General features: G+C 46.6%; 1 long non-coding RNA gene across 1 annotated transcript; it reads right to left on the bottom strand.

Moving 5' to 3' along the window:
- Positions 1-24,407: 24,407 nt before the first annotated feature.
- Positions 24,408-141,244, bottom strand: LOC146870211 (uncharacterized). The gene is made up of 4 exons (XR_014959357.1): positions 141,150-141,244; positions 36,107-36,283; positions 31,460-31,600; positions 24,408-24,465 (listed from the first exon to the last, which is right to left on the bottom strand). It is a non-coding gene; the product is annotated as an uncharacterized LOC146870211 (long non-coding RNA).
- Between the last annotated feature and the right edge of the window lie 2,935 nt (positions 141,245-144,179).

The raw sequence follows: 144,179 nt of genomic DNA, 5'->3' as shown, positions 1-144,179 counted from the left end.
GCTCTCACTGTTATAAAAGATTTGCGAGTCTTTATCGGCACATACGCAATAGGCACACTACACTCTGACCAGGGCCCTGAGTTAGCTCTCGGGCTTACAAAGAAGCCATGGCCAGTTTGGGCGTTGCATTGCGGTACTCTTCTCCATTCCATCATGAGGGAAATTCAGTTGTGGAAAGAAAAAACTGGGACATAAAGCGGTCTATAACAGCTAGGGTATTAGGTTCGGGTGACGGGTGGATCAAACATCTTTATGGGGTCTAACGCTCTTTAAACAATTTGCCAAGAAGTTCTCTAGGGGGGGGTCACTCCATATGAGGTCCTATTTGGGACAAGAATGCGGGTTCCTGATCTTGAATGTAAAGGCACAGTGCTGGAAAATAAACCATTTGATATCAAAGATCGTTTGGCTGTTTTACAGGACTTAAATGAACTAAGATTGAAACAAAGCAACGTGTTCCTGAAGCCAACCACCACTGGGGATAATCCAGCCATTCCAGCAAGGCCTGTCTGGATCCCAAAGCTTGGGGATCTAGTCAGAGAAAAGATCGCGGACAAAAAGGAATTTGGGCCTTCTTACAGACAACCAGTACCTGTCCTAGCAATCCACGGATCAAGAACAGTACTACTGCCGCCCCTTGCTGGTAAAAAGGAGAAAAGATTTGTGTCCATCGACCTCATCAAACCGCACTATGTGGCCAATACTGAACAGTAGGCCAAGAGGACTCCAACCAAGTAGTAGATTCACTCTTCTAGCTACTATCCAAGAAGTTCAAACTGAAAGACTCATCACCATTGAGAATCCAACAGTAAGAAATGAAGGACTAAGCAACAATGCTATGGAACTCATTCCTCTTGAAACCCAAATAACAGTTCGTTCAGATACACCGGTCTACACCAACATAGCGAGTGATCAACTGGTTCCAGCGATTTCAACGAATCCTGATGCAATTTCAACCATTGACAGAACTGCTTCTGGCTACTTCATTATCTTTGATACGTTTTCTGAGGATCCCAGCGAGCCTGAAACAACGCCAGATAAAAGAACTTTCAAAGAACAAGCACAAGACTTTTTTCAACACGTGAGAAAGACTTATCTGGTTTCACCCTGGATTGAACTATGGATTATTTCTGGAATATTTTTCTTTCTGCTTTGGCTAGCTTTAGTAATGACACTGAGCATGCTGATAAATGGAAGATATATTCATTTGGACAAAGGAAGTAAAAATGTGAACTTACTTTTGAAACCACACAAATCATCCCATCGTGAAGCAAGAGACTTGTCAGCAGTGAACATCACAGCCGTTCCTACACAAGATGGTATAGTTTGGGACAAAACGGATTATGATATATTCGGTCCGTCGGATATTTTGAATATTCCACACTTATTCAAGATATCATTAAGTGACTTTATTACCTCTAGTACCTATTCTGATGATTGGGACTTTGAGACTGTTAATAACATGATGTCTGATCTAGAAAGGTATGCTGCATTCTCTAACCATGAATACTTAGAGGGTTCAACAGACTATGAACAGCTTTTTTGTTACAACCACTATGTCATCATTTCTTGCATAAATCTGCAACACCTAGAAATGTATTTATGTATAACCAGTGGGAACATTGTCCTACACCACCAAGGGGTAGCTCAAAAACGTTTGAAATTATGTTTCCATATTTTTCAGCGTACAATACATCCATTCCAGAAACATTTTACTTTAAATATGTGAACAAAACAGGAACGAAAAATATGTTAACAAATACCAAACAAATTTATTCTGCAGCCTTTATTGCCCAACTGTCAAGACAGGGTTTCGACTTTTGGAAAGACACAATTGACTCAAAATCTGTTTGGCGTACAAAAGATTGGCAAGTCCAGGGGAAAGAAGCTTTGTTTAGAGCCTGCATAATCCCACAGCAGATAATGTGTTTGAATGACACTGTCCAACAAACCTCTTGCCTTGGGTTAGCCAAGATCAAAGACATGAACACACCACCCATACCGAAACCTGCAAGTAATAGCACTACACAGGGGGTGGTCGACGTACATACTATCTTACGATACAACAGATCAGATTCCGAATGGAAAAAATGGTTGCTCTGGCCCACAGACACAAACATCTGTCAAGAAAGATTCCTGAACAAAACACAAGGTTTAACAATCAATAGGCCAGACCCACGCTATGTTCAAAGACAGCATCCAGGGGTAGTAACAACATACAGTGTAGGAAAATTATGCCTTGATTTTTCTTCAGACATCTACACTAGAGGATGTGAAACAACACTTATCTTTACTTAAAGAAGACGTAAACCTTAGGGAATTCTTGCTAGGTCCAAGAAAACCGCGTAAAAAATGTTTCATATATTCTGGCATATATGCTGCGTATAATGAAATATGGAAGGTGACACAAGCAGACGCCACAGAAAGAATACGAGAAATTGATTGTATTAATTTAGAGAAATCGCTCACTGTGATCGACAATGGGTTAACGACTCTGTCATCCAGGATATATTCATTGGGCAACATTGTATCCTCTGTTATAGACATTGTGAAACAAGATTTGGTCCTGCTGCGTCATGGCCAGTCTCAATTACGTTCTATTCTGTCATTAGGCTGGACGCTACAAAACTTGCGTGCAGGCTATGTTCCTTGGCGTTTCATCAACACGTCTTCTCTGTTTTCTGATTACAATCTCATGGATAAACAGATCGAACTGGTACAAAAGGGAGCGAAGTATACAGTGCTGAGCATTGAAAGACTGGAAAAATTGCCATTTACGGTAGCAGAAAAACCAGCTATTGAATGGATCATGTATGGCAAAATAACTCTGCCTGGTACAACTTTCCATTTTCAGTATTGCCTTAAACACATGCCAGTAGGCAAATATGAAAGGTTGGGTAAAGAATACATCAGGACATCCTGGGATTTACCTTACACACACAGATGTTGGAGTGGGGGCGTGAAGTGTTTATTAGCGGTACACACTGTGAAAATGCACTGAGCGGTTTACTCATATTTCGGGATATTAGTTTACACGAGGCTTGTAGCGGTTCCACTACAAATTTATCCTGCCACCTACAAGGTTCACCAGCCGCAGTGATTAATCCAACGTTTGGACAACTTTCAAATGGGAGTTACCTCATGTTGAATGATCAGAGCTGTTGTGGCATGTTGGCAGGTATCCATATCTAGTAACGGTTACTTCCAGGGTCACTTGCTGTATGCAAGTCTTGTTCCCCCAAATAGACACAGTCAGGGAGTTGCCTTTATGGCCTTCACTGAACATCTCTTCAATACGAATCGATACTTTAAGCAAAATAAAAGCCATTCTTTTGCAACAAACCGTGCCTTTGACCTCGGCCAAAGAAACCTATGATCTACAAGTCGCAAGGACTTCGGCTGAGATACAGGCTCTGTTAAGGACAAATTGCCCTACACATTTCACAGAAATGTTGGGACGTATCTTAAACATGTCTGATGCGAGCGTTATTGTGCATGTATTTAAGACCATATGTTCGGGACTGTTAACACTTTTTCAAGCAGTCCTAGGAATCATTCCAAACTTCATGCACTCGGTGTTTGGTGGTCTGCCGCTACTTCTAGCACTCGTTGCAGGAGTCCTGTTTTTATTCCTTCTGCTACGCTATGGCAAGCCAATCCACCAGCGTCACTCCCAGCACCTTGGAGAATGCTCTCCTGGAAAGGAAGTGTCGTGAGCGCATAGTGCAACTATTTGGTTTACCTCGTCTACGAGAACTAAATGCCACATGGTTTCTGTCGTTCAGACCAATCTGGGAAGATTGCATCTTACCTGTTCTACGCTGCCTGCTTTGTGGTGAAGAATGCGTGCTAAACATCTGTCTAACACTCCCATCAGTCATGCCAATGGATATCGATACTCTGCTGGACCCGATAACGGCCCACGCTCTGTGTTGTCCCCAGTGGCTACTAATCCTGATGAATGCATTCATTGAGATCTCACAGACGCAACATTCTACTGCTGAGGTACGAGATGGATCAACAGGCACACAGGTATCATCGAGCACTGCTACTGACAATGCATCACATCTATGTGCAGTTAGTCTTCTAAACGAGGTAATCGACCTATCACCGACAACAACAGACAATTTTTTTGTCTACAGGTTTAGAGGATTTCATGTTTTCCCCATCATCTTCAAATAACTTTTGATTTGGCTCACAGTGTACCATGTAATCTATGAATTTGGCCTTCATTTTTTTCAAAACAAAAGACTAAATTTGGAACTTTCCTAAGATCGCATTTTTTTTTTAATATTGAGGGGTTTTTTATGGCTGAAAGCTCTGCTTACAGTAGAACTATTCATAGAGAACAGACTTCTTTGAAACTCTTCCAGGGACATGTTGTCAACTTTTTCAAATTTATGTAATCATGACATGAAATGGCTCCAAACTATTTTTTTTCCTTTCTGTAAAACTGGACCATTTCATTACATATGTTTATATATTTGTGTTCACTCTCTTAGCATTCACTGTAAATATATGCTTAGAATGAAACATTGCTTTAATATGTACAGCACCTGCATTTCATGTGTAGTGAACTTTTACCAAAGACTTTTTAGTATGCTTTTACGAATGTTTTTAGTGAACATGTGATACTCAATTTTATGTGTTTCAGCATGTTTAGCATTTAGTAATATCGAACAGTAGTCATTGGAGTGGGTGTTGTGTTTCGATTTATATACCCGTATATAGGTTTTCCTGAATCATGTCCTTATATAGGCACAATTCGCATTGCCCTTATTTAGGCATAGAATCCCAGTCCTTATTTAGGCATTAGCCATGCTAACCAAATACAGGCATGGTCACCTACATCCATCCATCCCACGTCACAACGAGTTCTTAGAAACCAGACCCTTAAGACGAATGGGACTTTCCCTAGCTAGGATTATTGATTTCTCTAACAATTCATTTATTATGCATGAACTACTATTCCTTAGGGGTTCATCCATGACGACTTCCTCTGCCCGACTTTACGTTAATGCTAGCATTCCTAAATACCTTCCAGGTATAAATGTACCTTCCCTTACCATGGGAAACAAGGGCATGGCACGGCGGTTACACCGCACGACTTGACTGCACGGTTCGCCACGGCAAGTTCGGAAGAGACCAGATCCCGGCCCGACGCACTGACCAGATACTGTCATCCCTGCTCGCAGAGAATCCAGCTTCCAGTGTTCTGACTCCCTTCGCGGGGTGTTAGAGTTTGAGACCCAGATAGAGATTCCTACCTCGCTCATTCTAAAGGTATGGAGCCGACTAGAACCTAGAGGGACTCTTGGCATACTAAACTTAGTATATACCATACTATAGAAAACAGCACCTACTTTTACCTCACACCACACTTAGGTTAGGTACACCGGGGTAGGAGTATTTAGAAGCATCAGACGAGTATTCACATTTTAGCCTGTGTTATTTATGTATGTATATATGATTATATGTCAAAGCTAAAAGACAATGCTATTGCAGTATTATTTCTTCTTACTGCTTACGCTGTGCATATTATATTTTGCCTTCTGTCTAATGATCGTAACAGCTCATATCTCTTACACAAGAAACAAGACTGTTCAATAAACCCTTTTATTGAAACGCCCATCTTTCTATTTCTGTGTAACTCTGGAGAAACTAAGCATGCACGATTGACTGAGTGAAACTGTTATCTATCGTTCCGATTCTAAGGGAAACAAAGTTGTCATGTTTATGCAGTTGTCAGAAACTAATCCTTTCTTGTTCATTCGAGAAGTTTCTAGTGACCTCTGAGTTAGCTGGCACACACAAGTAATTAAGTTTAATGTACTCGATAGGAGCATACTGACCTTAGTCCTATGCAAAAACTATAGTGTATATTATTCCAATGTGCAGAGCCTGTAAGGGAAATAGGAACTACACTACAGCCCTCCTTAATTGCTGTGCAGTAGGCCGATGGCGATCAGACGCCGAACACCAGTGCCGCCAGCTGGAATCGGCAGTGCGATGGCTCAATCGTTTCGCTGAGGCATGCGGGGCACAGCGCATTTGTCGTTAGTGAAATTTTAAGCGGATTAGTGGACGGATTTGTGTTGTAGCGGCTGCGCTCAGGCGGAGCCGCTTCAGAAAGCGGCCATGTTCATCGGAGGTTGGCCACGCCCCCCCCCACTTCAGCATTTTCAATCCATAGCACAGATTTTCAGGGTGCTTTTGGCTCCAAAGAAGAAGAAAGGTCCTAGTGAAGATTTTTGGGCATTGAGTTGGATACTGTACATCAGGTGGTGAGGTTGCCGCAGGCAAAGGTGGTTGAGATTCAAGGATTCCATTCAGAAGTGATCAGCGAACAGAAAGTTGAGTTGAGGTGTGTGCAAAAGTTGCTTGGCTTTTTGAATTTCACATGTCGAGTAGTGCAGACAGGCTGGACTCTTTGTAGGCGTCAGGGCAGGGCCATGTCCGGGGCTGTTTTGACTCATCATTGGGTGCAGATCTCGTTGGCTGTCAGGGCTGACCTTGGTGTCTGGAGGGCTTCAATGGAGTATCCATGTGTTTTTTGGATGAGAACACAGACTGGCAAGCGCAAATATTTTCAGATGCAGCAGGGTTTTGGTCTGTTTGGGATGGTGGGTGGTGTGCAGTGCGCTGGCCAGCGCACTGGTTGAGCCAGGGTTAAAGCATAGCTTTTCTGGAATTCTTCCCGTTGTAGGAAGCATTGGCAGTGTGGCCAGTGAACTGCTAAAAAAGTCAGTGTTTTTTAACGTGGACAACATTACAGTAGTGGATTTGATCAACAGGCAGAAGGCTCGAGACCTAAGGGTACTGCGTTTGCTGCGGGGATTCATGCTGAATTGCTTGTGATTCACCATTGTTTACAGAGCAAAGCATGTACCTGGTGTTCAGAATGATACAGCAGACTCATTATCTTGTTCGCAGTGGCATCGCCTTCGCTGACTGGCGCCAGGAGCGTAGAAGGACTGGTCAACGTTGCCAGCAGGCATTTGGGCTTTGGGGGAATGAGAGTAGTGGGTCTGGTCGAGAGATCTTTGCCTGAGCCTACCAGGAGGAGCTACCGTCTAGCTTGGAGAGAGTTTGGGTCCTTTGAAGGCTGTTTGCCGGCGGAGTTGGCATGGAATCAGCAGTCAGCTGAAAGGAGAGTGTTGCATTTTGTTTTGTTCTGCATTGACAAAGGTTTACGCCCACAAGTATGGCGAGCAACTTGGTGGGGTCTCATTCTGTTCAAGCAGAAAACAACGTTCACAAGGAACTCATTTGCATCATGTGATATACTTTCTTGTAAGGAATAATTTATCTTATGTGATTTAAACACAACCAGAAAAAACAAGCATTGGCATAGCCAATAGGTCTCGCCTTTAGGACCTTGTAAGTGTTTAGCCATGCAACAGTTGATGTTGTTGCACCAAGGATATTGTGCTGCATAACTAAATACTTATAAGGTCCCAAAAGCGAGACCTATTGGCTATGCTATGTAATGGCTCTTTTCTATAATATCTTAGGCACTGCTAAGTGTGCTGACCCCCAACTAAATCAAATATGTCTAATTTACACCTCAATCCAACTACCATCTACCTGGTGGTGGTAACTGGAGCCATGTGCTACATAATGGTGGACACAATTATTTTTTAATCTGCGGTATGTGGATGCAAAACTTCGGGCATCCGCCTGCCCCAGTTTTATAAGGGGAATGCAGCAGAAGAATTACTACTACCTTGCAATAAGGAATGTGAAGAAAGAAGAATTCTTATGGGATGGCCCAGCCCATGCAGTAGGGCATTGAAAGGGCCAAAGCCCTAACCTGGCAGAGGGCCGAGAGGGGAGTGGAGGTGCAGGGTATGGGTGGGTCCTGATGGCTCCAGTAGGAAAAAGGCAGAAGGAGGTTTTAACACATTCCAACTACCCCCGCCTCTTCCTATCAATCAATCAATCAAACATTTGTAGAGCGCACTACATACCCGTCAGGTTCACAAGGTGCTGGGGGGGTGCCGCTACTGATCGAACAGCCAGGTCTTGAGTAGCCTCCTGAAGGTCAGCAGGTCTTGGGTCTGTCGTAGGCTCAGTGGGAGGGTGTTCCAGGTCTTAGCGGCGAGGTGGGAGAAGGCCATCCTGCCGGTGGTTGTTCTTCGGATGCACGGGACGGTGGCTAGTGCGAGGTCGGTGGAGCGGAGCTGGTGGTTGGGGATGTAGAAGGAAAGTCGTTTGTTGAGGTAGGCTGGGCCGGTCTTGTGGAGTGCCTTGTGTGCGTGGATGAGGAGCTTGAAGGATATCCTCTTGTTAAAGGGCAGCCAGTGCAGGTTTCTCAGGTGGGGGTGATGTGGCCGTGGCGTGGTACGTCGAGGATCAGTCATGCCGTAGCGTTTTGGATGCGTTGCAGTCATTTGATGAGCTTGGTCGGGGCTCCCGCGTAGAGGGCGTTTCCTTAGTCGAGTCTGCTGCTGACGAGGGCCTGGGTGACTGCTCTTCTTGTATCTGTCGGGATCCACCTGTAGATCTTGCAGAGCATGCGGAGGGTGTTGAAGCAGGAGGAGGAGATGGCGTTGACTTGCTTGGTCATAGAGAGCGTTGAGTCGAGGACGATTCCCAGGTTGCGTACATGGTCGTGGGTGTCGGGGCTGCCCCCAGTTCCATCGGCCATCAGGAGTCGTCCCAGGATGAAGGGTTGGAGCCGAGGATGAGACCTCCATTTTGTCCGTGTTCAGCTTCAGTCGACTGGTCTTCAGCCAGTCGGCGACGGCCTTCATTCCTTCGTGAAGGTTGGCTTTGGCGGTGATGGGGTCCTTGGTGAGGGAGAGGATCAGTTGAGTGTCATCGGCGTAGGAGATTATGTTGAGGTCATGCTGTCGGGTGACGTGTGCAAGTGGGGCCATGTAGATGTTGAACAGTGTCGGGCTGAGGGAGGAACCCTGGGGTACGCCGCAGATGATTTCGGAGGCTTCGGATCGGAATGGGGGAAGGCGGACGCTCTGGGTTCTGCTGGACAGGAAGGAGGTGGTCCATTCCAAGGCTTTGTCTTGGATCCCTATGGCGTGGAGGCATGCGCGTAGTGTGCGGTGGCAGACAGTGTCGAAGGTGGTGGAGAGGTCCAGGAGGATGAGGGCTGCGGTCTCACTGTTGTCCAGCAGTGTCCTGATGTCAGTGGCGGTGATGAGGGTGGTCTCGGTGCTGTGGTTGCTCCGGAACCCTGACTGAGAAGGGTCCAGGATTCTGTTTTCTTCGAGGTATCGGGTTAGCTGTCTGTTGGCGATCTTCTCGATGACTGTTGGACTTGGCCCTTCTGGCAGGTTCACCCCTAAACTTTTTGCGAGTATATTAGCTCTTTCCCTATGGAGGACTAGTGATTTTAGGCCTCTAGGCGCTTTCACACTGTGTCCCAGTGGAAAGCGCGTGCGCTCTGTGTATGGTTTAGTTAGACTGACCTGCCCTCCCATAGGAATGAATGGGGAATGTGTGTGACCCTGGTAGTTCCTGATGTGTGGGGAGTGCAGGGCCGAGTTTGGTATGTGCGGACTCGTGTGATGAAATACTGCGAGATGATGTGTGCGGTGTCAATGTACCTAGTGTGGAAGTGCCACTTCTAGAAGTTGGTATTTCTGTGTGCAGTGTGAGATAAGTGCCTTGTCTGGCGATTGGCTGGCTGAGGTCATGTGATGGGCTAGGGAATCCCCAGAGTCAGGAGGAGTCACCCAGTGGTGAATGGGGAGATCAGCGGCCAGATGGGTGGGAGGAGTACACCTGGGACCTGAATAGGGCTGGGCTTTCCCCACACAATGCTGGCTCCGCCCCCTGTGGTGCGACTGATGACCCTGGCCTGTTCTGTGAATAGGGAGAGGGGCTGAGCAAAACAAAGTGCTCAAGAACCAGTTGCATCTGGTTCGCCCCTCCCCTGCACCTTGAAACAAAGGTAACATGTGTATAAAAAGGGGCAGTGACCCCATGTAAAATGTTCTCTTCTGATCCTAACTTGAGGGGGGCCTGCTGCTGCTGCTGGGCGCCAGGAGAGACCGCCACTGGGGACTGCCTCCCTGCCTGGAGGGCCCTGTGAGCTGGCCCCTGGGCCCAGCCCTTGCCCCCCCTGCCTCCTTAAAGACTTTATTCCTGGAAGAACTTTGCTCCAGGAGCTTTAACTGTTACCCCTGGGAGCGCTTCTAAGGAGAGGGCTGGTGACTGCGCCCTAGCGCTTAGAGAGCGCTTCTATGTCGCCTCTGCAGCGCTGAGCTGCTCATCCTAAACGAGGGAACCCAGACGTAGGGATTCCCCCGCTTTGTGCCGTGTTTATTAGTGGGTGCCTACCCCGCATTGTGGCGCTCGTTGGCGGGTGCCCACCCCGCTTATTTCCTCATCTTTTAACTTTATTTTAACGAAGGCGGGAGCCCACCCCGCGCTTCGGTGAAAGGAGCAGGAACACAATCACCGCCGCAGGCCCGGAGTCTCCGCAACATCATCCCTCCGCCGCGCTGGGATTGGCCCAGCGGGAGTGAGTGTGTCCACGTGACCAGAGGCTCGTCCGAGGAAGCCGCGCTGTGTGTGGAGGAGTCGCGAGCCACCTCCTCACTCTGCCCCGAAGCCGTGCTCGGATTGGAGGAAGCGGACGGGAGCCTACCCCGCGTTTCCCCGAGGAAAGAAGAGAGAGCGAATCCGTGAGGCAGCAGCATCGCTGCTGCCCGGCCGAAGTGCTGCCGGCCATGAAGAAGTGTGAGGATGACGCCGCGGAGAGCCGGTAAGTGTGGGTGTCCCCGCCGGTCTCTTCTCGGCCCCGCACAGCGCTGTGCTTTGTTTAGAACCCTGACAGGCTCCAACGAATGGGGCGTCCTTTGTTTAGAGCCCCGAGTGAGGCTCCAACCTACGGGGACATTTCTGTTGGTGACACGAGCAGCCCCGGAAGGCAGCGGGCCGTTCCAAGGACGGGGGCACATTGTTCTAGAGCTTAGAAGGCTCCAACGTCGGGGGCAGTGTTCTCGAGCCCCTGAGAGGCTCCCACGTTGTTTTGGGGCATTCCAGAGCCCAGAGAGGGCTCAAAAGGCACAGTGGTGCCCGGCTCATTTCCCCAGCTGCCCAGCACTTCGTGGGCAGCTGCAACGTTTAGGTTGTGGCCCCTTACGCTTTGGCTTGCGCAGCCTGCGCAGTCTAGCCCTGACTCGGATGGACAAAGGGCGTTTGAGCCCCTGAGAGGCCAAGTTGGCCTGGGGACAGTTTTCCTGTGTTGTGCCCTCACCTAGGGTACATGAGCATTTTTACAGGTGTACTTTTGCGCCTGCGCCTTGCCTTTATGCTATTTTCGTTCCTAAACTGTGTATTTGCATAGCTCCTTGCTATTGTGTGCGTTGTTGTTGGGGCGGTCTTTGAAGGAGGTCCTCTTGGCAGTCCTGATGAGGTGATGGTGGTTGCGGGTGGCGTACTTGTGGGCTGCGTGGCTGTCCGGTGTCTGTTCGCTGTGCCATTTCCTCTCTAATTTCCGGCAGGCTCGCTTGGAGACTAGGAGTTCAGGGGTGAACCAGCTGGCCCTCTTGCTGGTGTCTCTGTTGGGGGGTTTCTTCAGCGGGGCGAGGGTGTATGCGCAGTCGTTGAACCAGCGTCTGAGGTTGTGGGCTGCGTCATCGGTGTTGGAGGGTTCGGTGGGTGGACTGGGAGCGAGGTTAGCGTGTAGTTGGGCTTCTGTGATTTTTCTCCAGCAGCGGGGAGGGATCTGTTGGGTGCGGTGGGTTTCTGGAAGGAGAAGAGGATGCAGCGGTGGTCGGTCCAGAGGAGTTCGGTGGTGTGGCTGAAGGCGACTTGGGGGTTTGCGGAGAAGATGGGGTCAAGCGTGTGGCCTGCGGAGTGGGTAGGCGTTGTGGTACTTGTAGTAAAAGGCAGGAAGAAACACTGGACAGCCTTGCACTGAACAGTGGTGGGGGCTTGGCATGTATTCAGCAGTGAGGAACCAACGGTCTGTCTGCGGATGGGGCGAGGTTCAAAATGTGAAACTTGACCAATTTATCCAGGCAAGGGGGAAATGTAGGGGGCGAGGAGGCATCTGGAACCCATATTAAATGCAGGGCCCACAACCTGAAGGAGGCATCATTTCTCACCCACTCAACAATACTAAAAGGCTAAAAGCCCAATGTCAGTGGAGTGTCATAGCTGGCACTGAAGCACAGTCGCAGATAAGCGTGGTGAAAAAAGACAAGTACATACTACAAATTAAGACCACCAGGCCACAAATAATGGCACAAGAGGGCAGTTTAAAAGCAGCAGGCTTGGGGATGCCAGACCGCAGGGCCCACTGCTGGAGGGACTAGGATCACCTCCTAAGGCACACTCAGTACTGCAGCCAGGGTTTGCTTACAAGCTGGTCTACATGTCAAGCAGTTGGTAAAAAGGTAAGCCAGGTTGGTACAATAGAGGAGTTACTGTCACGGTCCACTGCGGCTCCTTTGGACTTGGGTGATGCACAAGGGTTCCACCTCCAGATGTCCCCGACTCTGGATTACACCAACACAGAGTACCAGGGCAATCAGGCGAGGGAAAAGGAATTAGGGCTGGGACCGCGGGGAGTGGGATTCCTGCAACAAAAGAAGACACATAGAAAAGACAGCAACACAACACTCCTACTCTCATTAGGTCTCACTAATGCCTAACAAGTGTGTCTCATCACTCATTCCGCTGCGCTTGCAGCAAAGCCATATAGTGTAGCGTTGCCCCAAAAGGAGAACACCAGAACTCCTAAACCAACTGGACAGTACCGAACATTCGTACATAAACCTCCTCCTTCACTCCCAAGATGAACACAGACAACACTGTGCCTGAAGTGGTTTCTCACTGCATGGTCAATAGGATGCTTAGTAGTCAAGTATTACCACAACCCTGACATTTGCACCTTGTTAGCTTTCGCAGTATCCAAGACACTTAAGAGGAGTAGCAAAGGAACGTATTACAAAGTCTCCCGACGCTCTATTATATCAGGCAAAGTTAAATAGTCTCGCACAGGGCAGCCCCTCCCCTATTCCGTTGATACCTGTACTGCGGTGAAGGCTGTTTCTCCCAACTGGAACCAAAAAGGAACTGTCTCTAATTCCTTGAGGCCAACGGCGTTCCTCTGTTCCGTAGGAACGTGTGGTCGAAGTACGCAGCGGCGCTTACGTCAGCGCCCCACGGGGATTCTCCCAAGAACGGGAAACAAGGTAGTTCGAAAGCCGTGCAACTCACGGCTGGCTCTCTGACGCGACGGTCGAGACGATCCCGGTAAGCTGGTTGACACTTACTCCAGCGTCCCGTAGTGATTACCCTGGAGGCTGAGGCCGTCTGGAAATCTGCTCACTCGTTCGCCGGCGGGCAGCGTCTTCTGCAGCAACCGATGCAACAATCAGTATAATGCGCACCGATTGGTTTGCGTCTCCGCGTATTTACCAGCCGTGACCACGCCTTCCTGCAGCCGGGCTTTCTGGGTGTTGTAGTCCGGGTTCGGCTGCAGCCTCGGTAGGCGCCCTTGATCAGCGCCTGACAGTATGCCTCCCTCCCGTGTGCCTCCTAGAACCAGGCTTGTCCGGGAATCGGGCGTGGAACGAGCGCACTGCCGCAGGGGCGTGCACGTACGAGGACGGAACCCAGGAGTCCTCCTCCGCTGAATACCCTCTCCACGCAAGGAGATACCACAGACGTCCTCGTCGATACTGCGAATCCAACACCCTCCGCACTTCGTATTCCAACTGGCCGTCCCGGCATACAGGTGGGACCGCAACCCTCCGAGCCTTGACCGCCGGTTTCAGCAAACTGCAGTGGAATACAGGATGGATACGCAGGGAGGCGGGCAAGTCCAACCGATACGCCACTGTACCAACGCGGCGCAGCACGGTATATGGACCGATGAATCGAGGATGAAAGATGCTGCGCAATTTGAAGCGGATGTACTTCGTGGACAACCATACCCTGTCACCCGGGAGGTAAGAGGGCCCTTCCTGGCCCGTTCCAGGTTCTTCCAGATGTGTGCGTGAACTGCCCCCAGGACCTGCAACTGGGCGGCTATCACAGGATGATCCCGTACCTCATCGGGGAACGACAATGGAAGCATCTTGGCATGGAATCCGTGAGTGGTCCTAAAGGGGGATTCCTTAATGGAGCTGTGCCACGCATTATTATAAGACAGTTCCGCCAACCATAGTAGCGACACCCATGAGGTGCTTGCTTCCTTAGAGTAACACCGGAGATACGTCTTGAGTGTCTGGTTCAGCCGTTCTGTCTGGCCATCTGTCTGCGGGTGGAAACTGGTGGACGTGGCTACCTCCACTTGTAAAGCCTTACACCATGTCTTCCAAAACCGTGCAATAAACTGCGGGCCTCTGTCTGACACGATCACTCCTGGTAAACCATGCAGCCTCACCACATGAGACAGCAATAGCTGGGCGGTCTGACTTGCCGTGGGCAGGTTTTTGCACGGGACGAAATGACCCATTTTGGTGAGGCTGTCTACTACTACCATGATCGCATTGCATCCCTGGTCAAGCGGTAGTCCCAACACAAAATCAATGCTTATGTTTTGCCAGTGCCCTGCGGGAGTGGGCATAGTGACCAGCTTGCCTTTGGCTTTCGAGTGGTCTCCCTTGGCCCGGGCGCAAACATCACACCGTTGTATCCATAGGCGGATGTCCTGACTCATGTGTTCCCACCAAAATCGTCGTTATAAGAGATGCAAGGTTTTTGTGCAACCAGGGTGACCGGCTATCGGTGAGTCGTGGCACCACTCGAAAGCCTGGCGGCGAAGGGCCAACGAAGGCAAAAACAGTCAGTCGCAAAAGAACGGCAATCCTTCTTTGAGTTTTCGTTGTGTCTCCTGATCCGCCCATTGACGCCAGTGAACCAGAGAGTGGTGCGCTCTTACTGAGTCCAAAAACGTTTTCGCCGTGACAGCACATACCACCTTCTCCGGAGGGATGATGGCCTCGGTGATGTCTTGTCGAGCCTCATGCCCTTCTTCTTGTCGGGAAAGAGAATCCGCTTTCTTATTTTCTGAGCCCGGACGGAAGGTGATAATGAAGTCAAAGCCAGCAAAAAACAGCATCCATCGCATCTGACGTTGTGTGAGATGCCTGGCTGTTTTTAGATACTGTAAGTTCAGGTGATCGGTGTACACCGTAACCTGATGTTTCGCCGCCCACAGATAGTGCCTCCACTCCTGAAACGCCTTTCTTACAGCCAACAACTCCTTTTCTGCGATTGTGTAGTTCGTTTCGGCCGGAGTCAGCTTCCTAGATAGAAAGGCGACTGGATGCAACTGTCCCGACAGCTTCTCACGTTGAGACAGAACGGCTCCCACTGCTATGTCAGACGCATCCGCCTCTACTGTGAATGGCACTTCTGATTGTGGATGTTGTAGGATCGGGGCTGCGGTGAACGCCTTTTTTAGTCCGCAAAAGGCTTGCATGGCCTCCGGGGTCCAACAAAACGGGTGTCCCTTGCATAGCAAACGAGTGAGAGGAGAGACGAGCTGCGAAAAATGAGAGATAAACCTTCTGTAGTAATTAGAAAACCCCAGAAAACACTGTACGTTTCTCACTGTCTTCGGGATGGGCCATCCTGCACTGCCGCCACCTTTCTCTCTGCCATGCACAGCCCTGAAGGACTTAAGACCACCCCCAAGAATTCCACCCTCTCCAAGTGGAATTCACATTTGCTCAACTTACAAAACAGATTGTGTTCCCTCAATTTGTGTAGAATTTGTGATACGTGCGTGATGTGTGCTCCCTGATCATTGGAATAAATCAGTATGTCGTCTATGTAGACTACTGCGGTCTTATCTATAAACTCCTTTAGGCCATCATTGAGAAAGTATTGGAAAGCTGCCGGGGCGTTGCAAAGCCCAAACGGCATAACCAAATACTCAAACAAGCCATACCGCGTCTTGAACGCCGTCTTCCACTCATCTCCCTCCCTAATCCGGACCAGGTGATAAGCCCCCCTTAAATCCAATCTTGTGTAGATGACCGCCTCCGTCACCTGATCCAGTAAGACAGGGATGAGTGGAAGAGGGTAACGATTGCGGATCGTGTTTTTGTTCAACACGCGATAGTCAATGCATGTCCTCAATTCGCCATTGGCTTTTTTAATAAAGAAAAGAGGCGAAGCGGCAGGGGAACGGGATGGCCGAATAAACCCTATGTCCACATAGTGCTCCAGATAGTGTCGAAGATGGGCGGTCTCCGGTTCTGATAAGGCATAAACTCTACAGGAAGGCATGAGCGCCCCGGGTATTAAGTCGATCTGGCAGTCATATACACGGTGCGGTGGCAGGTGTTCAGCTTTTATTTCGCTAAACACTTCTCAATATCGTTCATATGCCACGGGAAGAATCGTCTCTTTCTCTGCTGCGGTACTGATGTGGTAACCCTGAGCGAGGGCCAGGAGATGGGGACGGTGAGCGCTCGCGCAATGCTCTCTACACTTTTCGGTTTCGAATTCCACCGTCTTCCGCTTCCAATTGATCGAGGGGTTATGATCCCTCAACCAAGGCATACCTAGTATTAACTCGTACTGAGGAGCCTCAATGATGTTTAAAGCCAACTTCTCAACATGATCCCAGACAGGCCCTTGTTTGGTTAGGGTTAGTGTTTCGGTGACTTCCGTGATGGGCCCTGACTTAAGAGGTTTCCCATCTACCGCCAACATGGTTTCCGGGATTGCCCTTGGGATGCGCCTCAACCCCAGGCGCTGCACCAGCCCGCTATCAATAAAATTCCCGGTGGTTCCAGAGTCCACCATTACTCCTACCTCATGGACTTGGGTTCCACCCGTCAGCAGCATGGTTAACATAATGTGTGATTCTGAGGCAACCGACTCGATTACAGCCAAAGAGGGCAGCTGTAAGACCCACCGTTCGGGTGCTTCGGCCCCCTCTCCGGGGATTGGTTGGTCAGGAAGGGGGGACTGTAGCGTGGCTACCGCCACTTTCTTAACAGAGGTATACCCACTTTTCTTGGGTTTCACTGGACAATCTCGCACATAATGGCCTTTCTTCCCGCAATACATGCATAAACCCGCAAGCCTGCGGTTTTCCCTTTCGACCCTAGATAACGGAGCTCTGATCGCACCCACCTCCATTGGTTCAGCCTGGAACTCAGGGGAGGACCCCGTGGTTCTAGGTCCCCTCTCTGTTTTCTCGACATGAGTGTAAACCCGCTCTCCCTTCCGCTCAGCCAATCTATGATCTAGTCGTAACGTAAGATTCATCAAATCTGTGTACGTGGCGGGTTGAGGATCGATTTGGGCTAGTACATCCTTCATGTCATCTCTTAGGCCCTGGTAGTATAGGGACATTCTTTTTTCCTCTGGCCACGCTGTCTCTGCAATAAGGCGATTGAACTGGGTAAGATACGTCACTAAGTCCTGTTTACCCTGCCTGAGTTCCAGCAGTTCTCGGTCTGCCGAAAAAGTGGTGGCTCTGCGGTCAAATACCCACTCAAACTCCCTGTGAAAGGAGTTCCAATCAGTCAGCAGGGGGTCATCGTATTTAACCAGGGGCACAGCCCAATTGGCAGCGTCCCCCGTCATATACGAAATAGCAAAAGCCACCCGCGAATGGTTAGTGGGAAATTACGCCGGTTTACACGAAAAGTGTAACGTGATTTGTGTTAAGAATGTTTGGATTTTGTGGGGGTCTCCCGAAAACCTCTCCTGGCTAGCCAGGGGTATAGGAGGAGACAAGTTCACCTGTATGGGTGCCGACGACTGAGTGGCATCAAACGGATTCCGACTCTGTCGATCCACCCTCTCTCTAAGGGCGACAGTTTCCGCCTTTGAGGCAGCCAATTCCTGTTGCACCAACAGGAGGGCCTGCAATACGTCATTTAATGACGCCATGATTGTGCGTCATTCAAACCCCAAGGAGTATTCATGGGCGCGTTATTCTGTCACGGTCCACTGCGGCTCCTTCGGACTTGGGTGATGCACAAGGGTTCCACCTCCAGATGTCCCCGACTCTGGATTACACCAACACAGAGTACCAGGGCAATCAGGCAAGGGAAAAGGAATTAGGGCTGGGACCGCGGGGAGTGGGAATCCTGCAACAAAAGAAGACACATAGAAAAGACAGCAACACAACACTCCTACTCTCATTAGGTCTCACTAATGCCTAACAAGTGTGTCTCATCACTCATTCCGCTGCGCTTGCAGCAAAGCCATATAGTGTAGCGTTGCCCCAAAAGGAGAACACCAGAACTCCTAAACCAACTGGACAGTACCGAACATTCGTACATAAACCTCCCCCTTCACTCCCAAGATGAACACAGACAACACTGTGCCTGAAGTGGTTTCTCACTGCATGGTCAATAGGATGCTTAGTAGTCAAGTATTACCACAACCCTGACATTTGCACCTTGTTAGCTTTCGTAGTATCCAAGACACTTAAGATGAGTAGCAAAGGAACGTATTACAAAGTCTCCCGACGCTCTATTATATCAGGCAAAGTTAAATAGTCTCGCACAGGGCAGCCCGTCCCCTATTCCGTTGATACCTGTACTGCGGTGAAGGCTGTTTCTCCCAACTGGAACCAAAAAGGAACTGTCTCTAATTCCTTGAGGCCAACGGCGTTCCTCTGTTCCGTAGGAACGTGTGGTCGAAGTACGCGGCGGCGCTTACGTCAGCGCCCCGCGGGGATTCTCCCAAGAACGGGAAACAAGGTAGTTCGAAAGCCATGCAAATCACGGCTGGCTCTCTGAGGCGACGGTCGAGACGATCCCGGTAAGCTGGTTGACGCTTACTCCAGTGTCCCGTAGTGATTATCCTGGAGGCTGATGCCGTCTGGAAATCTGCTCACTCGTTCGCCGCCGGGCAGCGTCTTCTGCAGCAACCGATGCAACAATCAGTATAACGCGCACCGATTGGTTCGCGTCTCCGCGTATTTACCAGCTGTGACCACGCCTTCCTGCAGCCGGGCTTTCTGGGTGTTGTAGTCCGGGTTCGACTGCAGCCTCGGTAGGCGCCCTTGATCAGCGCCTGACAGTTACTGGACAAAAGGCCAACACGGGGTCTCAAATTAAGCAAAGACAACAACTCCGAATGCGTGGTATAATAATAGAAGATCTTGAAACAGCCGTTCATTTATGATTTCAGTTATGTTTCACAAAGTTGGATGGTAGTATATTGTATTGTATTGTATTGTAATTGCATTTATATAGCGCTTACCACCCCTGACGAGGCGTCGAATTGCTTTTTGGTGAGTAGCATGCTACTCCGGGACCCATAGAGGATTAGTGTTGAATTAGTATAGTGAAATACGAAAGTAAGTTTAAGTGGTGGATAGGTTTGTCAGTTATTTGGATTTGGAAGGATAGTAGAAGGATAGAGGAGGAAAAAAGGTTTGTATTTATATAGCGTTTGTTACCCCTGATGGGGTGCTGAAGCGCTTTTTTTTTGGCGAGTAGCACTCTACTCCGGAAACCCATAAAGGAGTAGTGGTGAATTAGTTTGGTGAAATATGAAAGTAATTTGAGTGGTGGATATTAGTCAGCTATTTGGAGGGATGCATATATGTGATAATCTGTGATAGGTGTGAGAATAAATCTGCCGCCATGTTGCCCAATTTCATGTCTACAGAGTATGTGCTTACGGGGTGGCAGGGCTAAGGTGGCCTGACTGAATGAGGCAAATGCTACTGGAGGTGGAAAGTCACCCAGCGTGCCTAGTGGCGAATTAAATAGGGCTTCTACTTGAGGGTGACTAAAGCATGGCCTCTGGACGTGTGGGTTCACTGGTGTGGCACAGCTCCCAAAAGTGGACAGCCATATAGCAAGCCTGACAGCCTGAAGTGAAACTTCGGCAACTGAAGCACGGCCATTGAAGGTGAAGCCTCGCCAAGTGTGTCTGAATGAATGAGGCATGGCAACCCGAAAAACTGAAGATGTATGAAATATCTCTGTGTGAAGACTATGAGCACATTTTGCGCTTGGTTTGTCATGAATGATTAAGCATGGCTGCCATATGTGCATAACTTCATAGCCACTTGGTTTGCCTAATTGAAGGAAGCATTTGATGGCACCAGTACGATTGTTGGCTAGGAGTGAAGGAATTGCCCGACATTGAACATTTATGGAATGGAAATATTACAAAGCTGTCTCCTATTTAAATGTGGAACTTGAAGCGAATGTGAAGAGATCACTTGTAAATGAAAGCAGCCAATGAACTGTGGCCTTCACTCCTCCGAGCAAGCGTGTTCTCCTTCATTGGATGAGGTGGGCGACAGCCTCAGGGCACCGAGCGCTCTCTCCTCTGCCATCATGAGGAGAATGCTGCGGTGTTCAGATACCAGATTGCACAACCGACCTCTTGCCGCACGCCCTTTGTTACACACAGTGAGGTGCTTCCTTAACCGTACGGCATACTTCAATAACGCTACATGTTGTTACACAATCATAATTTATGTTAGTCGCAGGAGTTTATTAATTACATAAGTTTCATTTTTCACAAATGAAATTGCCATTTTCCTAATTAGCTCTAATGTATTGAATATCCTCGGATACAGAACTGGTGAAGAGAAAATTCACGGTGACCACGAGGGTCGTGTGATGCGGTCCCTGAGCACCCCCACGGATTTAACACTGCAGGCTGGACACGGAAGCAGGCACCGACTGAGGGACAGCAAGCTGGAGCCTGAGGCGTGATCGCAGCACCGACCGGGCGGCTCCCGCCCCCTGCCCGCCCTCATAGGCTTTCACCTTCTGCTGGGGGCAGCCCCTTGCTTCGTGTTCACTTTTAACTCTCTAGATGCATTTTTGCTGCTTTCCTTTTACCGACAGTCTCCTGGCTCCATTCCTTCCAGCTGCTCGCGCTGACAGACAGACAGACGGACAGGAGGGTTATGCCTGCCGGTGAGTCCTGCATACCGCCCGGCTCCTGTTGGGGTGAAGCGGCTGTAACCGCCGGGAGGCAATGGGTGTTGGCTGCGCCGATGGCACTTACTCACCGGCTTCTTCCTTGTTGCAGTCACATGTCACCCCCAAGCAGGAGCGTTCGGTTAATCTCCTACCGCTCTGAGAGAGGGCTAGGGCAGTAGGGGCTCTCTACAGCCCTGATACTGGGCAGTACTGGTGCTGAAGCACCTGCCCTTGGATAGGTGTCACTGCGGCAGTTGACTAGGTGTTCTAGCTTAAAAAGAAGAGGTGTACGGAAATAGAAACAAGGTGCGTGCCTCGCTCTGAAAGGAAAAATGACGAGGAGAGGAGGAGGCAGCAGGGGGAGGGGAGAGAGGAGGGGGCCTGCGCCTGTTTCCCTTGAGGGAGCGAGCAGGAACCATCTGTTAATTACAAACAGATGGTTTCAAAGCCCGCTCCCACAAGGGAATCGCCAAACGTGCACGCATTGCCATTGAAAGCAATGCACACGTGCACGTTTTTGCCTGACAAATGGAATCGATTCCTAAAGGTCTCCTCCTAAGCAGCGCATGCGCGCTGCGTATGCGAGACCTAATGAAAAATTAAACCACAATTCAATTAGGCCTATTACTTTTGTAGCAAAGTTTGTAGGAACCAACAGACCAATTATTTTAGCTGAACCCACTTCAGCCGAAGTGAGTATAATTTATTTTGCATAGACAGTGTTTCCAGTAAAGAGGAGACATAAAATATTTCAATTGTGTATCTACACTATATACATTTCTACAATTTGGCGTGACTTTGTGACCCCAGTGAAGTGACCATAACCAAAAGGTGCAGTAAACGTAGTGCTATACAAGAATGGTGACAATGGTTATTGGTAATTAAACAAGGAGAGCCCTTTCGGGGTAAAGTAGATTAAATATTTCATAAACAAATTAGAATTTGCAGGGGCTCTCCCTCTTTGAGTTCTTGACGACGTTTCGACCCTCTCGAGATACGGGGTCTCTTCAGGACGGGAATTCTGGAGACTGGAGGTTGGACATAATATTAATGACAGTGGAGAAATAATAATGTGGGAATTAAACTATGTGGGCCTGTAGGTAAGGACATGCATAGCTTACCTAGCAGCACTGTTAAGGTGCTTGAAGTGCAGGTTTCTTCCTAATATATGGGTATTTCTCAGTTAGGTATATGGATCCTATCAATGACATGGGTAAGAATGATTATCAGCACCAGGGAAGGTGATTGAATTGGCGTAAGTGATCCGTGCTAGTGGAACGCTTACCCTGATGGAATTGGTTGTATTCACAGTAACACAAGGTTACTGTAGGTCCAATCGGTAAAACAATCGTTTAAACAGTATACCATGATTATTGGTGGGTATTACCCTCACCTACAGGTCTAGCGTAGATATCAGCTCAAAGGTCCTACTCATCGATGTAAGAAATGGTGAATGAATAATTAAATTACTCTTGATATTACTTCGCGAGTCTAAATGAAACCAGGAGATTCTTGATTTAGACTTTAAACAGTTACAATTACATGTAATTTTTCATTAGAGAAAAAGGGTCAATGACCCTACTCACCAATTAGTATCGCGGTGAGCAAGTAATTTAATTACTGCTTGGCAGCGCGCATGTATTCTGTAAGTGACAATACAGTCACAATTAGTACAGTACTTTAATAAGTAAAGGGAGCAGTGTGGGGAGCATTTATAGGTAAAGGGAGCAGTGTGGGGAGCATTAATAGGTAAAGGGAGCAGTGTGGTTAAGCAACGGGATAAGGCTTACCTGCTTAATAAAGCAGCAATCCACTCTCACTGGTGCTCAATGGAAAAGACGCGATCGGCTGGTAGGATAAAATACCGGCCGCCAAAACGCGTGCCTGCTGCACCGCAAGAAATAGTATATCAACTGGACACTTTTCATGGTACATTTATATTCATGTGCCCAGCTGATCTATTATTCCCAAAGATACTCTCATTCTCCCGGGACAAGAAATGCCTAACTGATATCCATTCCGTAATAGCTGCTTCCTTGGAAGCGGTTCAGAGTCACCCATTCGGGCGACAGGACAGTGCATGCGCTGCTTGGCCATGGTGCACGCATGCGTATCGGCGGACGGTATTTTATCCCGCTAGTCGATCGCGTCTTTTCATTGAGAAAATATCTGGTGCAAGAGAGATCACAGTTGACGAGGTTTGGTGTGGGGGGACAGTAAAACGCCCTCCGGGTTTTTTTCTGGTTGGCGGTGTCTTGGGGGGTGCAGAGTCACATGAAGGTGAGTTTCAATGGAGGGTGTTTGGTAGGAAAATGAAGGAGAGGCTGGATATAGCTCAGTTAGTGAAAGAGGGAGGTATGACGGTAAGAGGGCTTGGGAATGAAAGTTGGCATGAGATGTGAGTTGTTACGGGAGGTGTGCCAGTGTCGTATTTACAAAGTTTGATGTTATTGTTTAACTGTTTATTAAAGTTCATATTAAGTGTTTGCAACTGTGTCCTAATAAATGGAATCATGTACATGGAGTGTTTTTATTGCACGATGATGGCCCTTGGGGAAATTCAGTCACAGACTAGTCTTCACCTGGGGTGCTTCGTGCGGAAACAGGACGTGGGTGGGATAGGTTGTGGTGCAGTTCGGATGACTAAATTTCCCCTTGCTTCCACAGACAGAATGATTTCTCAGTCACACGCACATACACACATCCTACGCTGGTGGGGCCCATAACACCAACATTCCTTCTCTCAAACTATCTGTGCCTACAAAGGGATATCAAATCCTAACCACAACTGTTCTTTTTGATAGAGGAAACCACTTCTCCTGAATCACACTAACAATTCCTCCATCAAGAGGTCGATCAAATCATTTAGTTGTTATTTAGTTCAATGATACTTTTACTCTCAAATTAATCAATAAACATTTCAATGGAAATAATCACCCGACACAGTAATTCAAATAATGATTTTCTTTATCTAATTTATATGTAGGTTAAATCCTAATAATGCAATATCATCTTTTGTCATATTTACCTATTCTGGCTAATTGTCGTTTTCTAAGTCAGAACTGGTCCTCAGTAAATTTATCAGAGTTATAAAGTCTCCGTCCTCTCCGTCAGCATAAAGATCTCTGATCATCGATTCTCCGTCAATAGCTTCTGGATGAATTGGTGTCTAGTGTTAGCCTATTCCCTCTCTAGTCTACTAATATTTATACTAAAATTTACATATTAAAGTTACATTTTCTCATTTCCCAGGCCAACGATTGGCTGAATTCAAATACATTTCAATACATTACGAAACATTTTCAAATTTTCCCATGTGGAAGAAGTCTCAAAGCAAATGTATGGGAAAGACTAATCCGTAGTCCTAAATGTATCAGTTCGTTGGAAACAGGTTGGGTTCGACAGTTCATATTTCCAATAGCAACATTTTCTTCACGTTCAGGGGCATTGGCACCTCGCCCAGGGTAGTCTTCATGGGCATGGTCTGACAGGTCACACAAGGGACACGAACGAAGTCAATGCAGGCGCCTTTCTCCATTGTTCAAATGATGAAGTAATGTACTTTAGTTAGGTTTCAGTCGGCGGCCATCTTTTGGTAGGCCAGAATAGTCAACTTTAAGCAAAGAAACACAAAATCGTAATTAATACATAGAAATGATTAATACAGTGTTATTCCCTTGCTAATACCCTTATGTGTATGCATTTATCTAGCCATATGCAACATTCAAAGCCGTTAATGCTGGTTTATTTAAGCGCAAATCACAATAACATTACTCAAGCAACATTTATCGTTTTAATATGCATACAAACTTAGTTCACTTATTAATTTTGCCATGCAACGCATTCCCACGTTTTTTTCTTTCGGTTAATAAGGTTGGTTTAGTCCTTACACATCAACTATTAGTTATTAAAATTATTCATTAATCGTTTTAATATAAACATATATAAATGGATTGGGTATATAAAAAGAAAATATTTTACCCGCTCCATCAATCCCCCCTTTGGTGATTTTATCACCACAAAACAAAACCCACAAAAAAATCAATTTATTTTCCCCTTTTATGGAAATTCGAAATGTTTTCTTGCTCAATTAAAATTCTGTTTCTTTTTCATCTTCCCTTTTTGTTTTGTCATACATACTCTCCTTCCGTTCTTCTAATTCTATCTAGTTAAAATCTCTCTCTTGTTTCTTTTCCTTCTTTTTGATCATTTCTCGTCTAATTTTCTTTTTATTTCTTCTATGTCTGCAACACATACATCCTAATCTAAGTATTAATAATATGAAAATCACACACGTTAATGGAAATAATATTTTCCCTAATATTGTACTACCTAATTTACCTAAGAAATTTTTAATAGCAGCCATCTTATTACTAATTCTAGTCCAGATACTTTCAACCTCCAGTGGTTTTATTTCATCATGCAGTTCTGTAATATTTTTTATATATACTTTTAGATCTTTACTTTCATCAGGAATGTAAGTGCAACAATGTTGAACTTTCAGCATTCCACAGACTCCACCCTCCTTTGCCAATAAGATATCAAGGGCAAGTCGATTTTGCATAATCATAGCACGTATAGCAATCATTTCAGTATTTACCAAAAGAAATCCTCCAGCGGTGCTTGTTGACAAGCGATCCACTATGGTTGACAATTTCCGAATATTATTTGCATTCAAAGATATTCCCACTGCTGGTATCAAGGCTCCAAAAATATCACCTACAATTTCTAGCCAAGTTTCTCTTCTACTACGCATTAGTAGGTTATGTGATCCACTATTTTCTACTCTATCCATGTGAAAAATCTTTGGAAAGACCAGGCCAACATAACATGTGCCATACCAATGGTCGGGCAACCTGTAATAAGCCTTGTGCCCACAAATATAGTACAGTCCGGGAAAGACGGGATCTTCTCCGCCTCTGAATCCCCATCCAGATGCAATAAAATATGTATCATGACACTCACTTGTCCCTATATAATAATAATCAAATTGGGATCTTTCCCTCATAATGCATAATTTGCCTTTCTGTGGTGAATCTATAGCTATTGTTGGTCTAGCATCACCCTTTGTCTCCTTTTTCCCATCTATTTCCCAAATGTTTTCCCCTTCTTTGTGTCCTTCTGCATTTTTATGTATTTTCAATCTCCTTTCTTCAATCATATCCAAAATTGTTTTCTCTTCTGTCTTCAAACTGCAAGTTAAATTGTTTCTAAAAATATATTCTAAAGTTAGTTCTTTAGTTTCTATAAAAATCTCACCTAGTACATTAGCAGTTTTAGCTGGATTCAATTCATTATTCATGGGCAATTGTCCAAGAATGTTATCTATATTAGACAGATTATATTCTAATTTCCCTACTTGATAAAATATACTGGTTAAAACGCTACATGTTATTCCATAAATTGCTGGAAGGTGATGATAAGTCACTCCTTCTGAAACAGAGGCAGGTAATTGCATACATACGTAGCAATCCCTTACATCCATTGTTCTTACATATTCATACAATAATTTTGAAAAAACATTGCTAGAAAAATCAGTTATAGACCTATCCTTGTGCATATGCTCAGTGCTTGTTTTAAATGGAACTACCTTTTGTGAACTCTTCACTATGTTAGTCATATTCTCTGTATGTCCCTCTAATGTATCTAAAGTTACTTTGAAAGAGATCAAAAGAGTGAGTACGCTCCAAAGAAGCATTAATAGTCCTGTACAACAACAACATGCCTTGCACCATCTTCTCATAAAGGTACATCTACTCTTGTTATCATCTATGTTAGCCATCTTGTTAAAATTGACCGTGTCTTTTGACTTAGCCTCTTCTACTCCGCTTCTTGTAGTTTTCCTGCAAGAGCTAGGCCCTTATCAGGTGATCCAAATACTTCAATTTCTTATTCAATCCTTTATATGTTCTACAAGGACCTTCTTGAAATCACTCAGCTTGGCCTCTCATCATTTTTCACTTCCTTCTCATCATCCACATAGAGAATTTCCTGATCTTCCGCTTCTTCTCCGATATCGGATAGGATAACTCTCAGGATTTCCTCTGTTTCTTCTTCCTTCACCACTTTCAGTAAAGTCTCCTCTGGATTTCCTTGACTATCTACCTCTTCTCCTTGTTCAGGCAGTGCCACGTACGTCCATTCAGGTGACTTATACTTCTGGTTTGGTTTTCGCGATCGTTTGTTTCCTTCAGACACTTCTGTCTCTCCCTCTTTTTCTCTGTGATGACTTGTTACTTCATTCACTTGTTCAGCGTTTGAGGGTTTGACTCGTGTCAATCGATATCTCAGTCTCTTTATTTTGTTTGGCCAAAGGCCTCCTTTAGCATTCCTTCTTGTTTTGCTGTCTTTACTGTTTCTTTCCTCGATCCAAGTTCTCTTTCTTAGAATTCGACCTTCTGGTTCACTGTCCTCAGATTCTGTTTCATTTGACTTTTCTTTTTCACCAGTTACTTTTTCCACCTCTTGAGTTGGCCCTACTTCTGTCCCTCCTCGGGTCTCCGACACGCAATCTTTCTATATGCTGATTGTCCCTTCACCTAACTCAGTGTTGGTTGTCCCTACACCTCCTCGGGGGTCTTCCGCAGCAATCTGTCCCTCTCTCTCTATTTCTGTCCCTTCATCTCCTTCAAGAATTTTCTCTGGTGGAACTTCTTCTACTCTTTCATCTGGTGTAAACGTTACTTCTGATTGGACATTCTTTTCTTTTCTCTTCTTCTTTCTGTGCTCGCCACTGGCGTTTTGCTCGTCTCCAGAATCTGAACCATCTGAAATCTGTAATCTCTTCCTCAGAATTTCTTCTCTTGGAGTCTGAACTAGTCTTGGCTCCTTCTCCCCCCTTTCAGGATTTTCTTTTGATTTTGCATTCTCATCGCCTGAATCATCACTTGATCCTGAATCATCGAAATATTCTTTTCCAATGCTATCTGCTGGATTTGGAACTCTCAAAGTGTGACTTGCATGTGTCCAATTTTTCAGACCAGCACACTTCACAGCAGTTGTTGTAGTCAAGATAACTTGCCTTGGTCTTCCCCACCTTGGAACCAAGCAATTCCTTCTTCTGTGGACTTTTATTCTCACCCAGTCACCTGGGCTTAGGTCATGGGCTGGTTTTCTCTCAAGGGTGGTGGCGTCCGCTCCAACCTGGTGAAACACAGAATGGACTGCGTCAGCCAGGCCTTTACAGTAATCCAAAATCATGTCATCAGTTATTGTCATCAACTTGTTGACTGGAACAAATACGTGTCTCATGGCTCGTCCCATGATAATTTCGTGGGGACTCAAACCTGTAGTTCTGTCTGGAGTAGATCTAATTTTCATCAAGACTAGAGGCAAGACATCAGGCCATTTCATTCCTGTGGCTAAACACATTTTCCCTATTCTGTTTTTGATCGTACCATTTATTTGCTCAACCACACCAGAAGCCTCTGGTCGATAGGCACAATGTAGTTTTTGTTGTACACCCAATGCTGCACAAATCAATGCCATGATCTCATTGTAAAAGTGTCTTCCTCTGTCTGATTCTATGGTTATTGGGAACCCGTATCTTGGGATGAATTCCCTCAACAAGAGCTTGGCAACTGTGATTCCATCATTTCTTCTTGTTGGGTATGCCTCCACCCACCTGGAGAATAGACAAACTACCACAAGAACATACCTCAACTTGTTATAAGGGGGCATTTCAATGAAATCTATTTGCATTCTGGTGAAGGGTCCTCCCTCTCGGCCTATTGTGCCTAGGCTCACCACTGTTTTCCTTCCAGGATTGTACTGCTGACATATCAGGCATCTTTGACAGAGACTCTCTGCTATCAACCTGAATTTTGCATTGTACCAGGTCTGCTTAAAAGCCCTTATCATAGCATCTCTCCCCAGATGTCCTTGGCCATGAAACATCCGTGCCATGGTTGACATCATGCTATCAGGCATTACTGGTCTTCCATCCCGATAGACCCACACATGATCTTTCTCCCTTGGTGCACAACCTGCTTTTACCCATTGCTTCATTTCTTCATCTCATGCTTCATCCTGTAACTGCCTCACTTCTTCCCATGTTCCCACAACGTTAGTAAACATTATGGAGCAAGAAAATATCTCCTTTTCCATTGCCCTATTGATTGAATACTGATTTTGGGCACAGTACTGAGCCATGTCATTGGCGTATCGGTTCCCAGTAGTGATATAATCACTACCTTGACTATGAGCAGCACATTTTACCACTGACAGTTCTTCTGGCAACTGTATTGCTTCAAGCAATTTTCCCACCACTTCTGCATTCTTTATAGGAGTTCCACTTGAGGTCAGGAAACCTCTCTGCAGCCAAAGTTGGCCAAAATCGTGGACAACTCCAAAGCCGTACTGGCTGTCTGTTATCACAGTCACTCTCACATTCTTCCCAATTTTGCATGCCCTTGTCAATGCCACTAGTTCTGCTACTTGAGCGGATTTAACTCCTTTCAAGTGTGATGCTTCTATGACTGCAGCAACTGTGCATATAGCATAGGCCGCACTCAACAATCCTTCGTCTGTTCTCAAGCACGACCCATCCACAAACAACACATAATCACTTTCTGGCAATGGTAAATCTTTTATGTCTGGTCGAGGTTTTGTGCAAAAATCAAGCACATCCAAGCAATCATGATCAACATCATCTCTTACCTCCACTCTCTCTGCATCAGGCAAAAGTGTAGCTGGATTCACATTCACACATCTTTCCAGACTCACATTGGTTGCACCTAGAATGACCTTCTCATACTTAGTCAGCCGACTATGTGACATGAACTGTGTTCGGCTCCTTGTTAAAAGGATTACCACATTATGAGGTAAGAACACTCTTACTGGATACCCCATCACAATACCCTCACTCTGCTCTAGGCTTCAGCATGTAGCAGCTACTGCTTTCAGGCATCCTGGCAGACCTACCGCCACTGGATCTAATATTGACGAAAAATATGCAACTGGTCTCCTTTGTCTTCCATGTTTCTGTATTAACACTGAGAGTGCACATCCATTTCTCTCACTGCAGTATAATTCAAATTCTTTCTCATAGTCTGGCATTCCCAAAGCTGGGGCTTCACATAGACTGTTCTTTAACTGTCTAAATGCTGCCAATTATTCTTTGTTCAGTTCAAGGGGGTCTTTAACCTCACTTTTCGTCAATTTTACCAATGGTTTGGCAATCAGGGAAAAGTTACTTATCCACTGACGACAGTAACCAACCATCCCTAGGAACATTCTCACCTCTCTTTGGGTCATTGGGGCTCTCATTCCTCTAATAATTCTGATCCTGTCTATGGTTACTTTTCTCAGCCCTTTTTCAGTGGTATGACCCAAATATTGTACTTCTTTTTTACAGTATTGCAATTTTGTCGGAGATACCTTTAGTCCTCCATTTGCCAAATGATTCAGCAAAGCTATTGTGTCCGTTTCACAAGCTTCGCGTGTTTTTGACGCCACCAATAGGTCGTCAATATTTTGAACCAAAACTGAATTTTCAGGCATGGTAAGACTTTCCAGAGATTTCTTTAGCAACTGATTGAAAATGGAGGGGCTCTCTGTGTACCCCTGGGGGATTCGGCACCATGCCAAAATACGCTCTCCAAACCGAAATGCAAAAATCGGCTGGCTGTCATGATGCAACAGAATGGAAAAGAAAGCATGACACAAATCAATTACTGTGTACCATTCTGCATCATGGGGAATCTGATACAAAATCACTGATGGATTTGGAACAATGGGACAACATGACACAACGATTTTGTTAATCCTTCTCAAATCTTGCACAATCCTGAACTTCCCATTGGGCTTTTCAGTCCCATTATAGGTGAGTTACATGGACTGCTCATTATTTCTCTCAACACTCCTTGTTGAATCATTTTCTCAATTAAAGGTGTCACCCCTTCAATTATTTCCGGTGTCAGTCTATATTGGGGAATGTTTGGATAAACTACTCCTTCTTTTAGTGTAATCTTTACTGGATCTATATTTCTCATAAGGCCTACATCTTCTCCAGTAAAATCCCAGACTCCTGCCTTCACTGACTGCTTCAATTCTTTGGGTAATTCATCTGGGTTAAATACTGCATAAGTTCCTGTAATTCCATTTTCTTGATTAGCTATTGTCATCTTGTACAGTACATCCTCATCTGGTGTCTCAAATGCTATTCCGTCTGGAGTACAGAATATGGTGCAATTCATTTTGCACAGAAGGTCCCTTCCTAACAGATTCACAGGACTAGTATCGCACACCACGAACCGGTGCATGTCTGTGGATTTCCCTATTTTAACCTTTACCAGTTCGGTAAGGTAGGTCCTAATCTGGGTGTTTGACACACCAACTACTTGGATTGTTTCATCCGAAAGAGGAAGATTTTTCACATCTGCTGATCTGACAGTAGATCGCGTAGCTCCAGTGTCTACTAGAAAAGTAATGTTTTCATCATTAACTTTCCCATCCACAAATGGTCCTGTCTGATCTATTTCTAGAGTTGCGCCAAGTACGCACCCTTCTTCCTCTCTTCGGCACCGTCAATAAGTCTCCTCTGACTCACTCTCGTCATTTCGCAGCCAATATTGTGACACAGCGCTCGCGCGTTGCGGTTTGTTTACCTGTTCTTCATTGTAGAATCCGACTTCTTTGCTATATCTTTGGATGTTCCTGCTTTGCGGTAATGGCGGTTTTGGCACCTGATTCTGTGGATTAACAGCCTTCTGCTGTTGCAGCGGTGGGCCACTCACCTCACACTGCACCTGTGGATTCAATGATGGATTTTCATTATTAGTACTTGGTGGATATTTACACTCGGATTTCCAATGCCCTAACCTTCCGCAATTGTGGCACGGAAACTTCTTTTTAGCTTCTTCTATATTACCCTTTCCTTTTCCTGGGCCAAATCTCGGTTTAATGCCTGGGTTATTAGCTTGTTCAACCAGCTGAGCTTCCTGTCTATCTGCGACTTTCACTTGAGCCCACATTGCCTTTTCTTTTAGTTTTCGCTGTTTTGCCTCAATCTCATCACTAAAGTATTTAGCATGCCTTAGGATCTCATCTATTTTCTTGCTTTGCCAGTCCACGGTATGCTGCTTAATCATTTCCCCAATTTCTGGACGCAAACCATACACAAATCTGTACACAAAATGACTTAGGTCCTTTTCTCCCAAATTGTCATCTTCACTGAACTGTTTGAAAGCTAATATTAGCCTTTCATAGTAAGCGTGAACTGATTCTTTCCCTTCTTGATGTGTTCGATCTATTTTAACCCAGTCTGTCTCTTTGGGAGGCACTTTGTTTTTCAAAAACACCATAACTTGTTCATATTTCTTCATTACCTCAGGGTCTGGTGCTCCTGTTTTGGGATCTCTCGGGTATTCTTTAGTTGGCCAATCTATGACTATCTTGCATTCTGCCCATAAGTCTGCTGGCACTATTGAAACAAATAGGCTATTCAGATCAATCCACAACACTTTTGACAACTTAACAAATCTGTCTACCTGTCTGTACCACTCGACCGGCTTTTCTCGTAATCGAGGGAAGTCATTTGTAAATGACAAAATGTCCTGTCTTGTCTATGGGACATGCACGTATCCCCCTCCTGGAATCTCTCTCATGGGGAATTCTGTCACTACCTTTTCCTTTTCTCTCACAGGAAATGCTGGAAAAGTTCTGTCTGAGGTATCATCCCGCTTCCTATACCACCTGCTTTTCCATTTGTCCACATCTCCCCATTTCCTCAACACTGTGATTATGTCCCTAATCTGCCCTATTCGTCCTGCAGTGTTCAGATTCTCAATATCCTTTTCTGTGAAATCCACTCGGTAAGGCTTCTGTAAAGCTTTTACCTTGTCCATGTCAATTCCCATTTCACTTGCTATTTCTGCTAGTCTGTCATGTAAATTCTTTGCTTTCCAAGTGATGCTTTTACATAAAAACAACAATTCCTCATCTTTGTAATTTTTCAGCTTTTCTGTGGGGATGGTCCTTACTATTAATTCTTCTAACACCATCCGTAATTTTGCCACATCAATGGTATGGGATTCTTTCTCTTTACCTTGCAAGCCCTTCAGCCATTCGCTCAATTCGTCTGTAGTTATACCCACTGATTTTTCTACATTCCCTGGTTCCGTCAGTCTTTTTGGTTCTAATATTGGTCCCCCTACCATTCTGCTTCTCTCTACAGTATCAGGATTATAAAATGGGTTATTTGACACATGTAGTTCACCTTCACTCATGGTGTGTCTCCAAGGATTCTCTTTTGCTCTCATCAGGGGCTGTTCCGCCTGTCTATTGTTCACATACGGAACGGTTAGACCATGCTCACTTTCTTTCTGCTTCTCAAAAATGGGCATAACTGGACCTATGGTCACAGGGACTGTAACTGCTTCTAGAATTTTAGTCAATTCTCTTATTTTCTCTGTCAGTTCTAACGTGGTTTTTGCTAGTTCCCTCGAATTTTCACTCTCTACTTTATTTTCCATCTCTCGTTCCCTAAGAGAATTCCTTCTCTTTACCTCTGGAGTCGTAACTTCTGTTTTAATGATTCGCAGAGTTTCCCTCACTGGTGTACCTGCGGTTGGCGTTTCTGATTCCTGCCTGTATGGAGGTGGACTTTTGTAAAACATGTCATCTAGTACATCATCTTCTATTTCATTTGCTCCGTACCTTCTGGGTTCTACATTATGTTTCTTCTCTATGCATTTCCTTCCCTCACTTTCCCCTGCAGTTCTTAGGGGAAACAGTCCTTTAGTCATACTTGCGCCTCGCCACCTTCTCATTCGATCACAATGAGTTTCACGATCGTTCGGCCGTCCGAATATATATCTATAGCTACTGCCATTTCTCTGTTTTTCTCGCTCATGCATCTCGTCTTCCCACTCTGTCAACGCCTCAAACTGTGTAGGCCTAGGTCGCGGATCTAAGCTCATCATCATCTCCCATAAGTTCCTTAAAATTGCCAAATTAAAGGAACCATTTTCTGGAAACGCTAAAACTCTGTCTTCCTTTGTATATTTTGCCCAATTATCTAACCAGATGCAAGTATGGTACCCATATTTCGCAACCATGAAGGATGCGGGTGTTTTCGCTGGAGGAAGTAACTGTCCTTCCCTAGTCACTATCTCTTTGTCTTTCACAAACCGTCCTTTTATTTTACTAAACAAGGATTTCTTCTTTTTCTTAGGTGAATGATAATACATCTTCCTTTCTCACGTCAACCCTTTAGTCTTGTCTTCGACTGTACGATGTTTAGTCCAATAGCAACGCGACCCTTACTCACGCACCAATCCTGGCGCGTCTACGTCACTGTCACAATCTCCAATCCCTGCGCGACTCACACTAACGTACCAATCCTGAAGCCTCTACGTCACTGTCACAATCTCCAATCCTAGCGCGGGTTTACACTGACGCACCAATCCAGAGCGTTTTACCCCTCTAACTAGCCGTCCAATCCCAGCGCGGTCATCCTGACGTCAGCAGTCGCTGCAGCAGCTCCTGCTCCTGACTCCTGTCTCCAGTCTACCCCTCCTTTACAAAACTACTCGGTAGACTTTGTTTCAATTTTACAATACTTGTTAGTTACAACATACAAACATCTCCATTGTCTGCTTCGCTAACCACAGAATAGCAAAAGACCTTTCCCACGAGAATCCTGTTTTCTCCGAGAGCAGCGCTTACTTCTGCCCTACTACAGAATCGTTACGTCCGTTGGCAAAGTAGCACATCCCTCTACTTCACCCTTCTACCAAGCATCTATTAACTGTTTTCTCCAGAATTAAGACACATAGTTGGAAACGCAATGCTCCTGAGAAATAAATACAGAGTTTCGCAATTAACCCGAATGCTATTTCATTCACGCACTTTCACACAAGAAAATATAGTTCATTCACACAGAATCCTGTCTTTTCCGAGAACAGCGAACAGTCTGTCCTACTACAGAATTATAACATACGTTAACAAAGCAGCGCTTACCTCTACTTTGTCCTTCTAACAAGCTCAGAGAACACCTGCTACCTTTTCAGTGATAAGCGTTATCGGTATGCCAATTGGTTTCCTGGTACCTACGACCAAAATTTCACAGGTAACCCTTTGCTATCATTCACACCTTTCTCACAAAGAAAATATCACTAATGGTAACACTGGGCGATGCTACCGAATCGAACCCAGACAATGCGTCGTGCAACTTCAATTGTCACACGTTTCTCCCGTGTACCTATGGGCAGCCACAATCCCGTCTTTCCTGAGAGCAGCACTTACCTCTGCTCTACTACGGAATTGTTATCAATTCCCGACTTCCTACCTCCCAGAAGCCATACAGACAACATAAAACTCAATATGACTTCAACATATAGTGTTAGTACATATATCAATACCAATCAATAATCGCTAAGCTATATACATGCCAAAATCATTCAACCAAAACAATAAAAACCATCTCTAGCTACCAGAAATACTGGTGCAGTTCGGATTACTAAATTTCCCCTTGCTTCCACAGACAGAATGATTTCTCAGTCACACGCACATACAAACATCATACGCTGGTGGGGCCCATAACACCAACATTCATTCTCTCAAACTATCCGTGCCTACAAAGGGATATCAAATCCTAACCACAACTGTTCTTTTTGATAGAGGAAACCACTTTTCCTGAATCACCCTAACAATTCCTCCATCAAGAGGTCGATCAAATCATTTAGTTGTTATTTAGTTCAATGATACTTTTACTCTCAAATTAATCAATAAACATTTCAATGGAAATAATCACCCGACACAGTAATTCAAATAATGATTTTCTTTATCTAATTTATATGTAGGTTAAATCCTAATAATGCAATATCATCTTTTGTCATATTTACCTATTCTGGCTAATTGTCGTTTTCTAAGTCAGAACTGGTCCTCAGTAAATTTATCAGAGTTATAAAGTCTCCGTCCTCTCCGTCAGCATAAAGATCTCTGATCATCGATTCTCCGTCAATAGCTTCTGGATGAAGTGGCGTCTAGCGTTAGCCTATTCCCTCTCTAGTCTACTAATATTTATACTAAAATTTACATATTAAAGTTACATTTTCTCATTTTCCAGGCCAACGATTGGCTGAATTCAAATACATTTCAATACATTAGGAAACATTTTCAAATTTTCCCATGTGGAAGAAGTCTCAAAGCAAATGTATGGGAAAGACTAATCCGTAGTCCTAAATGTATCAGTTCGTTGGAAACAGGTTGGGTTCGACAGTTCATATTTCCAATAGCAACATTTTCCTTACGTTCAGGGGCATTGGCACCTCGCCCAGGGTAGTCTTCATGGGCATGGTCTGACAGGTCACACAAGGGACACGAACGAAGTCAATGCCGGCGCCTTTCTCCATTGTTCAAATGATGAAGTAATGTACTTTAGGTAGGTTTCAGTCGGCGGCCATCTTTTGGTAGGCCAGAATAGTCAACTTTAAGCAAAGAAACACAAAATCGTAATTAATACATAGAAATTATTAATACAGTATTATTCCCTTGCTAATACCCTTATGTGTATGCATTTATCTAGCCATATGCAACATTCAAAGCCGTTAATGCTGGTTTATTTAAGCGCAAATCACAATAACATTACTCAAGCAACATTTATCGTTTTAATATGCATACAAACTTAGTTCACTTATTAATTTTGCCATGCAACGCATTCCCACGTGTGTTCTTTCGGTTAATAAGGTTGGTTTAGTCCTTACACATCAACTATTAGTTATTAAAATTATTCATTAATCGTTTTAATATAAACATATATAAATGGATTGGGTATATAAAAAGAAAATATTTTACCCGCTCCATCAGTTGCCTTGGGGGAGTGGGCTGGCTAGGATATAAAAGAGCCAGGAAGGGCATGGTTGGCCTCTTCCTGACTTCTAGCACCGCTGGGAGATTATGGGTAAAAAAGAAAAATGTTGTGTACATGAATATGGCATGGTGTGGGGAAGGTATTACAGCTTTGTTGCCACTATAGGACAAGTTGCAGGACATAGGCGGTATCTTGGGGAGTGGAGAGTCACAGGCAGTCGTATCCACCCCCTCTGGGGGAGAACAGAGCACAGGTGACAAAAGGCGGTGTGTGGGACTTTGTCGAGGAAGAAAAGAGTTTCCGCGTAGGGTGATTGATAGGAAAATAAAGGAGAGTCTGGATAGATGGGAGGAGCTCAGTGAGTGGAAGAGGGAAGGATGAAACAAGGTATGAGTGCTTGGGAATGAAAGTTGGCACACTGGCATAACGAAACTTGAGAGGGCCCCCCCCCTGCAAGGTACGTGGAGGGGCCCCCGATGGACTCAATCTGGAGCTCTCCAGCCAGAGTACTGGGCTTAGGGGGCCCCCCACACCACGAGGGCTGTGGGGGCCTGTGTCACGCCACTGAGTTGGCATGAGTGTGGTTATGGGCGGTGTGGCAGCGACGTATTTACAAAGTTTGATGTTATTGTTTAAATGTTTATTAAAGTTCAAATTAAGTGTTTGCAACTGTGTCCTAATAAATGGCCTTTAATTCTAAGGCAAAAACAACAATTGATGGACAGAATGCAGAACAATGTCATACATTCACCCCAGTACAGAGATCTGGGCCTAAATCCATCGTTTTTTTGCTCACCATGCCATTCCAGTTTGAACCCAGCCATATGCAAATCAGTCTTGACCCTGTGCCCCATGGGAACAGTCCAGCCCGAACTGCCAAGCCAGGTCCTCCCTGGACTGGAAACAAGCATCCTAGGACCGGTTTCGGGCTAAATCAAAGACAAGGATTGTTTTTATTGCACGATAGAAAGCTTCGGATCTGAAGGCTTTAGTCGTAGGGTCCTGTTTGACATGTTATGATGCAGCCTCTCTCTAAGGGCAGTGCTAACACCCCCACCACACCCATCCAACACAGGTGTCAGGTAACCTGGTCAATAAAAGGGCCCAGGTGCTTGTGGCTGTGAGAAGTTGGCCTGGCATATGCTGGTCACTAGTTATAGTGGCCACCTTGCACCAGTCCAATTCGACTCTTGGTAGATAGGTTTAAAGACAACCTTTTAAAGAAAGCTATCCCAGTGGTAGCTGTGGAGAGCAGCCTTCAGGCTAAGTCTCTGAGGAATGTAAAGCAGCTTGTTTTACCTTATAATCTCTTGAATTTCCAAATGAAAAGACACCACACAGGTATATATAACAAATATATATATGTATTTATTTCTAAATATACTCTACTAATCTCTTTATGAGATTAGAGCCATGTAAACATTCAAAAGATCAACAGTTCTCAATAAATTAAGCACAAATATGGCTGTAGCCCTAGGGGCGTACCAGACCATATACTAAAATAATGGGTTAACAAACTCGACTTGCAAAATGAAGAGGCCTAGGGCCTGGGAATCACTGGGGCTTCACTACTGCAGTGTTAGCAGGTAAGTAATCAGCCCACAGGAGACGCGTGCAGTGTCTAAACACACACGCGGGTTTTCAATGCGTTTCAATGGCAAATGTCGCGGTTTGTATTTTACAGTTCTAGGGCACTTCGCAAAAGTCAACAGGCAAGCAACTTACAGGGTAAGTATTTCGAGAGCCAACACACACTTGGGCACCGGAGTGCACGAGTTACCTCACCCGGGAAGCCGGGTGCATAGGTGTCCTTTGGTGTCGGGTCGCGATGCTGTTTCCAATGGAGATCACTGGATACTTGCCGCTTGTGACGACTGGAGAGGTGTCCGTTCGAATCCGACGATAGATTGGAGTTGCAGAAGACCTAGAAATTGAGGGGACAGAGTTCAGAGTCACTTGCCAGTGACCGGTGGCCAGCAAGATGGATGACCACAGCTGTTGCATCTCTTCAGGTCGGTGATGGTGTTTTGTCTCTTCGCTCACGAGGTCCAGGAAGGCTCGACGATGACCAGCAGCTGGGTTCGGGAGGTCCCATGACGTCTGCAGCTGTCGACGGTGTCGGCACCCGGATTGGAGCCAACAAGCCTTGGCAGCCGCAAGTCTTGTGTGGAGTGAAGATTGGCAATGGTGCAGACCAGCAAGGTCTGATGGACTTACCCAGCGAGGGTAAGTGAGGGCAGGTCCAGAGCAATCAGGCGAGCCCTTGAAATTGATGTGGAGGTCTTCAGGTGAGTTACTAGCCAATGGGCAACCAACCGCAAAGACGCCTTTGCAGGAAAAGTTTAACAACAGCCCACGGTCACTCGGGACGGGGTAGGCCGCTGAAATTCGGTACTAGACCTGCTAGGGACTTGGACAACAAGTGGTCCAAAGCACAACTTCGTTGGACGTAGTTTAGGGCTTGCACTCGAAATCAGTGCACGGTTCCCTGGTATTGCTGTTCCTCGTCACTCGTGGGGTCCAGATGCCACAGCTTCGCTGGGGACTCAAAATGGCCGTCGAGAGGTCAGGAAATCCGCTTCAGGGGACGCAGGGACTTCGGGCTCCGGCAGGAGCGGTAAAGTTTGCAACCGTTGTAGAGAGTTTTGGTGCCTGCCAAGCAGGGGAGTCACTCCTTGACTCCAAGGGAGATTCTTCAGTCTTCCAGAGATAGTGGAACGTCGAAGGGCCAGGATTCTTCTTAGTTGAGCGTCATCCAGGTGTAATCTAAATTGCATTGGCAATGTGTAGTATCTTATAGTGAAAAGATGGGAGGGACTAGCTCTATGACCACTCCTCTAGGAGGGTCAGGGTAGTGGGTGGTTACACCCACTTCCCTTTGTCCAGTTTCACGCCAGAGCAGGGGCAGGTAGCCCCTGAACCGGTTTGAGCTGGCATATGCACAGAGGAGCCTACTGCTCCCCCAGTGCAGGACTTCAAAGCACTCTAAGAGTGCACCCACCCAGCTCCAATACACTAAATCCTGTCTGGGAGGTGGTGACACCTCCCTGTGACAGGAAACCCTTTGTTGGGCTCCCTCCACTGCGAGTTTCGGTCAGCAGCAGGAGGGCAGCCCGGTGTCTGTGCTGGTGGCATCCATTTTGTGATGCCAGGGCTCTGAAAGATTTCTACCGTGTAGTACAGTAGGTACATGTCGTCCCCTCTAGAAGGGTGGAATCCTACTCCCACACCAGTTACTGGTGTGGGGGTAGGATTCCAAGTTGTTTGACACCAAACACGACATGTTTTGATGCAGTCATTCCAAAGTTAGCATTTACCGCGAGGTTATAATGCACTTAAGAGTATATGGTTTAACCGCATCCACAAACAGTAGCAGAGAATAGACTCTGCCAGCTGCAGAGGGGTCCTGCTCAGGATGAAGCACCCCCTCACATAGTAAACCATGCACCCTGCCCTTGGGATTGATAGGGCCTACCATAGGGGTGACTGATAGGTTTATATGTGTGTGTATGGTGAGATATAGGAACCTATACCTCTGTGAGGAGTGCTAACACTACCTCACACAGGCTGCAGTAGCAGGCCTGTGGTGTCAGATTGTGAGTGCTTCCCAGGGGTGGCATAATACATGCTGCAGCCCCTGGTAGGCCTGTGAAGTACCAATGCCCTAGGTACCTAAGGTACCATATACTAGGGGCTCATAAGGCACCACAGTATCCAATCACTAGTGCATCTAATATGCACACCAATCATTTAAGGGAGTAAGCAGATAGGCTGGGGTCCTGGATAGCAGGATCCCAGCCAGACTAGTCAAAAACCATTCAAACACCAGGAAAAAAGTGGGGGCAACCACATAGTCAGATTCCACCTTCCTACAGTGGCCCAGTTCAATAACCACTTAGTAAGAATGTGGGCCTAGGTCACATGACTTTACAGTCTGCATTCATGCAGATTTTGTGTTCCTTACCTTCCATCGTAACCCCTTCAACATTAGCAGCGAGCCTCATCAGTATTGCCATAACCTCAGTATATAAGACGAAGAGCAGGAGGGACAAGTGGCACCCCTGTCTCATCCCTCTACTGACCTTAAATGGCGCCATTGATCCTGAGTTACCTTCGGGGTTTTGATAATTATTAAAGACCCAGGTGAGTAAAATGTTGCAAAAGCCCCTCTGTCGTAGTTAAGTATAAGAAAGAGCCAGTTTACTCGGTCGATTGCCTTTTTTGCATCCATGGAAAAAACGACCGCATGTTGTTTAGATTGCACTACTTTATCTACAATGTGCACAACCCTTTTCGTGTTGTCTAAGCAGTTTCGCATTTACCTTTAGATATGCTAATACGAAGGAATGGCAATGAAGCCACTCTAAACCAGCAGGGGAGCAACCCTCAACCAGCAAACCTCCCTAAAGCCTTTACGTTAGCCAGATCAGTTAATGGCCAGTCAGCCCTTGGAACATGGAAACCCTTTTTAATCAGAAGGTTAGACCAAATTTAATGTCTGTAAACAACAGAAAGATGCAACTTTGCAATCAATTTTCCACCACCATGGGAAGACAGCACTTGAGACTACATAGCATTTTACTGTGCTTCCTCCTTAATGATGCACAATGGTGTTCTGGTGGTTATTAACTGTTATCTTTGCCCCTTTTGGTTATGCAAATCTGATGGAATCAAAACTTATGTATGAATGAAAACCGCGTGGGGGACTGTTCTGGTAATATTTCCTTTATGCTCATTTAGTGCAATGAGTCTGTTTTGAAGCTCTCATTTAGCAAGAGATATGGGGGCAAAGTCACAGAGAGAACTTGATTTGCTCAAGGTCACACAATTTGCTCCAGTAGGAGAACCAAGATTGTAAAGCATGAATACTCTTCTCAAGGTATTTAACATTTCCACTATACCACATTTTAGTGAATAGACTGTGTGACTGTGTAACTGTCTTTCCCAGGGAAATATTACATTTGTGCTGGGTTCCAGTTTTTTAAGACACTCTTACTACCAGCTTTTACCATAATTTCAAGTCACTCCAATCTTTCCTAAAGCAAAAACTCAAAAAGGAGTAGAGGAACATATTTAAAAAGTGACTGCCCAAGAGCACATAATTTAATCAGATGTGAAGGCTGGGAGTATTAATTTCGATTTGTGGATATTTCAGTGGTGGACATTCATGAGTGCATTCTCTTTTTGGTTGGTTGATTAACAGTAACAGTGACAGCTCTGTTTGTTTTTATGAGCCCCTCCCCCTTTTCTCACATATCTCTTTGTTTTTGTTTATGTGCTCATATTGTTTTCTTTATATCTAAGTCTCAAAGACGTCTTCTTTTTAATTTAAACAACATCCCCTTTCTTGGAATACTCTTCACCCTCTGTCGTATGGCTTCTACTTTCTCAGTAAAAACTGTGCGTTTGTTGGACAACACAAACGTCAGAAATGTGCAAGACAGATTTTACGCAAACCATCTGGATATGATGGCCTTCGTACTGGTAGCTTACAATGAACCATCTGTACACCAAACTGAACACGGTAACAAATGGAATATGAAACCTCAGAACATGACAACCCTGACACCCTAAGGAAACTGTGGTAACAGACCTAGAGCCTTTATGTTTGGTTACTCATGCATACTCAAAGAGATACACAACATGCAGTTTTAATATTTATTGAAGCCTTGGGATTCTTGAGTAAAATAAGTGTGCTGCAATAATCAATAGAAGGAAACAGAATAACTTAATTAGCATACTGAAAATGGTGAAGAAGATTATATTGTTCAACCATTTTGCTGTTACAGAGAATATATACTTGCACATAAGTACTGTAATATATTGTACTCCTACCTAGCGCTACCTATCCTATGGTGGGTGAATCTGTCAAATCCCTGTGGGGTGATCTAACTGCCCTGATACCTGTGGGTAAATGTTATCAGAAAACCCACCTTGGTGATGTGCTGGGCTTCATCCCTCACATGAGGTGAACAGGAATCAGTTGGGCTGCAATTCCAGCATGTGGTGACCTCTCAGTGCCAGCAAAATATTCCTCTCACTAAACATAGGAGTGATTTTGTTTATATAATAAACATCACCCATGTTGCCATGCCAAAGTACCAGTCAGGCCGCTATTGTTGATTCTTTTGTGATAGCTCTGTCGCCGAGTGGACAATAACAAACAATATTTTGCACAGTGTACATTGTACAGAATGTTCAAGGTATTTGATAATATGCCTACAAAGTGGAAATGTAAGCAAAGCTAATTCAGAGAATATTATCATGCACAGGCACTCAAGCAAATATGTGTCAAATGTCAACGTGTTTAAGAAAAAAAGGCAACTTAAAAACGTGAGCATGTAAAATGATGGTGTTCCTATTCGGGCCTAAAGTATGACCACATAACACCCATTCCTTGGATGTGAGATGACTAAAAACGTACTAAAAATAATGCTTAAAAATATATAGCTACTGAAGAAATTTGGGCTACCCAATACATCCTTAGAGGATTGGGTAACACAAACTAGGTATCAGGTAACGGTGCTTTCAAGAAAGATCTTGTAAACACAATCATGCTTGATTTTTAACAAACAAATTATGAGAGCCCTGATTAGTGGCATCAAATATGTGAATTAATTAAATAAGTTGCAAAAACCACAAAAGGGTATATTAAAAAGAACAAAACAAGCTGGTGTATACTTTTTCTATACAAATTTATGTGAATAAATAATGTAACAAAGGGTACAAAACACAGTTTACATTAACAACAAGCATTTGCAATGAAATAGGTCTCGCATTTGCGAGAGTTTGAGCTTTTGGCATTGTAAATGACAATGCTTTTTATTTACGTGGTGGTTTTTAAAGCATAAATAAAAGGCATTGTCATTTACAATGCAAATAGCATAGACTCTCGCAAATCCAAGACCTATTGCATTGCAGATGCTTGTTGGCAGGTGGGCTGGGGGGGGAGTTGTGCCCCACGGCGCTTGTCACCGTGTCCTGTCCTGCCAGCTCGGGTGAAAGGGGGGGTGAGGTGGTCCTTGGACCCCATGTCCTCCCTCGTTCCAGCTTGCTGAAGGAAAACCGTGACTTCAGCAAGCGGATCTTACCTTTTCTTTCCTCCCCTTCGTTCGTTCCGCTGTGAAATGGATTCAGAAAAGAAAGAAACACTTTTGTTAAAATGTCTTTCTCTGCCATTTTTGTTCCAAACTGCAGCCTCAGGACGGAAGGTGTAAATAACGGAAAAAAACGGCTCTAAATATGGAAAAGTATCTAAATAAAGCAAAATAGTGGCCGCAAATTGACCAGAATGGTTTTACTCACGCGCAAACACATTAGCACCACTTTACAGAGTGAGCCAGTTAAAGCACTACTTTCATTTTCTCCTCTTTCCTGAAACAGCAGGCTTACCTTGCATCTGCCTTCCGTCTTCCAAGTTTGACACATTACGGGGATGCAGCGCCTTTGCCTGAAATGTCGAGGACCAAACTTCTCATTGTCAAACCGTTCGTTGAGCGAGACTATTCTTAACCAGTTACTCAGCTCAGTGGGTTAAAGAGCTAGCGCCAGAGATCTACAATGCAGGTCACAGGTTCGAATCTCAGGAATTCAGTCTTCCACCCTTAAGAGATTCATAACAAGCTGTCTCCACGTGCACATCTCCTGTCCGCGCAGGCACAGCGAGCAGGAGACGGGGAGGAACAGGAGATGTGCACGTGTACACATGACCCGTACAGGACAGGAGATGTGCATGCGTACACATGACCCGTATGCGTGCACATCTCCTGTCCGTACGCGTGCACATCTCCTGTCCCCCTTCGGCCAAGAAACCGACGACAATAGTTCTCGCCAAGGCGCGCAGCGCATGCGCTGCGTCGCTAGGCAAGACCTAAAAATGACTGAGATTGATAATCTTCACAATAAAATTTGTACAACAGTCCTGGAAGTGAAAAGTCGAAATTTGCAGAGAACTAATGCTGTGAATTAGCCAGTCCACAGAAGGTATTTCTGCAACAGTGAATGGTAGTTTTCTAACTTCTCCATGTGCAACATAGTGTATGTTGCCCCTTTCTTGGCCATGTTGGTTTGTTGTTTTATAAGGTTGTAAGGTAAAAACAAGCTAGTGCCATTAAGGTGTTTCCATGGAACAGGAACAGTACGAAGTGTCTGTAGAGTCCAACTCAGTAACATGATAGCCCTAACTTGCCAAGGCCCATGTTATAAAGAAGACATGTCACTCTGTATGATGTTGATGGCAGATGACACAATGTTACCCAGAGAGTATATTGTGATGGATAAAGTCGTCATACCATTGTCTACTACTGCCAGAGCCCTTTCTAAATTTGAAGTGTCAATTTCACACAGTCTCTCAGCAGTTTCCTGCTGTGAAACCATCCACACTTCATTGTATGTAGCATACAGAAAACGATTTTGACGTGGTCCTCAAGGATCCAACAAGAAGTCCTGTAATCCATATAATCAGAAACCAGGGATAGGTGTTATTTCACCTGAGACAATGAGGAGTGTCCTAGCCAATCTAAGCATAACTTTCCAACACAGTATGTTGTTACCACCCCGATTATTGTGTTGTCACGTTACCTGGGTCGGGCCTAGGGATCCTAAACCCTTTAGTATTGTCACGAAAATGTGCCTGATATCCATTAGTCTCTAACAGTCACACTAACCATCCCTGCTGATTGGCTCCTAAAGAATTGTATGTGCCAATGCAAAACATGTGGTCTAATGTTTCCTCTGTGTAATTTGTGAACCGTTGTCAATTCGTAAATCATTTAAATGTGGGAATGTTTGGTGTGTTTAAATCTTTTATATTAGCCAGGCCGAGACAGAATGTTAGCTGCACAGTTTTGTTCAGAAAAATCATTCGGTGTAGTATAAGGCATGCTCTAAATAAAGCCTTGTTCCCCTGAACCTGCCAATCTCCGGTTCTCTATATGGACTTTAAATTGACATTGTCCTTCCAAAAGTCAAACCCTTGTGCAGACAGCTGGAAAATGAAAGATGCAGAATAAATTACCTTGGCGTCAGTGCGCATAGTTCTCTTAGCCCGTGAAGGTGTTAGTTTAGAATAATAGGACTCTGGGGCAGCTGGATTGTGACCAGAAAAATATGCAAACTTCTGTGCAAATGCTTTTGAGCTACCTCGTGGTGTTGTAGTGCAGTGTTCCTATTGTGTGTAATTAAATACTGCACGTTGGTAAGATAGCGGCTGCGTGTTCGCGGCTGAAAGCCACTCATCATCGCTCCATGTCTTAAACGCGGTTTAGATGAGTTAAACCTCCGGTTATACAGATGATCATCTCCCTGATAGCAGATGGAGGGCGGCGATTGCACGGAAAGAGGCTGCCAGGAGAAGCAACCTGATCTACTTATCTACTGGTTCGAGTCGCATTGAAAACGCTTCTCCGATGGTGAGGCAGGAGATTCCGAACTTGGTCTCTTCTCAGCATAATGCCTCCCAAGCAGCCGAAGCTTCCGCGGGACCAAGCGTAGAGTGAAGTAAGGATCAGGAATGCTGCAAGGAGTCTCTCTGGGCCCGCCGGCTTCGCGGAATACTCCGATCGGGCAGGAAGTAAGGAGGTAGGCAAAGTCAGAAACGAAGAGCAGCATCTCGGGGAAGAGGCGGAACCTGTCAGACAGCACCGGGTGATTCCTGGGATGTTCTCTGGACAAGGGAGACTGAAGGAGAAAACGAATAATGCTGAGAAAGAGGAGATTTCTACTTTGAATGGAGGGACTCTGAAAGTGCTGACAGAGGAGAACACTGACCCCCAGTGGACTTTATGAGTACCAGTTTAGCTGCTTTGGGGGTCATGATCCTGTGCAGGGGGGTACATGGACACTCGAAACAGTGGACAATCATTATAGCGTGGAGTTGGCGGTGGATGGCAGCTCAATAAAAGACCCTAAGTCCATTGCTATTCAGGGCAAGGTTGGGGGGACCCCAGAATGTGGAGAAAAATTCTTCTCCTTAAATAAAGACTCTGAGCTATCCAATCTCAGTGAAGGAGAGATCTCAGAAATTGATAATTCAGGTACGGATTCAGATAGCTCCGTCTCTAATCCTAGCACTCAGAAACGCCTGCCGTCTCTAGCCAAAAGAAGAAGGAGAACTCAAAGTGGGAAAAAGCGTGGAGCTGGTCAATCAGGTTCAGATAATAGTCGCTCCAGCCAACTAAAATGGGACTACTCGACTACTCAGTTTTTAACAGAAGATGGGGGATATGACGATGCACACCTTGCAGAAGGCCTTAAAAATCAACCTGATCACCCTATGAAGGAGGCAGAATCTTCCCCATCGATGAGTTTGATATACTCAATTCTCAAACAGATGCAGGGGAAAGCTAGACAAGAGCATAAACGGGCCCACCTTGCTACAAAGAAGCTTCAAGGTGCCATTAGAAAAGTTAATAAATTGTGCGCTGAGATCGCAGAGAGAACTGCGATTCTTGAAGAACGGGTTGTTGCTTTCGAGGCTGAAACGGAGAACTCAGCCCGACAAGTCACGTCAAATAAATCGCGGATGTGGAAATCACTACTGCTGGCCTCGTGGGGGACGTGGCGCAGCTACAAAGAGAGGTCCACGACCTACAGGACTCTCAGTGCACTGCAGCCCTTCAGCTGGACGACTATGAAGGCCGTCTTCATCGCAACAACCTCCGTATCATAGGAGTCCCGGAGAAATCAAAGGGACAGACCCCTGACCTATTCGTTGAGGACCTTATCCTCAAACACCTGCGACCAAAGGGACTCAGTAAATTCTTTGTGATTGAGCGGGCCCACAGGGTCCCGGGCAGCCGACCTAAGCCAGGCGCTCCCTCGCGGCCTTTGTTGGCCCGCGTCCTCAACTATAGAGACCGAGATGTGATTCTTCAAAACTCCAGGGCTGCGGCCCCCCTCCGATACGAAAACGCTGAAATCTCTTTCTTCCTGGACTTCACACAAAGAGTGCAGAAACAGAGACGACAATTTTTATCAATCAAACGCGTCCTGAGAGAGAAGGGCCTAAAGTACTCAATGCTGTTCCCGGCCCGCCTTCGGGTTGAGGCAGAGGGGAGAGCTTGGTTCTTTGATCGGTCTGAGGACGTTGCGGATTGGATAGAGTATCGAGACACTAAAAATCCTGGGACAGGAAGAGCCGGTGGCCCTGGTGACAATGCACCGACCTGAAGAGGAGCCCCGGCGAGGACTGGTCACGGTACACGGTGGGGGTGGGGGGAGTGGGGGAGGGTGGCGAGATCCTTGGATTACAATCTGAAACGGGACTAATGATCTCTCGTTGGGTATACGATAAAGTGACGACCATGGTGTGATTTAGACATAGAGCTGGGGCATGGGCGCGGAGCTACCCGATTTACACCCCTTGGACTGTTTTCTTCTTCTTTCTTTGAATTTTATAGGGCGACAGGCACGCTGCAAGTTGTTAATGGGTAGTTTTGAACCCGAAGGCCAGGGGAGCAGGGAGGGGGGTTGTTGGGTAGGGGATCTTTTGGTAATTTGTTTTTTGTTTGGTGAATTTGTTGTTATGACAAAGGTGCAGTTCCTTTTCCTGATGGGTATCAACATTACTCTCCACAAAAGCACTGATGGGGGTGCGGCGTAGCAAGGAAATTAAAATCCTAAGCTGGAATGTGAATGGGTTGGGGGACAAAATCAAACGCAGTATAGTCTTACAACAGATCCGGAGGCTGTCGCCGGACATAGTTCTGCTTCAGGAAACTCACCTCATTGGCCACACATGTAAAGCCATGCACAGATGGGGCTATTCCATGCACACTCATTCGGGGTTCGCGTCTAACTCTAGAGGGGTGGACATCATGCAAAAGAAATCATTCCCTTTCCTGCCTGCCTCCACTTATATTGACGACCGGAGTAGATACGCGGGGGTCACGGGCGCATGGGAGGGAATAACCATCACCTTCATGTCGGTCTATGCCCCCCCAGGGTTGCAGGCCACTACATTTTCAGACCTTAGTGCTGTGTTGCTGACACTGCCGGAGGGGGACCTAGTGATTGGGGGAGATTTCAACTCAGTGGTATCAGGTACACTAGACAGGTACCCCCCTCGCACGTTGCCACCCATCGCCCACTCCTTCTCTAGTTTTTTGGAGGCAATGGGACTGGAGGACACTGCTGGAGGGCTTATCACCCTGACAAGATCCAACACACCTTCCACTCAGGGGCCCACAACAGCCTTTCACGGCTAGACTATGTCATCGTTCCAGCCCCGCAGGTGTCAAACATACATGAGATACGACACTTGGCTAGGGGCATCTCCGACCACTCTCCTCTCTGGGTTCATATTGTCCTTGATGACACCCCGGTGGGACGCGTTGCCCCAATTAACCCCTGGCATCTCAAGTGCCCTAAAATACGGGCCGGTCTCATCAAATCCATTGACAATTATTTTTTAGATAATGAAAGCTCAGTAGACTCCCCGCAGACACTGTGGGAGGCCTTCAATACAGTAGTACGTGGCAAAGCCCTCTCCCTTATAGCAGGGTCCAAAAAAGATAAGCTATCGGAGGTCTCTGACATAGAACAAGACATCTACCGTCTGGAAAATGATCTTGACCCTGACCCCTCGCCGGAGGCCCTTCATGCTTTGCAACTCCGGCAGGAGGCATATCGAGCCCTGGTCACTGACCGAGCCAAGACTCTGGGGCAGTGCAGATTGGGAAGGGTTTATGATTGGGGTGACAAAGCTGGGAAATTAATCGCCTGGCTAGACAAAAAGGAGCGAGCTAGCCGACTAGTCCCCGAACTAAGGGATCCTGGAGGATCAGCTATAGTGGACCCTCAGGAAATAGTTGACCGCTTTGCAGCTCACTTCCGTACAGTCTATCGCTCCAAAGCGCCATACACCGAAGCAGACTCCTCTGAATTCTTGCGTGATATCAATCTGCCGGTGTTGTCTGATAGTGACCGTGCTTTTATGGATAGCGCCCTTATAGCGGACGAGATCGCAACTGCAATCAGAACACTCCGCCCAGGCAAGGCCTTAGGGCCTAATGGCCTCCCGATCGAACTCTAGAAACTACGCCCTGATAAATTAGCGCCACGTCTGAAATCAATGTTTGAGGCCTGCCTCGAGCAGAGAGCACTTCCCCTAGACCAGTGAATCGCGACTATCGTCGCGATCCATAATGAAGGGTTATCCAAAACTGACTGTGCCTCCTACAGGCCTATCTCATTATTAAACTCTGAGCCCAAAATACTAGCTTAGGTGCTCGCTAATAGACTGATCAAGGTCATAAGTGGCCTTGTGCACCCTGATCAATCGGGGTTTATGCCCTGGCGAAATACTGCCCTTAATCTTCGCAGACTGCACGGGGTATTGTGCAGAGCACCTACCTTGCGGGAGGACGCCATTGTGGTCTCCTTGGACGCCACAATTGCTTTTTCGATACACTTGAATGGCCCTATCTATTCGCAGTGCTCAATAAACTGGGATTTGGGCCGGACTTTATTCAATGGGTGAGATTGTTGTACAGCTTCCCATTGGCCCAGATAGTTGTGAATAACAGGAAATCTGACCCCTTTTTACTTAGTCAAGGGACACGTCAAGGGTGCCCCCTTTCCCCCCTGTTGTTCGCCTTAGCCCTTGAACCCCTCGCGGCCTGGATCTGCAGAGACGTAATGATTCCGTGGATTGCGGTGGGCGGCCGGCTGGGAGGACCGAATATCCTTGTACGTGGACGATATTCTCTTATACCTCGCCTCTCCCAAAAGATCTCTTATTGCACTATTCAACATCCTTTCCGTCTTTGGCAGATACTCCGGGTTCGGCATCAACTGGCAGAAGTCCCACCTCTACGTCTTGAGAGGGGAAGCCCCCCCAATACCCCGAAACTGTCCCATATCAATAGCCTCAGACGGTTTTAAATATCTGGGTATTTTTATTTCACTAGACAAAACCCTCCGTTTCACCCGAAATCTTGTCCCCCCGATACAACGACTAAAGCAAGACATTGCGAATTGGAAATCACTTCCCCTTTCATTATTACGGAAAGCGGCCCTCTTCAAAATGATGTCCCTACCCCGCTTTCTCTATGTTCTTCAAAATTCGGCAGATCCAGTACCAAATTCTTACTTTCAACAAATAGAGGGGCTCCAACAGGACCTTCTTTGGAATGGGAGGCCTCGTATTGCTCTTAAAAAGCTCACCCTCGGCTGGTTCGATGGGGGGATAGGATTACCCGACATTAGGAAATACTATTGGGCCTCACATCTAACAGCGATAAACCACTGCACATACAGGCGGCCTGATGATCCTGGGTATGGCATGGATAGGTACCTCCTTCCCAGCGGTGCCTTTGCTAAGGCCCTTTACTCCAAGGCAAACAGATACCCGCTCACTGGCCCCACCAAGCACTCCGTCCACATCTGGCACGCGGCAACCGCCTCGTTGGGCTGGACCAATAAACGGACCCTTTCCACACCCCTGTGGGACTCCCAGAAACTCGGGGACTTGGGCAACTCACAGGGTTTTGATAAATGGGACCTAATTGGCATTTCACATATTAGAGACCCATGGGATAAAAATGGCGTTAAGTCTTTTGACTTTCTCCAACTTCAATATTCCATGGCAGACTCAGAGCGCTTCCGCTACTTGCAGGTACGTCACGCACTGCTAACGACACTACCTCACGACACTTCCCCACCTGACTATTCACCACTGGAGGACAGACTGCTAGATGGCTATCTGCCTGAGAGGGCCATCTCCTTAACATATAGGAAACTCATTAACAACATGGACGATCCACTGATGCCTTTGCAAGAGAAATGGGTGAAGGATGGTATAGAGTTGGACGATGAAACTTGGCAAACCGCAGTCTCCTCCCCCAAAAAGGTTGCCATTTCGGCGCACCTCCGTCTTGTGCAGCTGAAAATCCTACATAGAGTTTACATCACGGGACCCCAATTGATTCACATGGGTAGTTCAGCAGATGGTCACTGCAGACGGGGATGCACCCAGCTAGGTACGTTCACCCACATAATTTGGCACTGCGACCCCATACAGGCCTACTGGCGAGACATTCATAACATCATGAGCCAGGTGCTCCAACTTCCTATGCAGCCGGAAGCCCCCAGATGCCTCCTCAATATCTGGGAGCCCACCGACCTGAACTCACATGCTATACAATGGGCGACGCTGGGCTGCATGATCGCCAAAAGAAACATCGCTCAACTCTGGGGGGCGGCGCAAGCCCCAAGAGTCATAGATTGGAAAACGGACCTTGACTGGTGTATGTTGAGGGAAAAGACGGTCTATGCAGCTCGGGGCTGTCCCCGAAAGTGGTCCAATATCTGGTCTCCCTGGAATGCATATCGAGGTTATATATGTGCCCCCCCAGACGACCCCGAATGTGAGTGTTCGCCCACATCATAACTCCCAACCCTCATTTTCCTAAGTCTGTATACATTGATGCCGCTGTATGCCCTGTCATTGATCTGATGGAACTGTGCCTGTGTTGAAGATATTAAATATGTTTAATAAAAATAATTTTAAAAAAAATAATAATAAATCGCTGATGACGGACATGATGTGGAAGTTAGAAGACTTCGAAAATCGCCAGCGGCATAACAATGTAAGACTTCTTGGTATCCGGAAAATGCAGAGGATGGGGACATCAGAGGATTTGTGTTGCGCTTGTTGAAGGGTGGGTTTCCTGAACTCTCACAGTGGGACTGGAATACTGAGGTGCAGCGTGTACATCGCTTTCCACTTATGCGCAAGAAAAGGCTGGGGCAGAATGTGGTGAATGAAAAATCCAGAGCTATATTAAGACGCACTGCTGAAGGCCACGCCTTCTTTGTCAAGCCAGATTTCTGCCACATTACGGTAGAAAGAAGGTAGAGGCTCCGCCAGTTCATTCTACCATTTCAAAAGATGGGATGCGAGGCCTATTTACTCAGCCCGGCATGACTCAAAATCATATGCAAGGGAACTACCAGAGTATTTTGTTTCAGAGATGAAGGCTCAAGACTTTGTGCGGTAAATCTCTGAGACTAGGGGCATGAACGGTCCTGAGGGATAATCGGGGATGTTGCTGTGATAAATCTGGTCAAAATTTTGTTTGTTCTTTATTTCCTATATTCACTTGTTTTTGGGTTTTTTTCTGGGTGGAGCGAGATGAGTGGAGATGGGTGGCAGCTTTATGCAGAAGACATCACAAGGGTCCATGGACCTTTTTTGCCTAGGGAAAGAGAATAGGGGGGTGAGAGGGGTAGAGGGCTGAAGGGGTGGGCATCGGGGGTGCTGATCCAGCCGATTAAACTTGTTGAGTTAGTATCAGTAGGGAATCGGAACAGATTGGACATGCTGGGGACTATAAATGGTACTGGGTAAATTGTGGATAGCCTCAGTTAACATATGTGGCCTGAATAATCCCTCAAAAAAACGTAGGATTAATGAAGATATGCAATATGTAAAGGTGGACATAGTTTGTCTCCAAGAGACTCATATCGAAGCTGGCAGACAAAATATAGTTGAGTTAGATGGATACCAATTGATCTCTGCCTCAAACCAGGGAACACGCACAAGAGGGGTTGCGATTTTGGCTCACAAAAAAGGTTTTAGGTTTCCACACTCAAAATCGGACCAGTAGGGTAGATGGGTTATCACTCACTGCTGTTCGGAGAACTACTCTTTCACACTATACTCTGTCTATGGATCAGTGTTTGATGAGCCTGCCTTATTTGACTGGCTGAATGTGGAGCTAGTTGGATGGCTGCTGGCTATAATTATGTGTGGGGGTTTAATGTAAATTTCAACAATGAGAATATGAAATTAGGCGAGCAGTCATATCAGGGTCGTAAACTTAAAGTTTTTAAAGCATTGATTTTTGTAATACACATGGACTTTTTGATGCATGGGCTACATTAGAACCCCAAGATGTGGGATACACATTTGTTTCTGCCCCCCCACCAAACTCATGCTAGGTTGGATTCTTTTTTTGTGTCCCAGGAGGTGGTAACGGGGTCCAGCATCATTAAATTATCCCGGGTGATGTCGGATCTAATCCGCTAGTATTAGAGATCTCGCTCCATACATCAAAACCCTCTATATCTCATTGGACTTTTAGCAGAGCTCTTTTGTACGAGAAAGATTATTTCCAACATATGATGGAGTGGATTCCGTGATTCATAGAGGAGAATAGAGGCAGCGCGCAGATAGGGATTATATGGGATACAATGAAAGCGGGGATAAGAGGGAAAACACTGAAGTATGGCTGGGCCTCGTAGGCAAAAGAGAAAAGGTATCTCCAAGAACAATATCGGGTACTGAGTGAAGCAGAACCACAATTAATACAGGCACTTACAAATAAGGGAGAGGTAGAGTAGGCACAAATTAAGGTGGCTTTAGTCAAATCTACAATTATGGATCTCTCGGCTAACAAGGCGGGGGGTAAATATTATGCTTGGGGATCCAAAATATATGAATACAATGAGAGAGTGGGTCACCTTTTGGCGGTTCGGACTAGACAATGAATAACACAGGGGGGGATATTGGAAATAGATGATCCCGGGCTAGGGCAGTCACTCAGCCTCTAGAAATACATGCCGCTTTTAAGCAGTTTTATCAGAAGCTCTATACGGATGATATTAGTAATGAGGAGGAAGTCATACAGAGCTATTTAACAGGGAGTCCTTGTGATAGTTTGTCAACAGAAGAGAGGGATGCGGTTGAAGCACCTATAACAGTAGACGAAATTCAGGATGCTATTAGGTCACTGGCAAATGGCTAGGCAGTGGGTACGGATGCCATTCCTGGTGAATTCTATAAAATCTTCGCCTCTTCTATGCAGGAGCTAATGAAGAAGGTGTTTTTGGAAGCTCATGCGGGGGAGGAGCTCCTGGGGGATCAGCTAATATTGTTATATTCCGTAAGAAAGGTAAACCGGCGAGAGAGATGGGGTCTTATCGTCCTATCACTTTAATAAATAGCGACATCAAAGTATATGCTAAAATTCTGGCTAAACAATTGACGACAATCATTAAGAAATTGGCCTCTCTCTCCACCCAGCATGGATTTGTACTGGGACAAAGTACAATAGATCATATCCAGAGGGTTATTGCTCTTTTTGATGAGGCAGGAATTACCGGGGACCCTATCGGGCTCATCCTGCTTGATGCGGAGAAGGCCTTTGATAGGGTTTCCTGGCCGTTTCTGTGGGCAACTTTATAGAGCAGAGGGTTTGGGGAAGGCTTTATCACCGCTATTGAAAATAATGTATGAAGACCCTGTGGCAAGAATATCAATAATGGGAGAGATGTCGGACCCTGTTTTGATCAGCAGGGGGACCCGTCAGGGATGTCCGTGCTCCCCCTTATTATTCGCACTGTATATTGATCTGCTAGTCAGGAAGATCAAATACAACAACCGGATTCTAGGAGTGCAGAGCAATGGGGGGAGCACCAAGATACTGACATATGCCGATGATATCGCGATCATTACCTCAAATCCCATGACGGCACTGAGGGAGATTGAAAAAGAAGCCAATATTTTTGGGAAGCTTTCCGGCTACCGCCTGTATTCAACCAAAACTCAAGTTCTGGTTGGCAAAGGACTTCAAATGAATGACTCTTGTGTGGTACAGAGTGCAATTTATTTGGGCGTAGATGTTACAGCAGATGTTGCGAAGATTACAGGAAATAATCTGAACCCTTTACTCTCCAAATTTAAAATTGAATTCAATCGATTAGAGAAGCTCAAACTTACGATGGTGGGGAGATGTAATGCTATCAAAATGCTCTTTTCACCAAAGATTTTATATTTTTTTAGGGCCATTCCTTTGAACGTTTGCAATTCTTGGTTTGTCGCTATGAATCATCTATTTTCTAGGTTTATTTGGGCTAACTGCTGCCCTCGGAGAGTGCTTACATTTTTAACATTTCCAAGAGAGAGAGGGGGGTGGGCAGTACCCAATCTTCAGCTTTATCATTGGGCCTCATTTTTATATACAGCGGGGACATCACTTAATGAAAAAGAGGAGTCAATGCGGATAGGGTCGCCTGCATCTGTCTTTGAGTTGTTACTAGGAGATGAGGCTCAGGCTGTCTTTTACGCCACATAGAATTGAATTATTATAAAAGGGTTAAGTTTAAAACCCTATTCTGTGCATATAAGGTTTGGACTGCGGTCCGGAAAAAACTCGGCCTCAGGCGCATTAATGCCTATACCCCAATATTTAAGAACAGTTGTCTCACAAATATTTTTAATGATGGGCATATGAGGTATGGGTATGATAAAGGAGTTAGAGTGGTGGGGGATGTCACAAAAGGGACTGAGATGTTGCTATTTGAGACTATAAGAGACAGATTTGAGTTAGATAATCGGCAGTTCTTTAAATATCTCCAGATTAGAGATTTTCTAGTTAAGAAAACAGGGGACACCTGTGGTTTCTCTGGGGTGAAGCTGATTGAGGGATTACTTAAGGGCTCAACCACACTAGGGGGATATATAAAGTGCTGAATGAGCCGACACCGGAATAAACACTTAGAGCGATGGCAGGGACTCTTACAGGCGGGATTGGGAGAAAGTGAACACTCATTATACCATACCTGGCCCAGATGTCATTAATTGCAGCTAATCTTCAGCTTCAGTGTTTTAAAAAATGGTTTAATCTCTATATCGCACCAGCTAAGATTGCTAAATGAAGTAGGGTGGCAGGATCAACATGTCCCCGGTGCGGCTATCAAGCAGCGGATAGATTTCATATGTTTGCTGACTGCCCCGTGCTTGATACTTTGAAGCAGGATGTGAGCAATATGCTGGGAACCATGCTGGGCAGGGAAATTGTTTTATCATCTCAATTGATTGTACTGGGGGTTGGACATTCTATATCTTCAAATCAGAGTCAGTCCTTTCTTTTCATTGCTATGACAGTCTTTAGACTCTGCCTGGTTCACCCATTGCCTGATACAATTCCTCCATCTGGCCAAAAGTGGCTAGGAAGATTTCTTGCGGGACAAAGGTTGGTGAGAACTGTTTACTCTAGAACAGGCCGCAGGGCAAAAGTTAAAGGGTTAGCAATTTGGGCTCCCCTCATGAATTGGTCCCATGAGAATAATGAATACGACTGGGGAGGGGGAGCTATTGTTGGGTAAGGGGGGTAAAATTAACCGCTATATAACATACTGGGGCTTGGCCAAGATATATATTTGTTCCTGCTTCTAAATGTTTATGGATACTATCAGGGCTGGATCAGCAGAGGGTAGCGTGAGGGGTGGGGGAAGGGGCTGGCCGGGAACGGTTAAGACTATATGATTGGATTTTTTCTTGCTTTGTTGTACGAAAGAAAATTTGAATAAAGACCTATCTAAATATTTTTTAAATTAAATACTGTACATGGAGTACTTGCTTTATGCAGAAAATGGTGACCATAATTGTGAAAACAGAATGTTTCATCATAATTGGAGCTATTGTCATACAGTTCTTCAGTATTAAAAACAGTAGAATGCTGTAGATCAACTTGTATTTCATGCACTGTGTCAATGTCCCAATCTAGGGCTAGTACTAGGAGTTATAACATCATGAGCAAGAAATTCTAAATACATGTGGAATCTGTAGTGTTTCAGTTGGTCCAAAAATATCATATGATACCTTATCCTGAACCTTTCCATCAGCAATCGGAACACCAGAAATGTTCACCAGGGAAAGGTCTCTTCGTACTTTGTGTGATGAAAAATGAGGTGTTAAAAAACATGTTCACCAGTTCAACAGCAGAGCGTTATGGGATATAGTGTCCAATCAGAAGCAGAAAAAATTACATTACAAATCCAATCCAAATGAAGAGGAGAAATAATGCAATTGTAATTCAAATGTATATCAATGGAGGGATAAAGTATGTTTTATTCAGCAAAACGTAAAATTTACACAGTCTACCTTTGGGCGGTAGAGGAGGGTCAGACAAATCCTAAGAGAAGTCATCAAAGTTGACGAAGTACTCAGAGGCAGTTCGATCTATTTTAGATAATTCTGGAGGCTGTGTCGAACTGGGCGTTGAATCAAATGGTGGTACGCTGCGGTAGAGACCATCTTTGTCTGTTTGCGGAAGTGAAATCCGTGTTTCCGTACATGTTAATTATATGGCATTTATTGATGATATTTCAGTGTTAGCTGTCCCAGCAGTACGGGTGAAGAAGCTTCATTGTTGGTCAAAGCTTCCAATAGGACCTTCTGTAGGGTAGTTAGAGGAGACAGGTAACTACCCAGGAGCCTTTGAGGCCTACTATGTAGAACCGGCCACATGATGTGGTTTGATGAGACCTATTGACACAAATCTCTTGTTTTGCAGCCAGCAAGAGGTGGTAAAAGTACAGCTCTGGTACCTTCAACAGCCAGGACAGGTACAGGCTCTGTATGATGGACCAAATTCCTTTCTGTCCACAATCTTCTTCCGGAGAAGATCCTTTACTTCACCAGTGGCAGAATTATTCTGCTGGACGTTGCTCTGAGCTTCTCAGAAGTTGTTCAGTTCTTGTAAAACATCCAAACGTTTACTGATATCAAATGGTGTTTCTGCCGCAAATGTACAGGGACTGTCGAGGTCATGATCCGACATCGTAACTCTAGACAGGATTTCATAAGGAGTCTGACCACCCAGGGATTTTCTAGGCAGATCATTGAGGGCTATCTAGACACCATACAAGTGGTGAACCCAACTGCGACCTGAATCTAATACCGTAGCTGTTAAAGACTGTGTTAAGTTACAGTTTATCCTCTCTGTTGGACTTGGCCATTTTTGCAGGGTCATCCCTAAACTTTTTGCCTTCCTCCTGTATTTTTTCTGACCTGGTGTTGGCTGTTTTATGACTCTGGGCACCTTACCACTGCTGATCAGTGCTAAGGTGCATATGCTCTCCCTATGGTAAAATGTATACATTGATTGGGAACGAGAGATCCAGTCTGCGGACGAGGGAAGTTGCTGGTGCCCCTCCCTCCTTACCTCCAGCTACGCTGCTGCTAACCGGGCTGCTCCTCTGTGTGCTACCCTGCTGTTGCCACCACTCCACTTCGCGGCCCTGAAGCGGGGGAACCACAGCTCCCAGGTGCCCCAGCGCTCCGTGTCGTCACTCACGCGCCCGGAGGCGCTTAAAACATCGCTGCATCCTTGGTGGAGCGGGAACCAGAGATCCAGTCTGCGGACGAGGGAAGTTGCTGGTGCCCCTCCCTCCTTACCTCCAGCTACGCTGCTGCTAACCGGGCTGCTCCTCTGTGTGCTACCCTGCTGTTGCCACCACTCCACTTCGCGGCCCTGAAGCGGGGGAACCACAGCTCCCAGGTGCCCCAGCGCTCTGTGTCGTCACTCACGCGCCCGGAGGCGCTTAAAACATCGCTGCATCCTCCGCGTCGCGGGACGCGCGCGGGCGGGCGCCGGGCTAAGCCCGGGCAAAGGGCGGGCCGTCTGTGGCCGTCCGGGGCAGGAGGAGGCTGGGCTGGGCCCTCCCTCTGGAAATTTGACTTCAGGGCATCTGCCCCATATCAGGTACTGCTGTTGTTTAATCTATATCGCTCCATGCGTATTGCTGTGGTTTTGGTCTGTGTTTGCGTACATTGGCAGCAATCTGGATACGGTTTACGGTTGCCGCAACACACCTTTTCGTCTGTTTGCGACTGGGTTCCCTTTTTGATATTTGTTGACTTCGATATAAGAGCAGTGACACCAACTGCATTAAGATTCTGGGAGAGATAAATCGCGCATTATTACCCGGAGTAGTCTGGGTTAAAGGCTGCGAGTCTTTCCAGGCTCATACCTGGGTAACTCGGCCTTTTGAGTCTGTTGGCAGTTTGACATTAGTCAAAGCTGATAATCAACCACGTTTCATTCTCTATTATGTCAGGCTCTAAGAAAGACAAGGTGGTCACAGGGGCAGGCTCCATGAATAATTTCCTTGTCAAAATGGTGAACAAAATTAATGATGATAGAAGGGCTTCTTTGGGCAAAGCAGCTTCTCTAGACTATGACCCCCTCCCAGCAAGAGCAGCTACACCGGAGGATCCTCAAGAGGGTGAAAACAGCGCTGACTGTATGTTAGGAGATCAAAACGCAAGCAATTCACCCAGCTTAATAGTAGCTTCGATCCACCGGGTCCCTGATTCCATAACAATTGATCCTACAATGTTTGACAAGGTTTGTTCTGACTCTGAGGAAGAGGTGGAAGTATTGGAAGGAAGTAAAGGAAAGAGACCTGTTAGAACATGCAGAAAGCAGCAAAGCAAGAGGGGGGGGTAAGATCATCCACAGGAGAAGAGGGGAAAACCACTTGCCTGATAGTCACATTTCCCCTAAAACCAAAGCAAACGTAGAGATTACAAAGGAACCCAGTATCACACTGAGCCCTGAGCAGTTTGGCTTGCTAATTAAACGCATAGAGGCCGCTTTTGACCTTAAACTTAAGGCTTCCATTGACTGCCTTGCAGTCAAATTGGACACCGCGAATGCGGAGCTTAAAAGATTAGGAGGTCTAATGGATCAAAAGCTGGCTAAACTATCTAAGGCGAACCCCTCACTCCCTTCAACTAGTTCAGTGAGTCCCGATGTCATAGGAAAAAGTGCCACAATAGCCCCCAACCCACCTCCTTTGATTCCTCAGGTCAACTGTACGGTAAACGACCTTACTGTTCCCCCAGCCATCCATCCCCCATCAGTAGACCTGGATGTTGATCAGGCTGGGTGCCATCAGAGATCTGGTCCCCTATATAACACTAATGCCGTACAAGGCAGGCGCAACAATTCTATTAATCTGCCCCCGGATTGCGCCCCCTATGTCGTCGTACTAGCCAATGTTCCGACGTATAGCCCAGGCACTTCCGTGCCACAAGAGGAAGCGCATGATTCCCTCAAAAATAAAGTGGTGGCTTGGTTAGGTGCTAAATGTGGTTTTCCCACTAAACGTGCTGGAGACATTATCACGACGAGGAGAGTGAACTGGATTGGCCCCTCGAGGAAAACATGTAGGGGGGATTGTGTGGTCGTGAACTTTAAATACCCACAACATGTGGCCACAGTCCTCCTACGGGCAGCATCTCTGTTGGAGGACAGTAATGGTATTCGAGTGCGCCCGCTTGGGTATTTCTACAACCATGTCAATTTACCCTCTTTGTCCAGACAAAGACTAAATCCATTTACCCCGGCGGGGCCCAGTTTGGCTCATCAAAGTTCGTTGCAGGGCCGAGACAACCTCTTTACATTTGGTCCCCCCATTACAACTTATAACAGATTTAATGCGCTCTCAGGCCTCGACCTCTGTGATTGACGGGGTGAGGGAGAGGGTACAGTGGACGTTGCCGTAGCGGACCCAACACCAACGGTCCTTGTACCTTCTTCTGAGGCGGTCAACAACAGTTCAACAGAGATCATTACTGATAAAGGGGACACGGTTAGATTGTTATCTTGGAACATTGCTGGGTTGCGGTCTAAGAAGGGAGACCCTAATTGGGAAAAATTTGTAAAGCGCCACGATATCATCGCTATGCAAGAGACTTGGGATTTGGAGTGTGATTACTGGTTAGACGGTTTCACATCTCATTTCGTACCTGCTTTGCCCTCTCCCGCAGGCCGGAACAAAGGAGGTCTTATGACGTTGGTTTCGGTGAACATAAAAGGTAAAATTATCCCGATAGACTGTGCCTCCCATAGTTTCATCATTCTGGAGTTAACTTTAGAGGATGGTTGCAAATTGCTTTTGGTTAACTGTTATAATGCTCCAAACAGCCATCCAGAATCTATGCACTTTACATGGCTATCAGACTTTTTAAATCTCTATAGAGACAAGCAATCCACTTTTTGTCGATTCATTTTAATGGGTGATTTTAATGTTCATTTGTGCTCACATTGTGTCCTAGGGGAAGAAGACGGGCCAGATAGCGTGTCCCCCCTCACCTAGAACATACACAGAAGGGTCGGGTGCTTGAAAATGTATTGCGGGAAAATGAGCTATTTGAACCAGAATTTTAAGATAAAAGCACACGGGTTGCCACTTATACGGGAAGGGCTAGCGATTCGATAATTGATTTTATTTTTGTCTCAAGATGTTTTCTTAATTATGTGATTTCATATAATGCAATTGCTATGCCTATGAGTGACCATAACCCTGTGGGGTTGGAGCTAGCGAATAGCTCCTTCTAGTCAAAATCAGTTGTCTTCCATCGGACTATATTGCCTGTAAAGGAAAAGGATCAGGGGAGAAAAATTAAATGGGAGATGGTCGTACCGGACTACTTTTTCCTAACTCTATCCTCCTCAGTCTCGGAAGAGCTAAATGTGTGTGCCAATCCGTTAGCTGGGAGTAAGGAGATTATGTCTTCCTTCGAAGACATTTGCCGGTTTGTGTCTAGCAGTCTCACAGCCAAAGGGCAGGGGGGCAAACATAATCCGGCTAAAGGCTGGTTTGACAAAAATTGTAGCAAAGCCCATAACCGCCTTAAAAAAGCCCTCAATATTCGCCCAAGGGATAAGGCGTTAGTGGCGCGATTAAGAAAGGATTTTAACACGGCCACTACTTTGCGCAAAAATGAATTAAAAAGCAAAGCCTGGGAGGATTTAAGGGATAAAGCCATTCTAAAAAACAATGCTGAGTTTTGGACAATAATCAATTCCCCACTACTTACAGGTGTCCAGAACTCAGTGCTGGAATTAAACATTTCAGAGGAGGACTGGCTTCGACATTTCGAAAAAATTTATGACAGTAACAGGGAGCCGGAACCTTTCACAATCCCTACTAATGAGATCCCCCTGGAGCCCGTGAGATTCGATACTAGTGAGGTACTTAGAGCTATAGAGGAGACAGCAGGACGCAAGGCCCCGGGCTCCGATGGAGTGCCAGCGGATATGTTCAGGACAAATCCGCTGTTTTGGGCTAACATTTTAACAAGAGTTTTTAATGCTGCTGCTGTAGTGGGATTCCCTCAGACCTGGTCTTTAGCTACAATTGTCCCAATTTTCAAAAAAGGGCAGAGAGGAGATCCAAAATGCTATAGACCTATATCGCTGTTGGACTCCTCGGTAAAAATCCTAGGAAAGGCTGTCCTGGCGAGAATTTCCGCGTGGGCAAAGGGGAACAACATCCTGTCCGAGGCACAATTTGGCTTTAGGTCAGGGAGGAGTACTGAGGACCAATGCCTCAACCTCCACCTCATACTCTCTAAATACACCAGAGCAAAAGGGGGTAGTTTATTCCTTGGCTTCATGGACTTGTCCACAGCTTTTGATATTGTCAATAGATCTAAGCTGTGGGCAATGCTCCTGAAGATGGGCCTCGATAGTTCCTTGGTACACTTTTTGGCGGAGCTCCACAAAGATCTGAGGGCCCGCATTAGAATGACCACCGACGGAAAGTGTACCAAGAGTTTTAGATCATCTAGAGGGGTCCGTCAGGGATGCATCCTGGCGCCAATGTTGTTCACGCTTTACGTGAACTCTTTGGAGGGCTACCTAACGTCTGCCACAAAGGATATCCCGAGCATGGGGGGCGCACCAATTCCGGTGCTCCTCTATGCCGATGATGCGGTGCTAATAGCCAGGACCCCAGTTGCCCTACAAAAGTTACTCGACGCCTTTGGTAATTTCATGTCTAGTCTTGACCTTGTGATCAACAAAAATAAATCACATACCATGTCAGTAGGATGTGGTAAGCGTAAAGAAAAAACCTTCTTTTGCGATGGAGAGGTGATCACAAGTGTCAAAGTCTTTACATATTTGGGTGTGATTTTTGACCAAAGGGGTACTTGGACACCGCAGTTAACATCTAAAACGAATGCGGTAAGAAGTTCATATGCTGCAATCCTGGGGTTCTCTAAGAGATTGGGGGGGAAACCTATGGAGGCTATTCTGGCCGTCTACAAAGCCAAGACAGTCGCAATCGCTAGATATGGTGCAGCTGTCTGGGGTTATGTCAATTCAAAAAGCATCCAGATAGAGGAAAATAAATTTCTTCGTTCTTTGTTGGGTTTACCCCAGTCAACTGCTACCCACTCAGTACATCTTGAGTTGGGGATGGGCTACATTCTAGACACAATCAATCTAGCTCCACTCTTGATGTGGATTAAGCTCTGGCTTAACCCGAACCTTAGCCTTAACCATCGGATCATCAAAGATTGTCTTGCACTAGATCACAGGAGGGATATTCAGTGGCTGTCTTATATTGAATCTACGGCAGCACTTCTGGGACGCCCTGAAATTTTTAGCAGCCCAGAAGCCCTGTGTAAAGCTGATTTGCTGTGGGTGAAGACCAATTTCTTTAGAATACGTATGGCTGAGCGTGAAGCTTATGATTTATGTAAACCCTCTGTGAGGGCTCATGTATTGATAACCCCATCTTGTGAGCTGGCTCCTTATTTAACAGTGGTAACCAATTATTTTCATAGATGGCTTTTATCCAAATTTCGGTTTAATCAAATTTATATGGTACTGTGGGACGAGAAAGACTGGTGCAAGCTCGAGGAATCGTCTCCATGCAAATGCGAGGGTTTCTCTATTCAGGATAATGCCCATTTTCTGTTCTTTTGTTCCTTTTATCATGAACCTCGTACCAGATATTTAAAATCTATTCTGAAGGAGTTGGGTTTTTTCCAGTATAAGCCTGCGTTGTTATATTTACAGATGTCTCTTTCACCTATAATCATGTACTGCACTGCTAGTTTTTTGGCCGCATCCGTCAGATGTAAGAGATCAAGGCTAAGATTGGAAGAACAGTTGAGGATAGATACTTGAATCCACGTTTATTGCTAAGCTGAGTGCAATTTGTAATGAATTTTATGTAAATAATGCCTTTTTAACCTGCTTTTTAAATTTACCAATTGTTTAATACTGTTTTATATGAATTGTAAGATATTTGTTGTAGAATACTTTTATGATTTTAATTAATCGAATAAAGTGGATTTTGACTTGACTTGACTTGATTGGTTTCCATGTTTGGCTTATTTGGTTTACCATCAGCCCCTAGTAAAGTGCACCAGGAGTGCCAGGGCTTGTAAATGCAAATGCTGCTTTGTGGGCTTGCAGCACTGGTTGTGCCACCCACAGAAGCGGCCTAGCAAAATGTGTCTAAGGTCTGCCACTGCAGAACCTGCGTGCAGTCTGGTACTGTCGCGCTGACTGCGCAAGTGCACCCACTTGCCAGTCCCTAAACCTTCCCTTAACTACATATTAGTCACTCCTCTGGTAGGCCCAAGGGCAGGGTGCATTGTAGGCATGAGGTAGGACATGCCCTGATGTGTGTGGCATGTCCTAATAGTGAATTACAGCCATTTTCGTTTTTCACTATTGAAGGCTACCTTCTCTCCATAGGCCAGAATGGGCTGCTGGAATTACTACACGCTGTAATCCCAGTGGACTCAGAGAGCATGGTAGAAAGTCAAGTTTAGTATGCCTGAACTCAGAATAATAAAATACTTGTTTTAGTAAAGTTTATTTTAATATCCTGTATTTGTAAATACTACTTTTAGAAAGTTAGTATTTACTGACCTGGCCATTTCAGTCCGCCTCTGCTGTGTGTGTGTGTTCTGCCTAGTAACAGTAAGGAGCAGGGCTGGGGAATTCCAGGAGACAGGCTGGCTGCCAGGTGGTGGGTAGAGAGATTACACCAGGATGGGTGGGAGGAGTACACCTTTGACTCTGAATATACCTGTGCTCTGCCACCACAATGCCGGTTCCGACCCTGTGGAGCGGCTGATGTCTCTGCCCTGCTGCTGAAAGGAAAGAGCAGCGTCACCACAACAAAGTGCTCCAAAACTGGACTGAGCCAGGCCCAGGCCCCCTGGCGACAAAGAACAAAAGAATTGTGCTATAAAAGAAGGAGCCCTGCTCCTAAGAAATCAGATCCTGTTTGCGCCAAGAAGAAACTCTGCCTAAAGGAGAAGGACCTGTAAAAGCTGCATGGAGGAGAACTGTCTCTATGCCTGAGAGACTGGCCTGCGGTGGGTGCCTGACTGCCGGAAGGAGAGGAAAAGACTAAAGGAAAAGACTTTTGAATCAACTTGTGCTTTGAACAATCTCCAAGGGCTTGCTGGTGAACTTGCCCCCTGAATTGCGCCCCAGGAACAGTGGGCGCTACCTTTCCCCAAGAAGAGGAGAAGCTGCTGGAGGCGATCCTGTTACGCTGACCCCTGAGGACCTGTGTGCCCCTCATCTGAGCACCGCAACATCTGCCACCGGGGATACTGCGAGCACCGCAAAGACCTGTCTACCTGGTCCAAGCACCGCAAGCATCTGCCCTCGAGCTGTAGCTCGCAACGCAAAGAAGGTACTGACTAGGCTCCGAGCGCCGAGCCTCTGCGACCCCCCCTGGCCGTGGAAGCCCCTGCAAGGACCTACGAAGCCCTGTGTGTCCTCTCTGTGAAGCCGGCAGCGCGACGCGCTGAAAAAATTGTCCCCGAGCTGCCCCTCCTGCTTCTACCCTCTGGTGCGTGTCCGGAAGCCTAGACGTGCACCACGAAGCATCGCCATCCTCTGACCTCCAGGGACAGCAACGCGACGTGGGACACCCCTCACCGACTTCTGGAGCCGCCAGGACCTTTGCCCAACAAGAATTTCAAGGTACTGTGTGCAGCGCGCGTTAGTATGACCCGTCCGTTGCTTGGTTCGGGCCGTACTGACGCTTGAGACCTGCTACGCTGCTCACGCGTAAAGCGTGTGCTTTAGCAACCTTCGGAGCGACTGTACGAAGCGATCCGGAAAGGTACGAATCGTCCCCCATTGAAAGTATAGTGCGTTGCTCACGCGAGAAGCGTGAGGTTTGGGAAGAGGCGTAACGAACGTGTACGACGCGTACCTACGAGGGTACGGTCCGTACGGTTCACGTCCCGAGTACGCGTGCTCACGCGAGAAGCGTGAGAAACGGCAAGAGATGTCCAAACTTAGTACGAAGCGTACCGAAGGCGCTACGAAGCACACAGAACCCCAAAGAAGCTTGTTTTGAATAGAAAAGTGCCATTTTAAGAACTGTGGACTGCCTAAAAGCATTTAAAGTAACTGAAACCTTATTTAAGTGAAAGAACTGTATTTTGACGTCCTGCTTGAAGAAATCTTTTATATAAAGAACTTTATTTTTATATAAATACAGCCTTGTGTCTTTGTGTGGTGGGGTGGTGATTATTGTGTGAGATATCTTGAACGCTTAACCTAATGCCCTCTGGAAATCTAGCCTGACTGCTCGCGCCACGTTACCTAGAGGGTGAGCAGGGGTTATTTTTAAAGAGGTAATCCTACGCCCTGACTCAGAGGAAAGGGTCCTTGCTTGTCGCAAGTGCATACCTGCGCCAACCAGAGACCCCGGATTCTAACACTCTCCACTACAGTGCTTCCCTCAGGAAGATAGGGTGAGGAATACCACACCCATTTTCCTGTGGGATCCCTGTAAGCCTTAGTGGCAAACTCCGGGCCCTGGTCCGAATGGAATGTGGCTACTACATAGGACCTGATGAAGGCTTCCAAGTCTTTTAGAAGAGTTCGGACATCGGTCGATTGATGTGGCAAAACCCATAGCAATTGAGAGCAATAATCCACTACCACCAAGATGTATTTGTAAGACCCATCAGATTGTAAGGGTCCAAGGTGGCTTGTCTGAGATCAAAAGTTGTGTCTGTGATAGACGAGCTATGGTGGAAACCTTCAGATGCTGGCAGATGTCACATTTAAGGACATGCTAGTGATGCTATACAAATTCTTTTTCTAGATCCCCTACCACTCACCTTTAAAGAATCTAGAAAGGTTGGTCCTGATGAAAGTGGACATAACTTTTAATTCTCACTGAAACATACGTTGACCTGGCTCCAGTGAATCCCAGCTGGCAACATAATCATGGACATTTATGAAGGGTTCTCTCCGTGACCCCAAAAGTGTATGCCTATTCAGGCTGGGAATTGTGTGTGTGCTAGTGTGGTGTGATCGGTCAGGGTGAGAGTGTGGTTGAAGCATAAGAATATATTATATGTTTCAATGTACATGCAAACTTTATTGAGATGATACATGAAAACAGACATGATATGTATGTCGCAATTGTATAATTGTATATTTGCAGTTTAAAAATGTTTGGTGGTTTCCTTAACATGTCTTTTAACTGTTGTACAATTGAGGAATGAATTGAATAATATAATAGAATTAACAAAAAATATAAATAGATGTTTGACTGGTTTGTATAGCAGCTAATATTAGCCATTTGTGAAAGTATACAGGTCGGTGGAAGTTCTTAACACATTTAAGGAGAAAGTCCTTGATCTGTTTGCCACCAATAGTATTGCTGCAATAGTGAAATTGTAGCCCCATCCCTGTATCAGCAGAAGCGAGATCCTCATGTGCTGCTATAATTCACCCTAAACTGCAATCTGAATTAGGTATTAATCTATCCCTCACTCTGGGAATATAAGCAAATTGAATGTTTTGTGCACTTAACTGGTAGGAGTTTTTGAGAGGAAAGCCTTTCCGCAAGAGGGTGCCATTGGAGGCAGCATTGACAGCCGTCATGAGGCCTCCATCTATCCTCGTAGCTGAATGAGTAATTGCAGCAACTGCAGCAGTTTGCACTGTTGTTTTGCGGCTTTGTCAGCCATGGAATTCCCTACAACATGTATTCCTACACGCTGTTGACTCAGTATGTGTATCACATGAGTCAGTGGCAAACATGCTTTTAGTTTGGCCACTTGTCCGCAAAGCAGCTTCTGCTTTATCATGTACCCTTCGGATTCTCTGAATCCATTCTGGCTCTAGTAGTAGAAGTACTGGATACAATAATACGAATCACACTCTATGAGCGTGGGGAATCTGGGATCCATATTCTCAAGTGCCAGAATTAGAGCTTTTAGTTCAACCAAATGCACTGTGCAATCACCAAGTGACTGCATGTAGGTCTTATGAGGGTTGAATTCTCCGTCCTGCATCCTATCCTTTACTGCTGTGCATGTTGCAGAGTATTGGTGATTTGTCCCTACGGCAGGCTGAGCAGAACCCTCAGTTTCGATGATGTAATTATACTGATCTAGAGGCATTAGAGAAGAATGCAGAGAGTAGAGCGATGGTGAGGGTGGCGACAGTAGAGTATTATACTGCGTGAGGCTGCAAAAGTTTGGACTGTGGCAGCTTCAGCAAGCGACGGAGTTGGGAAGTTGCCTTTCTACCTACCGGATCTTACAGCATAACATGGGCTCTTGGTGAAGGCGAAGCACGAGACACTTGGAGCGCCCACCCCCACTCCCACCCACCGAAAGGTGCAGGTGAGTGCTCACCGTCACGAGGAGTCAGAGTGGGTGTCACCACCAGGGGAGTGCAGTTGGAACATCTCTGCAGGATCCCCGCGGTCTTCAGCTCTGGCAGCTTTAACTAGCCTGTTCAAACTCGCAGAAGGGTCTGAACCAGCTTGAAGAAAACAAGCTGAAAATTTGAAATTTTAGAGGAGCTGAGAAAATGTGCACTTTTTTACAAAAGATTAGCTGTGTTATCTGAGTCTCTCTTGGCTCTTGGCTAAAGTAAGCCGGCTCTAAAATTGATTGAGGGGTAAGATTGGAAAGTTCCACCAACTTTTTATATGCCAAATTAAAGCTGCTATTATATCTCAACACCAGACCATCCGAGGCCCACATCTGTGCAATATTAACTTGCTTTTTCCTGGGTGGCTGGATGGGGTAGGACTCAGCGCCCCCAGCACTCCACGAGGTGTGGAAAGCAGGAACAGCCCTCTCGCTGCCCGTCAGCGCCTGTCAGCAGATGGAAGAGGCTGGGCTGCCCCCCCCCCGAGCTGTGGATGCAGAGATCTGATTTTAGTGACTCTTTGCTTAGATTGGCAAGCGCAAGATACAACAGAGAGAGACGAGGGGGAAGTAGACCATGCTCTCGACTCTTTTCTGTCAAGGGCTGCAAATGTTCTTTCCTAGGAGATTGCACTGACTTAACGCCGCCTCTCTCTAGGTTAAGGAAGGAGAGAGATGGACTTAGTTGTGATCCCCCTGAACTTGGCTGTATTGGCTCAAACAGATTTAACAAACTGAGAGGGTCCTAGCATAAGCCCATTTACTGTCTCTTTATCTCAGGGTGAAATGGACACAACCCCCCGAGATAACCCCCAGTCAAAAGGAAAAGGGGAGGATCGAAGGCCAAGCCCAACAAGGCCCCAGAAACGCCCTCTCCAGTGGACTGGGCTACACTGACAAAAGAGATACTCTCTAAGAGCACCGATAATCTATGCCAAAGATTGGAAACGTTGTTTTTGACACTAATTCAACCACTTACAGTAAGGCTAGGGAAGATTGAGGAGTGCCTAGATGCTCTATGGACACAGGGGGTTGCTAATAGTTATGTTGTTGCAGGGGAGACGAAGGTAAGGTCTAATTCGCAGTCAATGAAGGAACCTGCACTACAGGGTGGAGAAGGGGGAAGGTAGCCCCTAGGCACCCATCTACTTTGCTCCACCAATTAGGGGGGAGTAGCAGTACCCCTACATTCAAGAACTCCCTGTAGATCAGAGCTTTCATCACCCACAGAATTCAGGACCAAATATCTACTCAGGGGGACAGAAAGAAAGGAGAAGTCCGTAGGAGATGGAGGAGGCCACTACTTTTAGACCTCACGCCCAATGCATGCCCCTTTGTCAAAATACTGGCACATACTCGAGCACTGAGGGAGGGCCAGCAGAAGACCACTTAACAACTTATGACCAAAGCCCAGCATTGACTGATCAGATTTAGGAAGGGGGCTGGTGATTTTGCCAGGCATACGATCATGGCAAGAAGAGTGGAGCCGGTGGGTCAATCTCCGAAAGCCTAAGCGGGCGACTGTATAGTCCTTAACTTTAATGACAAAAGGGTGGTTGGGGACCTGCTTAGGGCACTTCCAAATGTACCCCACCCCCCAAGGGTTAAGGATTCATGGCCTTCCTTTAGGCTACTTCTATAGACCCCACAGGCTGTCATCTTTCGAGACGGTGAGGAATAGTAATGAAACTTACCCTCTAATTTTTCCCCTTTTTCCAGATATGGGGAGACAGGAGGTAAAGGTCGATAATCCTTTCACCCTCTGCAAACACTAGAATCTTGCGTTTGACTGAATAATGTCCCCATAGTTCCTTCAGTGAACACTCCCCTTATTAAAGCAGTTGAAACAGAGGTGGATAGGAAGGAGACAGTCAATTGTACTTTAAAATTAGCTACCTGGAATGTAGAGGGTTTAAAAAAATTGGAAATTTAGATTGGAAAGACCTTATAGTAAAATATGACATCCTGTGCCTCCAGGAAACCTGGGAAACAGGCCAGATATTTTTAGAGGGATACAAATCATTTCAAACTGCAACATTCCCTTCCTCAATGGGCAGAGCGAAGGGTGGAGTCGTGACACTACTAGAAAATACAATAGGGCCAAATGTTATGAAGTTTTTTCATCCTTCCACCCATTTTCACATTATATTATGTGAGGGTTTAGGTGACTGGGACTGGCTGCTGATTAATTACTATAATAATAATTTGACAGGAAATATGGTCTCAATTGCAGACCACTTGGTAAGGGAAATATCTAAGATCAATGAGGCACATCGGAACTGTACTTTTGTGGTTGGGTGATTTTAATGTGCATTGTTTTGTTATTATGATAGCATCTGTGTGTTCATTAGGTGATATGGAGGGGAAAGCAATCTTTCATTTTAGCCATAGTGAAGATGGTAATTTGCTTAGTAGGTTTTTAATAACTTGGAATCTTGAGATAATCTATATGCAAGATCCTGATATGGGCTTACTCCCAAAGACATTTGGGTGCACGAAGTCTGGTCCACCATAGACTTTATAATAGCTTCCAAACATCTTGTTGAAAGAATACCCCAAGCTGAACCATTTATTTCCCTATTTAGTGATCATGTGGCTCTTTCCTTTAATATGGTATAGCCAACGCGTAACAGCTTAGTAGCAGATAAAGTACCTAAGCCAATTTGAGCAAGGAAGAATGGCTACTCACTAAAATGGGAAAAGATTGATAAAGACTGAGTTATTCCACTGATAATCTAAAAAAAACTGAGTGAGGTTATGATATGTTTAGATCCAGCCTCTAATCCAGAAGGCTTAATGATGGCATTTGCAGATATACTGGCTGTGTTCAAAATAACCTGTTCCGAAAGAGTTGCCCCCATGCCACCCCTGTGGTTGGCTGGTTTGATGCGACCTGTTCTAAGACCTGAAAAAACCTGCACCGTGCCCTCAGAACCAGTCCAAGAGATCAGAAACTGGAGAGAGTCCTGCGTATAGCATGTAGCGAGGCACGGAAAGCGAGAATCAGGGGCCTGAGGGAGGAAGTGTGGGCGAACATGTTACATAAAACTCTAGGGATTTCTGGAGAGTGATTAATGCCCCATTGCTTAAAGATGATTCCGATCCTATCTTAGATATACACGTTGTTGAGGATAGATTGGTGGCTTATTTTGAGCACATTTTTGAGGCTGTTTAGGTGCCTACATAACTTCCCTGAAACTCTACACAGTTGTCTGATAAAAAGAACTTGGTCTTTATTATAGTAGAGATGAGACTGGGGCTGGCTCAATGTAGCGCCTTAAAGGCACTAGGCCCTTATGGGGTCTCCCTAGATTTTTTCTTAGCACATCAGGAGACCTGGACTTCACTTTTAACTGATATTGTTAACACCATAAGCAAGGTAGGCCCACCAGCCTCATGGAATACCACAATAATAATTCTCATCCACAAAAAGGGGATAAATCCAATCCACAAAACTACAGAACCATCTCCATTTTAGATAGTACAGAAAAACTGATGGTGTGCCTCCTGTTGAACAGGTTGGAGGATTGGGTTAGAGAGAGGAACATCTTCATACTAGTGCAATTTGGTATCCAAAAAGGTAAGGGGACAATAGACCAATGCCTCAACCTGCGTTTGACCATAGCCAAATATACATTCTCAAAATCTGAGAAAATCTATATTGCCCTTCATGGATTTGTAGGCTGCTTTTAATTGTGTTTCTCACCCTAAATTATGGACCATCATGGAAGAGATGGGCATTGATGCAGTGATAATTATTTTTATCCGTCAGATATTTGCCTAAGCTATTCCTTGTGTTTGCTATGGCAGGGATGGAGAGTGTACAAGGCATTTTGAGATAAAACGGGGTAGAAGACAGGGTTGTGTTCTTGCCCCCTTTTTATTTTCAATATACATTAACGGGGTGCAGGCAGCTGTGACCAACGCAGCACCCCGTCCGTACTGCTTTATGCAGATGATGCTGTGTTAGTTGCAAGAACTGGGGAGGGGGTTACAAAAATTCATAGAGGCCTATTCAAACTTTATGGCTGATTTATACCTTCGTGTTAACAAAGCTAAATCCTTTGTACTAGTGGCAGGGACATGCCCTAATAGACTTCCACCATTTCACATAGAGTCACGCAGACTGCAGTAGTGGAAACCTTTTCCTATCTGAGGGCTGTGTTTGACAGAAAACACACCTGCTTAAACATGGTGAACAACAGAGGCTTAGTCATGGAAAAAAGCGTAAGGGCTATCTTTAGCTTCATTAAGAAGCTGGGGTGCAAGATGACTGTGGTAACAAGAAAGGTGTACGCTTCAAGATCTGTTGCCATAGCATCATATGGAATGGGGGTAGGGGTAGGAGATGGCGGTGATTGATCCCCTACAAAGAATAGAGGATGTTTTTAAAAAAAAGATTATTAGCCCTTCCACGTAATTGCTCAAATGGTAAATATTATGCTGAGCTAAAGGCTCCATACATTTCAGATATTGTGAGACTGGCACATACTTTGTTTTGGCATTCGATTTGGAATAGAGACACTGTTAGCCTGACGCAAAATATTATCAGGGACTGTTTAGCCCTAGATAATATACATAAGATCACTTGGTTGCAATAAGTGAAATCTATGCTGGGAACCATCGGCCTGGGAGATCTATATGTTAATCCATCTATCTGTAGGTCTATGTCCAAAGCAAAAATCAAACAAATCTTCCTAGAGAAAACTGGAGGAGAGTGGAAGCAAGTCGTAACAAAACCTCAGTAAAGCTGTACCTTTCGTGTCCCCTCCCTACTCAGGCTGGTGAATCATACATAGTATTTGTGTCAAATCCCCAACATCGTTTTATTCTAGTTAGGTTCCGTTTGAACCTCATACCTCTAATGATGGGTTTCCCAAAGAATATCTACTCGCTAAAATGCCTGCAAGTTTGCCCTTGTGGTAAAAGGTCAGCCCAGTCAGATTTGCACATATTGTTCTTTTGTAGTTCTGGTAACTTACATCGAAAATGTATATTCTCCCCCTTTTGCATAAACTCCACTTTAAACCATGACGCCCTGCACTTCATTTTATAAAATAACGGTCTAATCCCTTTATCTGTTACACTACGGCTTCGTTTCCATGGTTCTCCTTGACTAGCAGAAGGGCCATGACAGAATGGGAGAGCGAAGGACAAATTTGTGGTGATTGTCTTTTTAACTTTTAGATTTTAAACACAAACTTTAAGTCTCCATGAGGCATTTTATACAATATGTACCTATTTTTATTACAGATGATTTTATTTTGTGTACTTTATATGCATTGGAAACATTGCGAAATAAAGAATGTTGATGATGATGACTTAATTAGGCGGAGGATATTTGTGTTCATATTGCAGATATGCTTGTGTTTGTAGTGTAGAGTCAAATATGTTGTCTATATCTCTTGCTGTAAGTGGGTTTGCCATTGTATCCTTCTTGGATGTAAAGCTTTCGTGTTTGGAACGATGGATTTTGTCCCAGCCTCTAAGGCTGGACTGTAATAACGACAATTATTCCTTTCGCCTGATCCAATGATCTTTCTTTCACAACAGCAGTCTGTAAGTGAGCTAAAAGGTCATCATCCATCAAATATATGTCATCGACATATCAAAATCTTGTAAAAGTTCTGTTACATGGGCTGGAAAAAACCCAAGCTATTCTTATACCCCTGAGGCAATCGACAGAACTACGTTTGAAAACCCTATTGTGCTAAATGCTGTCAAGTACCTGCTTTCAAGCGCTATATTTTAGCAGAAAAATCCATTCGAGATTATCTAATGTGGTTTTCTATGTCTGTAATCTAACACTAAATTATATAAATGGTCTGGTTTCATTACTGGAAACTAAAGTTTATTTATAGGAGTGGTGCAACTTTCTATTACACCATGGTATTTATGTTGTGTGAGTATTCCTCTCACTTGTTTTTAGCCTAATTTTTAATGGAGTATTGTCTTTATAGTTGTGGGGTGATCCTCACAGGTATAATGCAATAAGGGAATCCATCATCCCAACCCACTTGGTTGAGGTATAACGCCGGAGGTTGCACTAAGGTCCACTCCTTTATATATGAATGTTTCACTGCATCTGTGACAAGGTCGGAGAAGGCAGGTAAAATTACTTTTTCTCCTCTGGGGCAATCCATATCAAACTTCAGTGGCCAATCCTTTTCATCCAGATGACAAGTTCTCCCATAAAAGAACATTTATGGTACATTGTATATCCCCCTTCATTTGGAGTTGCAATTCACATAATTGATGTGGGACACTCAATCTTCTTCTGGTGTTTCCACCTGAATATAGTCACTCATTGCTACTGTCACCAGACACTCTATAAGATTCCACCAAACTATTGTGACTTCTGCCACGCTGTCCAGCATGGTCAGAGTCCACTTCCAACTCAGAAGCAGTGTCCTCAATGTCTGTGGCATGCTTGATTCTATGGCCAGCCACCTTCTTCTTTTTAAATTGATGCTTGGACTGTTATGGTTTGTCCTCCTTTTTAGATTTCGCCTGCACAGCGCTAGTGAAATCTAGTGTTTTTAATATATCTTAAAAGGGACTTACATCCCGCCTTCACTTTTTAATGGTATATATGCTTGCCAGATTACTTTCCTCCGTTTCTATTGGTTGTTGCCTGTTCTCTCTCCGTGTCTCCATTATCAGTATTCCATGGCATAACTTCTCCCATCAGCATTGGTGGTTCAAATTGATTTTCTTTTGGTTAACACTAAATACCATTTACTGTTTACATTTTGTTATCCTCCCTCTAATCACCTAATATTGCTATATTTTACTACTAAAAAGGCAGTCGCAATTGCAGTTACCTTGCAGTTAAAAGGGGCTTGATTTAAATGATGCCGCAGGTGCAGTGGCACCAGGGCCAAAAGCTCTACGGACCCCACTAAACACAGATTATTGCTACATTTTACTACCAAACCGACAGTCACAAGTACAGCTACTTAGCAGGAACTAAAGCCATGATTACAATGGTGCAGCAGGTGCAATGACACCGGGACCAAAAGCTTTAGGCTCACTACCAAACACCTAATATTGCTATATTTTATGATTTAACAGGCAGTCACAAGTACCGTTACCTTGAAGGCAATAAGGTCATGATTGAAATGGTGTAGCAAGTGCAGTGGCACCGGGGCCAAAAGTTGTCATAACTCCTCTAAACACAAAATCTTGCTATATTTTACAACTAAACAGGCAGTCACAAATGCAGTTATCTTTCAGGCTCTACGGTCATGATTTAATGGTGCAGCAAGTGCAGTGGCACAAGGCCCAAAAGTTGTCAGAACTCATCTAAACACCAAATATTGCAATATTTTTTTAATTGATTCTATTTTCTTTATTCGATTTTTCAGTTATACAATGCAGTAACAAGATAATACCAAACACAGTGCATACAGTACAATCACATTATCTATACATCTTTCATAGCACTTCTACAGGTATTGGCAACACACAGAGTTTATTGTACATATTTCTTATAAATCCTCTGGGGCCAGGATATAACAACAAAACACCATGCTCAGTTCAGTGATCTAGTGGTCTATCTAGTGGATCTTCACTTTGATTTTTTCAATAGGTATGCTGTAATAGGTGCCCATATGTCTTTAGGCCTAGACGCCTCTGGGAGTTCTTCCGCGTATCGCGGCAGTTGGTCCTTACAGTATGCAATATCTTTTAACCATTGTGCTACTTGTGGGGTTGTTCTCTCACCCCAATTGGGGTACCAAGACTTACTAACAATCAATTTTATGAAAATGCGGATTCCCTTACAAACAAAGCTATACACTGGGTCAGGCATGTCAGGGGCTGTAGGTCCATTATTCGGGAAGATATTACCAAGGCCAGAAGACTGTCTCATTACACTAGCCAATTTGACTGTATTGAGCTTACTCTCTCTAACAGCACCCTGGCCGAGAACTTGGTACTCCTCGAGTACCGTACTTCAGCCCCGGACCATTCCGGTATCCAGATAAGGCGCACTCCGCCTTGGGTCCCAAGTAATGCTCTACCAGTGGGTAGACAGAGGATTCTTAGTAATGACTCCAACTTAAATAGGGTTGATTGACTGGCCCAAAATCCTTCATCCAAGGTTTGTTTTATGGAGCCGGCTACTGTTGTTCCTAATCACATTATCATAGCCCCTGAAAGTTTGTCCCCCCTCTCGTTGCCCTCCCTGTTCTGTGAGATGCCCCCTGTCACTCAGTCTACCATTACACTTGCCAAGCCTACGCCCCTTCTTAATCTTGTGTCATGGAATGTTGCGGGGCTCACCAAAAAGCTTTTGATCCCGGAATGGCATGATTTTATCGGCGCATTCGATGTATGTGCTTTTCAAGAGACATGGAGTACAACCCCGCTATATAAATCAGGGTATTCCACTTATTTTCTACCGGCCATAAGCTCAGGGAAAGGTCGCCCTTCGGGGGGACTACATGTGTGGCTAAATATTAAGCACAATTGGCAGGTTCAGTGCCATAATAATGTTTCCCCCGATCTGCTTCATTTGACAATAAAAGGTCCACACGGCGGCCCCACCCTAGATCTCTTTAACATTTACGCCAGAGGTTCTACGGGTGGACAGATCTCTCAGACAGTGGCTGCTTTGGAACATGAACTGACCCATATCGACCGGAACTCCACTATTATCATCTGTGGAGATTTCAACTGCACTTTTGAACCCCTAGCCACAGAAGATCTACTCGGGCTTAGTGATTCAGATCTTACTTGGGGAATTCCGCCCCTGGAGCTCGCTCCGATTAAGAAATGGTCACAAAGGGCCATTCAATTGAATGCACTTACTCAAGAATTTAATCTACGTGCAGTGAATGGCAGATCCATATCTGACAAGGGTGGTGCCTTTACTTTTAACAGGTTAATCTCGCCATCACGCATCGATTATATCCTTGTCGATATCTATTCCTGGGGGCTCATCATAGATATGGTTGTCAAAAACACAATAGATAGCGATCACAACCCACTATGTTTACAAACCAAAGACCTTTGGATGACAATACCTAATGTGGCCAATGAACCCCCCCTAATGGCAACCAAGGAGGTATCACTGGCAGGGTGCTGTCGACGCCTTAAATGGCATGGGATCTCCCAACATGAGGAGAAGCTCGCTTCGATCAAAGAGCTTTTAGCTAGAAAACACACCGAACTCTGCGATGCCAGCACCAAAATGGATGATCCCCACCTCATAGCTTCTGTCTATCTTGACACCATCAGTAAAATAGGGGACTTCTTTATTCTGGGGGAGAAAGCCCGTCCCAAGGTGGACTCCCCGAGGAGCGGTAACCCTTGGTACTCTAAAGGTTGCAAAAAGGCCAGAGTCACCCTGTCCCAAGCCCTAAGGAAACAGGATAGAAATCAAATCAGTAAGGCAAGACAAGACTATTCAAGATCCCTGAAAGACGCCAAACGGGATTGGGAAGAAAATCATTGGCAGGAACTCAAGGAGGCGGCTCTAAATCGGAATTCTACAGCCTTCTGGGACATTTTGAACAGAGCCAAAAGGGCCAAAACAATAAGCATCCCAAATCATATAGCGGAGCTGCAATGGTTCGACCATTTCTCTGCTATATATGAGGGTGATATTGTCTCTGACACATCGGTGGCGGATGATTTGCCACCCATTGTTGAGTTCCCAGCGGAGACTAACTTTGGGACCCACGAAACTATTTTGGCCATCAAAAGTATTGCCCCCGGTAAGGCGGCTGGGCCTGATGGCATACCAGGTGATCTTCTTCTACACGACCCAATTCCCTGGGCCTCATTTATTGCTGTTGTCATGAACGCCATAGCTAAGGGTTCCATAGTACCTGAGTCCTGGAAAGCCGCGGTGGTGGTACCAATTTTTAAAAAAGGCAACAAGGAGGACCCTGCTAACTATAGACCCATCAGTCTAATTGACGTAATACAGAAAGTGGTTGGCAGGGTTCTCCTAATGAGACTGAGATGCTGGATTGAGAATGGGGATGTTTTATCACACTTCCAAGCAGGTTTTAGACAAAAGGTAGGCACCATGGATCAAGTTTTTAGATTTTTTATGATATATTGGAAAACGGTAGTTCTAGGCAAGGGAACCCTATATTTAGCTTTTATTGATTTAAAGTCGGCTTTCGACTTAATTCCCCGCCAACGCTTGTGGCAGGTTTTATTTCAATTAGGTGTTCCCCATGAGATTCTTGCCTTTTTAAAGCTTTTACACGAAAATAATCATGCCAATATTAGATGGGGGGCCCAGGGCCAGCTTACAGGGAGTGTCGCGGTGAATAGGGGGGTACGCCAGGGCTGCGTGCTGGCTCCCACCCTGTTTTCTCTATACATTAACGGGGTGGTGGACTTCCTCAGAGAGGTCCCTGCCGACGCACCAGTCCTGGCTGGCGAAAAGATCCCCACCCTCCTGTTCGCTGACGACACTCTCCTGATTTCAAAATCCCCGGCTGGCCTACAAAGAAACCTAGACAGATTTGCCTCTTTTTGCAAATCCTATGGGCTCATTATTAATACCGAAAAAACTAAACTAATGGTTATAAACCCTCCGAGACGTTTTAGCTATACTTTTACTCTTGATGGCACTCCCCTAGACATTGTAGATTCTTTTGATTATCTAGGGATACGTATTGCAAAAGGGATGAAGTGGAGTGCACATCTGACTAAGATGCTTCTGTGCCACAAGAGGGTTTCCGGTGCCATTATAAGAGAACAACATCTCTCTACTAGTCGACCTGTGGCACCGGCTCTTGTGGTATATGAGGCTCAGGCACTGTCTAGCTCTATGTATGGGGCTGAAATCTGGGGCCATGAAAACATTCACGATTTGGTTGTCTCGGAGAACAAATTTATGAGGAACCTCATCTCTGTCCCAACATCATCCCCCCTAAAACCTTTGCTGCATGACCTGGGGAGACACTCTATTCAGGACATTGCACGTCTACGACCCCTATTATTCTGGGCAAGACTGCGGAGGACCCCTGAACTTGCTAAATATGCAGCAGGTCTAAATGATCTCTTATTAGCAGACACTGGGCGGAGGCTAAAATGGTTCACTCACATAAAGCAAACACTGAAATTTATTGGCTATGAAGACTCCTGGGTATCCCAGGTACCCCCTCCGAAACAGGATCTTAAGGAAGCTTACTGGAGTTGGGTAAATACAAGAGATCTGAATAATCCCAAACTGGGGAAGCTGAGTGAGGCCTTCTTCGAACATAAGCCCTTTTGTAAACTGGAGGCATACTTTGACTTCATCCAGTCCCCACTGGACAGATCCCTGTATGTACGTTTCAGATTAGGGTCCCTCCCCCTTAATTGTGTGACTGCTGGCTGGAAGGGATCCTTACCTTCATCTGCTGGTTGTCCGAGCTGCACAGCACCTAGTGAGTCTACTCCCCACTTCTTATTTGCTTGCTACCACTATCGAAGGCCAAGAGCCAAATGGTTACGTCCGATCTGTAGAATGTTGGGATGCCGTGACTATCGTACTGTGCTACGCATTCTGCAGACTGATACCTCGTCCCTTACTATTGTCTGCGGCATTGCCAAGTACTTGGGCTGTGCTTGGCTATTGCGTAAGAAAAAATTTCAGCGCAACTGCATTGATCCACTTTTGTGAGCGACTACTATCTGCACTTTAACGAACTTTAAGTCACTAAGCACTTTGTCTCTGTTTCCTATATGCTGTTCTTAACCGTTTTTATAACTTTTTAAGATGTTCACGATCATTGTTGTTGTTTTTATGTCTATCTTGATCCTTTGTTTATCACTGTATGTTGTGCTTTTATGATATTTTATATCGAATAAAGCTTTACCTACCTACCTCACCCCAATTTTGGGCTACTTTCCTCTTTGCCAGCAGGAGTGCGATCGCCACTAATCTCCGGTTCTGAGGTTGCAGTCCCGCAACCAGCCCCATTAGGCACATATGTGGTGTGCACGCCACTTCCTCCATCATCAAACCAGACAGCACTTCAGTTACCTGTATACAGTACTCTTGTACCTTCTCGCAGTGCCATGCTAGGTGCATGAAGTCTGCCTCCAGCCCATTACACCTTCTGCACGTCGGGGATTCCCATAGCCCATACCTGTGTAACTGCATTGGGGTGTAGTACAGCTGTTGTATATATTTAAAGTGAATGATTCTGAGATTGCAATTAGCTTTCAGGTGACCAGTTAGTGTGCAGCAGTATTCCCAATCTTTCTGTGTGATTGGGATGTTTAAGACTTTATTCCAACTCTCAATTCCTTTGCTATATTGTGCAACTATCTCTGTCTGCAATGCGTTATATAATCGGGTTACTAGTTTTGTGCGGGATGAGCTAGCGAGCATGACCTGCAGCAGTGTTAGTGTCTACGGTGCTACTGGGTGTAGTTGATTCATGGTTCTAAGAGCTTCTTTTAGTCTGTGGTACGTAAATGGCAGCATAGGGGGTACTGTTTTGGTGAGCGGAGACCGCCTCCAATGTGAGGAACGCCCCATCTGGGTATGCATCTCCCATAGTGGTTACCCCTACCTCCACCAAGAGAGCCAGCATAATCTGTTCTTGTGGGATGGATTTCTCAGGTTGGTGTGCCAGTGGCATTGCGGGGGCAAATAGCGGCTCTTTCCCTGCACTGATTGCAATTGTTTGCCAAGCCTTCACTGTACTGTCTATTGTGTTGAAATCCCCTATGGGGTTAGGTTGCCGCTTTTTGGGTAATTGAGCTGTGAGTGTCATGGGGGGCACACAGTCTGCCTCCACTGCTATGTGCGGCAGGAAAGGGGGGGGCCAGTAGTGAGTGAAGTGTGCCTGCGCGCAAAGGTAGTATATAGGTCCGAAGCCCCGAACCCCACTTGTGTGTATGGCCCAGTGAGTCTTCCAGCTACAACGTGGCTGCTTGCCAGCCCACACTAGTCTAATCAGATTGGAGCACACTGCAACAAAGTACGCTTTAGTGAGGTTGAGGGGCACATTGGTAAATAAATAAAGGAACCGTGGGAGAACCACCACCTTAATTACTGCCACTCTGTCTGCAAGCGTCAGGGGTATCTTTATCCATCTAGAGACTTGGTCCCCCATGGTTGATAGTGCTCAGCCATAGTTCTCCCTAAGTACTATTTGCAGACATTGTGTATCCATACTCGCAAGTACTTGACCAGGTCAACACTCCACTCCAGTGGAAAATCTAGTTTGTGCGGAACCGTGCTGTTCGTTAGATGAAATATAGACAATTTGTCCCAATTTATAATAAGTCCAGAGATTTTTTCATATTGAATATACTCCCTTATCAGGGGGCTTAATCGTTCTTCCGGGTTCCATACATATGGCACCATATCATCTGCATAGAGTGATATAGCTAATTGTCATTGCCTAAATCTCAGTGCCACATCTGCATTTTTTTGCCGCACCCTACATGCCAGGGGCTCCAGCTTGAGCGCGAATCTCATGGGGGATAATGGGCAGCCTTGTCGTGTACCTCTACATATCGGTATTGGTGAGGAGTGAGTATTGTTGACTCGGATTCTAGCAACCGGGCAAGTGTATAATAGGCCTATCCATTGTGTAAATTCATGCGGCATGCCCAGACAGTGCAGTACACCAAACATAAAACACCATTTTATAGAATCAAAAGCCTTAGCTGCGTCATGTAGCACCGCAGCCGCTTTAACGTCTGGGTTCAATTGGTGTATCACAGCGGATATTGTTCTTAGATTATGCGTGGTTGATCGTACTGGGACAAATCCTGATTGATCCGGCAGCACAAGTGCAGGTAGGAGTGGTCACAACCTGGACACGAACATTTTGGCAAGTATCTTTGTATCTATGTTTAAGAGTGACAGCAGCCTGTAGGATTCACAGCTCCCTGCATTTTCCTTGCTTCAGTAAGGTTATCACCATTGCCTCCCTTAGGGTTGGAGGAAGTTGTTTTCTGTCATACGCTTCTACATACATGTTATACAGGTGCGGTATAAGCAGGTCAGGGAATGCTTTGTAAAATTTGGTAGGTAACCCATCGCTCCCCGACGCCTTGCCACTGGGTGACGATTGTATGGCCTCTCTCACCTCTTCTTGGGATATTGGTTGTACCAGATACTCCAGTTGCCTCCAGGACAACCATGCGAGCGCTAGCTCATCCAGGTATGCTGTTATCTCTTCAGCCGCTGTCTCATGTGGGGCGTACAGTGCTGCATAATATTCCATAAATATGGTTAATATTTCAGGAAAGCTATAACATAGCTTTCTGGTGGTCCATTTCAGTGATATAGTCTTGTGTATGCGGCGTCCTAATCTTGGAAGCTAGGCAACACTCAGGTCTCCCTCCCTCCCCATATGCTCTGGCCACCAAGAGTCTAGACATATGTTTTTTTTCTTGCTCCGCAGTTTCATTGTATTCTGAGATCAGGTCTCTGATTTCTGCTAGGGTATCGATCTTCTGGTTCTCTTCATCTTCCCTCTCCAGTCCACCTAGTGCTTGTTCTATAGTGTGCATCCTATTTCGCAGAGCTTTCAGCACACCCGCCTGTAGCCCTTTGCATTTTCCACGTATTGTGGCTTTAAAGGCTTCCCAGAGCATGCCTGAACTGTCTACAGAGCTATTATTCTCCAGGAAGTATTGTATAATGGCCTCCCCTATACCCTGCTTGAACACAGGGTCTAGCAGTGATGTGGCCTGTAGGCACCATTGGAAGGGATGGCGGGTGTGTTTGGGAATTACCAACTCTAGCAGCAATGGTGAGTGGTCTGACAGCGTTCTTAGCAAGGGAGTTACCGTGTTTACCCATGTGGCTGCCTCCCCGGAGATCAACCAATAATCCAGCCTGGACCATGTTTTGTCCACGGATTAAACATGTGGGCCTTCCTGTGTCGCGGAGTGACGCACACTCCATATATCAACTAGCTTATGTTAATTGTGACTTGTAGAGCGCTTAATACCGGCAGGTCTCTAAGCGCTGTGAAAAGAGTAGCTACAGTCCCCCTAGGTGTGGGAAACCCTGACTAGACTGAGTTATGCCCAAGCATCGGTGAAAAGGAGAGTCTTCAGTTTCTTCCTAAATGGGAGGAGGGCTTTTTCGGCGCGAAGATGACCTGGCAGCCTGTTCCATAGTTGGGGGATGAGGACAGAGAAAGTTCGCCCTCCTTTAGTCGTGTAGTTAAAACGTGGGCAGATTAATTGGTCCCGCGTGGAAAACCTTAGGGTGCGACCGGGGACGTATTTCCCCAGGCGCTCTTTGATATATCTTGGGGCCTGTCCATGCAGGGCCTTTTGGGTAATGCAAAGACCCTAGAATCTTATCCTCTGTTTGATGGGGAGCCAGTGGAGCATTTGCCGCAGAGGAGAAGCCTGCGTGCGTCTGGGGAGCTTAAAAATGAATCTGGCAGCATCATTCATCTCCACCTGAAGTTTACGTAGCAGCTTGTCCGGTAGCCCAATGTAAAGCGAGTTACCGTAATCTAAGCGTGACATGATCAAGGCTGTAACCACAGTTCGCATGGTGGAGAATGAGAGGAGGGGTGAAAGTTTCCTCAATTGCCTTAACAGACCCACACAAGTCCCAAACACGTGGATTCTTGGTTGGTCGATGAGAGGTTGGCATCTATTTTAATACCCAAGCTTTTTACCACCAGGGCTGGAGACGGAGTGTCTCCCAGCTCTTGTGGCCAGAATTGGGTGGTCCATGGGTTGTTGTCCGTAGTGATGGCTAATACCTCTGTTTTGTCTGGGTTAACCTTAAGTGAATTGGCTGTCATCCAATTACCACATATCTCAGGATGTCTTGCACACGTGCTTGGGCATGAGGGGAATTGTCGATTTGTAAAATGATTTGTGTGTCGTCAGCATAGTTGAACACCTGGCAGTCCATCGGGTCAGGTCCCTCACCAGTGGTCTAAGATAGATGTTGAAAAGGAGTGGGGACAGGGTAGACTCTTGCGGGACTCCACAGGTGTCATAGGCCCTCTGTCAGACACACAATCACCCATCTGAATATTGTGGGAGAGATCTGTCAGGAAGGAGGTAATCCACTGAAGTATCGTCCCACCGATGCTTCTGTCCTGGATTCTAGCTAGAAGTTGATCCTGGTTGACCGTGTCGAACGCAGCCGACAGGTCTAAAAGGACAAGGGCACATGGTTTCTTACTGTCAGCTTTGAGCCTGATTTCATCCAGTACTGACAGCATCACAAGCTCAGTGATGTGATGGGCTCTGAAGCCAACCTGCCTCTCCCGAGTCGGTGATGTTCTTCCATAAACATTGAAAAAGTTTTGAGGACGTGTTGTTCCAAGATTTTTGCAAAAAAAGGGAGTTGGGAAATGGGCCTGTAATTTTTCATGTTGGTGGTATCAGCTCCAGTTTTTTTTGAGGAAGGGGATTACTCTTGCTTCCTTAAAATTCCTGGGGACCTTCCCTGTTTCCAGAGAGAGGTTGATCAGAGAGAGAACTTCACCCTCAATTGCAGGGAGTGCTAATTTGTAGATCCTTGGCGGACAGGGATCCGCAGTTGAGCCTGACTTGATTCTGGTCACAATGTGGAGCAGAGATTCATGATCTAGCTTAGGGAAGGAGGTGATAGAGTCTGTCATGTTTTTGTGTGGCTCTGCCCTTGCCAGGGCGTGTTGGTTAATGTTTTTTTTTTAATGTCTACTAACATATCTTTAATTTTATCTAGGAAGAAGGTCAGGAACCTGTTGCATTGTTCCTGGCTGGTGGGAGCTTCTTGCATTTGTATTTAGCTGAGCTCCTTCAGGATTTTGAAGGTTTCTTTCTGTTTATTGTCAGCTTCCCTAATCCTGGATTCTTAAAATTCACCCTTTCTTCTAAGTATGGCTTTTTTGTAGCTGGTAAGTCTGGTCCTATTCTCTGTGAATGCCTGCAGCTCATAGGTTTTGCGCCACTGTTTTTCATGGTGGCAGAGAGTCCGCTTCAGTCCCCTAAGTTCTTCAGTGATCCAGGGGGCACTCTTCCCTTTATTTTCCATTTTTATTCTACGGGTAAGCGCCAGCCTGTCGATGGCTGTTATTAGTTGGCTGGAGATAGACTCGTTCCTTTCTTCAAGATCCACTGTCCAAGTGTTCTTAGGGGCGTTGTTTTGCAGAGTTTCCCCTGAGTTGCCTACAAGTTGCTGCGGCCCCAGTGTAGACATAGTTTCTTCTAGCTGTTGGGCTTGTGCCTCTCTTGGTTGTTGGTCACAGTGGTAATTGAAGTCCCCTACCACTAGAAGCTGTTGGAACTGTGAGCGGAGGTCGGTGACAATTTCGGTGAGGTGGTCAATAAACTGAGAGGGGCTTGTGGTGGGTGATACACCACCACTATTGCCATGCTTGAGGTGTTGGTGCAGGATTTGGCTATTAAAATATCGTCTCCTTCCTGATTTTCCCCCCTAGTTTACTAATTGTCAACTGCTTATTGTACAATAACGCCACTCCCCCTCCTCTTCTCCCGTCATGCCTATTATGCCATAGGCGTCATAGCCTTCGGGTAGCGCTGCGACTATATTTGGCCCTGAGTCATCGTCGAGCCAAGTTTCAGTGATCGTGAGAATGTCAGGTGAGTCATCTTGCAGTAAGGTAAATCTCCAGGCAGTGCTTCTGGAGTGAGCGAGTGTTGAGTGCCATGAATTTTATGTGCTTATTGTGGCTAGGCTCATTACGCTTACAGGTTATGGGGAATGTAGGGCTCATTTTCCCTCTCTTTTGCATGATGAGGAGGTCGTCTGCCAGGAGTATACTCCTTATTTGTGGCTCCAGCGGCAGCATCCTGTGCTCTAGGGCCCTTAATTCTGCCAATGAGTAAGATAGGATTTGACCAGGGATCCTGGCCCCTGGACCCGGCCGGGCAAGGACGGACGGGCGCAGACAGCCTTGCCTTAGGCACGCCTCAGCGTGCAGTTTTGAGCGTCTCGCCCCCCTCCCCCGTCCCCTTCAATCAGTCCTGCAGGCAGCATCAGCTGACTTCCCCCGTAGCCACTAGACCGCGTCTAAGGAGCAGAAGTGGTGGGAAGGAGAGCCCCGTGAGCGCGAGTCAGGTCTGTCTAAGACCCGTATATTTTAAAAGTGCCACAGTCAGATTCAATTGTTCAATTTAAAAAGCAGTAAATTAGTTAAAAAGAAGGTCTTTCAGTGCAATGCGCCACAGATTCAATATTAAAAGTTCAATGTCACTTATGCAATTTCAAGAACGTATTAAACAGTTAAAAAGTAGGTCTTAAAAGAAGGTATCCATGATCTCATGTACCACACGTGCAACCCTTTTTCCCTTTCATTCTGTCTTAGCACAGCGTTCCTGGATGGGGTCTAGGTAAGTATTTAGATCCCCTCCCCATAGTAGTATTGTGGGTTACAGTGCATATAGGCTGCTCTCTAGTTATCGATAAAAATCAGGTTCATCGACATTAGGTCCATATGTGCTTACAATGGTGATCGCTGTGCCCGCTAGACTACCCTGTATTGGCCCTTATCGTTGCATATAGTGTGAGTGAGTGCGAAAGGAATACCCTTTTTAATTAGTATAAGAACCCCCCTAAAGTATGAAGTATGAATAATGCTGCCGCTCTCAACATTGCCCATTTTGCTTCCACGCGTGTGTCACTCAATGTTTAGGTCTCGCCTGAGACAGCGCTTTAGCGCTGCTCTGGCGAGACTTATAGTAAGCGAGTTTTGGAAGTGCAAACAGTGGCTTTTCAGGCCTCCAAATACAGTGCATGTGCCCCGGGCGCGCGCACCATTTGGCAGCCTGAAAAGCACTGCCTGATCACTTGCTTTGATGTCCTCAGTGAGCCGCGCGGCCACTGAGGACATCAAAGTGCACACCATTTGCCATCCCCTTGTTTTTTCCTTTGATCCCTATCTTTCCCTTCCTCAATCTCACCCTCTCCCTGCCTTTTACAACTACGGCCCGCACCACTGCACCCTCCCCCACTCCCCTCTCCCACTCCCTCCTCGTCAGCTTCAGTGCGCTCTTGTTCTCTGTCTCCCAAACATCATCCAGCAAGATGCCATGGCTGGTTTCACTTTCTTTGTTTAATCACTGTGGCCTTTTATTTATCCCTCCCACCTGCCAAACAGCATCCAGCAGCATTCACCATGGCTTTTTATTTATGTAATAGAGCGCCCGTAATGCTAGTTCATGATAAGCAGTGACCATGTGCGTGATGTGCGTGTAAGAGAGAGAACAAGATGGGGTTGGTATCCGAGCAAAGAAGTATTTCCGTTTATTCGCTCGGGTGTGGCATAAAGTCCACATTTTACTTCTAGCACAGATTATCTGATGCACTCATTCGCCAGCAACCACATATTCATTATCAATTTAACATCAACAAGTTTTGTAAAGTGCGTCTAATCGCCCCCAAGGGTAACCAGGCGCTGAGGCTGCTGCGGTGGGGGTTTCAGTTGAACAGTCAGGTCTCGAGTCTTTTCCAGTCCTGAGCTTTCGTTTAATAATATGATGCATTGTGGGAGCCGTAGTCCTGCCTCACTGGAGTTGCACCAGTGGGATTAACAGATCTGCTAACAGTGATTTATAAAGTGAAAGGGCTGGGGCACGAGCCCCAGTGTTGCAGTTACTGGCGGCCTCGTGGGGCAGCACGTGGTGCACTAGTTAAAAGCCGGGCGCTTAACAGTGGTGGTGTAAGCGCACCAGCTAATGGCACCAAGCTGTAGGCTGAGAATGTGATCTGAAATAGCGGACTCTATTCTGCCTTTCTGTGTGTCTCTAGACCCATGTTGTGCTGGTAAATGGTATTATATTCAGTGTTTAACCCATTAGCAGTGAGATGCTTGTATTTCATGTACTGCTGCATGCCTCACACTGCTGCATGCCTCACACTGCTGCACGCCACACACTGCTGCACGCCTCACACTGCTGCACGCCTCACACTGCTGCACGCCGCACACTGCTACACAAAACACTGCTACACAAAACACTGCTGCACGCCACACACTGCTGCACGCCACACACTGCTGCACGCTGCACAATGCTACACGAAACACTGCTGCACGGCACACACTGCTGCACAGCACACACTGCTGCACGCCACACACTGCTGCACACTGCTGCATTACTCACTGCTGCATGCTGCACGCCACACACTGCTGCACGCCACACACTGCTGCACGCCACACACTGCTGCACGCCACACACTGCTGCACGCCACACACTGCTGCACGCCGCACACTTCTGCAAGCCACACACTACTGCACGCCGCACACTGCTGTATGCTGCACACTGCTACACGAAACATTGCTGCACGCCACACACTACTACTGCTGCACGCCGCACACTACTGCACGCCACACACTGCTTCGCACACTGCTGCATTACACAGCTGCACGCCGCACACTGCTGCACGCCTCACACTGCTGCACGCCTCACACTGCTGCACGCCTCCCACTGCTGCACGCCTCCCACTGCTGCACGCCTCCCACTGCTGCACGCCGCACAATGCTACACGAAACACTGCTGCACGGCACACACTGTTGCACGGCACACACTGTTGCACGCCGCACACTGCTGCACACTGCTGCACGCAGCACACTGCTGCACGCCGCTGCACGCCACACAGTGCTGCATGCCTCACACTGCTGCATGCCTCACACTGCTGCACGCCTCACACTGCTGCACGCCTCACACTGCTGCACGCCACACACTGCTGCACGCCGCACACTGCTGCACGCCTCACACTCCTGCACGCCGCACACTACTGCACGAAACACTGCTGCAGGCCACACACTGCTGCACGACACTGCTGCACACTGCTGCACGACACTGCTGCACACTGCTGCACGACACTGCTGCACGCTGCACGACACTGCTGCACGCTGCACGACACTGCTGCACGCTGCACGACACTGCTGCATGCTGCACGACACTGCTGCATGCTGCACGACACTGCTGCATGCTGCACGACACTGCTGCACACCGCACACTGCTGCACGCCGCTGCACGCCACACAGTGCTGCATGCCTCACACTGCTACACGAAACACAGCTGCACGCCACACACTGCTGCACGCCGCACACTGCTGTACTCCACACACTGCTGCACTCCACACACTGCTTTTAGGCGAGTTTATGCTACTGACATTGTAAATGACAATGCCTTTTATTTGTTTTAAAACCAAAACATAAATAAAAGGCATTGTAATTTTGCAATGCCAATAGCTCAAACTCTTTTATAAATGCGAGACCTATTGCATTGCAAATGCTTGTTTGAGATGAGTCTCCTGCATCAGCACTATTTGAACATGATGCTTATCTAAATATGCAAACGCCTGTCAAATCTTCTTGGGATTATTCAATCCTCTGAAATTCCACGTCAAGAACCTAATTTCTTTCAGCATTGATGGTATTTTATATAATGGTGCTTTGGTGTCTTACTCTGGTGCTCCAATCTCCCCATGTGCTCTACGTTTCTGTAATTATATTTGTGATGCACCGCATTCAGTGTGAACAACAAGCAATCCCCCATCCCCCTCCCACTTTAGCATCCCAATTATGCCAAAGACATTCCTGAATAAGCAATATAACAAGTAACAATAACATCCCTTGGATAAAACTACGTTCCCCTCTTATCCCTGTGTTGCTTTAATTGTGGGGGTACTCCCTCGTGGGGACAGCTGAGAGCCGAAGATCTCCCCCGGTGTATTGAGGGGGGACAATTTATATTGGGCAAGCATCGTCATGGCATTTTATAAAATTTGGTGCCGGTTCTATAACATTGCACCTGAGTTGTTCCAGTGTATACACTGTAGGGTGCCCACATCTCTAAATGTGCTATGGCAATTTAAGTTATTTATCTAACCACATGACCTTAAGCCTAGTGCAGATTCTCTCAGCATTTCTTATTGATAACATTGTAGTGAGACTGTGTCTGCATTGCATTATTATTCTGTGTGCAAATTTAGCTCTTTTTTGAGATTGACAGTCTCGCATGTATATTTACCACACCACTTCCTACCATTACAACCATGTTGCAGCAGATGGCCGATAGTCTGTCATTGTTATACAGCTGCAGAAGGTGATTGTTTGCATTCCCACCTCTTAGTCGTCTGCATCGCACCAACCTTCCCGCTTTTTAAAATTGTTCTGGAGTTTGTGCGCAGACCTATATGTTTTGGTGGTATTCTGAGTGCTCAAAGGAAGCCGAACGTGGCGAACCAGGTTGTTTCCGCTGCATTTGCTTCAGGAAATCCATGGCTGTGCCCGGCATCGTGAAGAATCTGGGTGTGCCCTTGTGCGTAATCCAGAGGTGCATCAGGTACATCATCGCATATGGGACGTTTGCCATGCAGAGCTTCTTTTTTACATGTGCAAATTCTTTGCGTGCTGTCTGTACCACTACATTAAAATCTGGATAAATAGCCACTTCATTCACTTGGTAATTAATGTTCTTTTTGTCCCTCGCCAGTCTCAGGACGGGGTCACGGTCGCTGTAATTCAATAACCTGGGTATGATGGCTTAGGGGCTAGTGATCTGTGTGCCCTCTTAATGTTCAGGACCTCGGAGAGGTGCTGTGCTCCGTAGATATCTTTTAGCATGGTTTCGATGTAGTCCTCCAAGCGTCCTGTGTTTGTACTTAATGGTACCCCATAATGCGGATATTATTGCACCTCTAACTCTTCGTTCTTTGCTTTGATTAGATCCAACCCTTTCTCTGTGCCCCTGCATTTACCAGCAGTTTTTATTTGATTCATCCTCCACTGAGTATATCCTTTGCTCTGCCGTGGTCAAACGGGTCGTCTGCTTATCTAACTTGGCTGTCATGGGCCCTTGCGCTGCGTCAGTGTGTCGACCTTGCCGTCAATTGCATGTAGGCTTTGTTGCATCGAAATCAAAGTGTCCTCTAATAATGGCATCTCTGGCTGCCTGGCTTCCAGCTCAGTGTCTGAATGCATGCTTGGTAGCCTCGTAGTACGGTGTGATTCAAAGTTCAAGCGCGACAGCTGCTTGTCTGTCTTGCCCATATTTGCAGGTTTATCTACTTTTGATTCTGATATCACACCAGTTGTGGTATGTGGGGGACAGATCTAGGACCCTACAGCTCATCTATGAGCCTTCCTTATACTGTACAATAAAACAGGTTATTACAGTTTTAGAGAAATTCAGATAGGCACGGACTCAGAGGTTTTCTGGTGGCTGTTGTTTATGTGCCGTCGCTATTGCAGTTTTGGCTCCATTGATATTGCCTACTGATGCTCAACTGACAGGAGAGAGATTATATATTTCCTTGTCTCTATTTCCACGTAGCTGACCTACCCTTCATGCGGGGCTCTTGCTATAGTAGCTCCTATCTCGTTTTGGTGTGTCTCGCTGGGCCTGGATCCTTGTGCGGCTGTGTAGGCGCTCAGTGCCCAGCACCTTTCCTGTAGTTCGCTGTGGCTCAGGCCAGTTAGTGAAGGGATTGCGGGCCCATTCGATGGCCCCCTCTGATTTTATAGCGGTGTGCTCTCATTCCTGGTCACGCCGGCAATACCGCCTTTATTTTCCAGCACAGGGCCAGGGGGGGTTGGCGGGAGGGGGCTTGCACCGCTTCACAGGTCTCTCGCTTTAGGTGTTCTGCTTTAGATCTGCGCCTCTCCCCCCATCGCACCCTTTCTAAATATATGTGGGCCTCTGTGCAGTCTCAGCAAATGTGGACGCCTTCCTCCGCGTCTGTAGGCCCTCACGGGCCGGGCTATGTTATTCCAGGCCGCTTAGGCCCTCTGGTGTCCCAGGGCAACGCACAGGTTCTCGTCACTTCCCCCACTTCCCGGCTTACTTCATTTGCCCGGACGCTTGGTTTCCGTTCACGCTTTGCCTCATGAAGTGCTCCCTGCCTGGTTTTCGATGTGCGACGGGGCAGCGCCGTCACTCGTCTCCCCTCTCCCGGTCATCCGGATCCGCACATGTAAAGGCCACACGCACCGGGATCGCTGCCGCTGGCCTGCTGGATAATATCACTCAGACTATTGTGCTCACCTGCGTTGCATGATGAATCCTTTCGGTGCGTTTCTGCCTCCAGCACTCAGGTCGACTTCACTATTGTCCAGTAGCAGCCCTCTTTGTTCAGTGGTGAGCGCCACGGGCAGCCATCTTGCCTTGCCGCTCTTGCTGATGGCGGTTCCTTATTTCTTTCGCCACTGTCTGTGCAGCACTTTTGCTCCAATCTGTATCTCTCGTCTACCACAGCACTCAACAGGGTCATAACAAACACCCCCATGGGCCCCGCGGTGCGGGGGGCCCCCAGTTTTAAGTATGTGAAGGGGGCCCCCTCAGCTCATCTGTAGAGAGCTGTGAGAGGCTTGCTCTAAAGCAGCTGCAGTGTGCAGCCTGCTCTGAGCTCCTCGCACTGACCCAGGACTGAAGAGAAACAAAGTAACAAGTTACATTGTTTACCTTCAGTCAGAGCCACGAGTCAGGCCCGGAACAAGGATGGGGGTGGGAGCCCTCAGAGAGAGCCTTCCCCACAGGGCACTGCTCCTCTGAGAAGGGAAAAGGCAGCACAGAGCTGACAGGGGCAGGAGAATGTTTGCTGCTCCAGGATCCGGATCTGCTGGGACGCATTGGAAGGTAAACAAGCATTTCAGTCTCGCATTTTTGAGAGTTTGTGCTATTGACGTTGTAAAGGACAATGTATTTTACCTATGCGTTTTCTGTTTGGAGTGGAGTGAATGTGTGTGGTGTCAAGTGAATAGTACAACAAAGAGGGACCCTGAAGCAATGAATGGGAGGGGAAGGTAGTCAGGGAATAATCAATACAAAAAACAGGAACACGTTCCCCCCACTAACACAATATATATAGGCAATAAGTCCATAAATTAAACTGTGTCCACAGTCCAAACAAAAACATTTTTTTTTAAATAATTTTTTTCACATTTTCATTTATTTTTCTAAAATAATGCTGTACATACTACTGTAACTGTGGTAGCAAAATTACTACTGATGTTCAATTATTACATATACATCAAATACATTATAAAATAAACTTTGACACAATGGATTTTATAGAAAGAAAACAATCATATGCACAAACCCAACTGTAATGAAACAGAATACAATATAACCAAGACAGTAAAGCGCCTTACTGTCTTGGTTATATTGTATTCTCTCAATAATTCTTTACTTTTTGCTGTCGTTTTGATATGTTTGAATCAACTTTAAATATTGTTTGGCTGTTTCATTACAGTTGGGTTTGTGCATATGATTGTTTTCTTTCTATAAAATCCATTGTGTCAAAGTTTATTTTATAATGTATTTGATGTATATGTAATAATTGAACATCAGTAGCAATTTTGCTACCACAGTTACAGTAGTATGTACAGCATCATTTTAGAAAAAAAAATGAAAATGTGAATTTTTATTTTTTTTATTTTTTTTTGTTTGGTCTGTGGACACAGTTTAATTTATGGATTTATTGCCTATATATATTGTGTTAGTAGGGGGAACGTGTTCCTGTTTTTTGTGTGGTGTCAAGTGGACATATATGGTTTGGATTGGAATTGTTAGTTGTGGAATTGTGTTGTGTGGATTGGATCTGTGTAGTGAAATAATGTGGCATGGTGTGCAGTGTAATTATGTGGATAGTAATTGTGTGGTATTGAGTGTACTGGAATTATGTGGAGTGGGATTGTGTGTCATGGAGTGGGATTGTGTGTCTTGGAGTGAGGTTATCTGGAATGATATTTTGTGTAGTGGAGTTTACTTATGTGGTGTGCTGTTAAATATTGTAAAAGACACACAATTGATGGACAGAATGCAGAACAAATCAAAACAGTCACCCCCAGTCAAGAGATCTGGGTTAAATCCATCATTCTTTTGCTCACCATGCCACCCCAGTTTAGACCTGGCTATATGCAAATCAGTCTTGACCCTGTGCCTCATGAGAACAGTCCAGCCCGAACTGCCAAGCCAGGTCCTCCCTGGACCGGAAACAAGCATTGTGAGAAGTTGGCCTGGTATATGATGCTCACTAGTTAAAGTGATCACCTTGTACCATGCCAAGCAACCCTTATGGTGTGGTTGTAAGTCAACCTTTTCGGACTAGCTGCCCTAGTGGTAGCGTAGGCTAAGCAGTCTTTGAGGCTAAACTCGTGAAGCGTGTTAAGCAAGCTGTTTTACCAATAGTAACCCCCTTTTATACCAATGAAAGGACACCACACAGATATATATTCAAAATATATATGTATTTATTTCTCAAAGTAACCCCTAGTCTCTTTATGAGCACAGGAGCACAAATCGTCAAACAAGATTATCACAGAATACACAGAAGTTGCACTTTATATGGATAGGCCCTGGTGGCCACTCGAACCATATACTAAAATAGTGGTATAAGTACCACGAACAGAAAAGGGAAAAGGCCTAGGGCCTCTAGAATCGCTGGGCCTACAAGGAGCTAACGTCAGTTAGTGACCAGGAGGTCCACGGGTGGCGTGTGCAGAGCAAATAGTCACACGCGGGCTCCCATAGGTTTCAATGGGTGCGTAAAAAGTACAAAGTTACTGCAAAAGGAATCTTCCGGATGACCTAGGAACTTAAGATTTGGAACACAGGCACTAGAGATGTATTACTACACATGGGCACCGGAGTACCAGCTTTACCTCACCCACAGGAAGCGGGTGCATAGGCCTCAAAGTGCGTCGGGTTTCTTCTATCTGTTCCGTTGAGCCTGGGACAAAGATGCTGCAGGCGGTCGGTCGGGAAGAGATGCAGTGGATCCAAGAGTGGATCGGAGATGTTGAAGACCTGTAAGCAGAGGGGACAGTGTTCACAGTCACTAGCCAGTGACCAGCGTGGCACCAGGTGGGTACCAGGCGACGTCGGGTGCAAACAGGTGATGAGGGGTAGCTTGTCTCCGCAGCCACGTGGTCCCTGAAGGTCGACGACGTCCAGGAGTCGGCTCACGAGCTGTCCCACGCAGGCTCTCGCTGTCGGCGGTGTCGGCGACTTGATCGAAGCAAACAAGCCTTGGCAAAAGCAATTGCAGGAGGATTCGGAAGTCAGCTGTTGGTTCTGACCAGCAAGGTCAGAGGGATTGCTCCTTTGGAGGGGAGCAAGGGCCAGTCTGGAGCAACCAGACCAGCGGTGTTTGTCGTAGATTTCGTCGCCAAGATGGCCACTAGCCAGCGGGCCAGCAACCGGTTAGGCGCGTCGAGTGGCAAAATGCAGAAGGGCCCCACGCAGATCGTGGAGATGCTGGAGGGCTCACCTTTGGTGCAGATGCTGCTCGAGGGTTGGGCTTCTCAGGACCCAAAGCACAACTTGGAGGGAGCCTCGGTTGTTGCACTGGTCAGCTTGTCGTAGTCGTTCCAAGATGGCTGGCTCCACGTGTCTCGGTGCCTCCACGGGTCTCCTCTTTTCAGGGACTGTGGATCGGGCGGTGAGAGGTCTGGAGGTCCAGGTCTTGTCAGTCTCTGGGCTCGGGCTCCGGCGGGAGGCGGCGGCAAAGCAGACGGTGATTCGCTGGATGGTGCTTGCGTTAGCAAGGTGGTCACTCCCTGACCACAGGGGAGATTTTCTTCAGTCTTCTGTGCAGCAGAATGTCGAAGTTCCCGTCTTCTTCTTAGTTTCAAGTTGATTCCAGGATGTCTGAAGTCTTAGGACACAGCTCCTACCTTTATTCGGATTCTAGGGGCCGGACTACCTGCTAGGTCCCTCCCTATGGGTGGGACCAGGAAGGGGGGTGGTTACACCCCCAATCCTTTGTCCAGCTCGCCCCAGGCCCGGGACTGGTGTGCCCCAGGACCGGTTTGATCTGGCATATGCACCGAGGCTCCTTGTGAGCCACAGGCATGTCTGGTTTCTTTCAAGCCCTACCTGACCAATACACAAAATCCTGTCTGGGGTGGTGCTCGCACCTCCCCTGGCAGGAAACCCTTTGTCCACACCTCCCAAGCTGGAAGGACTCCCAGCAGCAGGAGGGCAGACTTGTGTCTGTGGTGGCAGCATCCATTTTGTGGAGCTGAGGCTATGTCTGATTTTACCCGGGTTTCAGGTACTGTACATGTCGTGTCCCTCTAGAAGGGTGGAATGCTAACCCCGTCGCCAGAATTGGCGAGGGGTTAGTATTCCAATTCGTATGACACCTTACTCGACATGTTTTGATAAAGCCAAACCAAAGATAGCATTTAACCGCGAGGTTCATAATGCACTTAAGAGTATATGGTATGACGATATCTGGAAACAGTAGAAGGAAGTTGTTCCGACCACTGCAGACAGGCTCAGCTCATGCCAGAGCACCATCTCACATGGAACCAAGCACTCTGCCTTCAGGATTGTTAAGGCCTGCCATAGGAGTGACTTATAGGTTACCAGGTGTCCCATTTAAGTTTAGGTATAGGTATACTACACCTAAGTAAGAGGTGATTACACCAACTTACCCCAGCTGAGTGATCAGCCAGTTGTGTCAGATTGTTAGGCCAAGCCTGGGGTGGCATAATACATGCTGCAGCCCCTGGCAGGCCTTGGGTACACCAATGCCCTGGGTACCTAGTGTACACTGGTACAGGGGCTGACAGGGTGATCCAACCAATTGGGTATGTACCTAGGGTACATGGAGTCCATTTTACAGAGAGAGCAGATAGCCTGAGAGCCTGAATGGCAGGATCTCAGGCCAACTAAGTCGAAAAACCAGCTAGACACTAGGCAAAAATTTGGGGGTAACCATAGTCAGATATCCACCTTCCTACACAACCCCCCCCCAAACGAAGGGAGATAAGGCTGACCTTGACCAGGTAAGCCTATATTGCCCAAGTGGCCATATAAGGAGGAACCAGCACTGGCATGGTTACCCCCTGTCTCATGGTCCACTAAGCAATCCCTCACCCTAAGGGTATCAGAGGGTCTCCACCATAGGGAATCTCTACCTTTGGTGTGTCTTGGCAAAGTAAAAGGCTGGTGTTGAGATGGAGTACTGAAGTGAGTGTCCTCAAAGTGAGGCCTCAGCTTCCTCCAATCATCCTCCACCATGGATGCCTTTCTTTCCTTAACTGAGTTGCACTGTGCTCTCAGGGTCAGCCTCTGGCTACCTAAAGCTGGAGGCTGGGTCCCTTTTGTGGGCTTACTGGAGGGACAGGTCAGGTCTGGGGCCCTAAGGTCCCATGTTTGCCTGTGCCCAACAGAATCCCTCTGGGGGAGGTCCCTAACTACCTGTAAAGGAGATCCCTCAGGAATGTTTGTACCCATCACCTGGCTAGGACTACTAGCCAGGCAATCCTCATTCTTTTGATGGGGGGGTTCTTGTGGACAGGGGCCCTCTGGGGGTCCACTGGCCTCCCTGACCTCTGCAGCCCTGGGCTGACTGAGGCAGGGTAGAGAGAGGCAGGCTACCTGCACCAGACTGGGTCCCACCTTGGAAGGGGCCACTGACATCAGAGGCTCTGCCAGGCCAGGCCTGGCTACCTCTGGGGCAGTTCCTTCACAAGGGGTGAGGTCAGCTCCCTGAGGAGGCTGACTTTTTCCTAATGTCTGGGGAGAGGGAGACTTTTCTTCTTCCCCACTACTCTCTGTTTGTGTGGAGTGATCCATAGTTTCAGGCTTCACTACACCTATGTCAGTCTGAGTATAGGCTGAGACCATTACAGCCTTGCCAACCTTTTCAGGGGGGCACTCAGTTTGTGTTTGAGCTGTGACCGTCACAGCTCTGCCAGTCTCTACAGGGAAGTCTGTCTGTGCCTGGGCGGTGGCTACCACTGCCCTTCCAACCTTTTCAGGGAGGAAATCTATTTGGACAGGGGTTGTGAATGGCACAACCCCCCTACCCTTTTGTGACAGGCCTACCATTTTAGAATGGGTGTCTTGTTCAACTCCAGCCCAGGCTGAGAGTTCTAAGTCATTCCCCAGTAAGCAGTCTACAGGCAAGGTTGGGGACACTGCTACCCTTTTAGGGCCAGTGACCCCTCCCCAGCTGAGACATACCTCTGCCATGGGATGACTGTTTTGTTTGCCATCAATGTTAGTCACCTGGTAGGAGAAACCAGGCAAAAGCTGCTCAGAGGGAACTAGCCAATGGGCCACCATTGTGATGCTAGCTCCAGTGTCTCTGTAGGCCTCAGCTTTTGTACCATTGATGTAGGGCTCCTGTCTGTACCTACCCAAAGTGTTGGGACAGGCAGTGAAGTTGGCAAACCCCATGCCACCATCACAGACAAGAGTGGTTGCTGTAGGGGAATTGGCTAAGCCAGGGTCCCCCTGTGTTCCCCAAGTAAACCCACCCAAATTTTTGGGGGCACTCCCACCACCTGGGGGATTACTGCTGACAGTAATAGGTGGTGTGACAGGAGTAATTGGAGGAACAGTTTTGTTTTTAGCCCTTGGGCAACCGCTGTCAGTTTTCCAATGCCCAGGAGTTTTACACTCATGGCAGTAGGGCTTTTTAGCTGTGGTAGAGGAGGGAGCTTGGGACCCACCACCCTGTGTGGAGTTTTGGGGCCCTGAGGAAGGTTTCTCTTTTTCTTTATCCCCACCCTTCTCTTGAGGCTTGGTGGTATCTTTCTTTTGGTCACCACCCTGGTTTTTAGGCCTGATCCTGGTCCTGACCCATTTATCTGCCCTCTTTCCCAATTCTTGGGGAGAGGTCAAATCTGAGTCTACCAGGTGTTGATGGAGAAGCTGGTTTTGACAATTACTTAAAATCTGCTCTCTCATCATCAAATTGTACAATCCTGTATAATCAGACACCTTACTTCCCAGCAACCAACCCTCCAAAGCCTTAGTGGCACATTCCACATATTCAGACCAGTCCTGAGTCTGTGTCTTCTGGGTGTCTCTGAACATTAACCTGTACTGTTCAGTGGTTAAGCCTAACCCATCAACTAGGACACTCTTCAGGACTCTGTAATTTCTGACATCCTCTTCTCTAACAGTGAGGAGTCTGTCTCTGCCTCTTCCTTCAAAGGAGAGCCAGAGGATTGCTGCCCACTGATCTTCAGGAACCTGCTGTACTTTGCAGGCTCTCTCAAGAGCAGTTATCCACTTGTGGATGTCATCCCCACTTTTGTAGGGGGGCACAACCTTAGACAGGTTTCTATTGTCGAAAACCCTATCTTTGTCCTTAGGGACAATGCTGCCACCAGTGGGTATAGACCCACTCTCTTTATGCTGTCTAGCCTTGCTAAGTTTCTCTTCCATCAGGGCTACTTCTAGCTCCTGCTTCCTGATCCTCAGCTGGGCCTCTTGCATCTTGGCCTCATGTTCCCTCCTCTGAGGGGTGGTCATCCTTCTCCTGGAGTGACCTTGAGAGCCTCTAGAGCCATGGGAAGCATTGGAGTCACCTGAGCGATTCCTTTGCCTTCCCAGCCCTGTGTTAAGTCCACTGGGGAGATCCAGTGGGTTGAACCCACTGTCAGTCCCCAATAGCCTTGGTTTAGCTGGGCCAAGTATAACACTTGGCACTGGGCTAGTTCTCCCTTCATCCTCACTACTGTCAGTATCCTTTTCACTCTCATCCTCTGTGGTAGGCATCCCATCTAAGGGGTGACTATTGGGAAGGGGTACTTCAGTGGCATCTTTAGAAGGGGGGCCTCCTGTTCCTGTCCCTAAGGGGGCTAACTGGGAAGCTTTCTTGAGTGCTCTCTGATTCTCATCATTCTGTAAGAGCTCTCTGAGCTCAGCAGAGTTTGGGTTCTTGGGCTGTTTAAGGCCTCTAAGAGTTGCCAAATGCCTGAGCTCATTCTGATTAAGGGTAGCAAAGCTGGATGGTGCCCTCTGGGGGTCACTCTCAACAGAGATGGGTACAGTGGACCCCTCTGCCCCGGCCATTGCTCTTAAGTGTGGGTGGATGTGTTGCAATCTACCTACACTTGGGTTTACCTACTAAACCTATCTAGTAGTTGTAGTCAGGGTGTGCTACTCCCTTTGCTCTACAACAACTAAGTTCAGTAGAACTTAAGTATATCTAATCTTGTTTTATATGTACCTACAGGTACCTATGTGATCTTTCAATTGGTAACCAAGAGATTACAATGGTAAAACACAGCAAGCTCAAATCCAACCGCTGCTCACCAATGTGAGAAGTTGGCCTGGTATATGATGCTCACTAGTTAAAGTGATCACCTTGTACCATGCCAAGCAACCCTTATGGTGTGGTTGTAAGTCAACCTTTTCGGACTAGCTGCCCTAGTGGTAGCGTAGGCTAAGCAGTCTTTGAGGCTAAACTCGTGAAGCGTGTTAAGCAAGCTGTTTTACCAATAGTAACCCCCTTTTATACCAATGAAAGGACACCACACAGATATATATTCAAAATATATATGTATTTATTTCTCAAAGTAACCCCTAGTCTCTTTATGAGCACAGGAGCACAAATCGTCAAACAAGATTATCACAGAATACACAGAAGTTGCACTTTATATGGATAGGCCCTGGTGGCCACTCGAACCATATACTAAAATAGTGGTATAAGTACCACGAACAGAAAAGGGAAAAGGCCTAGGGCCTCTAGAATCGCTGGGCCTACAAGGAGCTAACGTCAGTTAGTGACCAGGAGGTCCACGGGTGGCGTGTGCAGAGCAAATAGTCACACGCGGGCTCCCATAGGTTTCAATGGGTGCGTAAAAAGTACAAAGTTACTGCAAAAGGAATCTTCCGGATGACCTAGGAACTTAAGATTTGGAACACAGGCACTAGAGATGTATTACTACACATGGGCACCGGAGTACCAGCTTTACCTCACCCACAGGAAGCGGGTGCATAGGCCTCAAAGTGCGTCGGGTTTCTTCTATCTGTTCCGTTGAGCCTGGGACAAAGATGCTGCAGGCGGTCGGTCGGGAAGAGATGCAGTGGATCCAAGAGTGGATCGGAGATGTTGAAGACCTGTAAGCAGAGGGGACAGTGTTCACAGTCACTAGCCAGTGACCAGCGTGGCACCAGGTGGGTACCAGGCGACGTCGGGTGCAAACAGGTGATGAGGGGTAGCTTGTCTCCGCAGCCACGTGGTCCCTGAAGGTCGACGACGTCCAGGAGTCGGCTCACGAGCTGTCCCACGCAGGCTCTCGCTGTCGGCGGTGTCGGCGACTTGATCGAAGCAAACAAGCCTTGGCAAAAGCAATTGCAGGAGGATTCGGAAGTCAGCTGTTGGTTCTGACCAGCAAGGTCAGAGGGATTGCTCCTTTGGAGGGGAGCAAGGGCCAGTCTGGAGCAACCAGACCAGTGGTGTTTGTCGTAGATTTCGTCGCCAAGATGGCCACTAGCCAGCGGGCCAGCAACCGGTTAGGCGCGTCGAGTGGCAAAATGCAGAAGGGCCCCACGCAGATCGTGGAGATGCTGGAGGGCTCACCTTTGGTGCAGATGCTGCTCGAGGGTTGGGCTTCTCAGGACCCAAAGCACAACTTGGAGGGAGCCTCGGTTGTTGCACTGGTCAGCTTGTCGTAGTCGTTCCAAGATGGCTGGCTCCACGTGTCTCGGTGCCTCCACGGGTCTCCTCTTTTCAGGGACTGTGGATCGGGCGGTGAGAGGTCTGGAGGTCCAGGTCTTGTCAGTCTCTGGGCTCGGGCTCCGGCGGGAGGCGGCGGCAAAGCAGACGGTGATTCGCTGGATGGTGCTTGCGTTAGCAAGGTGGTCACTCCCTGACCACAGGGGAGATTTTCTTCAGTCTTCTGTGCAGCAGAATGTCGAAGTTCCCGTCTTCTTCTTAGTTTCAAGTTGATTCCAGGATGTCTGAAGTCTTAGGACACAGCTCCTACCTTTATTCGGATTCTAGGGGCCGGACTACCTGCTAGGTCCCTCCCTATGGGTGGGACCAGGAAGGGGGGTGGTTACACCCCCAATCCTTTGTCCAGCTCGCCCCAGGCCCGGGACTGGTGTGCCCCAGGACCGGTTTGATCTGGCATATGCACCGAGGCTCCTTGTGAGCCACAGGCATGTCTGGTTTCTTTCAAGCCCTACCTGACCAATACACAAAATCCTGTCTGGGGTGGTGCTCGCACCTCCCCTGGCAGGAAACCCTTTGTCCACACCTCCCAAGCTGGAAGGACTCCCAGCAGCAGGAGGGCAGACTTGTGTCTGTGGTGGCAGCATCCATTTTGTGGAGCTGAGGCTATGTCTGATTTTACCCGGGTTTCAGGTACTGTACATGTCGTGTCCCTCTAGAAGGGTGGAATGCTAACCCCGTCGCCAGAATTGGCGAGGGGTTAGTATTCCAATTCGTATGACACCTTACTCGACATGTTTTGATAAAGCCAAACCAAAGATAGCATTTAACCGCGAGGTTCATAATGCACTTAAGAGTATATGGTATGACGATATCTGGAAACAGTAGAAGGAAGTTGTTCCGACCACTGCAGACAGGCTCAGCTCATGCCAGAGCACCATCTCACATGGAACCAAGCACTCTGCCTTCAGGATTGTTAAGGCCTGCCATAGGAGTGACTTATAGGTTACCAGGTGTCCCATTTAAGTTTAGGTATAGGTATACTACACCTAAGTAAGAGGTGATTACACCAACTTACCCCAGCTGAGTGATCAGCCAGTTGTGTCAGATTGTTAGGCCAAGCCTGGGGTGGCATAATACATGCTGCAGCCCCTGGCAGGCCTTGGGTACACCAATGCCCTGGGTACCTAGTGTACACTGGTACAGGGGCTGACAGGGTGATCCAACCAATTGGGTATGTACCTAGGGTACATGGAGTCCATTTTACAGAGAGAGCAGATAGCCTGAGAGCCTGAATGGCAGGATCTCAGGCCAACTAAGTCGAAAAACCAGCTAGACACTAGGCAAAAATTTGGGGGTAACCATAGTCAGATATCCACCTTCCTACAAGCATCCTAGGACCGGTTTCGGGGTTTCACCCCTCGTCTGCCAGGATAGCTTGATTCCAGTGGCACACTGAGCCCAGGACTCACGTCTGAGCATACCTGGCGCACTTAGGGCAAGAAAGCAAAAGACACACGATTGATGGACGGAATGCAGAACAAATCAAAACATTCACCCCCAGTCAAGAGATCTGGGTTAAATCCATCATTCTTTTGCTCACCATGCCACCCCAGTTTAGACCTGGCTATATGCAAATCAGTCTTGACCCTGTGCCTCATGGGAACAGTCCAGCCCGAACTGCTAAGCCAGGTCCTCCCTGGACCGGAAACAAGCATCCTAGGACCGGTTTCGGGGTTTCACCCCTCTTCAGCCAGGATAGCTTGATTCCAGTGGCACAGTGAGCCCAGGACTCATGTCTGAGCATACCTGGCGCACTTAGGGCGAGAAAGCAAAAGACACACAATTGATGGACTGAATGCAGAACAAATCAAAACATTCACCCCCAGTCAAGAGATCTGGGTTAAATCCATTATTCTTTTGCTCACCATGCCACCCCAGTTTAGACCTGGCTATATGCAAATCAGTCTTGACCCTGTGCCTCATGGGAACAGTCCAGCCCGAACTGCCAAGCCAGGTCCTCCCTGGAAACAAGCATCCTAGGACCGGTTTCGGGGTTTCACCCCTCTTCAGCCAGGATAGCTTGATTCCAGTGGCACAGTGAGCCCAGGACTCACGTCTGAGCATACCTGGCGCACTTAGGGCGAGAAATATTGTAGCATGATGTGGAATTTTGTGATGTAGATTGGATGTATGTGGTGTGTTGTGTAATTGTGTTGTTGGTTTGAATTCTGTAGTTTGTTGTTGAATTGTGTGGTGTGGAATGGAAATGTGTAGAGTTGAATTTGTGTGACGTAGAAGTGTGCGCTGTTGAGTTAAAATTGTTTTGAGTGGTATTATGAGGCATGGTGTGAAGTGTAGTGATGTGGAATGTTGCTATGTGGCGTAGACTGGATTTGTGTGGAGTGTATTTATGCAATATGGACTAGAGCATAATTATGTGGAGGAAAATTATGTGGTGCTGAGAGGTATTATGTGGAGTGTAAATATGTTGTGTGAAGAATTGTGTGGGGATGAATTGTGGAATTGTGTGATGTGTGGAATTATGTGGCATGCTGTGGTGTATAATTGTGCAGAGTGGAATCATGCAGCATGTTTTGCAGAGTTGTATTTTGTGGAGGGTAATTATGTGTTTTGGAGTTGAGTGTAAATATGTTGTGTGAAGTATAATTATATAGGTTGAAGTGGAATTATGTGTAGTTGAATTGTGATGTGTGGAGTGGAATTATGTGGTTTGGAGCGGTATTAAGTTGTGTGGAATGTTATTATGTGATGTGGAATTATGTGGTATGGAGTGAAGTGGAAATATGTGTTTTTTAATTTTAGGATTGTAATTATGTGGTATGGGATGTTGTAGGGTTTAATTATTTATAGTTGAATTTAGTGGCATGGAATTATGAGATGTTCAAATGTGCTGTGTGTGGTAGAATTAGCATAGCTGCCAAGGCTTCAGATTGCTATGTGTGACATCTTCATAATTTCAGTGTAATTATGAGGGACATTTCAACAACTATGAGTGACACTTTCTCGTGAGCAAAATCAAGCAATGAAGAAGAGGGTAACATATAAATATCAGAAATTACACCCATTTGAGCAACTAGAAACTCTAAGAAAGGCACTGAACTGAAGTGCGCTAACAGCAGGCTACTGAAAACTGAGCAGAGTCAGACTGCCTGAATGTCACCCATTATTACAGTTAAATTATGAAAACGTCCCACTTACCAATCATAAACCTTGGCATCTATGAGTGAATCAGTGTGAAAATGTTCTCTAATTGAGGTGTATCATCTGCACACTCATGGTGACCAGCCTGCCAGGTGTCTTTGCAAACTTGCAAGTGCCAAGCAGTTTTCCATCAGCTGCATGTTAATGTAATGCTACAAAATAAATACATAGGATGTTTTCTGCAGAAATCAGAGATTTGCCTGCGCCAGGTTACACTTACTCCAGCACTTTAAAAGTGGCAGTTCATTCAAGGTCCAGTCAGGCCTCCCATAATGCTAATCTGTGGTCAGATTAAACCTTCCAAAAAGAGCTGCTTTCATCTATGAATAATCAGTCCGTTTCTGGGATGCTAAAATCACAGTAAGACCCAGTGACCTACCCTTTAGTGCCTCCTCAATGATCTTCTGTCTGAGGTGGGGGGGAACTTGGATTTAACCTGTTTTAGGAATATGTGGTCTAGACTACCCTGGGCTGAAGTGTTTCGTCCATTTAGCCAGGAGTGTGAGAGGAGGGGAGATGCGAGCCTGAAGCAGTATGTGCAGTGGTGCCTCTGATGCTCCCAGACTAGAGTTGGGCCACAGCTCCCTGCCCCACGTAGGCACCTAGACCCTCAGTGCAATCAGCTCGTCTGCGGAGCAAGGTCTGTAGGTGCATTAATACAACACCTGCTGGACGGAGGGGGACCTGGGGCATCTTCTGTGTGTGTGTTTGTGTAAATTGGGCCTCACAGGCCTGCAACCAGCAGGCAGAGGCCCGAACTGGAGAGGCTGGATGAGGCAATATAGTAGACTGTTAGAGCATGCCTCTCGATGGACTCTAGTCAAAAGAGGAGCATTGAGGACCGTGGGAGGGCCAACAGGCGTTGGGTGGCTGCGAGGTGACTGACCACAGTAACAGGTGGAACTACGAGAGATGACTGGAGGCGCCAACCCTCTGAGGAGCAATAATTCATGGCAGTAAGGGGAGGGGAGGTTATGTCTATGCACTCCTAGAGTGTAATGTGCGGTATCAATACAATGTCACCTGGGTACAGTAACGCTTTCGGAAACCATTGTCACGCATTTAGCAATTACTCAATGTAACATCCCTAATCAGTGCATATATATGATGCAGATGACCCCACTGAAATGTGTAAGTCTAACGCCAGATGCGTGGTATTTGGCAGGGCTGAATTAGGTGGCATGGATTTGGACAAGCTGTGCACGCTAAGGCTTTTATGTCATGGGGTATAAAGTGGATGTTTGTCTATTTTTCTTTGTAAAAATAATATGGGCTGTTTCTTTACCTTCCGGTACATTTCTGAACAATTTGTTAAGCTAAATGGTATTGTAAAATTGTGTCAATCTAAAAAAAAAGAGAGTTTCCCAGGGACCAGAAAGGACTGGGTGTCAGATATTTATCAAAAAAAGATTCCTTTCTGTGTATTACTCTTTTAGTTGGTGGCCATGAGGCCTACACATTTAGATCAATAACCTTTGATTTTTGACTGTGACACTGGACAAATATTATTACTCCAGACTAGAATATACTTTTTGTTACTCTCAAAATTTATTTTTCATAGGAAAACACTTATATTCAATAAAATCATATTTTAAAATTGCATTCAATATATACTCTGATTGGGTGCTCTGGTACACTCTTATATATGCTATCTAACAATTCCGTATTACGGTATCTATCTCAGAGTCACACACAGTCCAAATCATGTACTTTCAAAATTGCAAATTAAATACTACACAAATACATTTCATATGCTTTAAAAAGTCCCACTGTCGACGCGTTTCGGTGCATAGGTTACAATAGTAGCACCTTCCTCAGGACGGACGAGAATTTAAAACCAAAGTTTTGTTCTTCTTTTTTAAGTGTGGGTGTTCAGGACGACTTTATCACCTCTCAACTTTTGTGATTTTAGACCACTTGCATCATAGTCAGTGGAGTCATAGAATTTTTTAAAAAGTCACGTTGACACATGTTCAACGGTGTCTTAAAGCAGGTACGTCTTTCGATATGCACCGCCTGTATTCAGTTGTTTAGCTGTGCCAATAGGTTTTTCGCCTAATGTTTAAGTTCAGGCTGTCCTTCCCTGCACCTTTTCAAGTGGTGTCCTGATACCAGTTAGAGCCTGCAATATCTTGTGGCAGGCTGAATCTTGACAACGCTGTCTTCTTTTCTTTAAGCGCTGTCAGCCACACTGTAGGTTTTCTTGGGGGTGTTTTTACTTTTACTCCCAACCTTTAAAAATCGGCGAGCCTGCTTGTCACAACGTCCTTCTTCCACCGCAGGTTGGGAGTAAAAGTAAAAACACCCCCAAGAAAACCTACAGTGTGGCTGACAGCGCTTAAAGAAAAGAAGACAGCGTTGTCAAGATTCAGGCTGCCACAAGATATTGCAGGCTCTAACTGGTATCAGGACACCACTTGAAAAGGTGCAGGGAAGGACAGCCTGAACTTAAACATTAGGCGAAAAACCTATTGGCACAGCTAAACAACTGAATACAGGCGGTGCATATCGAAAGACGTACCTGCTTTAAGACACCATTGAACATGTGTCAACGTGACTTTTTAAAAAATTCTATGACTCCACTGACTATGATGCAAGTGGTCTAAAATCACAAAAGTTGAGAGGTGATAAAGTCGTCCTGAACACCCACAGAAGGACTTCAACACCTACACTTAAAAAAGAAGAACAAAACTTTGGTTTTAAATTCTCGTCCGTCCTGAGGAAGGTGCTACTATTGTAACCTATGCACCGAAACGCGTCGACAGTGGGACTTTTTAAAGCATATGAAATGTATTTGTGTAGTATTTAATTTGCAATTTTGAAAGTACATGATTTGAACTGTGTGTGACTCTGAGATAGATACCGTAATACGGAATTGTTAGATAGCATATATAAGAGTGTACCAGAGCACCCAATCAGAGTATATATTGAATGCAATTTTAAAATATGATTTTATTGAATATAAGTGTTTTCCTATGAAAAATAAATTTTGAGAGTAACAAAAAGTATATTCTAGTCTGGAGTAATAATATTTGTCCAGTGTCACAGTCAAAAATCAAAGGTTATTGATCTAAATGTGTAGGCCTCATGGCCACCAACTAAAAGAGTAATACACAGAAAGGAATCTTTTTTTGATAAATAATTGTAAAATTGTGTGCGCATGCAGGGAAGAACGAGTGTCTGGCAGACATGCAAAAAATCATCCTACGTCTTAGTATTAACTTTCACACTTCTAAACAGTAATTCCAATCCTAGAATGAGTTATCTGTTTGCTTTACAACAATAGTTAGCAAAACAAGTAAGTGCTTTGCGAGCCTGTATGAGTAGCAAAGGTTTTAAAGGAACTTGTTTTCGTGCAAGGTATTGCTTTTCCGAGTTCAGGGAAGGGATAAAAAACATCTCCAGATAATAATAGGATTGATAGGATGGTGTGATAGCAGAATATTGATACGTGTGGATCTGGTGAGGACTGCTGGCAGCAAGTGCTTGATACACTATTTGCATAAAAAAATACTATATATTTTTTTCGTTATCCTCGATTAGTTATTAGTAAGGAAGGGGGAAGAGAAGCGTTCACCGACAGCATTCGGTTAGTCTAAGGGAGACAAAGAATGCTGTGGCCTGTGGTAGATGCCGCCCAGAAGTCATAGGTATATGTATCAGGAGCTGCCATTGAAAGGAAGTGGAAATGCGCTTTAGATGTAGCCGGAATTGATGGCTACTGTGCGGTTGCAGGCTTCACTGGGCTGACAGTAGGTGGGGAAATGCTACGTTGTCACTGTAGGTTTAATTACATGAATCGCGCATTCTCTCTGTTGTTTGTCCTTGGGGTACTTGCTCACTGGTGCTACACATGGGATAAGGTTTGCCTTTGACCGGAGGTATGGTTTAGTGGGGTACATAGTGTAAATTAATGTTGGCGTGAGGAAACAAAAATCGGACCCTTTGTACATTTAATATTATTGTGTGCATCATGCAGAGGATGAAAAGTAGCAGAAACAGCTTTGATGCCGTAGAGGCTAGCAGGAAGAACTGCTTTGGGGTGGTCAGTTGAAGAGATTGTATTAACATGTTTTAAACTACTACAGTGGCATTGGGGAGGGCAGCAGCTGAAAGGCTCTGTCTTTACTGTTAGGCAGTGGTTAGATGGGGACTGACCAGTCTTCCTGTCAGTGGTGGACAGGGGAGCAGTGGGCGGCGGTCACAAGTTCACAGTGACATCCAAGGGGTGGTTTTAAAGGCGGGTGGAAAAGCATAACTGCGGGTTTCGTAGGGGTGAGAGTAGAGTGTAATGCATGCGTTAGCAGCAGCCACGAAGGCAGTGGTCTGTGTTTGGAGGTGGTCAACTGAGCGGGCTTCGCTTGAAGGTGGGTTATCAAGTAGGAGGTTGTGTTTGGTGGGCCGTCTGGAGGCAGTGTTATGTAACTTTGCTGGAGGGCACAGCAGCAGTATTTACTAATGTATGTAAATCGCCCGATAAAAGGGTGGATGTGACCAATGGAGGAACCAGAATCCTTTTTTTTACGGCTGGGGTGAGCCCCTGCAGTATGGCGGGTCGCTGGCCTGAGAGCTCTTGACTGACGCAGAGAATGGGGGGCCCCATCCATGTACTTTGCAGAGGGGCCCCCTCAAGTTTTGTTACGCAACTGGCACTCAATACTGTACTTTAGGAACTCCCATGCCTGCCCATATGTCGGGTTCGGTCGGATTTAGCTCTCTGGCCAGCAGAGCTACACTAATGGCGGGCCATCTTGCCGTGTTCTCTCTAGCGCCCCCAAAATATTGCTATATTTACATACTAAACAAGCAGTCACAAGTGCAGTTACATGCAGGCACTAGGGTCATTATTTCAATAGTGCAGCAGGTGCAGTTACACTGGGGCCCAAGGGTCTAGGAGCCCCTCTAAACACAAAATATTGCATTATTTTGCTACTAAACTGGCCGTCACAAGTGGCATTATCAAGCAGGCAATAGGGTCATGCTTTGAATGGTTCAGCAGGTGCAGTGTCAGAACTCCTGTAAACACCTATATTTTACTAACAAACAGACAGTCACAATTGCAGTTACCTTGAAGTTAAAACAGACATGATTTAAATGGTGCAGCAGGTGCAGTTGGACTGGGGCCAAAAGCTCTAGGGAGACCACTAAACACGGATTATTGCTAAATTGTACTACTAAATAGGCAGTCACAAGTGCAGTTATGTATCAGGCACTAGGGTCATTATTACAATGGTGCAAGAGGTGTAGTGACACAGGGACCAAAAGCTGTAGGCACACCTCTAAACACATAATATTGTTATATTGTGCTACTAAAAAGGCAGTCACAAGTGCAGTTACTTTGCAGGCAATAGGGTCATGATTGAAAAGGTGCAGCAGGTGCAGTTACACCGGGGCCAAAAGTTGTAATAACTCCTCTAAACACCAAATATTGCTACATTAAACTAATAAACAGGCAGTTACAAGAGCAGTTACCTTGTAGGCACTAAAGTCATGATTTCAATGGTGCAGCAGGTGTGTTGGCTCCCGACCCAAAAGTTGCCATAACTCTTATAAACCCTTGATACTGCTATATTGTACTACTATACAGGCAGTCAGAATTGCAGTGGTGCAGCATGTGCAGTGACACCGTGTTCAAAAGCTCTAGGGACCCCACTAAGCACAGATTATTGATAAATTGTCCTACTAAACAGACAGCCACAAGTGCAGTTATCTGGAAGACACTAGGATCATGATTTGAATGGTGCAGCAGGTGCAGTGGCACTGGGCCAAAAGTGGTCAGAACTCCTCTAAATACAAATCAGTCACAAGCAATGTTCCCTCGAATTTTTGGGTCTCGCCTAGGTAGCGCGCATGCGCTGCACTAGGAGATGACCTTTAGAAATCGGTCAGCTCTTTTCAGGGTGGCATCCACCTTGCGGGAGCGAGCAACGCGTACACGCTTATTTACATTTCCCTGCTCGCGTCACTTTCATAACTTTCACTTTCTAGTGGGCTCGGGCGTGTGGAAGCAGCAGCGCGCGCGGGGGCCATCTTTTTTTTTCTTCTTTCTAATGAGCTTTCATGTGCGCGCTTGTTTACATTCAGTGGCGCGCGGGCCCCGTGGCCACGCTTAATTGAGTTCACAAGCGTCCTATACCTCACCCGACTTTAAAATGGAGACTGTATTTTTACAGAACGCGCATGTTGGACCTGGCTCTTTTGGCAGGTTCACCCCTAAACTTTTTGCATTTATCTTATCCTTTGTCCCTATGTAGTGTTAGTGGTTTTAGGCCTCTAGGCACTTTAGCACTGTGTCCCAGTGTAACGTGCGTGCGCTCTGTGTTGCATTTAGTGAGACTGGCCTGCCCTCCCATAGGAATGCATGGGGGATATGTGTGTCCATGGTAATTCCTGATGTGAGAGGAGTGCAGGGTCAAGTTTAGTATGTGCAAACTCGTAAGAATAAATGCTGCGCAATGATGTGCGCAGATTTATTATAACTATAAGAGAAGTGCCACTTCTAGGAGTTGACATTTCTGTGTACTGTGTGTCTGCCTGCCTGATGTGGAGTGCATGTCTGGCTTGTGATTGACAGGCGCTGGATGGTGTGGGGAATTCCAGGAGCCAGGATGGGTCTGCCCGGTGGTGAATGGAGAGATCTACATGTAGATGGGAGGAGGAGTTGCACCTGGGACCTGAATAGGGCTGTGCCTTCCCTACACAATGCTGGCTCCACCTCCTGTGGTGCGTCTGATGTCCCTAGCCTGTCCTGTGAATAGGGAGAGGGGCTGAGCAAAACCAAGTGCTCCAGAACCAGTTGTAACTGGTTCTCCTCCTTCCCTACAGTTTGTAACAAGGGAAATGTGTGTATAAAAAGGGGCTGTGACCCCATGTATGGGTTCTGCTGTGCTGGTCCTGACGCTGGGGGCTGCTGCTGCTGGGCTCCAGGAGGAACCGCCACTAGGGACTGCCTCCCTGCTGGAGGGCCCTGTGTGCTGGCCTGCCTGAGCCCAGCCTTGTGCCCCCTGACCTTTGCCTTTTATTTGGGAAGAGCGCTTGGCTCTTCATTGCGGGGAAAAGCACTCCATTTCTGACCCTGGACTTTCACTCTAGCGCCTTGGGAGCGTTTGGCATTTATTTTTGAAGAGCGCTTTGCTCTCCGCAGCTGAGGAGCAGCGCTTCAAATTTTAGTTGCAGCACGGAGCTGTGATCCTTTTAAAAAGAGAATTCCCGGCGTGGAGATTTCCCCGCTTTTGGTGCCTTTAGCTAATGGCGGATTGCCCACCCCGTGTTTTGCCGGTTTTCAGCGGGAGCCTACCCCTCTTTATGGTAAGGTGAAGAGCGGCGGGTGCCCACCCCGCGGTTTGAGAGAAAGAGCGGGTGCCCACCCCGCAGTTTTGTGCCTTGGAACGGGAGCCTACCCCATACTGCTGCCAGGAGAAGGAGCCACTGAAAACCCATAGGGCCGCCGCGCTGCCCGCGGCGACCCGGAAGTCGAACTGTGCAATCCTCAATTGTGGGCAGGGCACGAGACAACAACCCGGAGGTTCAAACAGGGCTCCCGTGTGTGTGAGGGAGCCACGCGGTACTGAGAGAGGGAGCGGACGGGAGCCTACCCCACGCTCCCGTGCCAAGGAAGAGCCGGAAGCAGAGAGGTGTTGCTGGTCCTAGCGGGGCTCCCTTGTGACGGTGGGAGCCTCGTGGATGACCCCAAAGCGAGAGGAAGCAGAGCCTGAGGTTCGGCGGGAGCCTACCCCGCCTACCAACAAGGAGAGGAGCGTCCCCAGACAGTCCCGTGAGTGAGGGCTGGGAAGGGACCACGGACGTATTTTTCTACCGCCCCCACGAGGGGGTCGTCTCCCATTGGCAGAGCCAGGGCACTCCAACGTTGGGAGACATTTCTTCTTTTTACTTAAGAGTCCCCCGAGTGGGACTCACACGCACTGGGTCGGTGCCCGCCTCGGGGCACGTTGCCAGTGCTCACAGCTGCCCCGCTTGTCAGAGGGCAGCTGCAACGTCGGGGGCAGATTGGGTTGAGAAGCCCCAGTGGGGGCCCAAGAAGCCCCAGAGCTTGGTTTTGCTTAAATTTCCCCAGATGCCCTGCGAGAGCGCAGGCAGCTGCAATATTTGGGGCCACATTTATTCTGTTAGATTCCCAGTGGGGGACAGTGACTGCCCGTGTCCATCTGGTTGATTTTACAGCTGCCCAGCAAGTAGTGGGCAGCTGTCACGTTTAGGCTGTGCTTTTGCACACTTTTGCCTGGTTGCTTTTCCAACCCGCCCTGACATTCTGGACAAGGGGCATTGTGAGCCCGGTGAAAGGCCCGTTGGCCTAGGGCCAGTTTTAGTGTGTGGGCCTCCAATTGGGGTACACTGTGTCTATGCTAATGATTACCTAAGTTGATTCATGTGGTTTATACCTAATGTGATGCCTCCCATGATTTATGCGTAATGTGTTATGCGAATGGGGTTTAGATCTCCTGTGTTTATGCTGGTAATTACATAATGTATTCATGCTTCTAATGCCTACTGTGATGCCTATTGCGTAATGTGGGATGCTAATGAGGTTTGGGCCTAAGGTAGTTTTATGCCTAAGGTGATTCATGCGCAAGGTGATTTATGCATCCTCTGTTTTACATTGCAGGATCTCATACTAAGTTCCTAACTTTACCAGTAGTTACTGGAGGTGCTTTACCTTTACTATTTGTGCTACATTTCCAAGTGGTGATTTATGATTGCTTTGACAGGGGCCCCATTGGCCCTGTCGTGGGTACATAGGCCCCTGTAAAAATTGCCCAGTGCCAGTTGGCACAGTGTATACTATGTGATTATGTTTCTAATGTATTTATTATAATACAAAGGTTATTTTTATATATAACCTTGTGTGGAGTTTCTTTTGTGGTGTGTCTGGGGTGTTGTGGCTGTGTGCGTGCGGAAACGCTTTACACATTGCATCCGGGATAAGCCTGACTGCTCGTGCCAAGGTACAGGGGGTGAGCAGGGGTTATCTTTGGCGTGTAACTTCCTTGCCCTGACTAGAGTGGTGGTTTCTGCTTGGCTTTGGCGCAAGCCTTAGCCAACCAGAAATCCCATTTCTAACAGCGCACCACTAGCTAGTCGCTGCAGCTACATTCCTCGCATCCCACAGCGTTTTGCCTGCGGGAGTGAGCAACTGCAGTGCCTCCTTGTCTTTAGCGTGTGTGCCTCTTTTCATTCAGGCAGGTTGCATTCATGGCGCTACACACGAGAGGATGCTTCCTCCCTCAGACAGGCAGAGCAGAGACAGGGGCCGCGCCATGCCGGGTTCCACCAGCATCCCCTTTCAGCGCAGATCCGGTTACAGATACGTGACCGCGGGCCTGTGAACCAGGAAGGTGTTTGCCAGCAAGGTGAGCTAAAGTGGAACGGGAGTCGCTTTCAAGGGTCACATTTCAGGCACCCCCTGCCCCAGTCTTCCCCAGAGGTGGTTCCCCTGCCCCAGTCTTCCCCTGAGCTGGTTGCCCCCTCCTGCGCCCCACGCCCGAGCCATGGCATCCCTGGAATGCCAGCCCCTGCTTTGTGTGAGCAGCGGCGACGTGAGGGGCCGCTTGCCACTGCACTTGGTAATAAGAACAAAGGCGGCAGATGTCCCACCAGAAACAGGCTGTAAATCTGTCTTTTCCAGTTGTGGGAGAAAAGACTCTCACTAAAACTGCAGAGCTCGCACACTCTGTCCGTTTATTTATCCTGTTTTTTTTAACCCACAAGTGTGTAGTTAGCAGTATGGGGGAAGGAGGGCAGGGAATGGTAACTTTCTGGACTTGTTACATTTCTGCTTTATTCAGTTTGCAGAAATCCTTGTTTCTAACACAACAACGAGAAAAGGCGAAGTCGAGGAGCTTTATGACAGACAGGGAGGACCTGTTCACACTGTATTTTTTAGTTTATCTTACAAATGATGCACCCCTACCAACCATATTAGGGAATTTGTGGGGGGTTGCAGGGAAATGTAAATCTTCCCCTATCTGACGTAAAGCTGCCCTTGTAGCTTGCCACTCCTAGAATCGTGCAACAAAAGTAGGGTGCATTGTGTAATTTATTCACAGCGTGCAGACTAGCTTTAGCTGAACAGCACCTAACGTAGTGACTCAACCATTCCAAGTGCTAAAGCAGGAGGTCTGAGTGGCAACGAGATGCAAGCAGGGCAAAAAGTATGTATTCTGACAGTTGTCGCGCGAGATGTGATTCACAAGGCTGCGGTAGCGTGTTTTTTGCTGCGTTTTATTTAGCGCGAACCCGAGGGTATTGAAACGCTTTACACAAGCACCAATTACATTCAGTGGTCGAAGTGGAGGGGGATCGGCGGGGCACGGCGTGCCCTTACTTTTTTTTAGGTCTCGCCTTGCTATCGCGTAAGCGATCGCAAAGCGAGACTATTGTAAAAGGGCATTTCAAAGAGCTCCCAAAAAGCGGATTGCATTGCTAGCACGCGCACAATCACGCGCTTGGTGCCGCCATGCACTCCGCTTTTTGGGAGCACTTCAAGGGGTCCGCTCCCCCGCGCGCGCCACGCTCCGCCGGGCTTGTCTTGTTGTTTTTTTTTTCCTTTGTTCCTTCCAAACTTCCTTGTTCTGTTTCGGTTTCAATTGCGGCTATTTGACCCAGCTGCTGTTTTAACAGATAAAATGCAAATTGCAAGCAATGTGTCCCAAGACTGAAAGTGCGCTTCTGGGAGGAGGAGCTCTAACACATACATGCAGCCACCCATCTTAATAGCCGTGCAGTCTGGGATACGGCAGCTTTCCGAACTGCTGTGCTGGCTGCAGGAGGCAGAGGTCGTCTGTATATTCACTCATCGAGATCTTATGTTTGCTCAGTATGTTCCCTCCACTAACTGCCACCTTTCCATTTTATGCATTTTAAATGTGTCTCGGTATGTCTCTCTCTCTGGTTGAGCTCCTCTGTGTTTTTTTAAACGACTGTCATTTAAAATGAAACGGATGTGGTGAAAGAACGGCACATCCTCAGCACCCAACAATAGCGTTAGTTTATCTTTAAATGGCTTTGACGCGAAAAATAGAACCCGTCTCTTTTCGTTAATCCTTTTGTTTTGGGCTTGTCTTTTCTATTGTGGTAGGGGCACGCAGAGAAGTTGAAAGACACACTTTAAACATGATAAAGAACCACGAGAAACACAGACCATACATCTACTCGAATACGTTCAAATGAAATACTGATGAATGTATTTACGTGGTGCATGTACTTTGTTATTAATTAGTCATTAGGACGAGAATCTGCTACATAGCACCGCTCTCCCCAGAAAAGGTACCAACAACCCAAATAGTAATTTTTAGAAAGTATGGGTCACATTTATTTACAGAGAAAATGTTACGTTTGACAAGTACGAGGCCAGACTGTGGAATTAAAAGCAGCCCTGGCAAAAATTTTCAAATCGGCCCTGGATTCGGTTTCAATTGCGGCTATTTGACCCAGCTGCTGTTTTAACAGATAAAATGCAAATTGCAAGCAATGTGTCCCAAGACTGAAAGTGCGCTTCTGGGAGGAGGAGCTCTAACACATACATGCAGCCACCCATCTTAATAGCCGTGCAGTCTGGGATACGGCAGCTTTCCGAACTGCTGTGCTGGGTGCAGGAGGCAGAGGTCGTCTGTATATTCACTCATTAAGATCTTATGTTTGCTCAGTATGTTCCCTCCACTAACTGCCACCTTTCCATTTTATGCATTTTAAATGTGTCTCGGTATGTCTCTCTCTCTGGTCGAGCTCCTCTGTGTTTTTTTAAACGACTGTCATTTAAAATGAAACGGATATGGTGAAAGAACGGCACATCCTCAGCACCCAACGATAGCGTTAGTTTATCTTTAAATGGCTTTGACGCGCAAAATAGAACCCGTCTCTTTTCGTTAATCCTTTTGTTTTGGGCTTGTCTTTTCTATTGTGGTAGGGGCACGCAGAGAAGTTGAAAGACACACTTTAAACATGATAAAGAACCACGAGAAACACAGATCATACATCTACTCGAATACGTTCAAATGAAATACTGATGAATGTATTTACGTGGTGCATGTACTTTGTTATTAATTAGTCATTAGGACGAGGATCTGCTACATAGCACCGTTCTCCCCAGAAAAGGTACCAACAACCCAAATCGTAATTTTTCGAAAGTATGGGTCATATTTATTTACAGAGAAAATGTTAAGTTTGACAAGTACGAGGCCAGACTGTGGAATTAAAAGCAGCCCTGGCAAAAATGTGTGGTACTGTAAAAATCGGAACCGTGTAGGTGGCATGGTCCCACCATGCCAAGTTTGGTATCAGCGAACCGCAAATGAGCAACGCGATATGTATGAGTGTTTTCGTCATGTTTCACTGATGAATTCACCGTGCATACAATGCCACATATCGTACCCTTTAGGTTCCATTTTAGTACAGTAGCCATTTTGTGGTTGCCCTCACATAGGCTGCACACTAAGGCCATGCCTAGGCCTAAAGGACACGTACACCTTCTGTGACTTCTCTCTGACCTGTGCAAGCCGACTACGCTGCCCGAGGTCAATCCTGTCCGGCCGGTTCCTTTCTCGCGGCCTAATGTGATTAGCATCAGGGCTCGACCCATCATAAAGCCCCTGTTCGCACACGATCCCAGACTAAGCTGTTTTCACACCTGACTCTGATTCCTACTTTATGGCTTGTTTTACGAGCAGGAAGTGCCCGTTTTATTGGGGTCTGCCGTTCTCTGATGAGGGTTCTGAGCCTCGCTGGGTACAATGACTGCATGCTTAATGAACTGAAATGTGGGATTGTCATTATGGCTCTGCTGTTCCTTTGAGACTAAAATATGTGAATGACCACTTGTAAAACAGGGGCGGTGTTGCCCCCAAAGCGTAATTTTGTGTATATAAGTAAAGACTGGTTTTTGGTTAAGGGGCAGTCTCCTGAGAACATACATCGTGTTGTACTTCTCGGATATCTGTGATTGGTCTGCAGCCAATAAAGACGTTCTTTGATTTCACCTAGAAGACTCTGTGTTTCTGTGGGTCTGAAACAGGAATAATCCGAAGTCTTAGGGTGTGTTCCCCTGCACCGCTGGGTTCTAAAAACCCGGTACTTCAGTTGGCGCCCAACTCGGGGCGATTTCAGTGGTACCGGTCCAAGCCAGAGGTTCGTGAGGAGCTTCGTGTGGAAATTCTGGAGGAAGGCCGCCACTTCATCGACCCCTGCATGTCGACGTGGTCCGAAAGTCTTTTCTGCGAGGTTCTCCGCGTCCCGATGGCTACTAAGGACTGCTGCCCTGATTAATCGCCCTGTTTTGGACCCTTGACGATTTGGTAGAGCGAAACAATTGAGAGAGTCTTCTGGTGAAGTCATCGATACCTCAGTTAAGTATAAGTGGAGCGTCTCCCAGTTTGTTTGGTATCCTTCGGGATTTTGGTATCCTTCGGGATCGCTTTGATTTGGGTCTTGCAAGTGCCAAAGCCAGAGGACTCGTGTATTCACGGGACTATCGTATTCGATAATCCTTTGAAGTTTGAAACTAGACTAGTGAGCAAAGATGCCTGGTTCTAGTATATTTGGAAATTTGCTTTGTTTTGGTTGTAAAAGGGACTCCCGATTGGAGGATTCGTGTCCGGTTCCTCCAATTGGAACTCCAACTTATGAGCTTTATGTGAAACATGGCGTGGGCCCCATTACGTATAATGAAGTATGGGTCCGATACACCAGAAAGGATGGTGTTTTAAAATGGCCCCAAAATGGTAGTTTCGACACAGAGATCCTAGATAACCTAGAAGTTAAATTGTTCAAGTAGAAAGCCCGGCCGGCGATGTTTGATTCCTTCCGCCTATGGCGAAAGGAAGCCAAACAAAAAGAAATTAAATTAGCAAAGAAAAATAAAAGAGAGAGGGGTATGTCGATCATGCAAGCAGCTTTGCAGTTTAAGGATAATGAAGAGGACCGAATGGATGAGCAGTTGCATAGGCAACGCAAACTAGTCATTGATAAATGTTACCCAGTTTTGCCACCCCTTCAACAAGATGAGTCAAAAGAGAAAGAGAAAGATTCCCTAATGTCCCATTTGCTAAGTTCGCCACCCCCTTATGCGCAAAATGCTACAGCGCCTCCACAGCCCGTAAATGTGCAGCCTCCAGCTAATGCGCAGCAAGCTTTCCCGCAGCCGCCAGCTCCTCCTCAGCCGGCTCCTGTCCTGGTAGCACAGCCTTCCCAAGGGCCGCCGATTTTGCAACCTACCACTTCTGCGCCCCTTGCGACTTTCCCTAGCACATCAGCTGCCTCTCTTGGTGCCCTACCTGCTGCTACCCCTGTATCTGTATCTGCACCCGTTTTCCTTCCCTCTGTTTTTCCCCCGGTTCTTACCTCGACTTCTCCTTCTGCACGACAGCGAATAGCTAGTGCAGTCACTAGTCTTATATCACCCCTCTTTGGGTCGTCTACTACGACCCCTGGTCCACAGCGTAAGCAGTTACGTAGTCAAATACCTGGTTCTAGAGAGAAAGAAGAACTAGACCGCATGGCTCGTAGATGGATTGTTTATCCTTCTAGGTATGATGTAGAATCTGTTGTTAATGTTTTTCATCAGTGGGAAGCGCCACAACAGCGGTACGTTTTTGAGAAAATGTGTGAAATTCTATGTGAGGAATTGGAAGATAATGATGTCCGCAGGAATTGTGTCAAGTGCGATTTGAATTTGGAAAAGGTACGATTGTGGGTTCTGATGTTGAGAAAGCAGTTGCGACACTGCTGTCTTTCAGGAATGGGGATTGTCAGCAATCGTTGTTTGGACAGGAATTCCCTGAAGGGAAACAGGTAAAAGCGCGACAATATCCGATGCGTGAGGTTCCTCCAGTTTGGAGACCTGGTGATGCGAATGCTGTTCCACCTGTTCTGCCACATTTTCAGTGTGTTTGGGTACATGTTCCCTGGAAACGATCTGAAGTATTAGCCCTTAAACAGACATTGGCTGACCCCCGTAAGAACCCTGCAGGATATTATAAGGAGTTATCGCAGACTGCAGAATCGTGTGTCATGAACCTGGCAGACATAGATATGTTGTTCGGAAATGTTGTTCCACAGCCTTTGTGGGGATTGATTCGTAATGCAGATCATGCTGCAGAATTAGGTGACACATGGGATAATATCCTTAATGCGGACAATAGACAGGTCGGTGGTGCCAAGCCTGAGCCCGTGGTAGCAGAACTCCCTGGTAGAATAATTAATTATATGAAAACTTTAATGCCCGCAAAACGTGTAAATTGGGATAAATTATCCGCGTGCAAACAGAAGAAAGATGAAACAGTGTCCGATTTCTTCACTAGGTTTGAAGAAACATTTATCGACCACAGTGGTCAGGACATGAGTACAGAAGGTGGCCAACGGTTATTTGTCGATAAATTTGTGCATAATTTGCTTCCAGAGTTGTGTAAGAAATTAAAAGATTCGGAGAGTTCTTGGGCCGTTTCCTCTTCAGCATAAAAACTGGCTACTGCACAGTATTATGAAAATAGGGAGAAAGATGAAAAGGATAGAACAGATAAGAAAACGAAAGAGTTGAAAACGAAGGTTCTTTTACAGCAGGCTTATCCGCCACGTGCAGGTCAGAATAATTATAGGCAAACCCAGGGTATCTATCAGCAACCCCAACAGTTCCAGAATAATCAGCAAATGTATGGGTATTATCAACCACGTGTCCCTATCGGTCCCAATCAATGTTCATATTGCAAGGAGGAGGGTCACTTTAAAAATAATTGTCTTAGATTGTTACAACGCACAAATAATGCTTATGGCGCAAGAGGTAGAGGTGGCCAGCAAGCCCCAAGAGGTAGAGGGCGTGGAAATGTTCCCCAGAACGCGCGTCCTCTTCCGCCTCAAAATACGTGGAATAGTTTTGATCAGCAAGCCAATGCGACTGGCAAGACAGTGCAGTACTATAATAATGACTACTATGCAGAAGATGATAATACGGAAGGGAATGATTACTAGGACAGCCGTAGACAGAGAGAGGGAGTTGTTTCAGTGCCAGTGGACCAGAGCGGACCGTATGTTAAGGTGACTACAGAGGGTATAACAGAGCCCTTTCTGCTGGACACTGGTGCTGCAAAGAGTTCTAGTATGCGCTCCAAACTCCCTGGCGCGCCTTTGTCTGGCGAAATGAATGTTTCCGTAGGTTTTTCTGGCGCCCCGGTTAGGAACCCGATCTCAAGTCCTATGGCCCTTTCTGTTGGACCTTGTGAGCTGAAAGCACCCCTCATCCTGACGACAGGATGTAATGAAAACTTGTTAGGATTGGACCTGTTGAAGAGATTACATGCAACATTATATTGTTCTCCCTCAGGAGTACAACTTACTCTGGGTAAGGAAGTGATTTCAACCGTGTATTTGTCAAAGACTGAACTACCAGCTGAATTGTCGTCTCTTCCTGATGCCCTGTGGGCCACTGGCCCTAATGATGTGGGCCTTTTGGAAATACCGCCGTATGTTGTCACTTTAAAAGCCAATGTTAAATTGCCCCGCATTCCCCAGTACAAGATCTCTAAGGAAGGTGAAAAAGCGTTGTTAGCAATTATCTATGATTTAATTGAGAAGGATGTCATTGAAGAGACAAGAGGCAACGTTTGCAATAGTCCGGTTCTGCCTGTTTTGAAACGTACTGACCCTTCGCAGCCACCTGTTTACAGATTTGTGATCGATCTTAGAGAGGTCAATAAGGTAGTTGTGCCACAGTTTCCAGTGGTCCCTGATATAACCGCCTTGTTGACTATGATCCCAGCTTCCGCTGCTTGGTTTTCAGTAATTGATTTAAAGAATGCTTTCTTTAGTATCCTGATTGCAGAGGAGAGCAGGGATATTTTTGGCTTTTGTTTAGGAGGTCGAAGTTTCCGTTTTAAACGTGCTCCACAGGGCTACTGTGAAAGCCCATCAATATACAGTCAGGCTTTAAAAGCACAGCTTGATGCCCTTGTTTTACCTAAAGGTGCTACCCTTATCCAGTATGTTGACGATTTACTAATCGCCGCAGATTCTGAGGAGATTTGTAAACGAGCTACATCATCATTGTTGCGTCATTTGTCTACCTTCCATCACAAAGTGTCTCTCTCTAAGCTGCAATATTGTCAACAAGAAGTGATCTATTTAGGTCATCTCTTCTCGAAGGAGGGAAGGAAGCTGACCCCAGAAAGAATCCAAGCCATTGCACAATTAAGCGTGCCAAAGACAAAGAGAGAAATGCGTGCTTTCCTGGGCATCACTTCATATTGTAGGCACTGGATCCCGAGTTTTTCTTTATTGGCAAAACCATTGCTAGCATTAACATATAAAGATATACCAAATCCTGTCCCATGGTCTGAAGAGTGTCAGAAAAGTTTTTGGGAATTACGTAAGGCATTATGTTCAGCTCCTGTGTTGGGTACCCCCGACTATAGTAAGCCTTTTACCTTGTATGTTTATGAAAGGGACGGTTGTGCATTGTCAGTACTGACACAGCCTTTTGGAGACAGACCGCGCCCATGCGCGTATTTTTCATCGATTTTGGACCCTGTAGCGAGGGCATTGCCAAGTTGTTTAAGAGCTACAGCGGCAGCAGCTGCGTCTATTCGACAGTCTTCTGGACTAGTGATGAATAACACATTGATAGTAATGGTTCCTCATGCAGTGGACACATTGTTAAATAGGACCAAGACACAGCATTTAACTAATGCTCGATAGTCAAGTTACGAGTTGACGCTGCTAGCAAGTCATGTACACATAAAGAGGTGCAATACGTTGAATCCAGCCACATTATTGCCAATTTCAGCAGACACAGATGAGGTTGAACAGCATGATTGTCTGTTCAGAACAGAAGAAGAATCAAAAGGGAGAGTGGATCTTAAAGATACTCCCCTGGTTGAATGTGATGGTACCTTATGGGTGGATGGTTCATGCTTCAAGCTTCCGAATGGTGATACGACTGCTGCGTATGCTGTCACGACTCTGCACACGATTGTTGAAACTGCACGTATACCACATAATTCGGCTCAAGCAGCAGAATTAATTGCACTCACAAGAGCATGTGTGTTGTCGAAAGGAATGAAAGTGAACATATATACTGACAGTCAGTACGCTTTTGGTGTGGCCCATAGTTTTGAGCGTTTGTGGAAAGAACGTGGGTTCCTGACTTCGCATGGAGCTAAGATTCAGAATGGTCAGTTGGTGAATGATCTCCTTGAGTCGCTGACCTTGCCATTACAAGTTGCGATTGTGAAATGCAGCGCACACAAGAAGGTTACCGATGATGTTGGGCGTGGTAATGCATTTGCTGACGAAACTGCGAAAGAAACAGCAAATGATGTGACAACCCGAATGTATGTTGCAGGCCCTGCAAGATGGGTTGGTGATGTTGGAATGTGTGAAGACACGATAGAGAGTGTGAAGTCCCTTCAAGCTGAAGCCACAGAGAAAGAATTAAGTATGTGGAAAGAGAGTAAGGGTAAATTAGATGAAAACGGTTGTTGGATTGATTTGTCAGAACACCGACGATGGTTGTTACCTGATGCATATGTGCTTCCAGTGGTTACGATGGCGCATGGAATGGCACATATCAGTGTGAAAGGGATTTGTAAGTTGTTGGCTCCAGTATGGCAGAATGCTGGAATCCCTAAATGTGCAGAGAATGTATTCAAAAATTGCATGGTATGTCTGAAATACAATCCTGGTAGGGGAACCCCAACTCCACCTGGTCATTTTGCGCCTCCATCATATCCTTTTGTACTGGTTGTTGTTTGTGCCTTTTCAAAATGGATAGAAGCATATCCCCTAAAAGACAATACTGCCTTATCCACAGCTAAAGCCCTAGTTAAAGAATTTTTTCCTAGGTTCGGAATGCCAAGGATGGTATGGAGTGATAACGGGAGTGAATTTGTAGGCCGAGTGATGAAGAATGTGTGTGAGGGACTAGGCATTAAGCAAAAGTTTCACGCTGCAAATCACCCCCAATCAGCTGGATTAGTAGAGTGCTACAATGGCACCTTGAAGCTTAAGTTGGCCAAAATTCAGGCGAGCTCCGGTCTTAAATGGCCTGACGCTCTGCCCTTAGCACTCCTATCAACAAGAATGACTGTGCATTCGCGAGTGGGACTTAGTCCATATGAGATAGTGTTTGGCCGTCCGGCCAATGTATGAGGAGTGCCAAGGCCGACAAAGTTCAGTAAAATCGAATATCCAGTATTGCTTGATTACCTGTATGAATTGATGGCTAAATTGCGTGTCTTACACCAACAGGTTCACGATACTCTGCCCCAGGCCTCTGAAGCTCCAGGACACCCTATTAATCCTGGAACGTGGGTGCTAGTTAAACATTTTCAACGTACAAAGAATGATGAGCCCCGTTGGATCGGCCCCCACCTAGTCCTGCTATCGACAAGATCAGCAGTTCGAGTGAAAGGGAAAAAGAATTGGATTCACGGCATACACTGTAAGAGGATTCCTTTACCCCTACCGTATGATCGGTGGGTCCAGGAGAGGATCGCTGACTCCGAGGCTGAGACTGTGCCTCGTTTTGTGCCTTTTAGCGATGCACGTGTAAAGGGGACAAATACAGAGCGAGAAAGTGACGACATTCTGCAGGAAGCTATATCGCCATCACTTCGATTGGATACCACAGAGCCTGAACTCTTGTTTCAAAACCAGACAGAGCCTGGCAGAAATAGGTATAATTTGAGGCCAAGAACTATAGACAAATAAAAATTATTTTTCTTTGATATCTTCACAAGTGCAGCTCTCTCAACTGAAAAACTTTTTGACTTTTTGTTTTTCGAACCACCATCCGGGTTCAGCTGCAGGGTCGCGGTGCCAAGACTTTGGAGTACAAGCCGAAGACGCTAGGTCGACGGTTCTGGTTGGTCTAGGGCGTTCCCTGAACTAACAGGTGTACTCCTTAGCAGAAGATACTCATCCGCCGCGAGCAGCACGATTAGAGGATGGAGTTTTTCAGGATGAAGAGGCCCACCGAGGAAATAAATTTCAAGAGCAGAATATGTAAAATAATGAACAGCAAATGTTTTATAGTATTATGTCTGTTTGTGCTCTCTAGCATAATGATGTTTTCTGTAGGTTGTGTATTATTGTCTTTCCAAGTGTCATTTGCACCCACTGTACAGCCCACACCTCTTCCTACTGTCTCCCAACACTCTTTCCACCCTCTGCCAGAACACGAACAAGCTAGACGTGCTGAATTTGTAAACAATTCGTTCATTCAACTCCTGCACCAGCACCAACTAGTTATGAATACAACAAACTGCTGGGTGTGTGGTTCGATGCCGTACACCATTAATAAGGGCATCCCATATCTAGTACTGCCATTCAGCTATAATGGTTCATCATGGGCATTCCAGACCATGTTTCTTTTTGCGCTTGAAACCTACTCCCAGCGACCACCGCGTTCCATTAGACCTAACTCGAATAATAAAGCCTTGATGAAGGGAGTTGCAGATATGAGTAGAGATATCGATGCATATACATCTATTCTCAAGGATGAGTTGCGAGCTTATGTAGGCTGGAACGCGACTGGGTATAGCATCAGTTTGGGTGAAAAACAGCGCAAAAGTTCATCCCCGATTTGGGTCGTACCCCACATAGGTCGGTTCTGTCTACAAGGTAATGGTCAGAATCCAAGAGCTCAGCTAGGGAAGAGTAACTGTACTGAGACATACACTTTTCCATCACAGTTTTCCCCTGCGTTTTTGGCTGCCAAGGGTACATACTTTGTCTGCAATGATCGAGCATATACATGGTTGCCCCCTGATTTCTCGGGCACATGTTATGTTGCGAATTTGCTGCCGCCAACATTTACTGCCGCCTATGATTATCACAAGACCAGAGTTGTGAGAGGCGTTGTTAGCAAGGAAGATACTGCCGGTCAGGAAGCGGGAGACTTTTTCCTGGGTTTCTTGCCGTTTTGGGGACCAATGGTCAATAGTCGGAACCTGAGACAACTGACCCGTGTAGTTGAATCCACTGTTAATGTAACGGCCGGTGCCCTTGGTAACTTGACAGCTGAGCTTCAAGCGGATCGCCTGATGACGTTGCAGAACCGTATGGTTCTAGACGTCATACTTGCAGACCGTGGTGGGGTATGCAAGGTCATCCAATCAAGCTGTTGTATTTTCATACCGGATAACGCTCCAACAGTCTACCAGGCCATTTCCAAACTGCATAAGATTTCCGAATCCATTCACGTAGATAAAGGAGATTGGTCACTGATGGGGTGGTTCTGGGGACTGATATCAGCTTGGGGATGGAAGATTCTAATAGTCATTGGAATGATTTTAGCCATCCTTTTTCTGTTCTGTTTATGTATACAGTGTGCCCCTGTAATGTGTAGCCTCTGTGTTACATCATGTGTAAGGAAACCTATATCGAAGCAATAGGATGATGCTACAGCAACATCTCCATGACTTTATGAATGTAGACTTGGACTCAGATTAGTATAGTTCGTGCCTATGTAAGGGCAAAAGGAGGGTCTGTGGTACTGTAAAAATCGGAACCGTGTAGGTGGCATGGTCCCACCATGCCAAGTTTGGTATCAGCGAACCGCAAATGAGCAACGCGATATGTATGAGTGTTTTCATCATGTTTCACTGATGAATTCACCGTGCATACGATGCCACATATCGTACCCTTTAGGTTCCATTTTAGTACAGTAGCCATTTTGTGGTTGCCCTCCCATAGGCTGCGCAGTAAGGCCATGCCTAGGCCTAAAGGACACGTACACCTTCTGTGACTTCTCTCTGACCTGTGCAAGCCGACTACGCTGCCCGAGGTCAATCCTGTCCGGCCGGTTCCTTTCTCGCGGCCTAATGTGATTAGCATCAGGGCTCGACCCATCATAAAGCCCCTGTTCGCACACGATCCCTGACTAAGCTGTTTTCACACATGACTCTGTTTCCTACTTTATGGCTTGTTTTACAAGCAGGTGGTGCCCGTTTTATTGGGGTCTGCCGTTATCTGATGAGGGTTCTGAGCCTCGCTGGGTACAATGACTGCATGCTTAATGAACTGAAATGTGGGATTGTCATTATGGCTCTGCTGTTCCTTTGAAACTAAAATATGTGAATGACCACTTGTAAAACAGGGGCGGTGTTGCCCCCAAAGCGTAATTTTGTGTATATAAGTAAAGACTGGTTTTTGGTTAAGGGGCAGTCTCCTGAGAACATACATCGTGTTGTACTTCTCGGATATCTGTGATTGGTCTGCAGCCAATAAAGACGTTCTTTGATTTCACCTAGAAGACTCTGTGTTTCTGTGGGTCTGAAACAGGAAGAATCCGAAGTCTTAGGGTGTGTTCCCCTGCACCGCTGGGTTCTAAAAACCCGGTACTTCAAATGTTCAAATCGGCCCCACTCCCTTCCTCTGCATTCTTGCACTACATCTCTCCTAACACCCAGCCATCCATTCTCTCTCACCTCTCCCTTCTCTCTTTGACCACTTTCTCCCAAAGCCAGGTAAACCAATCCCCTTCACTAGAAGAATGACCGTCTCGCCATGTGTGCCGCCACCAGACAATGGAAGGATGGACCTGCCTCTTTAGACAGCCAAGTTGGAAAAGGCCGTCCCCTGGAGTAAACCTTAACCTCCTCCAAACCCAGGGCACGAGTCGAGGGAACATGTGGGTACACAGCGTCCACCCACTATTTTCACAGGGTGGACTGCTGCACGCCACACACTGCTACACGAAACACTGCTGCACGCCACACACTGCTGCACGCCGCACACTGCTGCACGCCGCACACTGCTGCACGCCACACACTGCTGCACGCCACACACTGCTGCACTCCACACACTGCTGCACGCCACACACTGCTGCACTCCACACACTGCTGCACTCCACACACTGCTGCACTCCACACACTGCTGCACTCCACACACTGCTTTTATGCGAGTTTATGCTACTGACATTGTATATGACAATGCCTTTTATTTGTTTTAAAACCAAAACATAAATAAAACGCATTGTAATTTTACAATGCCAATAGCTCAAACTCTTATAAATGCGAGACCTATTGCATTGCAAATGCTTGTTTTCAGTAGATTCCGTTCCCCTACTTTGTTTATTTTAAACATCCATCCCAGGACGGCAGAAATAGCCAAGGCCTGCAAAAAAGGCTTGTCGCGTTCGTGGCCGATTGGGACGGGCGTGGCGGCAGAGGAGAAAAGGGACTCTTTTCCTTCTTGCCCAGAGAAGACAAGGGCCGTGTGCATTTCTGCCCTCCTCTCTTTCTTTCTCTAATTCTCCCTCTTTCTGTCTCAATCCTCCTCACCTACTGAAAAAGGTGACTTCCAGAAACGTTTTCACCTTCTCTTTCCTCCTTTTGTTTATTTGTTCCCCTGTGAAATGGATCCAAATACAGAAAAAACACTTTTGCCCTCTTTTTCAGACATTTTTGTTTTCCACAGTGCAGCCTCGGGAATAAAAGGTTCAAACTATAAAAAATAAATGAAAAACGAAATAAAGCAAGACAGAGTGTTCGCAAAGTGGCCAGATTGATTTTATTCACACCCAAAAACATTAGCGCCACTATACAGAGTTTGCATGTGAAACGCTACTTTTGTTTTATTGTTTTTCTTTGAACAGCATTGTTTTTCCCGGTGGGGAAGTGCACCAATCCTGGAGGTACTGTAATGCCTGATTGATGGGTGGATTGGTAAACATGTTGTTCCTGCTTACATTTCACATGCTTTACTTTGCTTTTTCCAAGATGTTGGTACTTTTTTTTTAGGCAGCATATTGCTCTTGTCTAATGCATAATTTCAATTGAGTTGCTTCCAGGTGTTCATAGCGGGGCACAATTGGGTTGTAGTTGAAGGCAGTGTGAGTTTTTCTCAGTGGGGCAGTATGGGGTTCAGTGGGGGAGAGGATGTGGCACTATGGTCATGTCATGTCCCGCTTGTTTCCCCGTTTCCTGGTGGTTAGAGCGAGGAGTTTCCCAGGCAGGACAGGACTCCTCCCACGGAAGTCCGCATAGCTGGTTAGCCTTCTAGCTGTTGCAGAGGCAATCGTCATCCGCTGGCCGGCACTTCCGGTAAGATGTAGATATGAAGACAGAAGACGCCCGCATCGGCGCTTCTTATTTTGTCACGGAGCTTCGCAGGCACGCAGGAGCGTACGCGAAGGCTCCACCAGCAACCGGACTCGCTGTCTGGACCGCGCAAGGGTGCCCAAAGTTCTTCAGAGTCCGCGACTCGTGCACCTTGCACGGAGTCGCGCTTCCTTGTTTTCCCCCAATCAGCGCAGGAGCGCTTTCAGCCTTTCTTCGCGACTCGTGCGATGGCAGGAAGTCGCGCTTTGCTTTGCCCCTCTGATCCACGCAGGAGCGCTTTGAACCTTCCCTCGCGACTCGTACGACGGCACGAAGTCGCGCTTTGCCCCCCTCGTCAGCGCAGGAGCGCTTTGAACCTTCCCTCGCGACTCGTGCGACGGCACGAAGTCGCGCTTTGCTTTGCCCCTCTGGTCAGCACAGGAGCGCTTTGAATCTTCCCTCGCGACTCGTGCGACGGCACGAAGTCGCGCTTGCCTTGCCCCTCACGCCAGCGCAGGAGCGCAATCACCGTGTGCTGCCATTCCAATCAACAAAAGGCCTTGCACCTCCCCAACGTGTAAAACAGTGCAGAGATTCGGAACCTCCTCCTCCTGCAGCGCCATCACAAACGCACTCCATTCCAGGTGACGATTTGGGGTTCATGTCTGGTGTTACTTGTGTTCGTTTCCCTTGATTAGCACAGTTGGTAATCCTTCCCCTACTCTCGCCCTTAGGCGGTACCGACACACGATTCCGAGAACCACAGAGAGTGCTCCACCACGTCAACCACCGCCGTACCCTCACCCTTTCTTGGCAACCTCCCCCGGTCCCCTCTTTTAACCTGGTTAGTGGTATTCAATCCCTCCGGGTGGAAGAGGGTGCAGGAGGTGGTTGTCCACGTCGTCCCCGTGGGATCTCTCCACAAGTTGAAGGTAAGATTTGTGGGGACCTGACAGAATACGAAGCCCAGGTTACACATCCCACCCAGACGACATGGACAACCCCGATGTCACCTTGCAGGACATAGCTGCCATGCTTGTGACTATTCAAGCTGAGAACCGTGACCTATGACACAACATAACCACCTTACAAGGACGGGTGGACGCGGGAACCACAGGGCCTTGGGGTCCCTCACATACGTATCGACCGAGGCAAGAGGGAGTGTTGAGGCCTCCTTTGTTTAACCCGGGGGGTCCTTCGGCAGCTCCCACGAATGCTTCCCCACCCGTACAGGTGATAGCTCAGCCCGCGGTGCAGCTGGCGGCACCGGAACGCTTCTATGGCGACAGCGCAAAATACAGTATATTCCTTAATGCCATCTGCATTTCATGGCCAGAGCAACTGCTTTTCCAGATGACGCCTCCAAGGTTGCGTTTTCTCTCTCATATCTAGGAGGCGACGCCGCTCAATGGTCTATCCCGTTGGTGGAAAACTACGAACCTCTGCTATACAACTTTCCGGTGTTTAAGGAGACCATGCGACGTATGTTTGCCCGCCATACGTTCGTGGAAGCCGCAGACAACGAGTTGCTCAATCTAAAGCAGGGCAACACGGATTTGTTGCACTACATTACTACTTTCACACGTCTGGTGGTGGAAGCCCGTTGGCCGGAATCCAAACAAGTGTCAGTGTTCTATAGGGGTTTACGGGATGAGTTAAAAGACCTTATTTCCCAAATGACAGATCCACCAAACGAGATAGGACTGTTTATTGATATGGTGGTCAGACAGAACTATCGCTTACAAGAGCGAAGAACCGAAAAGACCAAGGGAGGTGAAGTCAGAATCTCCGTGTATAGAGACACGGTTAAACCCCGTGAGGCCCCCGAGCCCATGCAGATCGGAGGTGTCCGTGCCCCCTTAACCAAAGAAGAAAAGGAAAAAAGGCGGAAGCAGAATCTTTGCCTGTATTGCGGCAAGAATGGTCATTTCGTTCGGGACTGCCCTGCAAAACCCCGCCTGTCGAGAGAGAGGAATCCGTACGTTCTCCCGATCACCCGAGGAGAAGGGTTGGGAAATGGGACCACCCAGTAGCGAACGGGGTCTGTCTACTGGGACTACTAGCCGAGAAAGAACAGACCCCTACCGTCTGTGCCGATCTTCATCACATGGGCGTGCCTGTGACCTTGCATTCTTCGACGGGATCGTTTTGGCACGTCATAGCCTTAATCAACTCGGGAGCAACCGAGAATTTCATCGACGCCCAGTACATGACCGGCCTGGGCATGAAGAACCGAACAAAAAAAAAATCCAAAGCCGTCCAGGCGGTGGACGGCACGGACTTGACCTCAGGACTAATCCGATATCAAACGGAAGACTTGAAAATGGTGCTGGAAAACCAGCACACGGAAACCATCGCCTTTGATATCATTGATGCTCCCCAGTTCAGGCTCATATTAGGCCTTCCCTGGTTGATCCAACACAACCCCCTTATTAACTGGGCAACCGGAAACACCGTGTTAGAATCCATCCACTGTATCCGTTCCTGTTACCCCTCGGTGGGGAAGCTTCCACGAGGACGGTCCAAGCCTGTACGCTGCCACGGGACGGGTTGGGTATGGTCGCACATGAGGCAGTACCCGAGGAATACAAGGACCTGGCTCAAGTATTCGACGAAAAAGGTGCCAACACACTTCCCCCGCATCGACACTTCGACTGCAGAATCAATATTATTCCTGGTTCCACGCTCCCATGCAGCCGTGTCTACTCCCTCACAGAGAAGGAAAACGAGCGCCTCCGTATCTATCTCAACCAGTACCTACAGAACGGGTTTATTCGCCATTCCAAATCTCCCGTCTCTTCCCCCCTCTTCTTTGTGGCTAAGAAAGAAGGCGACCTACGCACGTGTATAGACTTTAGGGCGATAAACGCCATAACAATCAAGAACAGGTACCCTCTGCCATTGATTCCCGATCTACTGGATCAAGTGAAAAGTGCTGCCATCTATACAAAATTGGACTTGCGTGGGGCCTATCATCTTGTCAGAGTCCGTGAGGGGGATGAGTGGAAAACCGCCTTCAGAATGCGGTATGGGTTATTCGAGTATCGTGTCATGCAGTTCGGGCTCTGCAACGCCCCAGCCGCCTTTCAATATTTTATCGATGAGGTGTTGAGGGAATACATCGACCAGTTCTGCATCGTGTATATCGATGATATACTGATCTACTCCGCAAGCATGAAGGAGCACATCCAACATGTGCGAGCTATACTCCAACAATTACAGCGACATGGGCTGTACGTGAAGCTAGAGAAAAGTGTGTTCCACACCACGACAGTGGAGTTCCTGGGGCATATCTTAACACCAGGAGGCGTCCAGATGGACTCCAAAAAAGTTGATGCCATATTACAATGGCCGTCGCCGAGCTCAGTGAAACAAGTCCAAAGGTTCCTTGGATTCGCAAACTACTACCGCTGCTTCATTGCGGGTTTCTCCCGGATTGTCACCCCCATCACGTGCTTATTACGTAAAGGGACACGCTTCCTATGGAACGCCACGGCAGAACAGGCGTTTCGAGAACTAAAGACCAGGTTTAGCTCGGCTCCGGTATTGCGGCACCCCGACCCTACTCGTCCCTTCATAGTAGAGGCGGATGCCTCACAAAGTGCGCTAGGGGGAGTATTGTCACAAAGAGACACTGAAACCGATTTACTCCACCCGGTGGCCTACTACTCCAGGAAACTACAACCAGCAGAATGCAACTACTCCGTCGGGGATAGAGAGCTCCTGGCCATCAAAACTGCATTCGAGGAATGGCAGCACTACCTAAAAGACGCCAAACACACGGTGACTATCTTCACCGATCACAGAAACCTACGGTTCCTCCGTTCAGCCAGAGCCCTAACGGTGAGACAGCTACGATGGACACTATTCTTCAACGAGTATGATTTCCAGATCACCTACCGACCCGGAAGGGAGAACACCAAAGCCGACGCCTTTTCTAGACTGGAAGAAACCGAAGACCAAGCACACGACACGAAACCAGTACCCGTTATCCCACTCCGTTGCTTCTTCACTTTCCTATCGCAACTGCACCATGATCTGGAACAAAAGAACCCGCAGGACTGGATAGGTGACATCCAAGGCCTTACAGAACAAGACGGATTCCTGTTCAAAGAGGGGCGTTATTACTTACCGCTACCTAATCACCAGCAACAAGTACTGTTTCTGTGCCATGACCACCCCCTAGCTGGTCACCCGGGGTACCAGAAAACCAAGGACCTATTGCAAAGACGATTCTGGTGGCCTACCCTGAATCCTGACACACAAGCCTACGTGGCATGCTGCACCGTCTGCGCTCAGGGGAAGACACCCTCCCAAACCGTAGTAGAGCTACTGCATCCCATTCCTGTTCCCCCATGCCCATGGCACACCGTCTCGATGGACTTGGTGGTGGAACTCCCCAAAACCACAACGGGATACACCACCATCCTTACGATCGTGGATCATCTCACGGAAATGGCGCATTTCGTGCCACTAAAACAACTACCCTCAGCTGCGGAATTGGCTAGTATCTTTATGCAGAATGTGGTACGGCTTCATGGAATCCCGTCAGTGCTAATAACAGACAGAGGAACTCAATTTGTGTCCAGGTTCTGGACGGAAGTCTGCTCTCTCCTGCACATGGAAGCACGCTTGTCATCCTCCTACCATCCCCAAACCGACGGGCAGGCAGAGAGAACGAATCGTACCATGGAACAATACCTCCGCTGCTTACTGCTTTCCATTGAAAAAGAATGGTCCGAAGTATTATGGATAGTGGAATATGACTATAACAACAACAAACATGCAGCCACTGGGGTATCACCGTTTTATTGTCTCCAAGGCCTACATCCTAGAACGACTCCCTGGGAGGAGACCCAGGTCTGTGGTATACCCACCATACAGGACTATCATGCCTTGCTCCGCTCCATTTGGCAGCAAGCCCGTTTCGAGCTAGCCAAAGCCAAAGAACTATACAAGCATCACACAGACAAACATAGACAACCCGAACCTGCATACGTGGAAGGGGATAAGGTATGGGTGTCCATTAAGAACCTCAACACACATGGGCCCAAGAAGCTATTGCCACGATACATAGGTCCATATCCCATAGCTCGAGTCATTAACAGGGTGTCCATGAAGCTTACGCTGCCTGCACACATGAAGATCCACCCTGTCTTTCACGTCTCTCTCTTACGTCCGGCAAATCCTGACGGCGTAACAGCTGAGCCCCCTCCTCCTATTCCAGTGGATGACCACGTGGAATACGAGGTTCGAGCCATCCTTGATTCCCACAGAACAAGGGGTAAACTCTTTTACCTAGTGGACTGGAAGGGGTACGGCCCAGAAGAACGATCCTGGGAGCCCCTGTCCCATGTCCGTAATGCGCCTGCCTTAGTTCGCGCTTTTCATGCCCGGCAACCTCAGAAACCCCGTCCTGTGACCCCTATATGACCACCGGGTTGGCCTGCTTTAAGGGTGGGTGCTGTCTTGTCCCGCTAGTTTTCCCGTTTCCTGGTGGTTAGAGCGAGGAGTTCCCCAGGCAGGACAGGACTCCTCCCACGGAAGTCCGCATAGCTGGTTAGCCTTCTAGCTGTTGGAGAGGCAATCGTCATCTGCCGGCCGGCACTTCCGGTAAGATCCAGATATGAAGACAGAAGACGCCCGCATCGGCGCTTCGTATTTTGCCACGGAGCTTCGCAGGCACGCAGGAGCGTACGCGAAGGCTCCACCAGCAACCGGACTCGCTGTCCGGACCGCGCAAGGGCGCCCAAAGTTCTTCAGAGTCCGTGACTCGTGCACCTTGCACGGAGTCGCGCTTCCTTGTTTTCCCCCGATCAGCGCAGGAGCGCTTTCAGCCTTTCATCGCGACTCGTGCGACGGCACGAAGTCGCGCTTTGCTTTGCCCCTCTGATCTGCGCAGGAGCGCTTTGAACCTTCCCTCGCGACTTGTGCGACGGCAGGAAGTCGCGCTTTGCTTTGCCCCTCTGGTCAGCGCAGGAGCGCTTTGAACCTTTCCTCGCGACTCGTGCGACGGCACGAAGTCGCGCTTTGCTTTGCCCCTCTGGTCAGCGCAGGAGCGCTTTGAACCTTCCCTCATGACTCGTGCGGCGCCACAAATTCAGGCTTGCCTTGCCCCTCACGCTAGCGCAGGAGCGCAATCACCGCGTGCTGCCATTCCAATCAACAAAAGGCCTTGCACCTCCCCAACGTGTAAAACAGTGCAGAGATTCGGAACCTCCTCCTCCTGCAGCGCCATCACAAACGCACTCCATTCCAGGTGACGATTTGGGGTTCATGTCTGGTGTTACTTGTGTTCGTTTCCCTTGATTAGCACAGTTGGTAATCCTTCCCCTACTCTCGCCCTTAGGCGGTACCGACACACGATCCCGAGAACCACAGAGAGTGCCCCACCACGTCAACCACCGTCGTACCCTCACCCTTCCTTGGCAACCTCCCCCGGTCCCCTCTTTTAACCTGGTTAGTGGTATTCAATCTTTCCGGGTGGAAAAGGGTGCAGGAGGTGGTTGTCCACGTCGTCCCCGTTGGATCTCTCCACAAGTTGAAGGTAAGATTTGTGGGGACCTGACAGGTCAGAGCTGCCGAATTTGGAACTTCGGATCCAGGTTCGGCCTTCGTGGCCAGTCCCCCAGACCACTCTCCATCAGGGAGCACATTCCTGTGCTAGGCCATAGATTGCCCCGCTAGACCTTAGAAGCCCTGGTGTCTTAGCACAAGCAGGTTGTCCCTGGCGGTGGCAAGTGAAGGTTAACCTTGATGCCTGTCCACCACAATCCATACTAAAGTTCACCTCCAGTCTTGCCTATGAAGCAGCACACCCTAGAGCAATAGCGACTCTGTCACTGAGGTCCCAGGACCCTTGAGAAGGGCCGGCTCTAGGGCGGTGCGACCGGTGTGACCGCTCCGGGCACTGACTTTGGGTGGGGCCATCCTGTTTGCAAGTATACTATGGTTCTAAAAGCAATTGCTGCCTCCTTCCTGGCCTCCAGCAATTTTCAGAAACAATAAAAATGTCATGATAACGCTGGTGATTAATGTTCTTCCTAGAGAGAGATCAGAGTTTTGTCTACCTGAAGTTTTGACTCATGGAAAGGTAGCGCAGAGGATTAATGTGCCTGCTGCAAAGAACATGTACCATGCAGGGATGTATGACATTACAATGCGTGTCATTACAACGTGTGCAGTTACATCGCATGCGTTACAACGCTATGCCATTACAACGCCATTACAACGCAAGTCTTTACATCGACTTGCACTAGATAGCGTGCTAACTTTAGAAAAGTGTAGAAAAGTGTAATTTACTATTCCAACTCCAGTCCACGTAACAGTAGGGAAGGTGTTAGGATAGTAAACTACACTATTTGTAATGTTAGCACGCCATCTAGCGCAAGTCGATGTAAAGACTTGCGTTGTAATGGCATTGCGTTGTAACATCGCATGCGTTGTAACGCATGCGATGTAAAAGCTGCACGTGGTAAAAACCGCGTTGTAATGGCTGTTCCCCACCATGCAGATCACAAACTGCACATAATGTAAATAGGTCAGTGGGTCATTTCTTTTGTCAGAGAGATCCTTTTATTCCATGCAGTTTATAAGTTAAAATCCTAACATGAGCTACTAACTGTCATATAAGAACTGCATGCCAACCGCAAGGTATAAATCAACCATGGTATTACGTTTTAAATTCTCAATTTGTGTTTCTCCAGACCAATCACTATTAAACTGCATTGCCTACCAGCATGGTTGTCATGTGGCTCCTACACATTGTAGTCCTTTGCCTTATGTAACATTTCCTATATAGTGATGTACACACGTATAATTGATTGTCTCTGTGTGATGTGTGTGATGTATAGTGGTCTGACACCCTACATAGTATGAGCGGTGCTATAAATCAAATTAAATGCATCTGAGAGAGAGTGTAGTTATGGAGACTTGAGGGGGCACTGTTAAAGGGTGGTAGTGAGGGAATCTATGGCGGAGGTGGTCATTGGGGGGCACCAACAAACATTGTTGCACAGGGCGCCACCAGCGCTAAAGCCAGCCCTGCCCTTGAGGCCAGACCATCTCATCCATTAGTACCTCCATTGGCCTTGTTTCAGCAGTAGTAGCTATAACTCACCAGGGATCAGCAATGCCGGATTTGCAGACACACCAAACTAAGTTTGCAAACTTCACAGTCTCTCTGCTTCATGCACAAGCACTTTTAACATATCCTGCCTGCTTTGGGGTCACTGGAATTATGCAGCAAAGGAGGACAAAATTATGCTGCAGTGTTGACTAAATTATGTAGTAAAAAAAGGTTGCAGCATAATGCAGTATAGTTTCTGATACTTTGTTATTTTGACATTTTACACATGCTAACAGTCTCTGGAAAGATGTTGCCTTATTAGTACCATTGTAACATACAAAGACAGCAGTGAGAAAGGTGATCAGTCAACCTTTGTGAAGGGCCGTCCAATTTGCAGCAATATAAGTCACATTCTGTTTTGTAAATTTTGATCCATTTGAGCTACAAACAATTTATTAGTTAAAATTTTCAGATTATGTATCAGATGTTGTTATGTATCAACTATGCCATAATTATATAGAAAACATTTGCAGACTAGGATATTTTGCCATTTTGCCATTCATGTTGGAACTGCTCTGTTGGAAAAAGGGAGGAGAAGTGAGTGTAACAAAAACTGCATGGCTCGGAAACAAATGGCTTGTGCTTCTGCTTTTAAGCATATTTGGGACATTCTGTGATTGGAAACATGTCCCACTTTGTTGAATGTATTTTAAAGTCAATAACTCCTATTAAACCTTAAATAATCATGTGTGTCCATTGGTTGAATTAAATAACATAATAAGCTGTAACTGGTTAGTGAAATGCCAAACAAATACTAAAAATTGGGATGTTTTGTTCATTCTGGCCACTCCTCTGACTCCGCCCACTGATCCAATCCTCGGGTTATTCCCGCCCTCTGATTTTCCTCCCTCTTTTCCCCTACTTTTTTCCCCCCACTTCGACCACTGGTTACATTGCACAAGGACAGTATTGGGTGCCTGTCTCTGTCAACATGCCCCCTTTCTGGGCATGCAGGGGTCCTCATAAATCAATGGTAGTGCTGGGGTTCTCTCTTAACCAAGCCTGGATCTGTTCACGTGGCCATCTGCCGCCCGGCACTGGACTGCAGAGAGAATAAGTCTTACACCGTTTCCGCGCAAGCCTCCACGTCAAAATCCACACAAAACAGTAAATACTGGGCTCGTGCTGTCAACTCTGTTTCGGTCTGATCAATATGTGTGAATTTTTTTTTAAATGATGTGACCTGTGGAAGCGACTCTACTGCTCACGTAATTGTTAGGTTCTGGGACCACTTTTGTGCACAGTGTTTCTGCACAGTGCTCGCCTTTGCAGTGAGGTAGAGACCTGTTAGCCTTGTGCTATCTGTGGGTGACTACTGCATGCAGGGCATTCCCCTTTTAAAGATTGTTGGGTGGCTCAGTGAGCTGTATTTTGCTGCTAATTATTGGCACAGGCTCGTGGTGCTTCAATACTAAGCGCTACAGAACCTAAGACCAAACCCGTTGTACTCTTATGCAAACCTACACAGCGCCTCTACTCTCTCCCTCTAAGTACCCCCTACCCCTCCATTTTGCGGCCTCTTTATCCGGTCTCAGGGTCTCTCCATACCACTCTCTCACTAGCCTTTTTCCCGGTCTCTCTCTTCGCCCTGCTCTCGCTCTCCCACACCCGGCCCTCCCTCCCTGTCCTTACTCCCCCTCACCCCTCCACACCCTGTGTCTGTGAAGTCAGCTGGCATACCCTCTTGACGCATGCGGATTCTGGCAGTCTCTCACTGAGGTTGTCTATTTTAAGTGAAAGTCAATGACAATATCTAAGGCACTGGAGATTACACTGCGCAAGTAAATCACTCATTCACCAAGGGAGGGGCGCGGCCCTGCCCCACAGCGCCGCCCGACGCCCAGCACATGCTTGTGGCGCTTCAATACTAAGTCTGTCGACTAACCACAGACAGCAAATGATGAGCAAGCAATGCCCACAACTAATGGCCTTAAGAGTACCTTACTACTAAAACGTGCCCAGAATAAGAGCGTTATGGGTGATAGTCCAATGTTTCGAAGCGCTATTCAAATTCCAGTAACGTAATCAAGACTACAACTCCCAGAATGCATGAAGGTAGTTCAGGAACACGCCTCTTTTCTGTCCTACAATTATCTTATGAAAACACACTGGTTCTGTAACTCTTTGCTGCAGCTGCATAACACCCTTTCTGTCTGCACAAGAGTGTCTGTCAATAAGATCTATGAAACTTGTCTTACGTGAGCTTACGTGCACCATTGCTCCACAAGTACCAAGCGTCCCGTGCCTGAAGCTTTACGTGCGCTTTTGCCTCAAGTGCAACCATCTTCCACATGCGCCAATAGCTATGGCTAAACACTTATAAGGTCCCAAAGGCGAGACCTATTGGCTATGCCAATGCTTGTTTTCTTCTGTGTGCGGCAATAAAGGTTCTCTGTGCACATCTGCCAAGGCTGCGTGTGCAAAAGGCATGTAAAAACTCACTATGCAAGCAATTGCAGAGCTGTTGGGTTCCCAAAGTCAATTGGTTCTACCATTTCAAATTAAATGTAAAAAGTTAATTTGGACTCACTCTTAGTTGCATGTAATAATCATATTTATGTCAGATGTATTACAGATTATCTTGATCATACCGGTTCCCCATGAAATTTACTCCACCAGAATCTGGATTAAACAGGTACAGAAATGACAGAACTCAAATGTTTGTACCATTAAGTAAATGTACTTTGAATTGTGTGGGTAGGCATTCAAGAGAGCTCTCAAGTTTTCTTATGTCAGGCATGATTAGCTGATCCAGTCATGTTTATATTTGCCATTGCATAACATGCATTTTTTCACAACATTATAACACCAAGACTACAAGCAGTAGAATGGAAATTGGATAAAAAGGATTGGATGAGTTAGCTATGCCTGTCATTGGACAACAGGAGATGAACTACTCATGCCCTGACACTGGACAGCAACAGATATATACCTCTGGTGCCTGGAGCCAAAACATAACTCTGGGTCGTGTGAGATAGGCAACTTCATGCAGACCAAAGCCATGAAAGGGTGGAAGGGGGAGCTCTTCATAGCATAAGCTCAGGATGACCGACGGGTGCGTCACTGCTGCAGGTCATCACCTGATTCCCGGGCAACAATATCATCCAGATATATGATTTTCATAGAGATGCAACTGGTTCTGTGCCTAGAGCTTCCTGCTTTCTACCTAGAGTTTCCATCTCCTGGGACTGCCACTGCATAGTTTGTTGTCTTCACCCAGGCAATGCTGGCTCTTTTATTATCCAGCTTTCTCTGGTGCACCTTAAAGTGCTAAGAACCCTTGGGTCCTCTGACTAGGACTAGGTTATTACCAGAGACTTCAACCCTGGCCCTGGTCAACCCTGCTCAGACTCTTCCTGACGCAGCAGTTGCTCCACTGCCAGGGTTTCATCCATTACTGATGTGTTACAAAATGTGGCAAATTGTTACACACACACTCTGCCCCCTTACAGCTGCACACCGATTAGCGGTACATCATGCAGTAAAACCCTATTAGCCTCTTCTTACCCGTTATGGCAGGGTTTTGTCCTGGTTAGTGGGTTGGTGGGAAGGTAGAGAGATCCCAGGGTTTGCATTCCATTAAGAAATCCATTTCGTTCAGTGGCGCGGGTTGCGTCCTGACGAAATGTCTAAAGACTACAATTCCCATGAGGCAAAGCGGAAATGGCCGCGTAGGCCTGGGAAAACCACCCGTGAACTGGAAGAGGAGGACAGGTCAAAAGGAGCCTCCCAGAACAAAGAAGCTGCTGATTATTCCTTTGCCGAGCAGCTCCTTTCGCTGCACTTAAACCTGCTTGTTTACTGGTGAACGGTAAGGGTGCACTTGCACCGACATGGGCGAGGTCTTCCTCGATAAACTTACGATCAGCTGCTGTGCCGGTTTTGGGCACCGCTTTGAATAAACGAGACTATCATAAACAATGACATCGTCTGCTACCGAGGTCCTCGGGTAGCAGGAATACTTCATTTACGTCCATGCTCATTATTGGATAAAACAAGCCTAAGGAGTTCAGGCTTTATCATTTAGGTGAAAAAACAGCACAAGATGCACCACTCAAAATGTACAATATAATTTAAATCAGTCCATATCCTTGATGTTTTTTCTTTGCAAAGCAATCTTCTTTATTTTTATTTGTCATATACATATTAAAACATCCAAGACAGCCACAGCTGGATGCACGCGCGTCAGCCACTCGGGTATGTTAAATATAAGCACCGACTGCTCTGGCTCATTCGTGAGCGTTACAGCCAACAGAAGGAGGTAAGCGACATCAGACCACCACCATTATTGTAGCCCGCACGGACGTCCCCCAGCGCGCAGTAATGCACACGCTCACTGCCTGATACGTTCAGCCCGCATGGATATTATGCGCACTTTTGTTATGCCGGCTTTGACCATACCGCAAACAATATGATAACCCGCACGGGTTTCCCAATATGATATCTTGTTTTGTTTACTACCATTCGTTACCGATTTTCCCTTTATTCCACTATAAGGATCGAGCGGTCCGCCTATCTTGTGACCGCGTCACAGTCATCACTCATTAAGCGATCACGCACATACGGCGTCACTTTTTAAATGTTTGTTATTGCATCTAACACTGCCATTATTGTAGCCCGCACGGACGTCCCCATGGCTCAATAATGCTCACGCTCACTGCCTGATACGTTCAGCCCGCATGGATATTTAGCGCACTTTTGTTATGCCGGTATTGACCATACCGCAAACAATATGATAACCCATATGATATCTCGTTCTTTACCGATTTTCCCTTTTTTCACTAATAAGATCGAGCAGTCCGCCAATCTTGTTACCCCGTCACAGCCATTACTCATTAAGCGATCACGCACATACTGCGTCCCTTTTTAAAAAAAATTAAAATGTTTGTCATTACACCTACCACTGCCCATGTTTTCCCATGCTTCTTTTGAGACAACGCGTTTTCTAGAACAATGTTTCAACTTGATTCACTACCATTGGACTCTGTCTCCTTCCACCATCAGATCCTGATACTGACTAAAGCTTTGCTGTGGGAGAATCACTACCCCACTAGCCATCTCTGTCCTAATATCCCGGAGCTACTTGAAAGCCCACGAGGGAACGAACGTTGACCGTCCTTCCCTACACTAACAGGTGAAAGTCTCTTCACCTATATTAGCATTCACCTCCTTTTAATAAATTGCCACCACACTGACCCAACTCATTTTATCTATAGGTGCTCTTCCTAGCCTGATCCTGACGAAGACCCCACCATGAGGAGCCAATCACCATCTTAGACTAGGGGTCGAAACGTAGATAATTTACCACCTCTCTGCAAGCTCAAAGAACAGAATAATTGAAACAATTTGTACTTTTGAGCTATGTGTAAACATGGGAACAACTGACCTATGTTAGGTAGGAAAGGTCCAGTTCTTTGTAACTACAAATGTATATATGTCACTATACCTTTACCCTGTCCCTCACTCACCGATTCACTACCATTGACCCTACCCTTCCTCCTGTTCACGATAAGAGCACTGTAAATACTGAATGCACTACCTTTATGTGGAGCAACTCTAATGCCAGTCATTAATGCGTTGATGTTATATTGCATTTACTGCCTGCATACTTGATGGAATTGAATTCCGTTTTTGAATCATATCGAATTTGTAAGCGGTGAATGCTTCTTTCCAGTATATGTGTCTTACAAATAATCCTACCACGACCAACTTCATAACATATTCTGTTACTTTCATGAGCATGTTTTCTGAACACCCTCATGGCCCAGTGAGAGGAACTAGGTGAAACTCACACTCCTTCCAGATGCAATTTCAGAGTGCTCAATCATAAGCCCCATCCACCCACACACTTGGAAGCAACTCAGCTTGCATGAGGCTGCTGTACAAAATTCATAAACTGCATAAAAAATAAATTACTGGAACACATTTGGGAAAATAAAATACTCCTAGGAAGCAGGATTGGATATACCATACAAAAGAATTGTAAGCTTTTCACTCAGAGATCGTGAGCGTTCCCAGATCTCCTCACCATGCGGTAAACCAACCAAGGACATCCCAACTGTCTCAGAATATCATTTATACAATGTGTTGGTTATAGTGCTTGAATAAACCATGAAAGCAAGTGAATTTAATGCAACGGTATTATGAGAGAATTTTGGAATGTATTCTGCAGTAAAATGTTTCTTCTTGCTCATTCATTATTGATGCACATCTTGAGAACCATGTAACTGTGTAGTAATGTATGAAAACCAATGTCTAAAGTCTTCTAAAAGGATGCACTTTTTCCCTGTAACCAGGAACCACATTTCTCACTTTTAAAAGGCAAATCTATGCTGGATTTCGCATTGAACTTTACTAAGATCTTCGTACTTATCTGTATTCTTTACTGCTAACCATACTGATGATATATTACGTGTATTTTTCTCAACAATCTTTACGTAAACTCCTTAAAAAATTGGCCCATGTCTTTCATTCTTACTGGGAATGTCACAGTTCCAAATATTGATTTGATATCACATGAAATAGAGACTGATCCAG

This window comes from Triturus cristatus, chromosome 1_1 (genome assembly GCF_964204655.1).
Source record: "Triturus cristatus chromosome 1_1, aTriCri1.1, whole genome shotgun sequence".
Lineage (NCBI taxonomy): Eukaryota > Metazoa > Chordata > Amphibia > Caudata > Salamandridae > Triturus > Triturus cristatus.
Note: the sequence above shows the minus strand (reverse complement) of the source record. Positions and strands in the feature narration are given on the sequence as shown.